At 52.0% G+C, this 144,179-nt stretch overlaps 4 protein-coding genes across 4 annotated transcripts in view; 1 reads left to right on the top strand and 3 right to left on the bottom strand.

Moving 5' to 3' along the window:
* Window positions 1-7,467: 7,467 nt before the first annotated feature.
* Window positions 7,468-38,494, top strand: LOC133358531 (hepatic and glial cell adhesion molecule-like). Its single transcript, XM_061576893.1, has 6 exons — window positions 7,468-9,026; window positions 15,506-15,678; window positions 25,245-25,398; window positions 33,343-33,515; window positions 33,853-34,006; window positions 37,916-38,494. Exons 1-6 carry the CDS (start codon window positions 8,978-8,980, stop codon window positions 37,999-38,001), a joined length of 789 nt encoding a protein of 262 aa, XP_061432877.1. The 5' UTR covers window positions 7,468-8,977; the 3' UTR covers window positions 38,002-38,494.
* A 9,608-nt stretch (window positions 38,495-48,102) lies between these two features.
* LOC133358500 (immunoglobulin superfamily member 10-like) lies at window positions 48,103-85,071 on the bottom strand. Its single transcript, XM_061576848.1, has 14 exons — window positions 84,942-85,071; window positions 81,611-81,680; window positions 70,305-70,477; window positions 69,298-69,451; window positions 58,903-59,193; window positions 57,678-58,016; window positions 56,283-56,441; window positions 56,110-56,131; window positions 55,615-55,727; window positions 55,065-55,130; window positions 54,498-54,548; window positions 53,437-53,514; window positions 52,259-52,299; window positions 48,103-51,495 (listed from the first exon to the last, which is right to left on the bottom strand). The coding sequence occupies exons 2-14, from the start codon at window positions 81,660-81,662 to the stop codon at window positions 51,445-51,447; spliced, it is 1,590 nt and encodes a 529-aa protein (XP_061432832.1). The 5' UTR covers window positions 81,663-81,680; window positions 84,942-85,071; the 3' UTR covers window positions 48,103-51,444.
* Window positions 85,072-100,464: 15,393 nt separating this feature from the next.
* Window positions 100,465-128,122, bottom strand: OAF (out at first homolog). Its single transcript, XM_061576870.1, has 5 exons — window positions 126,705-128,122; window positions 119,940-120,707; window positions 107,075-107,209; window positions 104,562-104,739; window positions 100,465-102,063 (listed from the first exon to the last, which is right to left on the bottom strand). The coding sequence occupies exons 2-5, from the start codon at window positions 120,513-120,515 to the stop codon at window positions 101,612-101,614; spliced, it is 1,341 nt and encodes a 446-aa protein (XP_061432854.1). The 5' UTR covers window positions 120,516-120,707; window positions 126,705-128,122; the 3' UTR covers window positions 100,465-101,611.
* Window positions 128,123-138,972: 10,850 nt separating this feature from the next.
* LOC133358529 (junctional adhesion molecule A-like) overlaps window positions 138,973-144,179 on the bottom strand; it is a 32,918-nt gene continuing 27,711 nt past the window's right edge. The window contains exons 8-10 of the mRNA XM_061576891.1: window positions 144,046-144,058; window positions 142,439-142,499; window positions 138,973-140,311 (exon numbers count right to left, since the gene is read on the bottom strand). Of these exons, the coding sequence (XP_061432875.1) occupies window positions 140,276-140,311; window positions 142,439-142,499; window positions 144,046-144,058 (110 nt within the window). The 3' untranslated portion in view covers window positions 138,973-140,275. The remainder of the gene's footprint in view (window positions 140,312-142,438; window positions 142,500-144,045; window positions 144,059-144,179) is intronic.

The following is a 144,179-nucleotide window of genomic DNA, read 5'->3' as shown; positions in this document are numbered from 1 at the left end:
TAGCGTGTGATGTTATAAAGGGGCTCTAAATGGAATAAAAAAAACACGTAAATATTAAAACACGTAAATGTTTAACTTGCACAGTAAAGTAATGGCATGTTTTTTTTACTCGCTATACGGCCAGTATCTCGGCCTCGCTGTGCGCTGCGTTGCAGAGCTAGCTGAGTAGATAACCTCGCGTCTCCAATAAACCCTCAGAGCCAGGGTGAACATCTGACTCCAAACGTCATTTATTGAAATTGAACGAGAGGTAAAACTGGTAAGAAAACTGCACAGATAGAGCATCTGTTAATACCCATAAACACCAAACGCAATGAATAAACACCTCAGCAACATTGTCTTATGAATGAGACATTTTGTTATTGCAAGTTTGAATCCACTTACTCGATTACGGGTAACAGTCACGACAAGGCAAGCTGCAGGCTTTATTGTCAACTAGGCCCCGCATTCATCGTAACAATTTAACAGCATTATAAAGGTCCTACCATTATAACAGCATTATAAAGGTCCTTCTAACATTATAGCAACATTGCCAATATTACAAGAACACAAACGAACTTACAGACAATGCTTCCCAAAGTCCCACAACGGACAACTGCAGCTGGCTTCACGGAGCCACGATGTGTGCCGCCATCTTGAATTAAGTCTATAATGGCCGACGCCCACGTGGTTTAGCAGAAATCTAAAATCGCAACTTCCTGGTCACGTGACCACCCCCAGCATCAAAAACAGGAAATTCCTGTGTACACACGACCCACATCTGTCCCATGCACCAGGAGACTGCTCAGAACAATGCTTGACTCAGGGCAGGAGGACGCCCCTGCCATGCATAGTCCCATGGGATGTTGGCTATCAACAACAAGGCAACTCCTATGACTAATCGGGAATGGGACGCAAGCGTAGGATTGATCACCCTGTCGCTGGCCGCCTTTCGGGAGGGTGTATAGTGTGAAAGGCCGAAACACCCTAGGAACCAAAGGTTCACTACTGATGATGCGCTCCCCAAATGTCACCAGGCTCACTGTTCATGAACTCTTGGAAGTGCTTGCACAAAGGATAGTAACATCTCATCCTGTGTTCTTGGAATGTGCCATGAGGCAAGACACTTGCCGTGAGGCAGAACAGCCAGATAATACTACAAATCGCTAACGTTAAACACCGCAGTCGTTCGTAAAAGTCAAAGGCGGTGTAATACTATAGTAATAGAGCAAGTGCAGAATCACTTTACCAGAATTGATAGCTTGAAAACGTTTAGCGCGGGGGCCTTGATAAGTGCGGGGCCTGTAGCCACTACACGTGTAGTAGTAGTAGCTACTACTACACCTGTAGTAGCTACTGCATGTGTAGTAGTAGTAGCTACTACATGTGTAGTAGTAGCTACTACTACTACATGTGTAGTAGCTACTACTACATGTGTAGTAGTAGTAGTAGCTACTACTACTACTACATGTGTAGTAGTAGCTACTACTACATGTGCAGTAGCTACTACAGCACATGTAGTAGCTACTGCATGTGTAGTAGTAGCTACTGCACGTGTAGTAGCTACTGCATGTGTAGTAGTAGCTACTACACATGCAGTAGCTACTACATGTGTAGTAGTAGCTACTGCACGTGTAGATACTACACGTGTAGTAGTAGCTACTACACGTGTAGCTACTAGTACACGTGTAGTACATGTGTACTACACGTGTACTACACGTGTGTAGTAGCTGCTTGTCCTACTCGGATAATCCACCACTGACCATGCCCAAAGAGCCACGCCGGGTGCCCCCCCGCCCCCCCGCCCCCCCCCCCCCGCCCCCCCGCCCCCCCCCCCCGCCTCCCCCCCCCCGCCCCCCCCCGCCTCCCCCGCCCCCCCCGCCCTGCCCCCCGCCCCCCCGCGTTGCGACATCGACCGACGCGCGTGACGCGTGCCGCCAGGGCCCCGCTCGTCACGTGCTCGTCACGCGCCTGCTGACGCGCGATTTTGCATCGCAGCTCCGGGTAGTCTCGTTCCGCGGGCTTGTTCATCTCTGACGTGGCTGGGAGGGGGAAGTGTGGAAACAGCGTGCGTGCTGTTTCTAGCCTGTCGAACAATGGGTGGGGTGGGGGCTGAGTGGGGGGGGGGCTGAGTGGGTGGCTGAGTGGGGGGGGGGCTGAGTGGGTGAGTAGGTGGCTGAGTAGGTGGCTGAGTGGGTGGGTGGATGGGTCAGTGTGTGGATGGGTGTGTGGTTAGGTGGGCGAGTGTGTGGATGGGTGTGTGGTTAGGTGGGCGAGTGTGTGGTTGAGTGTGTGGTTAGGTGGGTGAGTGTGTGGTTGTGTGTGTGGTTATGTGGACGAGCGAGTGAGTGAGTGGATGGTTGAGTGTGTGGTTAGGTGGGCGAGCGAGTGAGTGAGTGGGTGGTTGAGTGCGTGGTTAGGTGGGCGAGCGAGTGAGTGAGTGGGTGGTTGAGTGTGTGGTTAGGTGGGTGAGTGGGTGTTTGAGTATGTGGTTAGGTGGGTGAGTGGGTGGGTGGGTGTTTGAGTGTGTGGTTAGGTGGGTGAGTGGTGGGTGGGTGAGTGTGTGGTTAGGCGGGTGAGTGGGTGTTTGAGTGAGTGGTTAGGCGAGTGAGTGAGCGTGTGTTTGAGTGAGTGAGTGGTTAGGTAGGTGAGTGTGTGGTTAGGTGAGTGCGTGGTTAGGTGGGTGAGTGTGTGGTTGAGTGTGTGGTTAGGCGAGTGAGTGTGTGTTTGAGTGAGTGAGTGGTTAGGTGCGCGAGCGAGTGAGTGAACGACCGAGAAGCTGGTTCGTGCGTGTGCGACTTCTGCCCTCCACTATTTGCCATCTCCCCCCCCCGCTCCCTCCTTTCAACTATGAAGTCGCTCACCCACAACCGGCACCTACAACGCGGGCTGCCCAACATTCTGGCTGAACTTGTGACCCCGCGCGCTGGCACCTCTCCATTGGCTGCTCGCCGAGCCGTCCCGAATGGGGGTAACATCGGGGCGCGACCGCCCGGGGCCCCGCGCTTTGGGGGGCAGGATGGAGGGCCAGACTTCGACCTCCATCACGGTGTGAGATGTAATACTTCTGGTTTTGCCCCACCCCTCCCAACACAGCGTGGAGTTTGCCCCGGGCCCCGCAAGCCCACTATGGGGGGGGGGGCATGCCCTGTCTGGCAGTCTGGATTCGAGGAGAGTTCAAGATTCTCCTCCTCCTGCTCCACCTCCTCCTCACTGACACGAGCCTCTCCATGACGCTGCTCCCTCATCTCGCAGCCTGGGACGCCACGGTGGCTGGGAGATGTTAACTACCTCGCCTGGTCTACAGGAGGTCGTGGGTTCGATCCCGACCCTGACACCTGCTGTATATTTGGAGTTTGCGTGTCTCTCTCTCATCATCATCACGGTGGCTAGGAGATGTTAACTACCTCGCCTGGTCTACAGGAGGTCGTGGGTTCGATCCCGACCCTGACGCCTGCTGCTGTATATTTGGAGTTTGCGTGTCTCTCTCTCATCATCATCACGGTGGCTAGGAGATGTTAACTACCTCGCCTGGTCTACAGGAGGTCGTGGGTTCGATCCGGACCCTGACACCTGCTGTATATTTGGAGTTTGCGTGTCTCTCATCATCATCATCACGGTGGCTAGGAGATGTTAACTACCTCGCCTGGTATACAGGAGGTCGTGGGTTTGATCCCGACAGTGACACCTGCTGCTGTATATTTGGAGTTTTAGCGTCTCTCTTTCTCCCCGTGAATGCGTGGATTTTTCGCCGTTCATAGTAGCTCAGTGGGGGTCTTACTTATATATATTTTTAAATGTAGTTCACATCTACAGGAAGTTCTCCCTCCCTCCTCCCCCTCTTTCGCCCCCCCCCCCTCCGTGTGTCCCCCCACGAGAGGATTTCGGCCGTGCGAATCTGGCTCGCTGTGCGATCAAGACACAGCATGTCAACCCATAGCGTGTCAACCCATAGCGTGTCAACCCATAGCGTGTCAACCCATAGCTGTCAACCCGTACCGTGTCCACCCATTGCTGTGTCAACCCATTGCTGTGTCAACCCATACCGCGTCATCCCATATGGTTTATCCCATATTCTTGTACAGGTAAATTGAGTGTGTTCAGGTCCATACGGCAAAATAAGAATAAATTGTCTTAAATTTTGATTTAAAGCTTTCGTGACTGCAGGGATTCATATTCTTGATTGCTTGTGTTGCAGTCGAAACGTCGTGAGAATTTTTATTGTTTTTTTTTATTTCCCGTCTACGTGACTTTACCGAAAGAACCAAGAAAAAAAATGTTCTATTCGTTTGTGTTTCTCCCTTGCGATGAAACTTTCTAGGATGAACGTTGAGATTTATAAGGGACACACGGTGACCAACAAGGTGTGAATTGGTCTGCAATAAGGTAAGGCAACTAACAAGGGTCCATACTGTTAGTTTTTTCGGTAAAGTCACGTAGGTAAAAAATGAAATTTAAATTAATAAAAATAAAATCACAAAAAATCACGACGTTTCGGAGGCAACACAAGTCTCCGTCATCAGGTATCAATACAGCAAATCTGTGTAAAATTGCGTATCAATACAGCAAATCTGGCTGTGACGGTCCCACCTGATGCAGCAATTCTGGCTGTGACGGTCCCACCTGATGACGGAGACTTGTGTTGCCTCCGAAACGTCGTGATTTTTAATAATTTTATTTTTATTAATTTTAATTTCATTTTTTACCCACGTGACTTTGCCGAAAAAACTAACAGTATGGATCCTTGCAGTCACGAAAGCTTCAAATCTAGAATCACTGACAAGGGCTTGACAGGCGTGGGATTCGTCGCCGGCTTTTATGTAACGTCGCCCGATTTGCATATTGCACAGGGCGAGGTCATCCGGGGGTCACTCAGAATTCACGTGACCCCCGGCGTTTGGTGGGCGAACGTCACCGGCGCTGGACGTCGAACTGGCGTCGTCATCGTCGTCGACGGCTCGCGACTTTGCTCAACCACGTGGCGGTCGCCATTTTTTTGCGCCGCCATTGTTCGTTGAGCTCAAACAGGAGCTGAGAGGGGCTTGAGCGCCCTCTGCTGTCGGATTCTTCGGGACGTTTATTTATTCATTCTTGATTTGGAGCTTTCGTGACTGCAGGAATTACTCTTTGGTTCTTTCGGTAAAGTGACGTATAAAGATAAAATAATAAATTAAATAATAGCATACTACGACGTTTCGATTGCAACGCAAGCAATCATTATCAGGTATAAAAGAAATAGCAACAAAAATCTAACCAGAAAACTATAGACAGAATATAAGCAGGCAGATACCACAAAGACACACAGAGAGAGAACACACATCGGCACACAGAGGCCGATGTGTGACTTTACCGAAAGAACCAAATAGTTATTTATTTATTTCTTTTCACTCCGTTCGGCTTGAAAAGTCCAGTCGAGCCCCCCCCCCAAAACCCCCTGAGAGGCTCGGGATTTTAAGTGGCCCCCTCGGATGGTGGCCTCAGAGATGTTATCTCCCTCGCCTGGTCTGCAGGAGGTCGCCGTGGTGCGAGGTAGTTAACATCTCCTAGCCACCGTGATGATGATGACGATGACGAGAGAGACACGCAAACTCCAAATATACAGCAGCAGGCGTCAGGGTTGGGGATAGAACCCACGACCTCCTGTAGACCAGGCGAGGTAGTTAACATCTCCTAGCCACCGTGATGATGAGAGAGAGAGACACGCAAACTCCAAATATACAGCAGCAGGCGTCAGGGTCGGGATCAAGCTCACGACCTCCTGTGCACCAGGTGATGTAGTTAACATCTCCTAGCCACCGTGATGATGATGATGATGACGAGAGAGACACGCAAACTACAAATATACAGCAGCAGGTGTCAGGGTCGGGGTCGAACCCACGACCTACTGTACACCAGGCGAGGTAGTTAACACCTCCTAGCCACCGTGATGATGATGAGAGAGAGAGAGACACGCAAACTCCAAATATACAGCAGCAGGCGTCAAGGTCAGGGATAGAACCCACGACCTCCTGTGTACCAGGCGAGGTAGTTAACATCTCCTAGCCACCGTGATGATGATGACGATGACGAGAGAGACACGCAAACTCCAAATATACAGCAGCAGGCGTCAGGGTCGGGGTCGAACCCACGACCTCCTGTGTACCAGGCGAGGTAGTTAACATCTCCTAGCCACCGTGATAATGATGATGAGAGAGACACGCAAACTCCAAATATACAGCAGCAGGCGTCAGGGTTGGGGATAGAACCCACGACCTCCTGTAGACCAGGCGAGGTAGTTAACATCTCCTAGCCACCGTGATAATGATGAGAGAGAGACACGCAAACTCCAAATATACAGCAGCAGGCGTCAGGGTCGGGATCAAACCCACGACCTCCTGTGTACCAGGCGAGGTAGTTAACATCTCCTAGCCACCGTGATGATGATGAGAGACACGCAAACTCCAAATATACAGCAGCAGGCGTCAGGGTCGGGATCAAACCCACGACCTCCTGTGTACCAGGCGAGGTAGTTAACATCTCCTAGCCACCGTGATGATGATGATGACGAGAGAGACACGCAAACTCCAAATATACAGCAGCAGGCGTTAGGGTCAGGGATAGAACCCACGACCTCCTGTGTACCAGGCGAGGTAGTTAACATCTCCTAGCCACCGTGATGATGATGAGAGAGAGAGAGACACGCAAACTCCAAATATACAGCAGCAGGCGTTAGGGTCAGGGATAGAACCCACGACCTCCTGTGTACCAGGCGAGGTAGTTAACATCTCCTAGCCACCGTGATGATGATGAGAGAGAGTGACACGCAAACTCCAAATATACAGCAGCAGGCGTCAGGGTCGGGATCAAACCCACGACCTCCTGTGTACCAGGCGAGGTAGTTAACATCTCCTAGCCACCCTGATGATGATGAGAGAGAGAGAGAGAGACACGCAAACTCCAAATATACAGCAGCAGGCGTCAGGGTCAGGGATAGAACCCACGACCTCCTGTGTACCAGGCGAGGTAGTTAACATCTCCTAGCCACCCTGATGATGATGAGAGAGAGAGAGACACGCAAACTCCAAATATACAGCAGCAGGCGTTAGGGTCAGGGATAGAACCCACGACCTCCTGTGTACCAGGCGAGGTAGTTAACATCTCCTAGCCACCGTGATGATGATGAGAGAGAGTGACACGCAAACTCCAAATATACAGCAGCAGGCGTCAGGTTCGGGATCAAACCCACGACCTCCTGTGTACCAGGCGAGGTAGTTAACATCTCCTAGCCACCCTGATGATGATGAGAGAGAGAGAGACACGCAAACTCCAAATATACAGCAGCAGGCGTCAGGGTCAGGGATAGAACCCACGACCTCCTGTAGACCAGGCGAGGTAGTTAACATCTCCTGGCCAGCATAGCGCCCGGTAGTGAGATGGACCCCCACCAACGTCCCACCGCCAGTGAGGTCATCATGACGTCACGGTGCTAGGCTTCGCCCCGCCCCCCACGTCACCTGGTCCCTGCGATTGGACATTGAGCCCGGCGGACTTCGTGCCGAGTGGACGTAGGGGTTGGACACACTCTCGCGCGGCCGATTGCCGTGAGCGCCACTCACGCGACGAGATCTCACGCGGCACCGAAGTGGGAGCGCCACATTCTCCACAACTCGCCTTTAGACAAGGTCACAGGTGTACACACACACACATACACACGTGTACACATACACGTGTACACACACACAGGTGTACACACACATACACACATACACGTGTGTGCATACACACGTGTACATACACATATACACGTGTACATAGACACACATACACACGTGTACACACATACACACGTGTACATACACACGTGTACATACACACATACACGTGTACATACACACACACAGGTGTACACACAGGTGTGCATATACACACACATACACACGTGTACACACACACATATACACACGTGTACATACACACACACGCAGGTGTACACACACATACACACGTGTGCATACACACACATACACAGGTGTACATACACACAGGTGTGCATATACACACACATACACACGTGTACACACACAGGTGTACACACACACACACGTACATACACAGGTGTACACACACACACACAGGTGTGCATATATACACACATACACAGGTACATATACACATATACACACATACACAGGTACATATAGTACGTGCACTGCACGGAAACGATAGGGGAGCATACACACATTTACGCACAGGTGCATACGCAGGATTTTATGCGTACACAGGCCCTCCTTAACAATTCACACATACCGCATTACACACACACACATCTGTTCTATATTTAGACACAGACACACACACGCACACATCTGTTCACAGGGCAAATGCTTTTACCAAGAACCTAACACCTACACACACGCAACACCTGCACATATACACACACACACACGCACAGGTACACACACGCACAGGTACACACACACACACGCACAGGTACACACACGCACAGGCACACACACACAGGTACACACACACACAGGTACATACACACACGCACAGGTACACACACACACGCAGGTACATAGACACATACACACACACAGGTAGACACATACACACACACAGGTACACACACACACAGGTACATACACACATACACAGGTACATACACACGCACAGGTGCATACACACACAGGTACAAACACACAGGTACACACACACAGGTACACACACACGCACAGGTAGACACACACTCGAACAGGTACATACACACACGCACAGGTACACACACACGCACAGGTACACACACACACGCACAGGTACACACACACACAGGTGCACACACGCACAGGTACACACATACACGCACAGGTACACACACACACGCACAAGTACACACACACAGGTGCACACACGCACAGGTACACACACACACGCGCACGTACACAACCTGCACGCACAGGTACACACACACACGCGCACGTACACAACCTGCACGCACAGGTGAGCTCATCTTGGATCCATGGAGCACACCTGGTTCGTGATACCTTTGGTCTGGGCTACACTCGCAGGTGAGTGATAGAGGGGACAGGCGAGACGCGGTGAGACGCGGGTACAGGTGAGGCAGGCAGAGGGGAGGTCAAGGCTAGACAGGTGTGTGGCGAATTTAACTTATGGGAAATGTTTTATGCCGAACTACAGCACAGTTTCCCCGGATAAGGGAACGTCTGACCTAAGGTCAAGATCTCTCCAGTAGAGGCGACGAGTTTTACTCTGCTGGGTGGGGAGAGTGGGTGGATGGGAGTGTAGAGGCAGGAGAGTGCGTGGAGGGGAGTGGAGTGAGATGAGAGGGGAGAGGCAGGAGAGTGCGTGGAGGGGAGTGGAGTGAGATGAGAGGCAGGAGAGAGCGTGGAGGGGAGTGGAGTGAGATGAGAGGGGAAAGGTGGGAGAGTGCATGGAGGGGAGTGGAGTGAGATGAGAGGGGAGAGGCAGGAGAGTGCATGGAGGGGAGTGGAGTGAGGTGAGAGGGGAGAGGCAGGAGAGTGCGTGGAGGGGAGTGGAGTGAGATGAGAGGGGAGAGGTAGGAGAGTGTGTGGAGGGGAGTAGAGTGAGATGAGAGGGGAGAGGCAGGAGAGAGCGTGGAGGGGAGTGGAGTGAGATGAGAGGGGAGAGGCAGGAGAGTGCGTAGAGGGGAGTGGAGTGAGATGAGAGGGGAGAGGCAGGAGAGTGTGTGGAGGGGAGTAGAGTGAGATGAGAGGGGAGAGGCAGGAGAGAGCGTGGAGGGGAGTGGAGTGAGATGAGAGGGGAGAGGCAGGAGAGTGCGTAGAGGGGAGTGGAGTGAGATGAGAGGGGAGAGGTAGGAGAGTGGGTGGAGGGGAGTAGAGTGAGATGAGAGGGGAGAGGCAGGAGAGAGCGTGGAGGGGAGTGGAGTGAGATGAGAGGGGAGAGGCAGGAGAGTGCGTGCAGGACAGTGGAGTGAGATGAGAGGGGAGAGGCAGGAGAGTGCGTGGAGGGGAGTGGAGTGAGATGAGAGGGGAGAGGCAGGAGAGTGCGTGGAGTGGAGTGAGATGAGAGGGGAGAGGCAGGAGAGAGCGTGGAGGGGAGTGGAGTGAGATGAGAGGGGAGAGGCAGGAGAGTGCGTGGAGGGCAGTGGAGTGAGATGAGAGGGGAGAGGTAGGAGAGTGCGTGGAGTGGAGTGGAGTGAGATGAGAGGGGAGAGGCAGGAGAGAGCGTGGAGGGGAGTGGAGTGAGATGAGAGGGGAGAGGCAGGAGAGTGCGTGGAGTGGAGTGGAGTGAGATGAGAGGGGAGAGGCAGGAGAGAGCGTGGAGGGGAGTGGAGTTAGATGAGAGGGGAGAGGCAGGAGAGTGCGTGGAGGGGAGTGGAGTGAGATGAGAGGGGAGAGGCAGGAGAGAGCGTGGAGGGGAGTGGAGTGAGATGAGAGGGGAGAGGCAGGAGAGTGAGTGGAGTGAGTGAGTGGAGTGAGTGACTGAGTGGAGGGGAGTGGAGTGAGATGAGAGGGGAGAGGCAGGAGAGTGCGTGGAGGGGAGTGGAGTTAGATGAGAGGGGAGAGGCAGGAGAGAGCGTGGAGGGGAGTGGAGTGAGATGAGAGGGGAGAGGCAGGAGAGTGAGTGGAGTGAGTGAGTGGAGTGAGTGACTGAGTGGAGGGGAGTGGAGTGAGATGAGAGGGGAGAGGCAGGAGAGTGCATGGAGGGGAGTGGAGTTAGGTGAGAGGGGAGAGGCAGGAGAGTGCGTGGAGGGGAGTGGAGTGAGATGAGAGGGGAGAGGTAGGAGAGTGTGTGGAGGGGAGTAGAGTGAGATGAGAGGGGAGAGGTAGGAGAGTGCGTGGAGGGGAGTGGAGTGAGATGAGAGGGGAGAGGTAGGAGAGTGTGTGGAGGGGAGTAGAGTGAGATGAGAGGCAGGAAAGTGTGTGGTGGGGAGTAGAGTGAGATGAGAGGGGAGAGGTAGGAGAGTGCGTGGAGGAGAGTGGAGTGAGATTAGAGGGGAGAGGTAGGAGAGAGCGTGGAGGGGAGTGAGATGAGAGGGGAGAGGCAGGAGAGTGCGTAGAGGGGAGTGGAGTGAGATGAGAGATGAGAGGCAGGAGAGTGCGTAGAGGGGAGTGGAGTGAGATGAGAGGGGAGAGGCAGGAGAGTGCGTGCAGGACAGTGGAGTGAGATGAGAGGGGAGAGACAGGAGAGTGCGTGGAGGGGAGTGGAGTGAGATGAGAGGGGAGAGGCAGGAGAGAGCGTGGAGGGGAGTGGAGTGAGATGAGAGGGGAGAGGCAGGAGAGTGCGTAGAGGGGAGTGGAGTGAGATGAGAGGGGAGAGGTAGGAGAGTGCGTGGAGGGAGTGGAGTGAGATGAGAGGGAGAGGCAGGAGAGTGCGTGGAGGGGAGTGGAGTGAGATGAGGGGGAGAGAGGCAGGAGAGTGCGTGTAGGACAGTGGAGTGAGATGAGAGGGGAGAGGCAGGAGAGTGCGTGGAGGGGAGTGGAGTGAGATGAGAGGGGAGAGGCAGGAGAGTGCGTGGAGGGCAGTGGAGTGAGATGAGAGGGGAGAGGCAGGAGAGTGCGTGCAGGACAGTGGAGTGAGATGAGAGGGGAGAGGCAGGAGAGTGCGTGGAGGGGAGTGGAGTGAGATGAGAGGGGAGAGGCAGGAGAGTGCGTGCAGGACAGTGGAGTGAGATGAGAGGGGGAGAGGCAGGAGAGTGCGTGGAGGGGAGTGGAGTGAGATGAGAGGGGAGAGGCAGGAGAGTGCGTGGGGGAGTGGAGTAAGAGGAGAGGGGAGTAGGCCGGAGGAGAGCGTGGAGGGGAGTGGAGTGAGATGAGAGGGGAGAGGCGGAGAGTGCGTAGAGGGGAGTGAGATGAGAGGGGAGAGGCAGGAGAGTGCGTGCAGGGCAGTGGAGTGAGATGAGAGGGGAGAGGCAGGAGAGTGTGGAGGGGAGTGGAGTGAGATGAGAGGGGAGAGGCAGGAGAGTGTTGAGGGGAGTGGAGTGAGATGAGAGGGGAGAGGCAGGAGAGTGAGTGGAGTGAGTGAGTGGAGTGAGTGACTGAGTGGAGGAAAGTGGAGTGAGCGAGTAGAGTGGAGTGAGATGAGAGGGGAGAGGCAGGAGAGTGCATGGAGGGGAGTGGAGTTAGGTGAGAGGGGAGAGGCAGGAGAGTGCGTGGAGGGGAGTGGAGTGAGATGAGAGGGGAGAGGTAGGAGAGTGCGTGGAGGGGAGTGGAGTGAGATGAGAGGGGAGAGGTAGGAGAGTGCGTGGAGGAGAGTGGAGTGAGATTAGAGGGGAGAGGCAGGAGAGTGCGTGGAGGGGAGTAGAGTGAGATGAGAGGGGAGAGGTAGGAGAGAGCGTGGAGGGGAGTGGAGTGAGATGATAGGGGAGAGGCAGGAGAGTGCGTGGAGGGGAGTGGAGTGAGATGAGAGATAGGAGAGAGCGTGGAGGGGAGTGGAGTGAGATGAGAGGGGAGAGGTAGGAGAGTGCGTGGAGGGGAGTGGAGTGAGATGAGAGGGGAGAGGCAGGAGAGTGCGTGGAGGGGAGTGGAGTGAGATGAGAGGGGAGAGGCAGGAGAGTGCGTGCAGGGCAGTGGAGTGAGATGAGAGGGGAGAGGCAGGAGAGTGCGTGGAGTGGAGTGAGATGAGAGGGGAGAGGCAGGAGAGTGTGGAGGGGAGTGGAGTGAGATGAGAGGGGAGAGGCAGGAGAGTGCGTGGATGGGAGTGGACTGAGATGAGAGGGGAGAGGCAGGAGAGTGAGTGGAGTGAGTGAGTGGAGTGAGTGACTGAGTGGAGGGGAGTGGAGTGAGCGAGTAGAGTGAAGTGAGATGAGAGGGGAGAGGCAGGAGAGTGCATGGAGGGGAGTGGAGTTAGGTGAGAGGGGAGAGGCAGGAAAGTGCGTGGAGGGGAGTGGAGTGAGATGAGAGGGGAGAGGTAGGAGAGTGCGTGGAGGGGAGTGGAGTGAGATGAGAGGGGAGAGGTGGGAGAGTGCGTGGAGGAGAGTGGAGTGAGATTAGAGGGGAGAGGCAGGAGAGAGCGTGGAGGGGAGTGGAGTGAGATGAGAGGGGAGAGGTAGGAGAGAGCGTGGAGGGGAGTGGAGTGAGATGATAGGGGAGAGGCAGGAGAGTGCGTGGAGGGGAGTGGAGTGAGATGAGAGGGGAGTGGAGTGAGATGAGAGGGGAGAGGTAAGAGAGTGCGTGGAGGGGAGTGGAGTGAGATGAGAGGGGAGAGGCAGGAGAGTGCGTGGAGGGGAGTGGAGTGAGATGAGAGGGGAGAGGCAGGAGAGTGCGTGCAGGGCAGTGGAGTGAGATGAGAGGGGAGAGGCAGGAGAGTGCGTGGAGTGGAGTGAGATGAGAGGGGAGAGGCAGGAGAGTGCGTAGAGGGGAGTGGAGTGAGATGAGAGGGGAGAGGCAGGAGAGTGTTGAGGGGAGTGGAGTGAGATGAGAGGGGAGAGGCAGGAGAGTGCGTGGATGGGAGTGGACTGAGATGAGAGGGGAGAGGCAGGAGAGTGAGTGGAGTGAGTGAGTGGAGTGAGTGACTGAGTGGAGGGGAGTGGAGTGAGCGAGTAGAGTGGAGTGAGATGAGAGGGGAGAGGCAGGAGAGTGCATGGAGGGGAGTGGAGTTAGGTGAGAGGGGAGAGGCAGGAAAGTGCGTGGAGGGGAGTGGAGTGAGATGAGAGGGGAGAGGTAGGAGAGTGCGTGGAGGGGAGTGGAGTGAGATGAGAGGGGAGAGGTAGGAGAGTGCGTGGAGGGGAGTGGAGTGAGATGAGAGGGGAGAGGCAGGAGAGTGCGTGGAGGGGAGTGGAGTGAGATGAGAGGGGAGAGGCAGGAGAGTGCGTAGAGGGGAGTGGAGTGAGATGAGAGGGGAGAGGTAGGAGAGTGCGTAGAGGGCAGTGGAGTGAGATGAGAGGGGAGAGGCAGGAGAGTGTGGAAGGGAGTAGAGTGAGATGAGAGGCAGGAAAGTGTGTGGTGGGGAGTAGAGTGAGATGAGAGGGGAGAGGTAGGAGAGTGCGTGGAGGGGAGTGGAGTGAGATGAGAGGGTAGAGGTAGGAGAGTGCGTGGAGGAGAGTGGAGTGAGATGAGAGGGGAGAGGTAGGAGAGTGCGTGGAGGGGAGTAGAGTGAGATGAGAGGGGAGAGGTAGGAGAGAGCGTGGAGGGGAGTGGAGTGAGATGAGAGGGGAGAGGCAGGAGAGTGCGTGGAGGGGAGTGGAGTGAGATGAGAGGGGAGTGGAGTGAGATGAGAGATAGGAGAGAGCGTGGAGGGGAGTGGAGTGAGATGAGAGGGGAGAGGCAGGAGAGTGCGTGGAGGGGAGTGGAGTGAGATGAGAGGGGAGAGGCAGGAGAGAGCGTAGAGGGGAGTGGAGTGAGATGAGAGGGGAGAGGCAGGAGAGAGCGTAGAGGGGAGTGGAGTGAGATGAGAGGGGAGAGGCAGGAGAGAGCGTGGAGGGGAGTGGAGTTAGATGAGAGGGGAGAGGCAGGAGAGTGCGTGGAGGGGAGTGGAGTGAGATGAGAGGGGAGAGGCAGGAGAGTGCGTGGAGGGGAGTGGAGTGAGATGAGAGGGGAGAGGCAGGAGAGTGCGTGGAGGGGAGTGGAGTGAGATGAGAGGGGAGAGGCAGGAGAGAGCGTGGAGGGGAGTGGAGTGAGATGAGAGGGGAGAGGCAGGAGAGAGCGTGGAGGGGAGTGGAGTGAGATGAGAGGGGAGAGGTAGGAGAGTGCGTGGAGGGGAGTGGAGTGAGATGAGAGGGGAGAGGCAGGAGAGTGCGTGGAGGGGAGTGGAGTGAGATGAGAGGGGAGAGGCAGGAGAGTGCGTGGAGGGGAGTGGAGTGAGATGAGAGGGGAGAGGCAGGAGAGTGCGTGGAGGGGAGTGGAGTGAGATGAGAGGGGAGAGGCAGGAGAGTGCGTGGAGGGGAGTGGAGTGAGATGAGAGGGGAGAGGCAGGAGAGTGCGTGGAGGGGAGTGGAGTGAGATGAGAGGGGAGAGGCAGGAGAGTGCGTGGAGGGGAGTGGAGTGAGATGAGAGGGGAGAGGCAGGAGAGTGCGTGGAGGGGAGTGGAGTGAGATGAGAGGGGAGAGGCAGGAGAGTGAGTGGAGTGAGTGACTGAGTGGAGTGGAGTGAGCTGAGAGGCAGGATAGTCAGTGGAGTGAGTGAGTGAAGGGGAGTGGAGTGAGATGAGAGGCAGGAGAGCGATTACAGTGAGAGACTGAGGGGAGTGGAGTGAGCGAGTGGAGTGGAGTGAGATGAGAGGCAGGAGATCGAGTGGAATGAGTGAGTGGAGGGGAGAGTGGAGTGAGAGGAGAGGGGAGAGGTAGGAGAGTGAGTGGAGGGGAGTGGAGTGAGATGAGAGGGGAGTTGAGTGAGATGAGAGGTAGGAGAGTGCGTGGAGGGGAGTGGAGTGAGATGAGAGGGGAGTGGAGTGAGATGAGAGGCAGGAGAGCGAGTGAGTGAGTGGAGTGGAGTGAGCGGAGTGAGCGAGTGGAGTGAGTGGAGTGGAGTGAGTGGAGTGGAGTGAGCGAGTGGAATGGAGTGAGCGAGTGGAGTGGAGTGAGGGGTGCTTCTCTTGTGCCTTGCAGGACCCGTGGCAGGAGTCGTGGTCATTCAGCCGCCCTTCAATCCGATCCAGACCGTGAACAGGGACGTTCTCTTCAACGTCAGTTACTCCGGGAATGTGACCGACCCACAGATCACGTGGACGTTCAAAAACAACATCGCTCAATGGAAATCCGGCAACTTGAGCAATAACGTCGTGAGTTTACGAATCACACTCGTTGGTTGTTTATATAATTTTGGGGGTTTTTACCGACGTGGCGAGGACGCCTCGCAAAACGGTGCACGCGAAAGATGAAATCGGCAACCTCTCTGCGTGCAGTTCAGTGCCGGATGAAGCTAAGTCAGAGGTCGCAACCGGGTACCCGATACCCGGCTACCTGTACCCGGCCGGATACGGGTACCCGTTTGCGACCCTGGTGCGGCCGGGTACGGGTAGGCCGTGAGTCACTGGTGAGTCACCGTTTGTCACTCATTTCCCAACGTCTTGTCTCTTCTCACAATTCAAGTTCCTAGAATCAACCCACCCGCGCCTGCAACGTGGCTTCATCCCAGAGGTCGCAATCAGGTACCCGATACCCGTACCCTACCCGTACCCGGCCGGGTACGGGTAGGGTACGAGTACGGCCGGGTACGGGTACCCGTTTGTGACCCTGGTGCGGCCGGGTACGGGTAAGGAATCAAAACCCGTTTGCGACCTTTGAGCTAAGTGCGGGGTCTGTAGCGTTTGCTGTTTTAAATGGGCCCTAAAAATAAACTTAACTATTAAAACACATAAATGTTTAATTTGCACAGTAAAGTAATTGTTTAGTTTTGCTTTACGGCCAGATAATACAAATCGCGAACCTTAACACCCGGTCGTTCGTTAAAGTCGAAGGCGGTATAGTACTAAAGTAATAGAGCAAGTGCAGAATCACTGAATCGGAATTTATAGCTTGAAAGCATTTAGCGTGGGTTCCCTTGATAAGTGCGGGGCCCGTAGCTACTATTACATATGTAGTAGCTACTACATGTGTAGTAGTAGCTACTACTACATATGTAGTAGTAGCTACTACTACATATGTAGTAGTAGCTACTACTACATATGTAGTAGTAGCTACTACTACATATGTAGCTACTACTACATATGTAGCTACTACTACATGTGTAGCTACTACTACTACATATGTAGTAGCTACTACATGTGTAGCTACACAATATGTAGTAGCTACTACTACACGTGTAGTAGCTACTACACGTGTAGTAGTAGCTACTAGACATGTCGGGGGTTCGTTCCCCTCTCCCTCCGGTCCCACCGCTGGCTGGTCACGTGCCTGGACGAGAGGCGAGCTCCGCTGGGTTGATCCACCACGTGGTCAATGGCGACGAGAGACTGAGCAGCGACACGTTCCAGGCTCCCTCGTGGAACCTTCCAGATGGTTCCTGAACGCTCTCACTGACTCCACCCATTGCCTTTGGCCCAGATGCAGAGGTCGCAAACGGGTTTTGATTCCCTACCCGTACCCGGCCGCACCAGGGTCGCAAATGGGAACCCGTACCCAGCCGGGTACGGGTTCCCGTTCCCTACCCGTACCCTACCCTACCCGAAATGAGTGACAAACGGTGACTCACCAGTGACTCACGGTCTACCCGTACCCAGCCGCACCAGGGTCGCAAATGGGTACCCGATACCCGGCCGGGTACGGGTTCCCGTTCCCTACCCGTACCCTACCCTACCCGAAATGAGTGACAAACGGTGACTCACCAGTGACTCACGGTCTACCCGTACCCAGCCGCACCAGGGTCGCAAATGGGTACCCGATACCCGGCCGGGTACGGGTAGCCGGGTATCGGGTAGGGTACGGGTATCGGGGACCCGGTTGCGACCTCTGCCCAGATGTAATCCCCCGCTTAGGATTGGATACCGGTTACCCGATAGTGGCCATGCAGTTACCCCTTGTCGCCCACTAGATGGTGATCTCTCTCATTACATATGTAGGGTATAGGGTATTGCATATTATAGTGTTTAGGGTTGTGTATAGGGTAGTGTGTAGGGTAGTGTATAGGGTAGTGTATAGTGTAGTGTATAGGTAGTGTATAGTGTAGTGTATAGTGTAGTGTATAGGGTAGTGTATAGGATAGTGTATAGGGTAGTGTATAGATTAGTGTATAGGGCAGTGTATAGGATAGTGTATAGGGTAGTGTATAGTGTAGTGTATAGGGTAGTGTATAGTGTAGTGTATAGTGTAGTGTATAGTGAAGTGTATAGGGTAGTGTAGAGGGTAGTGTATAGGGTAGTGTATAGGGTAGTGTATAGGGTAGTGTATAGGGCAGTGTATAGGATAGTGTATAGGGTAGTGTATAGTGTAGTGAATAGGGTAGTGTATAGTGTAGTGTATTGGGTAGTGTATAGTGTAGTGTACAGTGTAGTGTGTAGTGTAGTGTATAGGGTAGTGTATAGTAGTGTATAGTGTAGTGCATAGTAGTGTAGTGTATAGGGTAGTGTACTGTGTAGTGTATAGGGTAGTGTATAGTGTAGTGTATAGAGTAGTGTATAGCGTAGTGTATAGTGTAGTGTATAGAGTAGTGTATAGTGTAGTGTATAGTGTAGTGTAGAGGGTAGTCTATAGTGTAGTCTATAGTGTAGTGTATAGGGTAGTGTATAGTGTAGTGTATAGGGTAGTGTACTGTGTAGTGTATAGTGTAGTGTATAGTGTAGTGTATAGTAGTGTAGTGTATAGGGTAGTGTATAGTAGTGTATACAGTGGCGGCTCGTCAATAGAGGGCGCAGGGGCGCCGCCCCCATCAATATTCCAGAAATATACATATACAAAATTTATATAAAAATACATAAATAAAATATTTTTTTCATACGATGTGCCGGCTGGTAGTAAGAAAAGCATCAGCATTTAATAAAAACTGGCTTTAATCGGTCAACTATTTTCTATGTTTTTCAATGTGTTTTATGCGGGGCGCCGGACAAATGGATGTCTATGTGAGACTTTACATTTTCGGACAGCATGTGACCTGAAGCTGGTCTCTAATTGGTTTCTTAAAGATTCTCCTCGGGGCGCAAGTCGTTGCGTCCCTGGCCAATCAGAATTGGATACATGTTATTTTATCCAATCTGATTGGTTCTCGTCACCTGTCATTCAAATTTACGCTGTAGGCCACTACTGCGAGTGCGAAGGCGACACCACTTTGACACTTGCTAGGCTGATCAAATTTTTTGTGTAAACAATGGCAGCAGTTCATCCAAATTCTGTAATTTATTTACAAAAAAACCCTTTCACAAGGCTTTCGCTGGAAGAAATAAAAAAGATAAAGGATCTCGGACCGGACCAACCCGATTTACAAATCCAGCAGCAGGCCAGTGACAGAGGACGAAGCTACACACGAAGCTTCACCCGCGCTTGTTATGAGAAACGGAGGTGGCTGGCTGGATGTGATGTTAGCAATTCTCTTTTTTGTTTTCCCTGTCTTTTATTTCAAAGTGTCGGCACTGAAGTTGTGTGGACAACGACGGGGGTAAGAGACCTCAAACATCTCTCTGACAAATGCAAACGTCATGAAAGTAGCCGCAGCCATATTGATAATAGCATGAAACTAACGTTTTTATGTTCAAGTAGGAAACATGCTTTTTGGTACTTTGGTCTGAAATGTATATAAAAGAGAAACATTTATGTTCAAGTAGGAAACATGCTTTTTGGTACTTTGGTCTGAAATGTATATAAAAGAGAAACATTTATGTTCAAGTAGGAAACATGCTTTTTGGTACTTCTTTTGGTCTGAAATGTAAATAAAGATCATCAAAATTTATATTCAAGTAGTCAAAATGGCTTTTGGTACTGCTTTATATTTATTTGCCCCCCTCAATAAAATTTAAAAAATGCGCCCCCCCAAAAATAAATATCACCAGCCGCCACTGAGTGTATAGTGTAGTATATAGTAGTGTATAGTGTAGTGTATAGTGTAGTGTATAGGATAGTGTATAGTGTAGTGTATAGTAGCTACTACTTATGTAGCTACTTGTGCTACGAGGATCATCCGGCACTGCCATCGTTGCCTCCGGCGGGAATGCGTCGCTTTGTTGATTCATTCCGCCGTAAAACTTCGCCAGCAGTAACCTTCATCTGTTAGCGTTGCGCAAACCAGGAAAGAAGAACAACACACAACCGGTTCCTCCTCAACTAAGTTACTCATTGGGTCCGCTCTGTTTACGTGACAACCTTTTACTAATTGGCTGTGTCGAGTGGTGGCAGGTTTTACAACGCGTAAAAATTTCGTGTGATCTAACCCCAACGAAATTTGTTTTATTGTCGATAAAAATTACTACCACTACTGCTACTACGTGGCGAAATGTTAACTACCTCGCCTGGTATGCAGGAGGTCATGGGTTCAATCCTGACCCTGACGCCTGCTCTATATGTGGAGTTGGCTTGTCTCTCTCATCATCATCATCACGGTGGCTAGGAGATGTTAACAACCTCGCCTGTTGTACAGGAGGTCGTGGGTTCGATCCTGACCCTGACGCCTGCTGCTGTATATTTGGAGTTCGCGTTTCTCTCTCTCATCATCATGACGGTGGCTAGGAGATGTTAACTACCTCGCCTGGTGTACAGGAGGTCGTGGGTTTGATCCTGACCCTGACGCCTGCTGCTGTATATTTGGAGTTCGCGCGTCTCTCTCTCTTCATAGTCGCGTCGATTTTTTTTCCTACGGACTCTCCGGATTTTCCCCTCCCACATTTTAAAATCAACGTCGCGCCTTGGAAATATGTGGCAGCTGCCATCAATGTCGACGCGACGTCGCTGCGTTGAGCTGCGTTGTCACTTGCGATCACCAGGTTCGCTTCTGAAAAAGAGCAGTCCAGTAGAACCCCTGCTAACGACTAATCGCTTAACACTATACACTACCCTACACACTGCCCTATACACTACCCTATACACTACCCTATACACTATACTATATATTACCCTATACAATACACTATGCACTACCTTATACACTAAACTATACACGACACTATACACTAACAAATACACTACACTATACACTACACTATACTACACACTACACTATACACTACACTATACACTACTATACACTACACTACTGTAGTGACAGAACGGTCACTACTGTGTTGGCCCGTACGAGGGCTGGGGGCCCCAAGGGGGTGCCTGGGGGGTCACGTGCTGGAGGGATCCGGACCTTCCCAGAGGTGGGGGAAGTGAGGCGTGGCCTGGGAAGTGAGGCGTGGCCTGGGAAGGGAGGCGTGGCCTGGGCTGAGCCGGCCACGCCAGAGAGACGAGATATAAGGGTGGTGTGAAGGCAGAGCAGGGCTGTTCCTGAGAAGAATGAAGACACCTCGTGAAGATGCCAGAAGAGAAGACCTACAGTGAGCGGACTGCCAGCAGCCACCTGGCTGGGTCACGCTGGAGAGACTAAAATACAATGGTGTGTTAGCTAGTGTAGGTCGGTGGTCACCATCCTATGTGTAGAGTAAGAGTAACTGTTGAGTAAACGTTGTGTTAATTAATAATGAGTGTTGCCTCCCAAGAAGTGTGTGCGCCTAAATTGAACCCATTACATTTGGTGTCAGAAGTTGTGGAAAAATAAATATTGCTAGGTGTTATCCTAGGGAAGTAAAATGGGCACACGAAAAACAAATATAAAACTCATCTGGACGTCTTCGTACGACGGGGATGGTGTGACGACCATCCTTCGGACAGCCCCGGGGATGGCAGCCCCGGTGACAGAGAGAGAGAGAGATGGCGCTGCACGCGGAGCGGCGGGACTTGCATCGCACTGCTGCTTCGCCGCCATCGGGAACGGAGCGACGGAGCCGCGGCGAGAGGACACCATCGTCGCTGCGGTGGCTGGCGGGGGAGGCCTGGGCATGCGGGCCACGCGGTGGGCCCGCCATTTCGGCGGCTGGTCGGGGCGCGGTTCCCGCCAAAACGCCGTTCCCGCCATTTCGGCGGCGGGTCGGGGCGCTGTTCCCGCCAAAACACCGCTCCTGCTGCCGAAATGCCGCTCCCGCCGACATCAACGCCTGCAGAGGGGGAGTTCCAGCCTTCTGCTCGAGCGTGAGAGGTGGATGGGTTCGCAAGAGCAGGCCGTGTTCACCATCAAAGATTCTTCAGGCCGTTCCAGTGCTCCACCTTGCCGCCCTCCGCTATTCACAGTTTGCCAGGCGAGTTGTGACTTGACAAGCACCCGGCCCCAATAAAAATAATAATAACTTCACCCATCTTGCGTGTGCCGGGTTGCGATCGCGGTTTTTTTTTTTACTCGCTGGGTTGCGGAACGTGTTCGTCCGGTTGTGTGCGTGAGAAATTGACGCGGCGACCAGTGTTTGTTGTTAATTACGGCGTCGAGATCGGTATCTTCTGGGGGTAGTTAATGATTAATTCGTTGTTGGTGTCCCGAGCTCCGTTGATATCCTGTATGTTGCCGTGTTAATGACTCGTGTTGTTACATCGTTGTGTTGCGAAATCGCCATTGTTATTGTGTATACTGTATGGAGTTTCGCTCGTGATTGTCACTTGCAACTGTCAGAAACTTTGATCGTCATTGTTAACAGTGTATGGAATGTTGGGTACTTGCTTGTGATTATTTACTATGTACGGATTGTCTGGAGTATTGATTGTGTGTGTTGCCATGTGGGGACTGGATGGTGCATTGTGCCAAATGATTGACTGTACGAACTTCGTATACTGCATATACTGTATTAATCAATTCGGCGATTCTTGGGGTTTGTGTACAGTTTTTTTCTCTCAAAATTCGAATGCCCTGAGTCCCATGGTTAATGTTGAAGGGGATTTTGAAGTGACAGGTTCGGTTTGTTTCAAACTCACTGGTTGGTTCCTGTCAGTTGTTGCACAGATGATGTCTTTTGTGCGGGAATGCTCCTTGTGTTCTACATGGATCGGGGGTGCGTTTCCGTTAATTGCCGTCAAATTGCATTGCTCTCTCCACTCGGTTGGTACAGCTGCATTGCTGCAATGCGAGTCTCGGAGATGATGTGTACGGATACGGGATGTGAGGTGTATTGTTGTGACCATTGAATATTCGGGATCGTCAAAAAAAAAAAATTGTGCGTACCTGTTCGGCATTGGATTAGTTCTGTGGGGGATCATAATTCAAATTGTATGTGTTGTGATGGTGTTAAATTGCGATGGTGACATGCTGCCAGGGATTTGGAATTGTGCTGCTGGCTGTCACTATCTTGGGGCGCAGGTCCTGACCAGGATGGCCCAGTGAGTGTTGCGTGTCTAACATGAACGTTGTGGTCCCGTCATGCTATGGCTGACGGCTTGACCTGACAGCCCGGAGATTGAAACACTCCGTGGTATGTCTAGCCTAGTGGGCTGTGCGCTCACATGGCTCGGAGAGTGTGGTCCCGTCATGCTATGGCTGACGGCTTGACCTGACAGCCCGGAGCTTGAAACACTCCGTGGTATGTCTAGCCTAGTGGGCTGTGCGCTCACATGGCTCGGAGAGTGTGGTCCCGTCATGCTATGGCTGACGGCTTGACCTGACAGCCCGGAGCTTGAAACACTCCGTGGTATGTCTAGCCTAGTGGGCTGTGTGCTCACATGGCTCGGAGTGTGTGGTCCCGTCATGCAATGGCTGACGGCTTGACCTGACAGCCCGGAGAGCGAGACACTCGGTGGCTTGTCTAGCCTTGTGGGCTGTGCGCTCACATGGCTCAGGGAGGGTGGTCCCGTCATGCTATGGCTGACAGCTTGACCTGACGGCTCGGAGGTTGAGACCCTCTGAGGCGCGTTGAAACAGTGGGCTGGAGATTCGTAAGGTTCGGGTGGAGTTGGCCTGTTACGTTGAGACTGTTTCCCTCAGTTGTTAGGGTGCATGTTGTGCAGTGAGTGAACGATGGGTCGTCTCAGCTCGGTCGGTACAGCTATATGCTGCGATGCGAGTCTGGGAGAGAGACTGGGTCATCTCAGCTCGGTCGGTACAGCTATATGCTGCGATGCGAGTCTTGGAGAGAGACTGGGTTAAAACCCCCCCGATATGGCCGACGCGTGCTACTGGTTGTGACGCCACGTCGGAAAGGCGGTGGGGTGGTAACATGGAAATTCCCCCCCCGATATGGCCGACGCGTGCTACTGGTTGTGACGCCACGTCGGAAAGGCGGGGGGGTGCTAACGGGTGACTGTCATTGCATGCGTGATTCTAACGGTGGGGGGGCTGTGCTGTAGCGTTAGTGGGTTAGCCAGTTTTCATGTATATTTGTTGTTAATTCCCCGTTTTCTATGCGGTTCCCTTTTACCCTCGTCGATTCTGTATATATTACGTGATTGTATTTCTTATCGGTCGCCGGTCATTTATTGATGTTGCTGGTTCGGAGGCACACCTTTTCGATGTTCACAGTTGTGTTACAGCCGGGGACGGCTGTGTGTTTATACAGGAGGGGGTGATGTAGTGACAGAACGGTCACTACTGTGTTGGCCCGTACGAGGGCTGGGGGCCCCAAGGGGGTGCCTGGGGGGTCACGTGCTGGAGGGATCCGGACCTTCCCAGAGGTGGGGGAAGTGAGGCGTGGCCTGGGAAGTGAGGCGTGGCCTGGGAAGGGAGGCGTGGCCTGGGCTGAGCCGGCCACGCCAGAGAGACGAGATATAAGGGTGGTGTGAAGGCAGAGCAGGGCTGTTCCTGAGAAGAATGAAGACACCTCGTGAAGATGCCAGAAGAGAAGACCTACAGTGAGCGGACTGCCAGCAGCCACCTGGCTGGGTCACGCTGGAGAGACTAAAATACAATGGTGTGTTAGCTAGTGTAGGTCGGTGGTCACCATCCTATGTGTAGAGTAAGAGTAACTGTTGAGTAAACGTTGTGTTAATTAATAATGAGTGTTGCCTCCCAAGAAGTGTGTGCGCCTAAATTGAACCCATTACACTACTATACACTACACTATACACTACTATACACTACACTATACACTACACTATACACTACACACTACACTACACTATACACTACACTATGCACTACTATACACTACACTATACACTACACTATACACTACACTATACACTACACTATACACTACCCTAGACAGTAGAACCCCTCTTAACGAGCACCCCTGCTAGCGACTAATCGCTTCAATCGATGACCACCACGAGATATTGAAAGTTGTTGTTGTTGTTGTTTGCCGCGTTCGGACACAAACAAATGCCTCCTGTGGTTATTTTCGTTGCTGGCGGCCCACCGCCTCATCCCGCTTGGGCTAGCTGAGCGGAGGCTCTGAGGTGTCCGTCCCTGGGGTCAGTGTGTCATCCCTGGGGTCAATGTGCCATCCCAGGGGTCAATGTGCCATCCCAGGGGTCAATGTGCCATCCCAGGGGTCAGTGTGTCATCCCTGGAGTCAATGTGTTATCCCTGGGGTCAATGGGTCAACCTTGGGGTCAGTGTGTCATCCTTGGGGTCAATGTGTCATCCCTGGGGTCAATGTGTCAACCCCGGGGTGTGTGTGTCATCCCTGGAGTCAGTGTGTCATCCCTGGGGTCAATGTGTCATTCTTGGGGTCAATGTGCTATCATTGGGGTCAGTGTGTCATCCCTGGGGTCAGTGTGCTATCACTGGGGTCAGTGTGTCATCCCTGGGGTCAATGTGTCAACCCTGGGGTCAATGTGCCATCCCTGGGGTCAGTGTGTCATCCCTGGGGTCAATGTGTCATCCCTGGGGTTAATGTGTCATCCCTGCGTGGTTGCCCCCCGTAAACCCCTCCCCGCCCCTCCGTTTGCGTTGTCCCGGCTGCCACAGATTCACAAAGCCTACAAAGGACGCGTTGAGCCGTACTCCAACGGCTCTCTGCTCCTCAGGAACGTGTTGCAGTCCGACACCGGCTCTTACACCGTCCGCATCTTGGACTTCGTCTCGACGGACGGAGTGGCGGCCGTCCGGCTCGACGTTTACGGTAAGCGACGGGGTCGTGCTGCGCGCACGACGTGGCTGGGAGGGCGGCGAGTTCTAGACAATTTAAGCGGCACAATACAATCCTTGCCCGCCCCCCCTTCCCTCCCGAAAACGTTTGCTTTTAACATCGCGGCCGACCGCGGAGGTGATCCGGTCCGCTGACGGCTGGCAGTTCCAAGTTGAAAGAGAGAATTTCCATCATTGCAGATCGTTGACATTGCGTGGAGGGGAGTGGAGTGAGATGAGAGGGGAGAGGTAGGAGAGTGCGTGGAGGGGAGTGGAGTGAGATTAGATGGGAGAGGTAGGAGAGAGCATGGAGGGGAGTAGAGTGAGATGAGAGGGGAGAGGTAGGAGAGAGCGTGGAGGGGAGTAGAGTGAGATGAGAGGGGAGAGGTAGGAGAGAGCGTGGAGGGTAGTAGAGTGAGATGAGAGGGGAGAGGTAGGAGAGTGCGTGGAGGGGAGTGGAGTGAGATGAGAGGGGAGAGGTAGGAGAGTTCGTGGAGGGGAGTGGAGTGAGATGAGAGGGGAGAGGTAGGAGAGTGCGTGGAGGGGAGTAGAGTGAGATTATAGGGAAGAGGTAGGAGAGCGTATGGAGGGGAGTAGAGTGAGATGAGAGGGGAGAGGCAGGAGAGTGCGTGGAGGGTAGTAGAGTGAGATGAGAGGGGAGAGAGAGGGAGGAGAGAGACGCGCTTCGTTTGAGCTCCTGATTTTCTTATCATATTTCTTAAAAACCCGCTTCTAACTGCTTTATTTCTTTACAGATTTTACTCAGTACGAGTAAGTATTCTGCCTCTTGCACACACATATTTGTGTGGTTTTCCATTTTTCTTTACTTTCTGAAGCTTAACAGCTCGGGGTGAGGCACAGCCTTCTGAAACACGCTGTTGTTTCTAAAGTGCGGTGGTCAAACCCATAGTTTATTCAAGCATCGTTTTCATACTTTAACAGGCTTTTTATACTTTGCTTATAGTTCCGGTATTCTTCTGCTTATGTTGTTAATCTCAGTTTGCGATTCTCAAACTATTTAAGATTTGTTATAACTTGTTTCTTGTGTGAGCATTTGCCGTTAAAGCACAGAGTTAAAGCCACACGATAATTTGAACGCTACTGTTGACTTTGCGGATTAGGAAGCCTAATGGTTAATGATTAACTATTGGGCTCCTTTCGCGCAGGTACAGATTATTTATTTATTTATGACGTAAATTTATAATTCGATCTCCATTTATTATTTATTTGTACATTCTATTTTTCTCAATAGGTTAATTTATTCAATAAATAATAAATACATCTAATTTATTCAATAAATTAATTTATTCCTTTTCCTAACTTTCTTTATTTTCTTCAACGAGGATTACTTCTTGATCCTCAGTTTACACTCTCGAAGGGAGCTCTATATAGAAGCGCTACACCACAGTCAGGCAGCGTTTGGGTAAGAGGAATTAAATGGCCACCTACGCACAGGCCGCAGCTGCCAATCTGCCCGGAGCCACGAGGCCCCCCACTCGGGCCTCTGCTCCAAGGCCAACCCCCCCAAGCGCGCAGCGAACATTTCCGCCGCGCGAGAATGGCATCCGCTGCTACGCCTCGAGCTCCGTCATGATCGAGGAGTACGTCGTGGCCCTGGCCGCCATCATCCCGCCAGACACCATCGCCCACGCCGCGAAGCTCAGCGGGAAAGCCGTCTTCTTCCTGACGACGAAGAAGGTGGCCGATGCGGCCGTCGAGAAGGGGATAACCGTGCGGGGAGTGTACGTCCAACTGGAACCCATCGTTTCGGTGGCGGCGCGAATCGTCGTTTCCAACGTGCCGCCCTACATCCCCGACAAGGACATGCTGGAGCACGTGTTCAAGCTGGGCACGGTCGTGTCGCCAGTACGTGGCCTGTCGCTGGGGTGCAGACACCCCACCCTGAAACACGTCTTTTCTTTCAGGAGGCAGGTGCAAGTCCTACTGACTCCCGGACAACACGGGGAGGGATCGTTTGTGATTGTCTATGCAGGCATTGCCCATAGACTGTTTTATGCCAAGGATTGCATCAAATGCAATCTTTGCAAAGAAGAGGGCCACTTCCGAAGGGATTGCCCTAAACCGACGACGCCAAGGGTCGGAGAAAAGAGTGGGGAGGAGGGAGGCACAGCAGAGGGGGGAAAGCAGCAAGAGCCCCCACTGCAACAAGGCCCCCAACAGCCCACACCGGACCCGCCAGCCACGCAGCCTCCTACACCTGAGGTAGTGGCCCCAACATCGCCACCTCAAGCGACTAATCGCAAGAGGAAAAATACTGAAGAAACCGGATCGCAAGGGTCTAATTCAGAGGAGGAACCCCTCCCAGACCTCGAACCGGAAGAAGCGGTGAAACCTCCCACACCGGGGGAGGAAGCAGAACAGCTGCCGGACGCCGACGACATGGTTTTCGCCATCCCGGACGCCACGCCGAGTGACGCGCGGGTGGCGAGGAAGAAACTCGTCAAGAGGAAGAAGCAGCGTGTGTCTGGGGACGGGTTTCCACAGCAGGAGAGCGCGGACGATGAAGGCGACATCGCCACGGAAATCGACCCGTCTACTGCGGTGATAGAGACTCACTCCCCACCAGCTATGCATGAAACGATGACAGATCCTATTGGCTCAGCCCTCGACCAAGAGGAGGAAGTCGGTGGAGAGTCATCAAGCACACTCGCCGAGGATGAAATGGATGGGAATGACGAGGAAGGTCCCCGTCCCACTGCTGACCCAAAACCAGTGGAAGAGACACCCCGGGGCCATCCACCCGAAGAGCCTGAGCAGGAGACATCCCAAATCGTCCACGACACTGGGGGAGAGGATGCCGCTGGGCCATGCGCCAGCCCAGCCGCTGCAGCTCTTCCAGCAGAGACGGATGCCGGGGTAATCGACTCTGATCGGGACGACTGCCTCAGTGTGGAGAGCGAGAGCAGCCAGGAGTCTACATTCCTTGACTCTCAGACTTGCTTGGTCTCCTCGGAAGATCTCTGGAAATTCCTTGACGATACCAACCTGAGGAAGGACAGAGCGGACATTGCCATGGTTCGATGGAAGGACAGCAAGGCAATAAAGGCCTCTGTGACTCAAGCCGACAGAGTCCTCGCCAATCAGGGACTCAAGTCCCGGGGCAAGGAGAGGGCAAAGCTGAGATATTTCCGCAGACAAATTAGGAAGTGGGAGGACATGGAGGCAAGTAAAAACCAATGCCTATGTACATCGCCTCCCTAAACGTGAACGGCTGCAGGGAGGCAGTGCGGAGGTTTTCCGCAATGTCTCTTGCGAGGAAACACGCTGCCTCTGTCTTCTTCATTCAGGAGACGCATCTCACGGTCGAGGACGAGGATGACTGGAGGAAGGAGTGGGGAGGGGACTCCTTCTACAGCCACCTTGACAACACCTCCTGTGGAGTCGCGACCCTGTTCGCTAAAGGGTTTCATCCCGAGCTCATCACCCAGACCGAAGTGGTGAAGGGAAGGCTGCTCGCGGTAACGGTCAGGGTGGGCGATGTCACCACCCACCTACTGAACGTGTACGCGCCGGTCAACAACAAGGAGAAGATCCCATTCCTGCACCTCCTGAGGAGGCACCTGGCTGGGATCCCGGACGACGAGTGCGTGATTGTGGGTGGCGACCACAACTGCACAATCGGCGCCCTGGATCGTTCGGGAAGGCAGCAGGGGGGAGTTGGGCCGAAGAGGGAGATGCAGGGACTACTGGAGGACGCCGCCTTGGTGGACGTGTGGCGCATACATCACCCGGGCCAACGCCAGTTCACGTACACAAGGACGAGGCGCGATGGCTCGGTGACACAGTCCAGGCTCGACAGATTTTACATCTCTAAGAACTTTGTGACGTGCGCCATAACGTCTGGCATCAGGGCGGCACCATTCACGGACCACAACCTCATCGTGCTCCGTGTCAGGCTGGAGAGAGCCCGCGAGGGCGCGTCCCACTGGCATTTTAACAACTCGCTGCTGGGGGATGGCACCTTCATAGAGATGTTCGAGGACTTCTGGGAAGAGTGGAGAAAAACCAAAACGCAGTTCGACTCTCTGGCCCAATGGTGGGACATGGGCAAAGTGCACACCAGGCTGTTGTGCCAACAATACACCTGGGGGAGCACCAGACTGAAGAACGCGGACATCACCGACATGGAAGCCCGGGTCCTCGATTTGGAGAGTCGCCTCGCCGAGGACAATGACCCTGCTCTTCTCCGAGAATACGAGGAGATTAGGGAGCGTCTCAAAGGCCTACAGGAGGAGCAGACGAGGGGAGCGTTTGTGCGATCCCGGGTGAAGCTCATCACAGACCTCGACATGGGATCCCCGTTTTTCTACTCCCTCGGGAAACAGAACGGGAGACGCAAATCCATGGAGTGCCTCTTTGATGGTGACGGTGTCCTGGCGCACGAACTCCAGCAGAAGTCGACCATCATCAGAAACTTCTACGGCAGCCTGTTCTCCCCTGAAGAAACATCGGGAGCGGCCCAGGCGGAGGCATGGAGCGGTCTACCCACCCTGGAGGAAGACGGGAAAGAGCTGCTGGAGCAAAAGCTCACCAGGAATGACCTTGACGCAGCTGTAGGAGGACTGGCCCCAAATAAATCCCCAGGGTTAGACGGGCTAACAGGGGAGTTTTACGCCGCTTTTTGGCCATCCCTACAGGAGGACTACAGAGAGGTGCTGGAGGAAGCCTCTGTCACCGGGGTGATGCCTCAGTCTTGGAGGAGGGCGGTGCTCACTCTGCTTCCCAAGAACGGAGACCTGAGGCACCTACAAAACTGGCGTCCGGTGTCCCTCCTGAACACCGACTACAAAATATTGACAAAGGCTCTCTCCCTGCGACTGAAAGGGGTGATTGCACAAGTCGTAAACAGGGACCAGTCCTACACCATCCCCGGGCGATCCATCCACGACGGCATCTTCCTGGTCAGAGACCTCATCGTGATGTCCCAGAGGTTGGGCATCCCAATCGCGTTTCTGGCCCTTGACCAGGAAAAGGCTTTTGACAGAGTGGACCACAAATACCTGCTGGGAACCCTCAAGACCTTTGGTTTTGGAGATGGTTTTGTCCGAACGATCCGCCTACTCTACACCAAGGCGGAGTGCATGATCAAGATCAACGGCGCCCTCACTGCCCCCGTTAAATTCGAGCGAGGAGTGAGACAGGGATGCCCATTGTCGGGCCAACTTTATGCACTGGCATTAGAGCCTTTCCTGAGTCTCATAAGGCAGAGACTCAGCGGCCTGGTGCTCAGGGAACCAAGCATCAGTTTGGTCCTGACGGCATACGCCGATGACATCCTCCTCATCTTTCGTTCACTGGATGATGTCGCCCTGCTGCACGAGTGCCAGGAGGTCTTTTCGAAGGCCTCCTCATCCAAAATGAACTGGCAAAAGTGCAGCGGCCTGCTGGTTGGAGCGTGGGACATGACCGAGTGTCCGGAGAAGGCAAAAACCATCAATTGGAGCACAACATCGCTGCACCACTTGGGGGTGTTCCTGGGACCAGAGGAGGAACCACCGCAAAGGAACTGGGTCGAGCTGGAGGAGGAGGTGAAGGAGCGGCTGGGCACCTGGAGTCGCCTGTGCAAGTTCCTCACCTTCAGGACAAAGACGTTGGTGGTGAACCAGCTGGTGACGTCCATGCTGTGGCACCGACTCTTCTCCCTGCACCCCCCCATGAGCCTCGTCAACGCGCTTCAAAAGCGAGTCCTCGACTTCTTCTGGTCGGGCAGAGGACACCGGGTCGCGGCTGGGGTCCTGGCCCTGCCACTGGACGAGGGCGGTCACGGGCTGGTGTGCGTGCGGAGTCAGCTGGCCACCTTCCGACTGCAGGCCGCACAAAAGTTCCTGCACGCCACCCCTGCACCAGCCTGGAGCGTCACGGCCTCCTTCCTACTCAAACAGCTGGGGGGTCTGCAGTGCTCCAAACAACTATTCTATATGGACCTGCAGGGCCTCCCACTGGGACAGCTGCCACCTTTCTACAGGAGCGTCCTGCAGACGTGGAGCTCCCTCGCCGTCAGGAGGCTGAACCAGCCGCAATCGGCCGAGGATCTGGTCTTCGAACCGATCCTCAGGAACCCGCAGACAAAGCTGCCGTCCACCACCGCCACCCCCGGCATGGAGAGGCGCCTCACCAACGCGCGGCTCACCAGGATGGGAGATCTGGTGGAGCCTGGAACACGGGGCCGGTGGCTCGGACCAGCAGACATGGCCGTAAAGACAGGGCTGCAATCGCTCCGGGTGGCTGCCCGGATCCTGGCCGAAGCCAAGGGGGCCTTCTCAACCTGTGCCGGCTGGAAGACCTACCAGAGGTGGCCTTTGCAAATGTCAAGAGGAAGGTGCTCTACTCCTACATGGTCCGGTTTCACCAACAGGACACGCTGAGGAGCCACAAGGACCATGCCTGGAGGAAAGCCCTGCCCTGCGTCTCTCCGGAGAGGCCTCGCTGGAGGCATCTCTACTCCAGCCCGACGTACAACCGCATCGGCGACCTCAGCTGGAGCATCGCCCACGGCACCATCACCACCAACGCCTCCCTGGCGCGCTTCACCGACACGCCCCCGGAGTGCCGGTTCTGCGGTAAAGTGGAGACGGTGGCGCACCAATACGTGGAGTGCAAGAGCCTGGACTCGCTGTTCAAGGTCCTGAGAAACATCCTCCTAAAGTTCAGCCTCCACTTCTCCCCGACGGTCCTCATTTTTGGATACCGAAAGGGCGACGGATCCCAACATCTTCAGGGGCTGGTCAACGTGCTTGTCGGCTACGCCAAGCTCGCCATTTACAGGGCGAGGAAGGTGGCCCTGGAGGGGAAACGTCCGGCCAGCAGCCTGGGCATCTTCCGCGCTCTGGTCGGAGCCAGGGTGTGGCTGGAGTTCCGCCATGCGCGGCTGACCCACGCCGTGCCGGCCTTCATGGAGCAGTGGGCGATGGAGGAGGCCGTGTGCTCCGTGGCAGATGACGGGGAGCTCTGCATGCTGATATGAGCTACCCGTCGGAGGCCGTCGGACTGCGAGGGGGGCGGCGTACATAACGAGAGAGTGAGCGAGAGAAGGAGCGAGAGAATGAGCGAGAGAGAGAGCGAGAGAGAGAGCGAGAGAGCGAGCGAGCGAGAGAGTGAGCGAGAGAGCGAGCGAGCGAGCGAGGGCAACATAAAGCCCCGTTTAAAAAAAAAATTACGAAATGATGAACGAAACAAAGTGCCGAATACACCGAACATCTTCTTGTTTCCACTGATCGTAAAAAAAAAAAGAGATGAGAGGGGAGAGGTAGGAGCGTGTGTGGTGGGGAGTAGAGTGAGATGAGAGGGGAGAGGAAGGAGAGTGCGTGGATGGGAGTAGAGTGAGATGAGAGGGGAGAGGTAGGAGAGTGCGTTGCGTGGAGGGGAGTATAGTGAGATGAGAGGGGAGAGGTAGGAGAGTGCGTGAATGGGAGTGGAGTGAGATGAGAGGGGAGAGGTAGGAGAGTGCGTGGATGGGAGTAGAGTGAGATGAGAGGAAAGAGGTAGGAGAGTGCGTTGCGTGGAGGGGAGTATAGTGAGATGAGAGGGGAGAGGTAGGAGAGTGCGTGAATGGGAGTGGAGTGAGATGAGAGGGGAGAGGTAGGAGAGTGCGTGGATGGGAGTAGAGTGAGATGAGAGGGGAGAGGTAGGAGAGTGCGTTGCGTGGAGGGGAGTAGAGTGAGATGAGAGGGGAGAGGTAGGAGAGTGCGTTGCGTGGAGGGGAGTGGAGTGAGATTAGATGGGAGAGGTAGGAGAGTGCGTGGAGGGGAGTGGAGTGAGATGAGAGGGGAGAGGTAGGAGCGTGTGTGGTGGGGAGTAGAGTGAGATGAGAGGGAGAGGCAGGAGAGTTCGTGGAGAGGAGTGGAGTGAGATGATAGGGAAGAGGTAGGAGAGTGCATATCTCGCGTGCTTTTTCTTTCTTCGTCGCTTCCTCCCCCAGGTATTAAGGAAGCGATCAACGTCATTCCGGCGACCTCGAACGTGACCGGCGTGGTTGGCAGTGACGTCCTCTTCAGCATCAACTACGTGGAGAACGATGACGACCCGCAAATCACGTGGACATTCACGTCTCGCATCGCGCAATGGAAATCGAGCAACACGAGCGCTGGCACGGTGAGTCTTCGATTTTTTGTTTTAACTTTTGATTGTATTTTTTATTTTACTTCCACCGCGCTTCAGAACGTGTGATCGTCACCGCCACGTACCGTAGACCCGCCACTATTCTTGGAAATGTGCGTGACAAGTCACGTGCTGATTCTTAATTTTGCTGAAACCGAAAAAACATTTTGCTCCCGTTTATCCCCAATCCACGTGATCGCTCTACAGTATAGTAGTTTCCATATCTTCACAACAGTGGTTTTGAGGCTTTCCTGCGGAAACAAATCGCAAAATGAAATTCCAGCAGCTGCTCATGGGCTCTCCCAAATTGCTTGCGCGTTCTGTGCTGCAGATTCACAATTCATACCATAACCGTGTCGCGCTGCACTCCAACGGCTCCCTGCTCCTCAAGAACATCGCCTTGAGTGACAGCGGCTCTTATGGGGTCGTCTTGGTGGACAACAAACAGCCGGATGGCAGAGCCAGCGTCAAGCTGGACGTATACGGTAAGCAACGTTTTTCCTTACATCTGTAATAAAGCTCGTTGAGACGACTTCTGGAATCCGTCTTTTATTCAACTTGTATACAGCTTTTCCTTCACGCTGCTGACAGGCAGCATGAGAGGGACAGACAGAGAGAGACGCACTGCCACGTGGCAACCCGGAGCCCCGCTCCCGCGTGGCCCCCTTCCTCCGTTCGTTCCCGTTCTGACCACGTGTCGTTCGTCTCCACCCCTATTTAATACCCGGGTCACGTGGTACGTTTCCCCCAATCCTGGTTAGCCTCCATGGAATATTCTAGGCCCCCTCATATGCTGTCGGGACCACGCCCCTGACTCCTCTCCCCATTGGCTGTGGCCAAAGCCAGCAGAACCAATCCCCTACTTCCAGCTGTCACCTTTCCATTACGTCAGGGCCACGCCCCTAGGCTTCTCCCCATTGGCTGTAAACCAGGACCGGCAGAGCCAATCATCATGACGAGTTGTGATACGTCATTGAGCCTGATATATCCTCACATTACACACCGACGGGAAAGTTCACGGTTGAAACACTCCTCTTCTAGGTCCGAATGGTTTTTTTCTTTCATCGCCGTGATCTTTTGAGGTTCCGGGGGTTTCCATTTGGAGGTTGCTTTTTTGATTTCCCTCTTCCGGCCCCACCTTAATATTCAAGCCCCGCCCTCTCCCTCGTCAAGCCCCGCCCTTTTCTGTTGAAGCCCCACCCGTTTCTGTTGAAGCCCCACCCCTTTCTGTTGAAGCCCCACCCCTTTCCTCTTCAAGCCTCCGCCCCTTCCCATTCAAACCCCTGCCCTCTTCAGGACCCGCACTCTTCCTGTTTTTCATACCATGATGTCTAAGAATATTCATATGGGGCGGTTGTCATTCTGAACATTTTGACCCTCCAAATGCCAATTAAAACCGCTTAGATTGTGAGTGTGGATTTCCTGCGTTGGCCACAGTTGTCGTGGGTATTGTCCACGTAATACGCCATCACCACTACTGACCTGGTGTAGCTCCAGCCATGGGTCAACAGGGGCCAACAGCGAGTGCGGCCTGTACTAAGCAACCCCGTTAGGCCAGGGAACCCAGAGGGTGGTTGGTAACCGGAGGTACACACCAGAGGTCGCAAACGGGTTTTGATTCCTTACCCGTACCCGTACCCGGCTGGGTACGGGTACCCGTTCCCTACCCGTACCCTACCCGAAATGAGTGACAAACGGTTACTCACCAGTGACTCACGGCCTACCCGTACCAAACCCGGCCGCACCAGGGTCGCAAACGGCTACCCGTACCCGTACCCAGCCGGGTACGGGTAGCCGGGTATCGGGTAGGGTACGGGTATCGGGTACCCGGTTGCGACCTCTGGTACACACCCCAGGCCCCGAGTGGGAACTAGGGGATTACGCAATATTCCAGGTCCCTCCAGAAGTTTCTAGAGAGTAGGCGTGGCCAGGGCACCCTGAGCGTCCCCGCCGTAAACACCTATACTTTCGCGCAAGGCGCCGACCTGCTGCTCTCCGTGGACTACGCATTCCTCGGCAAGGCCTCAGTCCAGTGGACGTTCGGCGGGAAGGCCGTGGCCGGGTGGATCCTGCCGGGCGGTGCAGAGGAGCCGCAGGAGCTCCTTCAAGGGTCCGGCTACGCGGGACGGACGACAGCCTATGCCAACGGGTCGCTGAAAATCAAGTCGATGCAACTCTGGGACCTGGGGAGCTACAATTTCACGGCAGTGCCGTGCCGTGGAGACGCGTCGATTGCAGTTTTCACTCTGGCCAGTAAGGGCACTGCAGGTCGCCATTTTTTTTGAATGGCTGCCATTTTTTTTTAATGGCCGCCATTTTTTTTATGCAAGTTTTATAATTATCTTCCGGATGAGGGTTTTTGGCAGTTCTGTTTGCTTTTGTATATTTCTTTATCACGTGTCTAGACACTAGGAGTTTGAAGATAAGCTTCTCTCAGACAAAGTTGATGAAGGTAGCTTAGAAACGGGGGACTCCTATAGTTCGGATCACAGGTTCCAGTTGGGGAAGCGAAGTTTGATGTGGTAGAGGACTACATGAAAAAATATCACATTCCAAGATCAACAATCCACTCTCTTTGTCTACATTTGACTTCCCTACCCTGTCATGTTGCTGCTAAACCAGACTCAAATCCGAAGCCACTCGCGTTATTTGCGTGCATTTTATGAGCACAACTGTGTGTGCACGTGTGTGTATGAATGTTTCGTGAGCTTTGAAACCTGTTTTTTTTTGGAGCAAAGTCCCCATGGACGGTCTCCCAGACTCTCAAAGAAGACTCTCATCCTGAAATTGTACTTCTCAAACTAAATACAAATTTTGACACCCCAGTTTCCCGGAGCCAGGTTTTTACCATTTAATGATTTGGATCTAAATTAATGGTTGCCAACTGGCATCTGATCCTGAACGCCGATCTTCCTCTAAGTCAACGTCACTCAAGATTCTGTCGTGTTGACCCAACCATCTGTCAGAACTGAATTTGAGGTAAAGGGGGACTATCTTTGTGTGCACGTGCATATGTCCGGTCCAACACACAACCGGTGTTGCTGTACTAGTGTAGTGGCATAGCGCTGCCTGCTGGCAGAAAAGGGGATCTGCGGCGTACGGCAGTCCTGACGTCAGCAGGCCACGTGATATACACGAGAGGGGGATCTCGGGGAAAGGTTACAGAAGGGGCACTCCAGGAACCAGAGGTCGCAAACGGGTTTTGATTCCTTACCCGTACCCGTACCCAGCCGCACCAGGGTCGCAAACGGGTACCCGTACCCGTACCCTACCCAATACCCGGCTACCCATACCCGGCCGGGTACGGGTATCGGGTACCCGATTGCGACCTCTGGGATGAAGCCATGTTGCAGGCGCAGGTGGGTTGATTCTAGGAACTTGAATTGTGAGAAGAGACAAGACGTTGGGAAATGAGTGACAAACGGTGACTCGCCAGTGACTCACGGCCTTCTCACTCATTGGTTGAGGTGAGTCACGTGCGGCTACCCATACCCGGCTGCACCAGGGTCGCAAACAGCTACCCGTACCCGGCCGGGTACGGGTAGCCAGGTATCGGGTAGGGTACAGGTATCGGGCACCCGATTGTGACCTCTGCCAGGAACCGCTAGTAGGTTCCGGAAAGGGGGCGTGGCCGGGGGCGGAGCCAGGCCACGCTGACGGTATAAGAGGGGCCCCTGTGGGGGACCTCGGGGCTGTTGTTGGAGTGGGATTCCCGTCGTGCTGCTGAAGTCCATTGTCGCCATTCTTCTCGTCGTCTTCACCATTCTTCTCGTCGTCGTCTCCGTCTCTACCATCTCAGGGCGCCGCTGGTCAGACAGCCGACCAACTGTCCTGGCTGAGTAGCGTCGCCAATAACAGACGGACTAAACATTAAGTGCGTTGATCCCGATGGTGCTCGTTGATAAAAAAAGTGCCTCCAAGTCTTATCGTCTCCGAGTTAGTCGCTACACTAGTAACGATTATGCATGTTCTGTTTACGTGACAAACCTTACGAACTGGCTGTGTCGGGTGGTGGCGGGTTTAATGACGCATTTATATATTTACGCGATCTAACCCAAACCAAACTGTGCTATGTATTATGAAGGACCTTCATGTTGGCGGGCAGACCCAATTAAATCTGCATGGCCAGGTATCAGTGATCCCTTGTTCACCTTCGGGTGCGACAGGGAGTCCTCTGGCTCTTACCACTGACACATTTTCTCGACCACGCAGTCTTAAAGTTCCTTCTGTGGCTGCACCAGCGCAGAGATTTTTTTCCCTCCTTCCAAGAAAGAGCTGGAGACTCCGCTGGCTGCTGCTCAACCTGGAGCCCGCCCCAGAGTGGTGGCGCCTAATAATATTTGTCCGTGTGTGTGTGCGTGCGCGCGTATGTGCCTATCTTTCCCACACCACAGAGGCGAATTCGCTGGCATCCCACTGCTTGGTCAGCAAAAGTGAAGCAGTGATTGTGGCTGTGGGGCTGCTGCTGCTGCTCTCCTAGCCACCCTGAGGTCCAAGAGGCAGGAGGAAGTCATCGTCCAAAGCTCCACCACACCATGTATTACCGCACACCGCAATATATACCCACACATGCCCAAGAGCATTGCCATGCACCACAAGAGTGTACCACCGCATACCACGATTTACTACAATAAATTGCAGAGTGCCACTATGTAACCACCCACCCAGAACCGGCCCTAGACCTTTGGGGGCCCTAAGCAAAATTTGGTTGGAGGCTCCTTTGATGTATGATTGTTTTCACCCACTAGCTCGCAGTGACTCTAGGGGGCCCTCTGCTGGCCACGGGGCCCTTTGCAATTGCAAGGGTCGCTTAGTGGCTGGGCCAGCTCTGCACCCACCCCACCACCACCACCTCACTGCCCATGGATTCCCTTTACCACCGAGAATGTGTACGTTTGTATGTTGAACTTTCTTCCGTCAAGTTTGAAGGAGGCTTTCCGAGCCATTCTCGAAAACAAGGTCTCCCGACTCGATTGAGAGGTACCGTCTTGATAATTGTTTTATTTACCCTTCTATCTGGCAACAAAACTGACACCTTTTTACAAGGAGTCATGTTTTGCATAGACCACAATACCTGCAGTCATAATACAAACAAAAAACATAACTCTGATAATGTGCACTGTCCTTGAAGTTGATTGGTCCACACCCGAGACAGCTTTCCTTAGAGCCTAGTCTCACATGGTGTTGGACCAGATGACGCCAAAAGGCGCACAATCAACTTCAAGGACAGTGCATACATTATCAGAGTTATGTCTTTTGTTTGTATTTATGACTGCAGGTATTGCGGTCTATGCAAACATGACTCCTTGTAAAAAGGTGTCAGTTTTGTTGCCAGATAGAAGGGTTAAAAAACCAATTATCATATTTTTACTGGCAAATGAGGTTCCGAATAAGGTACCGGCTTGCCAAGAGGGTGGCAGCAGCCACTGAAGCGAGAGCCCTTGGGCGTGTGAGGAGTTTGTAGAGGCCATGGAGAGGGACTATCGGGCAGCCTCAAAGACGATTTGGCAAACCATCCGACGCTCTCGACAACTGATGCCCCGGCCTTACCTGGAGCGTCCGTTACGTCCCCCAACCATTGTCCCTTGCTCAGGGTGACTTGCTCAGGGTGACTTGCTCAGGGTGACTTGCTCAGGGTGACTTGCTCAGGGTGACTTGCTCAGGGTGACTTGATCAGGGTGCCTTGATCAGGGTGACTTGCTCAGGGTGACTTGCTCAGGGTGACTTGCTCAGGGTGCCTTGATCAGGGTGACTTGCTCAGGGTGACTTGCTCAGGGTGACTTGCTCAGGGTGACTTGATCAGGGTGCCTTGATCAGGGTGACTTGCTCAGGGTGACTTGCTCAGGGTGCCTTGCTCAGGGTGACTTGCTCAGGGTGACTTGCTCAGGGTGACTTGCTCAGGGTGACTTGCTCAGGGTGCCTTGATCAGGGTGACTTGATCAGGGTGACTTGCTCAGGGTGCCTTGCTCAGGGTGACTTGCTCAGGGTGACTTGCTCAGGGTGACTTGCTCAGGGTGACTTGCTCAGGGTGCCTTGCTCAGGGTGCCTTGATCAGGGTGACTTGCTCAGGGTGACTTGCTCAGGGTGACTTGCTCAGGGTGCCTTGATCAGGGTGACTTGCTCAGGGTGCCTTGCTCAGGGTGCCTTGCTCAGGGTGCCTTGATCAGGGTGACTTGCTCAGGGTGACTTGCTCAGGGTGACTTGCTCCCCTCATCCTTCTTCCCGTGCCCAGTAGTTCGCGTCTTAGGGTCGGCTCTTCATGCCTAATATTCCACCCTCCGTCCTCCCCCCAGTGGTGTGTGTAACTCATTGCGGTTGCCCCAGGGAACATTTTCTAAAATGAGTACCTGGTGCGGTGTGTAGTAAACATCGCCACTGGGGAGACAAAGGCGGTCGGGCGTGGTGCTGGCCACCCACCCCCTCGTGCGCCGTTCCGACCTTCATAGGTGCTGCTGCTACTCGCTAACAGCACTTGCCCCGACAGTCTGTTGCAGGCTATACGGGGGATCTTTGTCTTTGGCTGTTCGTTCCGGCTTTCATAGGTGTTGCTACTCGCTAACAGCACTTGCCCCGGCAGTCTGTTGCAGGTTATACGGGGTGGGTCTTTGTCTTTTTATTATCCGTTGAGACTAATTCTGATTTTGCAATCGATTTGTTTAAAAACTCTTATAACAGTTTCATTTCATTTGCCAGTGGTTCACTTTAAATTTTGTTTTAATACACTTCACCTATCTCCGTGGAGGGGTGATAGGGCCCAGCTAATGTTGGTATTTACGTTTTGCTTCATAATCATCTTTGGACTTTGGGATGTCTCTCTCTCCCCCCGTGGTCGCGTGGATTGTTTTCACATCCACATTTTTAAACATGCGTTAAAATTAATTGGGATTTATTTTGGCTGGTGATATGAATGCCCAAATTATAAGGCCACTTTGTTGAGATGTTATGATTTCGATTTGAAGCTTTCGTGACTGCAGGGATTCGTATTCTTGGTTCTTTCGGTAATGTCACGTAGAAGGGAAATAATAAAATAATAAACCAATAAAATTCACCATTCTGGCGAATTGCCCGATGATGCTGGATGCAATTACCAGCGAAACGTCGTACTACTCAAAATTGTAAATGTTGTGGTTTCACGTTTCAACACATCAGTGGGCTAAAGCAGTGAACTATTTGTCTTTTGTCAACGTAACACTTTTACTGATTGGCCGTGTCGGGTGGTGGAGGGTTACGACACATTTATAAATAACGCGATCTAACCCAAAAATCGTTGATTGTGAATAATATTGGTCGCGAAAGCCTGCTACGTGTTAAACTAATAAAATTCTCACGACGTTTCGATTGCAACACAAGCAATCGTCATCAGGTGTGAAAACCACAGCAAGAAATGTTTTAAAAAGTGGCATTTTTAAATCCTTTATATTAAGTTCGCTTGCTTGCTTAGGACTGTGCAAATCTTTCGGTCGTTTTTTAACCCACTTCCCGTGATCCAATCGAGCTGACATTTTGCACACAGACTCGTTGTGCGTGACAATGCATTTTCCAAAATTTTACACTGTTTAGGGAAAAATAACTAAATATTTAATTACCAATTGTTCAATGCTGCCAGACAATCATCTGACCCATAGGTGGCAGCCATCTCAAGCCAGAGGACGAGAGGACTCTAGCCGCCCCGATGCCACGCATATAAAGGATTTATAGTGAAAAACTTTGTTTTTACGGGTTATACTTATTCTTAACGTCAGCACCACGGACAGCAACTGGCGGTTGTTCAGACGGACGAGTCCATCTATGATCGGAACGGAAGAGGGGGGAGAGAAAGAGAATGGCCAGCTCTCTTCTGAATAGCTCAGTGGGGGCTTATTCCTGGTATGATGGGGATGGTGTAGTGTTGCATTTGTATGTGTGTTGGGTGACTTGTTTACCGTTCTTTTACCTTACACTCCTAGCGTGTTTTTGTAACTGTGTGTTGTTGTAACGTTCGGACCTCATGTGCCCCTACTGGACAATCTGTGAAAAAAAGAGCTTTATAGATTATCGGATTCCTCCTGCAGTATAAATAAAATATTCTCATTCTGATGTAGCGATGTTCTTCTAGTCATTGTTCTTAACTCGAGGCTTCCACGTTTCTTACCCCTTACGCTTCACACACACAATGGTGAAGCGATGTCTGTATAGTTGTTCTTAACTCGAGGCTTCCACGCCTCTTACCCCTACGCCCCACACACAATGGTGAAGCGATGTCTGTATAGTTGTTCTTAACTCGAGACTCACCATGCCTCTTACCCCTACGCCCCGCACACACAATGGCGAAGCGATGTCTGTATAGTTGTTCTTAACTCGAGACTCACCATGCCTCTTACTCCTACGCCCACACACACAATGGCGAAGCGATGTCTGTATAGTTGTTCTTAACTCGAGGTTCACCACGTTTCTTACCCCTACGCCCCCCACACACAATGGCGAAGCGATGTCTGTATAGTTGTTCTTAACACGAGACTCACCACGTCTCTTACCCCTACGCCCACACACACAATGGTGAAGCGATGTCTGTATAGTTGTTCTTAACTCGAGACTCACCACGGCTCTTACCCCTACGCCCCCCACACACATTGGTGAAGAGATGTCTGTATAGTTGTTCTTAACTCGAGACTCACCACGTTTCTTACCCCCTACGTCCCACACACACAATGGTGAAGAGATGTCTGTATAGTTGTTCTTAACTCGAGACTCACCACGTTTCTTACCCCCTACGTCCCACACACACAATGGTGAAGAGATGTCTGTATAGTTGTTCTTAACTCGAGACTCACCACGTTTCTTACCCCCTACGCCCCACACACAATGGTGAAGAGATGTCTGTATAGTTGTTCTTAACTCGAGACTCACCACGCCTCTTACCTCTACGCCCCACACACACAATGGTGAGCGATGTATTTGATGAGTGGGAAGGGTGGGTGGTCGAGTGGGTGGGTGAGCGAGTGGATGAGTGAGTGGGCGGGTGGGTGGGTGAGTGGGTAAGTGGGTGAGCGAGTAGGTGAGTGGGCGGGTGGGTGGGTGAGTGGGTGAGTGTGTGGGTGAGTGGATGAGCGAGTCGGTGAGTGGGCGGGTGGGTGAGTAGGTGAGGGAGTGGATGAGTGGGCGGGTGGGTGGGTGGGTGTGTGGGTGAATGGATGAGTGAGTAGGTGGGCAGGTGGGTGAGCGAGTAGATAGGTGGGCGGGTGGGTGGGTGGCTGGGTGTGTGGGTGAATGGGTGAGTGAGTAGGTGGGCAGGTGGGTGAGTGGGTGGGCGAGTAGATAGGTGGGCGGGTGGGTGGGTGTGTTGGTGAATGGGTGAGTGAGTAGGTGGGCAGGTGAGTGAGTGGGTGAGCGAGGAGATGGGTGAGCGGTTGCATGCGTGTGCGAGTTAAGTGAATGAATGAGTGGGTGGCTCTGTGGGCAGAGTGATGGTGTGGTGAGGGAGTGGTTGAGTGATTGATTAAGGGAATTAATACACAAGCGAGGTGTTGACTAAGGGTGAATGTGCGTGCTTGTGTGTACACGTGTCTGTGTGTGTATGTGTGTGTGTGTACGTGTGTGTGTTTGATTATGGGGAGCGGTGGTGCAGCGGTTAGCGCGCTGCACTGCGAACCTGGCGACCCGGGTTCGATTCCCGCTCACGGCAAACACCAGTGACGATCATCTGAACCGGTCCTGGGCCTCCCTCAAGGTCGACTCAGCCTCAAATGAGTACCTGGTGCGGTGTGTAAACATCGCCGCTAGGGAGACAAAGGCGGTCGTGTACCGTTCCGGCCTTCATAGGTGCTCGCTAACAGCACTTGCCCCTACAGTCTGTTAAGGCTATATGGGGGATCTTTGTTTGTCTTTGTGTACGTGTGTAGCGGATGAGCGCTACGCACCCGGCGACCCGAGTTCGATTCCCGCTCACGGCCACCGCCGGTGACGATTATTTGAACCGGTCCTGGGCCTCCCCTAGGTCGACTCGGCCTCAAACGAGATTAACTGGTCTGGTGTGAACAAAGGCGGCCACAGCAATCCCCTGTAGGTTGGTGTAACTGGTTTCTACCAGTATAAAATAAAACTCTTGCGAACAGCCAAAGGACAAGGATCCCCCGTGTAGCCTGTAACAGACTGTAGGGGCAAGTGCTGTTAGCGAGCACCTATGAAGGCCGGCACGGCACACGAGGGGGTGGGTGGCCAGCACCACGCCCGGCCGCCTTTGTCTCCCCTTAAAAAAAACTCCCAGGACCGGTTCAGATAATCGTCACTGGTGGTGTTGGCTGTGAGCGGGAATCGAACACGGGTCGCCGGGTTTGTAGCGTAGCGCTAACCGCTACACCTACACACACCGATACACACACCCACCCGCTAACACACTCTCCCCCACACCCACACACTCACTCACACACTCACTCACTCCCCCCCACACCTACACACTAATCCCCACTCACACACCCCCACACTCACCGACCCACACACTCACCCACCCACTCACCCGCACACTCATCCACCCACACACACACTCACCCACCCGCTCACACACTCACCCAGCCGCTCACACACTCACCCACCCGCTCACACACTCACCCACCCGCTCACACACTCACCCACCCGCTCACACACTCACCCACCCGCTCACACCCCCACACACGCACACACACTCACACAACACCGCGGCACCCGTGTATTTAATCTCCAAGATTTTAATAAGACTTGCAAACAATTTACACGCGAACTTCGCTCGATCACTCGCCCACCCGCTCGGTCAACTTTGGCTGCCGAAGACAAATGGAAGCGTCCCAAAGTTCACATTTGGTTTTTACACCAACGTGAAACTAAATACCTCGTTAGGCAGCGCTTATAAAATTACACATTATATAGAGAAAATAAAACAGCCTGCATACTGTGTTTAACCCGTGTGTGTGTGTGTGTGTATCTCGAACATACGACAATTTGGCCGAGTTTTGTTTTCGTTTGACTCCAACTTACACACAGCCGTCCCGTCGAAAAACATATTTTTTTTTCATTTTCATTTTCCCGACGTCCCGGGAGAGAGGGGGGGGGGTGATGACGGAAAATTTTGTTCGATCAGGGTCGGGATCGAACCCACGACCTCCTGCAGACCAGGCGAGGTAGATAACATCCCTTAGCCACCGTGATGATGATGAGAGAGAGAGACGCAAACTCCAAATATACAGCAGCAGGCGTCAGGGTCGGGATCTGAACCCACTGCCTCCTGTAGACCAGGCGAGGTAGTTAACATCTCCTAGCCACCGTGATGATGATGAGAGAGAGAGAGACGCAAACTCCAAATATACAGCAGCAGGCGTCAGGGTCGGGATCGAACCCACGACCTCCTGTAGACCAGGCGAGGTAGTTAACATCTCATCACTGTGGCACCCTATCCCCAGCAGTGGCAAATGGAACGGCTCCACATCATCAGCATCGCCGCCTTGCCAGCCATTCAGGGCACCGCGGTGGCTAGGAGATGTTAACTACCTCGCCTGGGATACAGGAGGTCGTGGGTTCAATCCAGACCCTGACGCCTGCTGCTGTATATTTGGAATGTGCGTGTCTCTCTTCCTCTCTCTTCCCGTGGTCGCGTGGATTTTTCTCCACGTCCTACGGTTTCCCCCCCTCCACATTTAGAATCAACATCACCACGCGTTTAGAGTTATTTGGCTGCTATAAATGTCCACGTGATGATGATGACGATAAGCCCACTTCGTTGAGCTATCATCTGTGATCGCCAGGTAGCTTCTAAAATAAAAAAAAATCGTTTATAGATTATCATTCCAACATGCAGCAAATTATTTCCGGTGAGTTGCCCTGAAATGGTTAATTCTAATTGGTTTTAAAGTTAATTATGATTCAATCGATTTAATATTCTTGATCATTATTATTGTTGTATTGTGAAAAGTGACATGAGGTGGTGGCATTTGTTGTAGGTTAGCAGCTCTCCCTCTATATATTTTCACCTGATGACGATTGCTTGTGTTGCGATCGAAACGTCGTGATATTGTTATTTTTTTTAAATCCTTTATATTAAGTTCGCTTGCTTGCGTGCTTGCTTGCTTGCTTACGACCGTGCAAACCTTTCGGTCGTTTTTTAACCCACTTCCCGTGATCCAATCGAGCTGACATTTTGCACACAGACTCGTTGTGCGAGACAATTAATGTTCGTGAAAAATGTTTTCCTAAATTTTACACTGTTTAGGGAAAACAAATTAAATATTGAATTACCAATTGCTTAATACTGGCAGACAATCATCTGACCCATAGGTGGCAGCCATCTCAAGCCAGAGGACGAGAGGACTCTAGCCGCCACGCATATAAAGGATTTATAGTGAAAAACGGGTTATACTTATTTCTATCTACGTGGCTTTACCGAAAGACCCATGGAATAGGAGCAGGAGGTGGAACGACTGTCCGGTACGCGTCCACTCGCTTTCAAAAAAACATCTACGCATTAAACCGACGGGAAAACCCGTTCCCCCCGACTGACGCCATTTCGTTTCGCACGCCGCCTGTGGTTTATTATCCCAACCCCCTCCCCGCCCCCCTTTAAACAGAACGCATTCCCCTTTCGTAAACAAAAACAAGAACATCGATGGATTCCTGCACCAGGTAGGGAGTACACCAGAGCACCCGGAAAACAAACAAAAAACCCCAAAGCTTTGCACAAGGGGGCAACGCTCAATCCCCCCCCCTCCTCCGCTGCCGTACAGATGGAAACAGATGGCGTGATTAGTCCACTCCGCACGGCTCTACCTCGACGACCCACGGCACGGGAGTTTCACCGCACCCGTACGCGCGATCCAACCCTCGCCGCTGCTGCCGCTGAGTTACGGATCACACGTGTAGCAGCGTAGCAGCCGCCGCCATCACCACCGCCATCACCACCGCAGCCGCCATCACCACCGCAGCCACCGCCGCCGCCATCAACCGCCACCATCACCACCGCAGCCACCGCCGCTGCCATCACCGCCACCATCACCACCGCAGCCACCGCCGCCGCCATCACGACCGCCATCATCGCCACCATCACCACCGCCATCACCACCGCCATCACCACCACCATCACCACCACCACCGCCATCACCACCACCATCACCACCGCCGCCCCAATCGGACAACGGAGCGCTCTCGCTGTACAATCCGACGCGGCGAAAACGAACGGCAGCGATGAATTTTTGGACTGAACAATTTGACATTGTCCACGACCGGGGGGATAAAGGAGCAATACTCTTAGTTCTTTCGGTAAAGTCACGTAGGTAAAAAATGAAATTAAAATTAATAAAAATATAAAATAATGAAATCACGACGTTTTAGATTTTATTATTTTATTTTTTTATTAATTTTAATTTCATTTTTTACCTACGTGACTTTACCGAAAGAACTAAGAGTATGAATCCTTGCAGTCACGAAAGCTTCAAATCTAGAATAAAGGAGCAAGTCGAGGGCATCTTTCGAATTCGTCACTTCCTGTGACGTCACTTTCGCAGCAAACCCAAAACGATGGAATGCCTTGCGCACCGCAGGAAGTGACGTCACAAGAGGTGATGTCACAGAAAGTGACGCTCCTTCCTGTGAGGTCACTTCCTGCGATGGCAGTACTTCTTCCCCGTCTAAAGTGTGACGTCACGTTGGCACTCTTCTGTTGCCGAGATCATTTACGAAAAAGGTTTCCTTAAATAAAAGATTTACACCGTGGCCGATGGAACACTTTGTGTCAACGTTCTCTTTCTTTACTTTGGGCGATCAAAGTGTTGTTTTTAAAACCCATCGCTTTAAAGTCGCCTCCCCTCTTGAGCTCGGTAGGCTGCCCCTGGGTTCTGTTTTAGTTCCCTGCGGAGAATCCTAGGATGGAATAAGCATTATACAATTTAAATTATTTCTACATTTTTCTTCCTTCATTTCGGTTCCGTCCCAAATTCCGTCCTCGCATCGTCGCTGATTTCGTCAAGGAGCATAAGCCACCGTCGTCGTCGTGCAAACTCCGCTAATCCCCGCAGCAACAGCGGCAGCTTTCAGCTCGGCCGTCGAAAAAAAGAGGTTCACCGCATCGCGTGCGCATTCGGATGTGCTCCCTGCGGCCGTCTGGAACGCTCTTGCAATCCGATATTAGGCAGCCACTGGGAGCTGTGCACTTTTTAAACAGTCGTCTCGATTGACAAACTCATTTCTTTACAACCGTTTGTTGTTGTGTTCGGCCGGCTGCCCCTTCCCTCAGCAGCTCCGGTTGGCACGGTTGGCTACGTCCGGTGGTGCGAATAAAGTTGAACACGCACACACAGGACAGAGACGCTGAATGCCGTTAAGAGGGGCGAACAATCACACGCTCACAAAACTGGAGACGCAGTGTTGCACATCGCCGTCAACGCGAAGTAGGCACCGGCCACCTAGACAAAATTAAAGTTTACTCAGTCGGGGACGACACGGCAGCAGTAGCAGCGACGGCAACCACCACCACAACCGCAACACCATGCCCCTGCCTTCCACTGCGAATAAACTTGGCAAGGCCCTGCTGGAACATAAGTCCTAAGACTCACGATTCGAAAGCCGGACGTACGTTGCCGAGCCGTGAATATTCATAGGCGTTTATTCCTTGCGCGAATATTATTGACAAACGATAAAGGTTTAAGAAATATGTATATACGTTCTGATTGACGCTCGCGGTAAAGGATAACTATCTATAAACTATAAACTCTTTTGATTTTCGATTTAAAGCTTTCGTGACGGCAGGGATTCATCTTCTTGGTTCTTTCGGTAAAGTCACGTAGAAGGGAAATAATAAAATAATTCAGGCGCTGTCTCCCCGACAGACCTGTTCTTCACCTGAGGACGGCTGCTTGCGTGGTGGCCGAAACGTCGTGAGAATTATTTTATTATGTTTTATTTTTATTATTTTATTATTTCCCTTCTACGTGACTGTACCGAAAGAACCAAGAAGATATTTTGATTTTACCAGGTAATGGCCACCGAACTAGGAAAGCTCTTCTTTTCAGAAGCGACCTGGCCAACGCAAATGATAGCGCAACAATAGTGGCTTACCATCATCACGTGCAAATTTATAAAATCTCTAAAACGCATGACTGTGATACTAAATGTGGAGGGGAAAAACCCAGAGGACCCAGAGAAAATCCACGCGACCACAGAGAGAGAGAGACACGAAAACTACAAATATACAACAGCAGGCGTCAGGGTTGTTATCGAACTCACGCCCTCCTGTATACCAGGCTTGGTAGTTAACATCTCCTAGCCACCGTGATGATGATAGAGATGCAAACTCCAAATCAACAGCAGGTATCCTCAGGGTCAGGGATCGAACCCACGACCTCCTGTATGCCCGGTGAGGTAGTTAACATCTCCTAGCCACCGTGATGATGAGAGAGATGCAAACTCCAAATCAACAGTAGGCATCATCAGGGTCAGGAATCGAATCCACGACCTCCTGTATACCAGGCTTGGTAGTTAACATCTCCTAGCCACCGTGATGATGATGATGAGAGAGAGATGCAAACTCAAAATCAACAGCAGGCATCATCAGGGTCGGGATCGAACCAACGCCCTCCTGTATGCCCGGTGAGGTAGTTAACATCTCCTAGCCACCGTGATGATGAGAGAGAGATGCAAACTCCAAATCAACAGCAGGCATCATCAGGGTCGGGATCGAACCCACGCCCTCCTGTATGCCCGGCGAGGTAGTTAACATCTCCTAGCCACCGTGATGATGAGAGAGATGCAAACTCCAAATCAACAGTAGGCATCATCAGGGTCAGGAATCGAACCCACGACCTCCTGTATACCAGGCTTGGTAGTTAACATCTCCTAGCCACCGTGATGATGATGAGAGAGATGCAAACTCCAAATATACAGCAGCAGGCGTCATCAGGGTCGGGATCGAACCCACACCCTCCTGTATACCCGGCGAGGTAGTTAACATCTCCTAGCCACCGTGATGATGATGATAGAGATGCAAACTCCAAATCAACAGCAGGTATCCTCAGGGTCAGGGATCGAATCCACGACCTCCTGTATGCCCGGTGAGGTAGTTAACATCTCCTAGCCACCGTGATGATGAGAGAGATGCAAACTCCAAATCAACAGCAGGCGTCATCAGGGTCGGGATCAAACCCACACCCTCCTGTATACCCGACGAGGTAGTTAACATCTCCTAGCCACCGTGTCCGCCCCCAAATATCGTTTGCGAACTCCAGTTTCAAATTGCGGTTTGCTTCAGGGTGTGTGGCTGCCCATGGGCCAGGCAGAATGCAGTTTGGGTCACGTCTTTCCCCGGAGACCACCAGCGCTGCTCCACCCGATTGGCACGTGTTTACAGGGACCCCCGATCATCACGGAAATGACCAGAAAGTCCGGCTCTACAGAAGCGTTGTGTACATTTGTATGCGCACTTGTTTGCATAAATGTCCCAGTCTTGCGCTATAAGGAACGCCCGAATACCAAAGGCACCAATTTATTATAAATATATCGGTATACAAGTGATTGCACATCTATAGGTGAATGTGCGAACATATATACCCTGTATATGTTTGGGTGTGTGTATGCGCGCAAGTAAGATCTTGCATGCGTGAGTGCGTGTTTATGCGTGCGTACACGTGTGCGCACATACAATGTGAATCGGACATGCATGTTTGTTCGTGTGTGCGTGGGATGTTTTTCCTGATTTTCCATTTGATATATAAACGCCAAAAAAACTCGGGGACCTCGATGTTTAAAAATTCACATGATCCGGAATAGTTCTTGTTGTTGTTTGGGGTTGATGTAAATGTGGCATCGTGTTTCCTGTCGTGTTTTGTTTGTATTCTTTGTTGTTGCAAGGTTCTGACATCTGTGAAAAAGATCTTTACAGCTCATCGGATTCCTCCTCCAGTATAAATACACTATTTCCTATTTTGTCGTCGCTGGAAGCGATGTTACAGGAAGTGACGTCACAAGAGGTGATGTCACAGGAAGTGATGTCACAGGAAGTGACGATCCTTCCTGTGAGGTCACTTCCTGCGACGCCGGTACTTCTTCCCGAAGCGCGCCGTCACTTCTGTTGCCGAGATCGTTGGCGAAAAAAGTTCTCGTTAAAAAAAAGATTTACTTTGGGCGATCAACATACAAACCGATTATAGAGGTTACACCGAGTACTTGAACGACAAGATTTTTTTTGTACAAAGTCTAATTTGAAGTGAATAAAAATAAAATACCAAATATAAAACGCTCCACCCCCCCCCCCCTCCCCCCCTTATGCGTACGCTCGGGCACCACTCAATGTGCTTATGAGAAAGTGAAGCGTCACTTAACCTGGAATTCGTCCACAGCTGAGAAAGCCGTTGTTGTTCCGTAATGCGCCGCGGTATTCACACTACACCGCAACATTTACAATCGTGGAGACTTTTTCAGGCTATTAACATACAATTGTTATCAAATGACAGCGTATTATCCATTCTTTTTACACTAAAAACGAGGCTCCCACAATACGTTTAACATTTAACATGTAGGCTTTCGCGACCAATATTACACGTAATAAAGGTTTTTTGGGTTAGATCCCGTAAGTATAAATGTGTCGTAACCCTCCACCACCCGACACAGCCAGTAAGGTTTGTGAAGTAAACAACGCGCCAATTAGTTACTACTACAGCAATCGTTCAATTTGTAACATTTTGTTCTGTTTACGAGACAAACCTTACTAATTTGGCTGTGTCGGGGGGGTTGGTGGGTTTAACGACACATTTATATATTTACGTGATCTAACCAAAAGAAACCTGTACTATTGATGATATTGGTCGTGAAAGCCTACTGCGTGTTAAACTGACTTAGTGGCTGAATGGCGGGTTTTGGTGTTGGTGGGTACGCGCACGCACACGCACGCACGTACAATGCGATTTGTGTGCCGTGAGACCAGCGCACTCTGCATTCACACGGCAGTCATGGCTCGGAACTTGGGGTTCGATGGCACGTTCGTCAGCTGTAAGAGGGAGAGAGCGGGGTAGAGAGAGAGAGACAGAAAGAGACAAAGAGAGACATACACATATATAGAGAGGGGGGGGGGGGTAGAGAGAAATATAGACAAAGAGAATGACACACAGAGAGAGACACAGTGAGAGACACAGTGAGAGAGACACACACAGAGACACACCGAGAGAGACACAGTGAGAGACACAGTGAGAGAGACACATACAGAGAGAGACACAGTGAGAGAGACACACACAGAGACACACACAGAGAGAGACACAGTGAGAGAGACACACACAGAGACACAGAGAGAGAGATAGTGAGAGAGACACACACAGAGAGAGAGACACAGTGAGAGAGACACACACAGAGACACACAGAGAGAGATACAGTGAGAGAGACACACACAGAGAGAGATACACAGAAAGAGAGAGGGTGAAGATGGGAGAGACATGCAGGGAAGAGAGAGAGAGAGAGAGACACGCGGGGAGAGATGAGAGAGACACAGGGGGGAACACAGGGAGAGAGATGGGGTAAGAGGGGAGAGGTACAGAGAGATAGTTTAATGTTGTCATTTACAGTTTAAGAATTACATTTTCCAAGCTTCACCTCCGATGACTACGGTGGCTATGTGCAGTGCGAAAGAACTTCAACTTACTTACATACTTACATGTAATAATGTACCGTACTTATGAATGGTCTGTACGACTGATTTATATTGAAAGACACTTAGAACATGTGGTTTTGTATATTGGTCATTCTGTCGGGTATCTTACCTCTGACAGGGAGTCCGGGAACCCGACATTGTCTAAAGGATCTGTGGAAGAAAATAAAATACCCCGGTTAGATGCATGCCCTGGTCCCCCTCAGTGGGTAGGTGGTGGGTGGGTGGTGGGTAGGTGGTGGGTGGTGGGTGGGTGGGTGGTGGTGGGTGGGTGGGTTGGTGGTGGGTGGGTGGTGTTGGTGGTGGTGGGTGGGTGGTGGTGGGAAGTTTAGTGGTTGGGCGGTGAGTGGTGGTGGGTAGTGGTATTGTTAGTGGGTGGGTGGTGTTGGTGGTGGGTGGGTGGTGTTGGTGGGTGGGTGGTGTTAGTGGGTGGGTGGTGTTGGTGGTGGGTGGGTGGGTGGTGTTGGTGGTGGGTGGGTGGTGTTGGTGGTGGGTGGGTGGTGTTGGTGGTGTTGGTGGGTGGGTGGTATTGGTGGTGTTGGTGGGTGGGTTGGTGGGTGGTGTTGGTGGGTGGTGTTGGTGGTGGGTGAGTGGTGTTGGTGGTGTTGGTGGTGGGTGGTGTTAGTGGTGGGTAGGTGGTGTTGGTGGTGTTGGTTTTAGTGGGTGGTGGTGGTGGGTGGGTGGTGGTGGTGGGTGGTGTTGGTGGGTGGTGATGTTGGTGGTGTGGGTGGCTGGTGGTGGTGGTGCTGGTGGGTCGGTGGGTGGTGGTGTTGGTGGGTGGGTGGGTGGCGGGTGGGTGGTGGCATTAGTGGGTGGGTGGTGTTGGTGATGTTGGTGGTGGTGGTGGTGTCAGTGGGTGGGTGGGTGGTGGTGTTGGTGGGTGGTGGTGGTGTTAGTGGGTGGTGGTGGTAGTGGTGGTGGTGTTAGTGGGTGGGTGGTGTGGTGGTGTTGGTGGTGTTGGTGGTGTTGGTGGGTAGTGTTGGTGGTGGTGTTGGTTGGTGGGTGGTGTTGGTGGTGTTGGTGGGTGGGTGGTGTTGGTGGGTGGTGTTGGTGGTGTTGGTGGGTGGGTGGTGTTGGTGGTGTTGGTTGTGGGTGGTGTTGGTGGGTGGTGTTGGTGGTGTTGGTTGGTGGGTGGTGTTGGTGGTGTTGGTGGGTGGGTGGTGTTGGTGGGTGGGTGGTGTTGGTGGGTGGTGATGGTGTTAGTGGGTGGGTGGGTGATGGTGGTGTCAGTGGGTGTTGGTGTTGGTGTCAGTGGGTGGTTGGTGGCAGTGTTGGTGTTGCGACGCTCACCTTGTGATTTTGTGGAGTTAGAGTATCTGTTGGCGTAGGAGAAATCGGCGCCGGCCGGCAGGGACATCTCGTCCACGCCTGCGGGGAGCGGACGGTCAGCACAAGCAGTCGCCACGGTAACAGCACCGGCCAGCCAATGGGCACTCAGGAACGCGCACGAACGACGTCATCGTCATCGCCGCCACGTCGTCATCGTTGCCGCGTCATCGTCGTCATCGCCATCGCCATGTCGTCATCAAAGGCGCGGTCCCCCCCACCTATCTCCCCCCATCCCCCTGTAGCTATGGTCGAGGCTACACAGGGAACCTTTGTCTCTTGTATGGGTGTGTGTGTACGTGTGTGTACATGTGTGTGTGTGCGTGCACGTGTGTGTGTGTATGTGTACGTGTGTACCTGTGTGTGTGTACGTGTGTGTGCGTGCGTGTGCGTGCACGTGTGTGTGTGCACATGTGTGCGTGTACGTGTGTGTGTGTATGTGTGTACCTGTGTGTGTGTGTATGTGTGTGTGCGTGCGTGTGTGCGTGTACGTGCACGTGTGTGTGTGCACATGTGTGTGTACGTGTGTACATGTGTGCGTGTACGTGTGTGTGTACGTGTGTGTGTGCGTGTGTGTGTACGTGTATGCGTGTGTGCGTGTACGTGTGTGTGTGTGTACATGCGTGTGTACGTGTGTGTGCGTGTGTGTGTACGTGTATGCGTGTGTGCGTGTACGTGTGTGTGTACGTGTGTGTGTAGCAGTTAGCGCTACGCTGCGCTATGAACCCGGCGACCCGAGTTCGATTCCCGCTCAAGTCCCAACACCAGTGACGATTATCTGAACCGGTCCTGGGCCTCCCCGAGGTCGACTCGGCCTCAATTGAGCACCTGGTGCGATGTGCTGTGTAAACATCGCCGCTGGGGGAGACAAAGGCGGCCGGGCGTGGTGCTGGCCACCCACCCGCTCGTGTGGGTGGGTGGCCAGCTACTCGCTAACAGCACTTGCCCCAACAGTCTGTGAGAGGCTACACGTGGGATCTTTGTCTTTGTGCGCAGGAGGAGGAGCGGTAAACATTGACACTCACTTGGGGGTCTCACTGAGCTGCGATCCATTCTCCAGTCGTCGTCGTCGCCGCCTACACGCCACGCAAACACACTACTGTCACGGGGCGAACACACTAACGTCACGTGGCGAACACGCTAACATCACGGGGTGATTATGCTACTGTCACGTGCCGAACATGCTAACATCACACGGCGAACATGCGACCGTCACGGACCGATCACACTACTGTCACGTGCCGAACACACTAACGTCACGCAGCGAACACGCTAACGTCACGAGGCAATCACGCTAATGTCACGACGCAATCACGCTACTGTCACGTGCCGAACACGCTAACATCACGTGCCAAATACGCGACGCAACATCGGGCAACTTTCCCGTGACGTCACCATGGCGACGTCACCGCGACAACGTGCCGCCATTTTTTCCCTGGTGAAGTAATTTCGCGAGAAATTTCGCGCGAAAACGCCGGTCGGCTTCTCGTTGGCCGTCCCAAGCTTTGACTGGGCCCACCTCCTGGTCCCCCCCCCCTCCTCCCGGGTACGCTCGGACACGAGTGGCCGTCGCGCTGCGACCGTTGCCTCACCGCGTGCTCCTCTGGAGAGGTCGGGCCTGTAGGAGTTGTAGGCCGGGTTCGATCGCCCCATCGTGTCTGGGACGGGAAGACACACGCGGGGACGTCGAGACACGGAGCAGCACAGACGGCAAACGCAGAAGCCGGTCCCACCACCTTCCCTGCGTCTCGCTCGAAACTCCGACCCAGAGACCTGGAGACCCGGTCTCCCCGAGGCTCGGCATGGCCCTGGTACGGCTCGGTTTGTGCCAGTGGAAAAGCATCCCGGGCCATGCCAGGCTGGCTCAGATGGCTCAGTTTGTGCCAGTGGAAAAGCAACCCGTACCGCACCAGGCTGGCTCAGATGGCTCGGTTTGTCCCAGTGGAAAAGCAAACTGTACCGCGCCAGGCTGGCTCAACACGGCTCGGTTTGTGCCAGTGGAAAAGCAACCTGGACCATGCCAGGCTGACTCAGCATGGCTCAGTTTGTGCCAGTGGAAAAGCAACCCGACCCGAGCCAGGCTGGCCCGGCACGGCCTTGGCATGGCTCGGTTTGGTGTCAGTGGAAAAGGCGTCGTCCCACCGGTGTGTGCGTTCCCGTTGGGGTGGAACGACGTGTTGAGCGTGCCGTTCCGTCCGCCCATGGCGTCGCCCGTCGTCCACGGCCTCTGGTGCTCCGGCGGTGGCTCCATGCGTCTGCGTCAACAAGGCCGTCAACAACGCCGTCAACAACGCCGTCAACATCGCCGTCAACAAGGCCGTCAACAAGGCCGTCAACAAGGGTCGGCATCTGAACCCACGACCTCCTGTACACCAGGCAAGATAGTTAACATCTCCTAGCCACCGTGATGATGATGAGAGAGAGAGAGAGACGCAGACTCCAAATATACAGCAGCAGGCGTCAGGGGTCAGGATCTAACCTACGACCTGCTGTAGACTAGGCGAGGTAGTTAACATCTCGCCATGCTGAGGTCAAGCGGCGTGCGACCTCGTTGGTTGCAACGGAGAAAAGGGGGGGTGAGGGGGGGTGGGGGGGTGGGGGGAGTGGGGGGGGTGGTGGCCACCACCACCAACTCACCTCACGGTCTCCACTTGAGTCTCTGTGGGGAATGGAGAGGGAGGGAGAGGATAAAAAGAGAGCACAGATTGATTTTGTTGCACAATTGTAAAACACGTAAAATCTTTAATTTTAAAAGGAAGGGAGTGGAGGGGGCAGTGCGGGGGGGGGGGGGGGGGGTAGGGGCCCCTCACTCGTGTTCTTGTTGGATTTGGGCGGCGGGCTCTTTTTCTGCTTGCGCTTGCGTCGGCACATGAGGATGAGCAGCAGCAGCAGCAGGAGCAGCAGCAGGCCGCCCACTCCGCCCACCACGCCGCCGATGATGGCCGAGCGAGTCGCAGGCCACGGATCCTCTGTGATGTGGGGGGGGGGGGGGTGGAGGGGGAACGTGAGTTAGTAAGGAAGTCTTACTTGTGCGTGTGGAGAAACACAAGGTAGTAAGTCGTACGTGCGTGGGGAAATACAAGATAGCGAGTCTTACGTGTGTGTGTGTGGAGAAACAAATTAGTAAGTCGTATGTCTGTTAGGAAACAAAAGTCTTACATGTGTAGGGAAATACAAGTTAGTGAGGAAGTATTACGTGTATGTGGGGAAACACAGGTTAGTAAGTCTTACGTGTGTGTGTGTGAAGAAACACAGGTTAGTAAGTCTTGCAGGTGTGGGGAGAAACACAAGTTAGTCCGTCTCACAGGTGTGTGAAGAAACACAAGTTAGTAAAATATAGTAAGTTAGTAAGTCAAGTGCATTTCTTATCTTGCACTCTCACGAGTCCAGTCTATCACGAATGCGCACCGATCACATGTACGTAGTGAGCTCTTTGGAACGACACCTCAGGCTCAGGCTCAGGCACGGATTCCCCATGACGTGAGCCCTGTTACTGCTTCCAGGTCTTACAGGGACTGCGCTGGTGGCATCGCCCCAACTGGGCTTCTGTGAATAAAAGCCTCATAGCTCTGATTCTGGTACAAAGTTCGCACGTGGCGGGCAATGGCAGATCGCCATGGGCTGAGGATTGACGTGGGTCTGCTGAGGCCCGGTGCGCGTTGATCAGCAAGATAATACGGAGTGGACAAATGCATACTCTTGGAGACGAGTTGCCATGGTTTAACAGAAAGCTGGTTTAGCTAGTCTCATGTTGAGATGAGATCATACATCCAGAAGTTTCACATGAGCTGTGGCGTTTAGCAACGCGTCGCCTGCGACAGGGCAGTTAGGGCACGTGCCGTTGGCGAGGAGTGGTAGCGCCTATGTACATAAACACCACACCCAGACAAAGGTCCCCCAGTGTAACCTTTAACAGTGCAGTTGGTGTGGCAAGTTCTGAAAGTTTGAAGTGTATTTAAAAGTTTTAAAAAATGTGCAACAAAAGGGCATTCAATAAAAAAATGTGTCAAAAAATAGTTTAAAGCCCACAAAGTAACTTCGGAGCCAAATTCCACAGGCCAAACACAGAAAATCTCGAGAAAACGCTTTCCATCTCTTCCACCAGACCGCAGATTAGAAAAATAGCTACCTAACAAAAACACACACTGGCGTAACAGCAAGTCAACGACGGCAACCGTCTAACCAAAATAAACCATGCTGCAGACCTATCAGAGCGACAGCCGCGCTAGACTGCTGTCCCGTGCACGGCACCGCAGTGAACTTGTAGCTCCCCCTGTCCTTCACTTGCGCCAGCTTGACGCGCAAGGACCCATTGGCGTAGGCTGCAGTCCGTCCGACGTAGCCGTTTCCTTCAGAAAACTCCTGCGGCTCCGCTCCGTTCCCCGGCAGGATCCAGCTCGCCACCGTCTGCTCGCCGAACGTCCAGATGACGTTCGCCTTGCCGAAGAAGGCATAGCTCAAGGACAACGTGGAGTCGAGGCCAGGCGTCGAGATAATAGAGGTGCTGGGCACGGTCAGGTTCGCCGCGCCGCTGGTCGTCGCGCCTGCGGAGCAGTCGGGAGAGCGGTGGTGACGATGCGGTTCTTTATTTTCACATCAACGGCGCCATTTTGTTTTCAGGGTCGCCATTTTGTTATTTCTGCAGTGATGCCATTTTGTGGTTTTCATGACGCCATTTTTTTAATTTTATGCGCGGGTTTTGGCTCATTGTGAAGTTCCCCCCAGTGCTGCGATGATGTGAATCTGAGTTGTGGAGGGAATTATAGATCTGGAGGGAAGTCTGGATGTGGATGCGGGGCTACCAGAGCAGAAGGGTGGGGGGCTACCCAATTGGTGGGTGGGGTTGTGACGTCGCTCATGCTCAGCACATGGAGGTCCGCTCGTTTCTTCCTTGGGGGCTGGTGGGTTGAGTCGGCATGGCTACATAGGCGTCAGTGAGGCTGACAGAGGGAGGGAGCAGCTCCCAGCCCACCACGAGTCTCAGCCGAGCCTCGCAAGACATTGGCAGGTCTCAATAAATTTCGCGCTAGACTCTATTGGCAAGAGACAGTTGAGTTCCCACAAAATTGCCCCCCTGTTGCGATTCACTTGTACGAAGAGGTGCTAGGTGGATTGACACATTGAGGGATTGTGAGAAACAGCGATGGCTTGGGAGGATAGGCCATCATCCAGCAGTGGATTGTGCGGCTGACGGCGACTGGACGATGCCGTCGCCGCTGCTGCTGCCGCCCCCGAGTACAATGGCTTTCCGCGTTTATCCGGGATCTGAATACGCCGAGATACTTTTCATCATCACGAATCAGGGGCGAGGGGACCGCTCAATAAAATTTGGTGGAGGGGGTGGTGGTGGTGGTGGTGGGGGGGAAGGGGAGAGGTGGTGGTGGAGCGTAGTGGGACCTCTTCTCTATCTCTCTCCATCCCTTTACTCACATTCGAGCTCCAGCAGCACGGGCGCGCTCGTCCCATTGCTCACTGGGTTCTCCGCGCGGCACGAGTAGCTGCCGCGGTGGCTGAATGCCAAGTTGCTGATGGTGTAGTTAGCGGAGCCGAGGTTCGCGGCAGCGGGCTTGAGCGTGGCGATGAGGTCGCCATACTTATAGAAGGAGAACACGAGGCCGGCGCCGCTGGTGACGCTTGCTGCAGAGCACTGCAGGGTCGCGCTGCCGCCAAATTTGGGCGGCGAGGGCGGAAGCAGTTGCAGCATCGCGTTGGTGATGACCTCTACGTGGAGTCGTATGGTGGTGGTGGTGGGTTGGAGGGGGCAGAGAGGGTGAGGGGGGAGGAGATTGATGGATAAGTTCAAGCGGTGAGGTGGCGAGGCACGAAGGGGAGGGGGGGTTCACAATGGCTGTGTCGGAAGCACTGAGCAGACACGATTGGAGGCCATGGGTTCGAGACTTGGGTCTGGCTGTGTGTGTGTCTGTCTCTTCACAACCGGGCTGCTAAGATGCGGCAAGTTGGCACGGTAGGGGGTAGAGCTTGGTGCATCTGCCGGTTATCTCAGTCAGCCCACCCATGGCACCTGCTGGGTCTGTCCCGAGATCTCCTGTGTTTGAGGTGTCTTAACTCAACGTGTTTCTTTATTTCTTAGTTGCACAAAACGAGCGTTTTCTAAAGTTATATCTTCGCCTGTTCACGTAGTGCATCACCCTGTCGCACGGTAAAAGACTGTATCCATTCGCTCCCCACCCGGCTCTTCTCATAGCCCCACGTTTATACTGCAAAAACCGGAAGTGACGTCATGGGTTCAACCAACGGAGCATCTAACCACAGGGGGGGTTTCTAAACAGTTGGAATATTCAAAATCAAATATAACCAGTCCGTCAACAAATGTATGACAGATGTACATCAAATGTATATACAGAAATAATACACTCACTTTCTGTCTTATGGCTCTTACATTACCAGCCCCTAATTGGCTAGGCAGGGAGCATACCAGTTACTCTTAACTTTAACCTTAAGAGCCACAAACTCTAAATAATAATCGTCACTTATAACAATAATAACTTCTTGTATTTCTGCCACTTATTGGTTGTCTTGAGCCTTCTCTTTATCTTATCCGTATACTTTAATGCTGGTTCTTGTAACAGACAGAGCTTTTTAATAGGTCGTTCTAGTGTGCTGAACTTCGTTTTAACACACACACACACACACGACAGACAGAACTGTTGGAGACTGGAATGGTCTTGATAATTCTTCTGGCTGAAGCGGATTAAGTCGATCTCAGCCTGGGTTAAATTTTATACTGTAAGAAGTTCCTTTTCCAGTGTAGCTTTAAGTTTCTGTATTCTTAGGTTTTTTCGGTAAAGTCACGTAGGTAAAAAATTAAAATTAATAAAAGTAAAATAAAATAAAAATAATAATATTTTACTTTTATTAATTTTATTTTTTTACCTACGTGACTTTACCGAAAAAACCTAAGAATATGAATCCTTGCAGTCACGAAAGATTCAAATATAGAATTTAAGTTTCTGCATGCACTGCTTGAGAAGTATATTCTGCCTCTCTGGGTTACTTTCAGCCTGACTGATTGTAGCTCAAACTATTTTATTTTATTCCTCAAATGCAGCAGAATCGCTTTCATTCGGAAAAACCATGCAACTGCATTCTTCAGATGATACCAACTTGAGTAGTGATTGACAAGTCTGTTCACTGTATTAGAGTTCTCTTTGATACCGAGAAGATTGACTGTTACCGACTTCTTGATCTCATCGTCATCTGAGTTTTGACTCATTTGAATTGGTCGTTCGTGCCATTCACTTGGAGCCATCCGCAGGAATTTGGGTCCCCGAATCCATTTTTCACTTTTGATGAAGTTTTCAGCTTTCAAACCTCTTGAAGCATGATTTGCTGGGTTCACTAAGGTATTGAAATACTTCTAATGGGTCGGTTCTGTGGCCTCACGGATTGTAGCGATCATGTTTGCCACAATGGTCTTGAAACGAGTGGTTTCATTCTCTATGTACTTCAGCGCTGTAGTGCTATCCGTCCAAAAGGTAGACTCTTTGAGCAGCACTTGATGTCCTTGTCCGAGCATCTTATCCACCTTTATGGCTCTTTCTTTTTCTGTGATAAACGATATGACATCTCTGCTGTTGCTTACCCACTTTGTCAAGTAGATTCCCTCACTAAAACACAAAGTTCGGAGATCTCTCGACAGAGTGACAGCACGGTCTTCAGATGACACAGGCTTCAAGCAGTCGTCGATTTAGAAGTTCATGCGTACTGTGTCAACCGCCTCTGGTGTTGACTCGGTTCTTCCATCTCCGGCTGTTCTTCTTAGTGCATAGGATGCACAGCTGGGTGATGAAGTGACTCCAAACAGGTACGCAGTCATTCTGTACTCCTCTGTGGCTTGACTCAGGTCACCATCAGGCCACCACTCGATGTCCGCCATCGTACCCCAAAGTTCTTTTCCAAATCTGGTCAACACACCATTGAGAGTGTTGGCGAGATTGGGTCTTTGGAGTAACTGTTCATTCAATGAGGTTCCTTGGTATGTTGCAATGCAGACGAAGACTACACTCATCTTCTTTTTCTTCGGGTGGTACACCCCATGGTGAGGAATACACCACACTCTTCTGCCTTCTTGTTCCAGCTGCTTTTTAAGCATTTTAACAGCAAAGCCCTTTGCAATGTCTCTCATGCAGATTTTGTAGTCCTCGTGGAAATCTGGGCTCTTGCCCAGCCTTCTATTGAGACTGCTGATGTGCTGCCTTGCAATGCAGCAGTTGTTCAGCATTTTCATATTCTCACTTCTCAATGGCAAACCAGTGGTATAGTGTCCATCAGCCAGTTTTGGCGAATTGCCCGATGATGCTGGATGCAATTGCCAGCCAAACGTCGTACTCAAAAATTGCAAATGTTGTGGTTTCACTCTTCAACACACCGGTGGGCGAAAGCAGTGAACTATTTGTCTTTTGTCAACGTGACACTTTTTTGCTGATTGGCCGTGTCGGGTGGTGGAGGGTTACACAACATTTATAAATAACGCGATCTAACACAAAAACGTTTATTATGAATAATATTGGTCGCGAAAGCCTACGTGTTAAATCTGCTGACCTTGTCACAGATTGCATGAACTGATGGTCGTCTTGTGACATCTCTGGTTTGTCCTTACAACTGCATTCTGAGAAGTCTGTGTTGTATTGTTGGACTAACAGTTCTTCAATGTTTGAGATGGAGATACAGTTTGTTGTGAAACTTTGCCATGTTCCATTGGCATCTCCTGTTCTCATAGGTTCGTTCACTACCCAGCCAAAAGTGGTCTTGATTGCGTAGGGTCCATCACCTTCACTATTTATCACCTTCCATGGTTCCATTGCTCTGTGTGCATTAGTTCCTATCAGCAGGCCTATCTCTGCCTCAATGCATGGGAGGTGCACTTCTCTCAGATAGGGCCATCTCTCAACATCATGCTGTAATGGTATGTTTCATTTCTTCACTGGAATGTCACTGTGGGTGAAGACCATTGGCAGGTCAATATAATCTCCCTCTTCAAGTCCACTCACTTCCAGGTCTGACAGGATATTACTGTGTACCAACTTCTCCTGACCCATGGTTCGCAGAAGGATTTCAGTTCTACTGCCTCTGACGTTGAGTTGTTTCCTCAGGATTTCAGTACAAAATGTCGCTGAACTCCCTGGATCCATGATACACTCGCCGCTTCGTTTGGATTTGATTTTCACTGGAACAATGGCGAGAATACAATGTTCGTCTCCAGCCCCGGTGTAGCCACAGGTTTCATGCTTAAGGGACGCAAGTAGCACTTGAGGCTATCTTTCTCTTCAGTCGTGCCATCTTCATTCCTTTTAGAGGTGACACAGTTTTCTTTAATGGACGTGCAGCACGCTTGGATGCTTCAAGTTACACTCTTGACATGTAATTCTTTTCTTACACTCCTTGCTAAGGTGCCCTTGTATAAGACATCCAAAGCAAAGTCCTCTTTTCTTCAGAAACTCAATTCTGTATTTCTGTGGCTGTTCCCTGATCACAGAACAAGCACGGTTTCTGGAAGCCATTAGCAGGCTTGCCTCGACTATTTTTCCCGAGGTGAGTATTGTGCTTCCCCTTCTTCAGAAGGCATGACGCTTATTGCAAAACTGCTTCCTTTAAGGCCACTCATCTGATGGGTCTTTATCTCTGCAGTCTTGTCTTTTACCTTTCCCGCAATGCCTCTGTTGGTGTCCTGCATGTCTCCAAACAGCGGATCCATTGCAACTTTTGCTTGCTTGTCGACGAAGTCCACCAAGTCTGTAAACCTGCCTCTTCTTCCTTGTCTTTCTTGAACATTGAAGGCCTTCCCTCTTCACTTCTCTCTCATCGTGTATGGAAGCTTTGAGATGATCACTCGCATGTTCGTGAGATTATCCATTTCATCCATGTACTCAATATCTTCCATGGCGTTCCGACATCCTATCAAGAACAATGCATATGTGTGCAATGCTTTTCCATCTTCATTTTTGATCTGAGGCCAATGCCAAGCTTTCGCCATATAGGCACTGGCTATCTTCAGCTCATCACAATAGTGCTTCTGAAGTAGCTGCCTGGCTTCCTGGTAGCCTCTGGTTGGACTCAAATTCTTAGGTTTTTTTCGGTAAAGTCACATAGGTAAAACATCAGAATTAATAAAAAATAAAATAAAATAAAGATCACGACGTTTCGGAGGCAACACAAGTCTCCGTCATCAGGTGGGACCGTCACAGCCAGATTAGCTGCATCAAGTGAGGCAATGATTCAAGATGTAATCCCTTAAAAGCGAGTTGAGGGGGGAGGAGAGGGGGGGGGGAGCTCATCAGAATGTGGTAGCCAATGAATGGAACGTATCGGGAGGGAGGGGGGCGGGGCCAAAAGGGTGGGCGACGGCGTGGAAGCGATTGTGCGCAGGCGACAAACTGCTGCACACGCCAACGCATTGGACAGAGAGGGGGGAGGGGGAGGCCTGATACACATCATATGTTCACAACTGCACACGAGATTTTGTGATTCTCCACTGGTGAATTGTTCCAGGTAATAAAACTTGTCTTGGCTACTCTCTGTCTTACTGTCAATGGTGTGCTAGAAAGCTCTGATGAAGGACTTGTAGACAAGTGGATCATCTTAGAACACAGGAATGTCTCTGAGGAAAATGAGACAAATTTTGCTGTTTTACAAGCATCTCTGTAATCTCGTTCTGATGCTGCATCACTTGATAAAGATCTATTTCATTCCTTTCAGGCATCTGGTGGTGTTGACTTGGGTCTGGTCTGTAATATGATGTACTTGTACCAGCCTCTCTACCTCTTGAAATAGTTGATTCAGGGTCCTCGTATGCTCCTATAACATGGGCCGGCTGGGTTTTCTCCAATGCTCTGTCTCTATACTCTTTGTCCAGTCCTGAGATGTTGCTGGATCTTGTCTTGGTCTTGAAGTACTCATGCTTGCCATCCAGAGTGTCCACATTCTCCAAACACCTTTAGCTTAGCACTGGATGCTGCAATAGCAGTCTCCGATTCCAACTGCTCCTTTTGAACTTTCAGCTGTACTTCTTCAAGCTCGATTTCTTGTTTCTTCTTTAAAGATACTGCCTTGGCTAACAGAGCTGCATGTTCTGCTTCTTCTAGTACACGTGCCGACATTGCGGAGCTTTTAGAGGAAACTATCGAGTCATTTCCAGTTACGGAGCGATGCTCACTTGTGTTTTTGCTCCGTGGAACTGATAGTAATGATATGCTGTCTCCTGGATCAACATCATCTTCATCTTTCTTCTCTTCAGATACTTCTGTGATCCACTTTTCCATGGGCTTTTCTGACCCTTGTGCTGCCTTGTATTGTAGATGACTTTGCCATGTCGTCCGCCATCTTGTTTCCTCAGTGTACAACGTGTTGCAAAATGTTTCAAAACTCTATTAAGAGTTATTCAAGGAAAATAACCTTTGCAGATCCGTTCCTAAAAAATATGCACAGTCTTGGCTTGGCAAAGCGAATACAGCTCACAGTTCTGTTTATGTAACTAGCAGGCTTCCGTAACTCAGTAACGTTTGCTTGTCTTTCACTCTTGGTAACAATCTTCTGTCGTACAAACTTGATGGTAGAATAATACATAGTGTTATATTAAAATGGATAAGGCAGCAACTGCAGCAGCAGCAGCAACTGCAGCAGCAGCAGCAACTGCAGCAGCATCAACTGCAGCTCCCTTTGATGCTGTTAATCCTACATAATGCACATGCATATGCAGTACTAATCACATTCCTGCATTTCCTATAAATATGCTAAATTCTTCTTGATATGCAAATTCTTTTGTCTAGGCGCCCAGCTTATATATATGCTCCAAGCTCGTGTGCCGTTTCATTCAGACTCTGTCGCCTCGACGGACCTGGTTTTCACCTGAGGACGGCTGCTTGCGTTGTGGCCGAAACGTCGTGAGAATTATTTTATTATGTTTTATTTTTATTATTTTATTACTTCCCTTCTACGTGGTGACTTTACCGAAAGAACCAAGAAGTTGATGGTACCTTCTTGTTAGACACGAACTTGTTGCCTCCTGCGTGGTGAGACGTGAAGAGCGTTAACTCTCTTCTCTCTTGCACGGCTTTCTTCCACGTGAGTAGTAGTCTTTTACTTGTGTAGGCGCAGCTTTCTTGTACCAGAAAATAAGCTACGCCTGAACTTGCGGGAGCAACACGTCTGACGCGTGTTTGAGGTGTCTTAACTCAAAGTGTTTCTTTATTTCTTAGTTGCACAAAAAAAGTGTTTTCTAAATTTATATCTTCGCCTGTTCACGTACTGCATCACCCTGTCTCATGGTAAAAGACCATCCACTCGCTCCCCACCCGGCTCTTCTCATAGCCCCACGTTTATACTGCAAAAACCGTAAGTGACGTCATGGGTTCAACCAACGGAACATCTAACCACAGGGGGGGGTTTCTAAACAGTTGGAATATTCAAAATCAAATATAACCAGTCCGTCAACAAATGTATGGCAGATGTACATCAAATGTATATACAGACATAATATACTCACTTTCTGTCTTATGGCTCTTACACACCCGACACAGCCAACTAGTAAGGGTTGTCACGTAAACAGAACATGCCAATTCGTCACTAGTACGGCACTAGTGTGTAGTGTATAGTGTAGTGTATGGTAGTGTAGTGTATACGAGTACAGCACACCGGTTGTGTGTTGGAGAGCCAAGCTGCAACATTTACAATCTGAGTACGACGTTTCACCAATAATAACAACTAGCTTCATCTCTATAAGGAACTAAACACGAGGACTTCTCCACAAACCTGTCTGTCGCCTGATGAAGCTGGTTGTAATTACTGGCGAAACGTCGTACTGAGATTGTAAATGTTATGGCTTGGCTCTCCAACACACCGGTGCTGCTGTACTAGTGACGAATTGCCACCTTTTGTTTACGTAACAACCCTTACTAGTTGACTGTGTCAGGTGAAATTTACGTGGCAATTGAATCCAACAAAAATTAACCCGTAAAAACAAAGTTTTTCACTATAAATCCTTTATATGCGTGTTCAATGGGCCACAACCCAGCCCACATTGGTCTTTGAAACGGGCGGCGAGAGTCCTCTCATCCTCTGGCTTGAGATGGCTGCCACCTATGGGTCAGATGATTGCCTGCCACCATTAAGCAATTGGTAATTAAATCTAATTTTTTTTTCCTAAAAAGTGTAAAATTTTGGAAAAAAATTTCACCAAAATAAATTGTCACGCACAACGAGTCTGTGTGCAAAATGTCAGCTCAATTGTATCACGGGAAGTGGGTTAAAAAACGACCGAAAGATTTGCACGGTCGTAAGCAAGCAAGCAAGCAAGTGAACTTAATATAAAGGATTTAAAAAGACTGTTGGGGCTGCCACCGAGAAGCGGCGCATAGACATGACCATCCTGGATCTTGGTATCAAGAGGAGGGCATGAGTCGCGCTCCGCATAGGCTTGTTGTTGTTGGCTGTTGTTGGTTGTTGTTCCATGGCCGTGCCGAACTTTATTTCTGTTGTGTCCAGTTCCTGAAAAGGCGCCACGGTTTTCCAAGAGATGTCAGCTCCCTCGCTTTGTAGACAGGAGGTCGTGGCTTCGATCCCCCGACCCTGACGCCGCCCGTATATTTGCACACTTTAGAATCGACATCGCCACCGCTTCAGGGTATCGAGCTGCTGCTAGAAACTTCCACCTGTTGATGTTGATGACGATGATAAGCCGCCCACTTCGTCGACCTATCGTTTCTGATGGCCATGCCCCTTCTGGACAAAGGGCTACAAAGCAGCTCAGTGGGGGCGGCCTTACCTGGCAAAATAAAACATTGTTATAGCGGCGGCGGCGGTGGCAGCAGTAAGCTTCGAGAGCAGCGCGCGGCGAAACTTCGAACGTCAACGATCAAAACCGCACGCCGGAAGCCTCAACGTAGGGCATCAACGACCCGCGAGGACCGGCGGCGCGGCACAGGGCGGCGAGGAATTACGATCCGTCGATTCGGGTGTAGCGGTGGCAAGGAGAGTTGGGGGGGGGGGTGATATTTAGAGCGCAGCTGCGCATTTTGGAAGACCGAAGACTTCGGGACGGGAGGAAACTTGAGTTTAGTCTGTGGGTTCTTGGGAAGCACGTATGTGAGCATGGGCACACGCGCACACGCGCACACAACGACGAAGATTTCCTCGATAATTGTTTTTTTACCCTTCTATCTGGCAACAAAACTGACACCTTTTTTACAAGGAGTCCTGTTTGCATAGACCACAATACCTGCAGCCATAATGCAAAATAAAACATAACTCTGATGATATATGCACTGTCCTTGAAGTTGATTGGTCCACACCAATCAACTTCAAGGACAGTGCATATATCATCAGAGTTATGTTTTTTGTTTGCATGACGACTGCAGGTATTGTGGTCTATGCAAACATGACTCCTTGTAAAAAAAGGTGTCAGTTTTGTTGCCAAATAGAAGGGTAAAAAAACAATTATCATATTTTTTACTAGAAAATGAGGTTCCAATGGTGAAAATTCCCTCGTGTAGCCTTAACAGACTGTTTGGAGGCTAGCGCTGTTAGTGAGTAGTAGCGCCTGTAAAGGCTGGCACGGCACACGAGGGGGGGGGGGTGGGTGGCCAGCACCACGCCCGGCAACCTTTGTTTCCCCCAGTAACGATGTTTAAACGCCGCACCGGGTACTCGTTTGAGGCTGAGTCGACCTATGGGAGGCACAGGACCGGTTCAGATAATCGCCACCGGTGTTGGTGGCCGTGAGCGGGAATCGAACTCGGGTCGCCGGGTTCGTAGCGCAACGGCGAGCTAACCGCTGCGCCACCGCTCCCCAGACGTGCTCACACAACAACAACAACATTCACCACTAAAGGGGCAGTGACGTCACCACAGCGCCTGTGCCAGGCCAGTTGTACTTTGAGGCCACGTGAAGTGTCGAAGGCTCGCTGACAGGAGGTCACGGGGACGGGCACATACACAGACACACACATGCACACGTAACAATCGGTGTTGGCCCATCTTTCGCAAGCCCAGCAGCCGTGCCAGGTTCCGTGGAGCGAGAGGCAGCCGGCAGCGGTAGCAGCAGCTGAGTGTGGTGGGGGTGTTCAAAGGCCTACCCAGACCCACAGTGGCTAGAAGATGTTAACAACCTCGCCTGGTGTGCAGGAGGTCGTGGGTTCGATCCCGATCCTGACGCCTGCTGCTGTATATTTGTAGGTTGCGTGTCTCTCTCTCATCACCACCACGATGGCTAGGAGATGTTAACTACCTCGCCTGGTGTGCAGGAGGTCGTGGGTTCGATCCCGATCCTGACAATGCCTGCTGTCTATGTGAAGTCTGCATGTCTCTCTCTCTCTCCGTGGTGGTAGCGTGGATCTTTCTCCGGGTCCTCTGTTGTCTTCCCTCCCACATTTAGAATCAACTTCACCATGCGTTCAGAGCGATTTGGCTGCCGGTATAACTTTTCACGCGACGACGACGATGATGATGATCATGAGCCAACTCCATCGGGCCACCATTTGTGATGGCCAACGTCACTTCTGAAAAAAGAGTCACGCAGCTCAGTGGGGGTCCCTGACACCTGCCTAAATGAAAAATGGTTTCGTTTTCAACAGACCAAGGTGCTATCGGTTAACCGAGTGGCGTGCGACGACTGGCAGATGCACCACCTGCGCCCCCGACACGGTGCCACCTTGCTGTGTGCCAGAAGGACGCTGTCACGAGTTCCTCCGCACCTCGCCCCCGACCCCCCGTACAGCTACCCGCTACCGGCTTACCGTACACGTCCAGCGTGACTCTGGGGGGCTCTTCACGCCTGGCCACTGACGACAGTCGGCCGCCACTGCCACGTACCGTAGACGCCCAGCGTGATGTTGCCTTTTCCGTCATCCGTGAAGAAGTCCCCCATGACCACAGAGTACATTCCGATGTCCGACAGGGTGACCCGCTGGAGGAGCAGCGAGCCGTTGTTGTAGATCGCGATACGCCCCTTGTACTCCTCCCGAGTCTGCGGGCCGACAACCCGGCAAGCAACGGACAACGAGGAGGAGAAGCGTGAAGGGTGGAGGTGGGGTGGAGTCGGTGACGGAGGCTCAAAAAAAAAATCGTCCAAGGCATTTCCCCCCCCTGAATGAAAAAATAATCTAGGTCGAGTTAGCAGGGCCTAGGCCGCAGCCTGCGGAGTGCAAGATGTGTCGTGTCGGTGGCTGTGGTGGTGGTAGTGGTGGTAGTGGCGGCAGTGGTGGTACTGGTGGTACTGGCGGTGGTGACGGCGGTGGCTATCGTGGTGATCGTGATGGCGACGACGGTGGCGGCGGTGGTGGTGGCAGTAGCGGCGGCGGTGGCGGTGGCGGCGGCGGCAGCGGTGGTGGCGACGGTGGTGGTAGTGGCAGTGGTGGTGGCGGCGGAGTTGTGGTGACAGTTAGGACAGCAGAGCAGGCGGGAATGGGTAAGGAGTGGATGGGGTAGTGGTAGTGGTGGTGATACGGTGAGGGTAGTGGTACGGGTCGTAGCTAGGGATCAGGTGCTAGGGTGCAGCAGTAGTGGTCGGGGTAATGGTAGTGATAGGGTTTAGGGTAGTGATAGGGGTAGTAATGGGGGTAGGTAATGGTAGTGATAGGGGTAGGGGTAGTGATAGGGATTATGGTAGGGGTAGTGATTGGGGTTATGGTAGTGTTAGGGGGGTAGTGGTAGGGGTAGTGGTAGGGGTAGAGATAGGGGTAGTGATAGGAGTTAAGGTAGTGATAGGGATTATGGTAGGGTTAGTGAGTGGGGTTATGGTAGTGTTAGGGCGGTAATGTTAGGGTAGGCCTGGTCCTAGCTGGTAACACAACCGAAGGTGATAAGGAAGCAGAACTTACAGAGTTACCGCCTGTGTTGCTGGCTGGCCATTCGACGATTTTGTTGTTAAACGTCCACGTTACTGTTGGGTCGACCAAGTTGCCGCTAAAACTGACGCTGAAAAAGGCGTCTCTCCCAACCATCTGAGACACGCTCGAGAACGCTGTAGTCACAATGACGCCCGCCACGGGCCCTGCGAAGCACACAAGAAGCACAGAAGCACATAAGTACGCGAGAAGCACGCGAGAGGCACGCGAGAAGCACAAAAAATGTGATTTGAATTGTTTGTGTAGTGCTGAACTTCACGCGGACAACTTCTTCCCTTTCTGTCGTCACTTTATTTTGTCCAACACAGCACATTTCGCCACCATTCTCCAGCGCGTTCTCCGCTCGCTCCGTTCCTCCCTCTCTCTCTCCGTCTCACCCCCGACTCCCCTCTCGGCTTCTCCGTCTCACTCTATCTCTCTCGTTCAGCTTTCTCTGTCTCTACTGCTACCCTATACTTCTTTTTCCAACTCCACTGCTACTCTACACTTCTTCTTCTTCTGCTCTGACCGACTCCGTCCAGCTCCCAGCACAACTCCCCGTCTCACTCTGACGCTCCCCTATTTATCCCCCTCCTCATTAATTTCTAATTAATTAACCAGCGCCCCCCCCCACGACCCGCGCCCGTCGCCCCCGCCGCCATCTACTCCGAACCCAGACTTACTGGCGCCAACTTGGCCTTGACAACAACAATCGGCCAATCACTGCCCTGCATTCCATAATTCCATAATTGCCTAACGGCCGTCTCCGTCTCCTCCGTTGTCCCCCAGCAACACCAGCCTGTCCCGGTACGACCCCACTGTTCTCAGCCCACACGTGTTTACAATTACCCCCCTTAGCGCGCGTTAAACCACTACATTTGGATCAAGTTTAAACCACCTCTACAGGGAGGATTTGAGTTCGTTTTCTCTCTGTGTGTCTCTGTGTTGTCTCTCTTTGCTTGTGTGTCTGTCTTCGTGTCTCCGTGTCTGTGTCTCTCTCTCAAATGTCACACTTAACTTCTAGTTGAGCAATCATTGGAAGAACGTAATCAACCAGGCTATGCGCTACAAACACAACAACAAATGAATGACCGCTTCCGGCAATGATGATAATGATAATAATACGGGAGGAGTTGGTGGTGCGGGAGCTGTTCAGACACCGAATAGGGGGACCGATCGACACTGATCACTGCAAGGCACCACCAGAGTCGGCACGAACAACCACACAGCTTGGTTTACATCACAGACAAAACAAGGACAAAACAAAGACAAAACAAAGACAAAGATCCACCCCACCCGTGTAGCCTCAACAGACATGTAGGGGCAAGTGCTGTTAGCAAGTAGCACCACCTATGAAGGCCGGAATGGCACACGAGGGGGTGATGTGGTCAGCTTCCACGCCCGGCCGCCTTTGTCTCCCCCAGTGGCGATGTTTTTTTTTTTTACACCACACAAAATACTAATTTGAGGCCGAGTCGACCTAGGGGAGGCCCAGGGACCGGTTCAGAGAATCGTCACCGGTGTTGGTGGCCGTGAATCGAGAATCGAACTCAGGGCGCCGGGTTCGTAGCGGGTTCGTAGCGCGAACCACTACTACAACAACAGCAACCGCCATTCGCCACTAAGTGGCGGTGACGTCACCACGACGCTTGTGCCAGGCCATGTGCACCTTGAGGCCACGTGAAGTGTCGAACGCCCGCTGGCAGGAGGTCACGGGGCAGACCCAGGTGCCACGGGTCGAGTGACCGAGATGACCGAGATGACTGGCTGATGCACCACCTGTGCCCACTACTGTGCCAACTTGCTGTGCTTTAGCCACCCGGCGCTCAGCTCGTTGTTGTAAGCGTCGCTCCTCCGCCCTCCGTTGTTGCTGGAGGGCGACTGCCTCCAACTGCCCAGTAGCGTCCTTCACGAGCCTACTCCACAGAGGCCAATCTTGACACCGCTGGTACCAGTCATCGGCAAGTCCACTCAGCTCCACATCCTCCTGTACCACATCACTCCATCTCTTCTCTAGCCCGTGCCGCGCCCGTTTAGCCCCCTCAATCCGGCCGAACAAAAGCTGTTTAGGCATGCGGTGACCCAGCCAATGCAGCCTTGCCTGCCGGAGGAGCTCACTGATGGGACTTTGTCCAGATCTTTCAAGGATTTGTGAGCTCCTCACGCAATCCAACCTGGTTAAACCCAGGATGGATCAGTCGTGGTTTAGTTGTAATTTATCGAAGGTGGAGGCGTTACCAGCCCCTCGCACCTGTCCAGAGCCCCCATTTAGCCACTGTGGTGGTCACAGACGCCATGAGGGGGAGAAGCCAATCGGAATTGGCCCTCCCCCCCACAGCACTGCCCACGACAGCGTTGCCCGTCAGGCACCGCGAGGAGGTAGGGGGTTGTTTTGCCACACACACACACAGTGACACACACGCAATGTGATGCACAAAGACAAAGACACACACAGTGACGGACACACACACAGTGACACACAATGACACACACACAAAGACACACACTGTGACGGACACACACACAGTGACACACACAATGACACACACTGTGACGGACACACACACATTGACACACACGCAATGTAATGCACAAAGACACACACTGTGACGGACACACACATTGACACACACGCAATGTAATGCACAAAGACACACACTGTGACTGACACACACACAGTGATACACACTGTGACACACACACAGTGACACACACAATGACACACACACAGTGACACACACTGTGACGCACACACACACAGTGACAAAGATAAAAGATCCCCCGTATAGCCTGAACAGACTGTAGGGGCAAGTGCTGTTAGCGAGCACCTATGAAGGCCGGAACGGTACACGAGGGGGTGGGTGGCCAGCACCACGCCCGACCGCCTTTGTCTCCCTAGTGGCGATGTTTACACACCGCACCAGGTACTCATTTAAGGCTGAGTCGACCTAGGGGAGGCCCAGGACCGGTTCAGATAATCGTCACCGGTGTTGGCCGTGAGCGGGAATCGAACCCGGGTCGCCAGGTTCATAGCGCAGCGCGCTAACCGCTGCACTACCGCTCCCCACACACACAATGACACACACTGTGACGCACACACACACTGTGATGGACACACACACAGTGACACACACAATGACACACACAATGACACACACATACACAAACACAGTGACACACACGCAATGTGACTCACAAATCTCAATGTTGAATATTTAAGGAAGGGGACGTGCAGCAAATCAACAACAACATTCCGCGCATTCTCGAGACCGGCGAAGTCGACTTCGCCTCCACGCGGGCGGATTGCGTAGCGACCCCTCCCCCTGCGCCCCCCCCCCTGACCCCCCACCACATCCCTAGTGACGGGTCCACGCTGGTACCCCCCCTGCCCCCCCACCCTGCCCCCCCAACCTCCACCCAATCCTCTCCCCCACCCCCCTTCCTCCCCCCCGCCCTCCTCAGCCACCCACACAGCCACCCACACACACCCACCCACTCACACTTACTCAGCTACTCACACACACACACCCACTCACACTTACTCAGCTACTCACTCACCCACTCAGCCACCCACACAGCCACCCACACACACACACCCACTCACACACACCCACACTCATCCACTCAACCACTCACTCAGCCACTCAGCCACCCACTCAGCCTCCCACTCACACACTCATCCACTCAACCACTCACTCAGCCACTCAGCCACCCACTCAGCCTCCCACTCACACACACTCATCCACTCAGCTACCCCACTCAGCCACCCACTCACACACTCATCCACTCAACCACTCACTCAGCCACTCAGCCACCCACTCAGCCTCCCACTCACACACTCATCCACTCAACCAGTCACACACTCAGCTTCCCACTCACCCACTCAGCCTCCCACTCACCCACTCAGCCTCCCACTCACACACACTCATCCACTCAACCACTCACACTCACACACTCAGCTTCCCACACACCCACTCAGCCACTCCACTCACCCACTCAGCCTCCCACCCACTGTCTTATTAGCAAGGCTACAAAGCGTTGTTCCATAGACTGGCAGCTGCGGTGGACAAGAGCCCCAACACAGACCAGCACGAGAGCCTTGAACCTCTCCGATGACTCTACCCGGCCCGAGCCGGGTGGACTGCTGGGATCTTGTTCATGTTGGTGGCGACCTGGTCGCAGGGCTTGCAAACGAGACTATCCTGGTCCCACGAGTATTTCCTGCTATGGTCACACAAACTCACTCACTCACTCACACACCCAACTGACTCACTGTATCACCCAACTAAGCTACTCACTCAACCACTCACTCACCCAACTAACCCACCCCCACTCACTAAACCACTCAATCAACCACTCACTAAACCAGTCACTCAACCACTCACTCATCCAACTAACCCACCCAACTAACCCACCCCCACTCACTCAACCACTCACTCAACCACTCACTCAACCACTCACTCAACCACTCACTCAACCACTCACTCAACCACTCACTCAACCACTCACTCAACCACCCCCACTCACTCAACCACTCACTCAACCACTCACTCAACCACTCACTCACTCAACTAACCCACCCAACTAACCCACCCCCACTCACTCAACCACTCACTCAACCGCTCACTCAACCACTTACTCATCCAACTAACCCACCCAACTAACCCACCCCCACTCACTCAACCACTCACTCAACCACTCACTCAACCACTCACTCAACCACTCACTCAACCACTCACCCACCCAACTAACCCACCCACTCACTCAACCACTCACTCAACCACTGACTCAACCACTCACCCACCCAACTAACCCACCCGCTCACTCAACCACTCACTCAATCACTCACTCAACCACTCACTCACCCAACTAACCCACCCGCTCACTCAACCACTCACTCAACCACTCACTCAACCCCTCACTTCACCACGACATCAACCACTCACCCACCCAACTAACCCACCCGCTCACTCAACCACTCACTCAATCACTCACTCAACCACTCACTCACCCAACTAACCCACCCGCTCACTCAACCACTCACTCAACCGCTCACTCAACCCCTCACTTCACCACGACATCAACCACTCTCTATTCAACAATGAACCCCTAAGAATCCTAAATGTCCCTTAGTCTGGCTCTACGAACCTCAGGTATTCGTAAAAAAAACCGCCCTCAGAATAAAGAATAATATAAACGGAGCCAGGATGGCTTTTTGTTACTGCGCCCTTCAAAAACAGCACTGACATCACGCGGCTGAAAATAGCCCGACGTGTCCTGGGCACACACACCTGGGCTTTTAGTACACCTAGATTACCCACAATGCACCAGCAGCAGCAGCAACGCGTAGGTCTGCTCGGCCGAAACGTTGAACGAATCGCCGGGGTTATGACACGTGGGTCTTTGTTGTTGTTGTTGATCAAGCAGGGAAATTCTACGCTGTGTGTACGTACGTTGAACGTTTTGTATGTCGTTCTAGATTTGAAGCTTTCGTGACTGCAAGGATTCATATTGTTAGGTTTTTTCGGTAAAGTCACGTAGGTCAATTTTTTTAATTAAAATTAATGAAAGTAAAATTTTAAAAAAATAAAAACATTTCACGACGTTTCGGAGGCAACACAAGCTTTGTATGTACACGGGCACAAAGGCAAAGATCCCCCGTATAGCCTCAACAGACTGTAGGGGCAAGTGCTGTTAGCCAGTAGCAGCACCTATTAAGGCCGGCACGGCACACGAGGTGGTGGGTGGCCAGCACCACGCCCGGCCGCCTTTGTCTCCCCGCAGTGGCAATGTTTACCTAACCAGGTACTCATTTAAGTCGACCTAGGGGAGGCCCAGAACCGGTTCAGAAAATCGCCACTGATGTTGGCCGTGAACTGGAGTCGAACTCGGGCCGCCGAGTTCGTAGCGCAGCGTAGCGCTAACCGCTACACCACTGCTCCCCACACATTCATATATACACACATACAGGTACGCATACAGATACATATACACACATAAAGATACATATACACACATACAGATACATATACACACATACAGGTACATATACACACACCAGTGGCATCTACATCTGCAGAACGTGAGGAACCAGTGGCATCTAAATCTGCATAACGTGAAGAACCAGTGTCATCTACATCTGCAGAACATGAAGAGCCAGTGGCATCTACATCTGCAAAACGTGAAGAACCAGTGGCATCTACATCTGCAAAACGTGAAGAACCAGTGGCATCTACATCTGCAGAACATGAAGAACCAGTGGCATCTACATCTGCAGAACATGAAGAACCAGTGGCATCTACATCTGCATAACGTGAAGAACCAGTGACATCTACATCTGCAGAACGTGAAGAACCAGTGGCATCTACATCTGCATAACGTGAGGAACCAGTGGCATCTAAATCTGCAGAACGTGAAGAACCAGTGTCATCTACATCTGCAGAACGTGAAGAACCAGTGGCATCTACATCTGCAGAACGTGAAGAACCAGTGGCATCTACATCTACAGAACGTGAAGAACCAGGGGCATCTACATCTACAGAACGTGAAGAACCAGCGGCATCTACATCTGCAGAACATGAAGAACCAGTGGCATCTACATCTGCATAACGTGAAGAACCAGTGACATCTACATCTGCAGAACGTGAAGAACCAGTGGCATCTACATCTGCAGAACGTGAAGAACCAGTGGCATCTACATCTGCATAACGTGAAGAACCAGTGGCATCTACATCTGCAGAACGTGAAGAACCAGTGTCATCTACATCTGCAGAACGTGAAGAACCAGTGGCATCTACATCTGCAGAACGTGAAGAACCAGTGGCATCTACATCTGCAGAACATGAAGAATCAGTGGCATCTACATCTGCATAACGTGAAGAACCAGTGACATCTACATCTGCAGAACGTGAAGAACCAGTGGCATCTACATCTGTAGAACATGAAGAATCAGTGGTATCTACATCTGCAGAACGTGAAGAACCAGTGGCATCTACATCTGCAGAACGTGAAGAACCAGTGGCATCTACATCTGCAGAACATGAAGAACCAGTGGCATCTACATCTGCATAACGTGAAGAACCAGTGACATCTACATCTGCAGAACGTGAAGAACCAGTGGCATCTGCATAACGTGAAGAACCAGTGGCATCTGCATAACGTGAAGAACCAGTGGCATCTGCATAACGTGAAGAATCAGTGGCATCTACATCTGCAGAACGTGAAGAACCAGTGGCATCTACATCTGCATAATGTGAAGAACCAGTGGCATCTGCATAACGTGAAGAACCAGTGGCGTTACATCTGCAAAACATGAAGAATCAGTGGTATCTACATCTGTAGAACGTGAAGAACCAGTGGCATCTACATCTGCAGAACGTGAAGAACCAGTGGCATCTACATCTGCAGAACATGAAGAACCAGTGGCATCTACATCTGCATAACGTGAAGAACCAGTGACATCTACATCTGCAGAACGTGAAGAACCAGTGGCATCTGCATAACGTGAAGAACCAGTGGCATCTGCATAACGTGAAGAACCAGTGGCATCTACATCTGCATAACGTGAAGAATCAGTGGCATCTACATCTGCAGAACGTGAAGAACCAGTGGCATCTACATCTGCATAATGTGAAGAACCAGTGGCATCTGCATAACGTGAAGAACCAGTGGCGTTACATCTGCAAAACATGAAGAATCAGTGGTATCTACATCTGTAGAACGTGAAGAACCAGTGGCATCTACATCTATAGGAGATTATACAACTTTTAAAGCCATTCCTCTGTGTTAGTGTGCATGCCGTGCAACGCGTTTGGAATCGATAGGAGTAAAGATGGACTTGCGAACAAATCGACTTACAAACAGAAATCTCTGGAACCCTAAGAACATTGCAAAGGCATGGTGGTTGTGTAAATATATCCAGCACTCGTGATTATTATTGAAGCTAGTTGTAATTACTGGCGAAATGTCGTGCTCAGATTGTAAATGTTGTGGGTTTGCTCTCCAACACACAACTGGTGTGCTTTACTAGTATACTACAATATACACTACACTATACAATGTACTATACACTACACTATATACTGGTGCTGTACTAGTATACTACACTATACACTACACTACTATACACAATACACTACACTACACACGAGTGCTGTCCTAGTATACTACACTATACTATACAATATACTGCTAAAAACTACACTATACACTACACTGCTATACACAATACACTACACTATACAATATACGACTATACACTACACTATACAATATACGACTATACACTACACTATACAATATACGACTATACACTACACTATACAATATACGACTATACACTACACTATACACTACACACTACTCTACACACTACACTATACACTACACTATACACTACACTACTAGTGCTGTACTAGTAACGAATTTACCACGTTCCATTTACGTGACACAAGTTTACTAATTGGCTGTGTCGGGTGGTGGCGGGTTTAACGACACATTAATATTTACGTGATCCAACCCAAAACAACGATAGTATGGATGATATTTGTCGCAAAACGGACTTGATTATCTGCGTGCGGTTTATCCGATTTGCGGATTAGAATCAGAAAAAAAGATTTGACTGCAGGAGGAATCTGATGAGCTATGAAGCTCTTTCCTAACAGATGTCTAGAGTCGGGGTCAAAACGTTCCAGCAACAAACAATAAAACAAACGAAATAAGAGTGCAAAGTACAAGGAAGGTACAGAAGTCACCAAACACACCTACAAGTACAACACAAAACCATCCCCATTCGTTCTAGATTTGAAGCTTTCGTGACTGCAAGGATTCATACTCTTAGTTCTTTCGGTAAAGTCACGTAGGTAAAAAATGAAATCAAAATTAATAAAAAAACAAAAACAATAAAATCACGACGTTTCGGAGGCAACACAAGCTTCCGTCTTCAGGTGAAACTGTCACAGATATTTTGCTGTGACAGTTTCACCTGAAGACGGAAGCTTGTGTTGCCTCCGAAACGTCGTGATTTTATTGTTTTTGTTTTATATTTTTATTAATTTTGATTTCATTTTTTACCTACGTGACTTTACCGAAAGAACTAAGAGTATACATCCCCATTCTCCCAGTCACAGCCCCTACCGAGCTATTAACTTCTTTTGCAAAAGCGACCTGGCCAACAAATGGTATCAGCTCAATAAAGTGGCCTTATCAGTTGGAAATTTATCGCAGCAAACTTATCTCAATAGGATAAACGCGTGTTCTTCTAAATGTGGAAGGAAAAGGCGGAGGACCCGGAAAAAAAATCCACGCGATTATGGAGAGAGAGACACGCAAACTCCAAATATACAGCAGCAGGCGTCAGGGTTGGGATCGAACCCACGACCTCCTGTAGACCAGGCGAGGTAGTTAACATCTCCTAGCCACCGTGATGATGATGATGAGAGAGACGCAAACTCCAAATGTACAACAGGTATTTGTCAGGGTTGGGATCGAACCCACGACCTCCTGTACACCAGGCGAGGTAGTTAACATCTCCTAGTCACCGTGATGATGATGAGAGACACGCAAACTCCAAATGTACAACAGGCATTTGTCAGGGTTGGGATCGAACCCACGACCTCCTGTAGACCAGGCGAGGTAGTTAACATCTCCTAGCCACCGTAATGATGATGAGAGAGAGATGCAAACTCCAAATGTACAACAGGCATTTGTCAGGGTTGGGATCGAACCCACGACCTCCTGCATACCAGGCGAGGTAGTTAACATCTCGTAGCCAACGTGATGATGATGAGAGACGAAAACTACAAATATACAGCAGGCATCAGTGTCGGGATCGAACCCACGATCTCCTGTATACCAGGCGAGGTAGTTAACGTTTCCTCATGGGGAGAGGTACATGCAAACTCCAGATATAGAACAGGCATTATCGGGGTCGGGATCGAACCCCTGAACTCTCCGCATACCAGGCAAGGAAGATAAGCACCCTAGCGTGCCCCTAAAATAAATAAAGTATACAAGTTCAGATTGCATCATCATCACCATCAATTCTCAAGCTTGGGAAAGGGTAAAAACCCCACGGCAAAAAAAGAGTCACAGACCACACCGAGATACCACGTGTTCCCTTCATAATAAGTGATATTTAAAATAAAAAAAAATTAAAACACGCTTTTATGTACCCTACTAGTAATGGAAGAACTCCACGACTCCAGGAAGTGGCCCCGAAGCTTGCCAGTACGTAAAGGACCGTGGCCAATTACAGCCAACGTCAGTTTACCGTGGACAATTAGACCCAAGCCGAAACATAACATATAAAAATTATTGTTTAAAAATACATTTTTTATGATAGAATATAGTAATGTCATCAGTATGACATAAGTATACCAAGTTTGCAGTCGATACCACATTGGGAAGTGGGTTTAAATTGAGTTACAAAATTCGAGCAAGCAACAACAACGACAACAACAGACAGAGCGAGTTAAATAAGAGCGTGTAGTAAAAAGACGTACACACCTAACGTAAATTAATAACGCACGGATTTCTCCCCCCCCCCCTCTTTTAAGCCTAAGTTAATGATCTAAAAACAGTTACACACGCATTGTTATTCGTGCAAATGTTTATTTACAAGTCACCGGCGCTTAAAAACCCGAACAAATACGTTGCTCCCGGTTTAATCCGAACTCCACGCGGTCGCCTCCACAGTACAGTAGTTGCAATATCTTTGCTACGACGACGGTGGGGGGCGGAGTTTGCAGTCATAATGCAAACAAAAAATACAACTCTGTATGCACTGTCCTTGAAGTTGATTGTTCCACACCCGAGACAGCTTTCCTTAGAGCCTAGTCTCACATGGTGTTGGACCAGATGACGCCAAAAGGCGCACAACTCAAAGGCAATGCACCATCAGAGTATGAGAGCTCGGGGTTTAGCATTGACACCATTGGAACCCCATTTGCCAGTAGAAAAATATGATAATCGGTGTTTTACCCTTTTATCTGGCAACAAAACTGACACCTTTTTTACAAGGAGTCATGTTTGCATTGACCACAATACCTGCGGTCGTAATGCAAACAAAACACACAACTCTGATAATGTATGCACTGTCCTTGAAGTTGATTGGTCCACACCCGAGACAGCTTTCCTTAGAGCCTAGTCTCACATGGTGTTGGATCAGATGACGCCAAAAGGCGCACAACTCAAAGACAATGCACCATCAGAGTATGAGAGCTCGGGGTGAAGCATTAACACCATTGGAACCTCACGTATATTTGTATCTCACCTGTGCCACGCCTGTCACTCTCACTCACCTGCAATTGCAGCCCAGACCAAAGGTATCACGAACCAGGTGTAGCAGCCCATGGCTCCAGCTGACTCCACCTGTGTGCGTAGGTTGCGTACGTGAATGTACAGCACAGGTAGTCCCCGAGTTACGATGGGGTCCGACTTGCGATATTTCGATGTTACGATGGCGACACGACAAAATTGCCATCGACAACCTAACATCGTTCAAGTGTGCAGACGACGGGCAGAATCTTGGTGAGTACGGTACAATGTGATACGTTACGATACGTTCAATGCATGTATACACTACACTATTACACTACACTACTATACACTACACTACTATACACTACACTATACAATACATTATTACACTACACTATACACTACACTATATACTACACTATACGCTTCACTATGACACGACACTATACACTACACTATACACTACACTATACACTACTATACACTACATTGTACACTATACATTACAATATACACTATGCTATGGTACGTAGCTTTAGTGACTGTGTGCGTGGGTGGGTGAGTGACTGTGCGTGGGTGAGTGGGTGAGTGACTGTGTGACTGTGTGAGTGGGTGAGTGACTGTGTGAGTGGGTGAGTGAGTGAGTGACTGTGTGAGTGGGTGGGTGAGTGTGTGGGTGGGTGAGCGAGTGTGTGGGTGGGTGAGTGTAAGAATGAGTTGGTGAGTGAGTGTGTGTTTGGGTGTAAGAATAAGTGTGTGGGTGGGCGAGTGAGTGCAAGAGTGAGTGGGTAGTTGAGTGTAAGAGTGAGTGGGTAAATTTTGATTTAAAGCTTTCGTGACAGCAGGGATTCATATTCTTGGTTCTTTCGGTAAAGTCACGTGGAAGGGAAATAATAAAATAATAAAAATATAAACAAATATTTATTATTCTTTTATTATTTCCCTTCTACGTGACTTTACTGAAAGAACCAAGAATATAAGTGAGTGTAGTTGAGTGTAAGAGCGCGTGGGTGAGTGAGTCAAAGAGTGACAGAGTGAGTCTAAGAGTGAGTGGGTGAGTGTAAGAGTCAGTGGGTGGGTGTGTGGGGGGGGGGCGAGTGAGTGGGTGAGTGAGTGAAATAATGAGTGGGTGGGTGAGTGAGTGGGTGAGTGAGTGTAAGAATGAGTGGGTGGGCGAGTGAGTGTGTGTTTGGGTGTAAGAATAAGTGTGTGGGTGGGCGAGTGAGTGTAAGAGCGCGTGGGTGAGTTAGTGTGTGTGTGTGGGGTGGGTGAGTGAGAGGGTGAGTAAGTGTGTGGGGTGAGTGAGTGGGTGGGTGAGTGAGTCTGGCTCGTCTTTAAACGAGGTGTGATTGATCTCTGAGTGAGTCATCGGTGAGTGACTACATCCTAACAATGCCACTGTGATTGTTGTGACAGCGACGCTGCTTCTCTGTGTACCCCCCCCCCCCCGTGTACACACCTGTGTACCCCCCCGTGTACACACCTGTGAGTCTGTCTATATATAGAAAGTGTATACTGTACGCATGCGTGTGTGGGTGGGTGTGATGTTACCTACTCTACAGTCGTGTATGTAGATGTAGGTATGTGTGTACATGTGTTTGTGTGCGCATTATGCACCTATGTAGCTATGTGTGTGTGTGTCACCTTTTGTATACTTGTGTGTGCATCTGTGTGTATGTATGTGTATATACATGAATGTGTGTACACATGAATGTATATATGGGAACCTGTACGTGTGTATTTGTCCTTGCCCCATACCTCCGATGAACAAGGTTGGCTACGTACCTGTACACACGTGTACCTGTGTGTATGTGTGGATATGAATGTGTACCTGTGTGTATGTGTGGATATGAATGTGTACCTGTGTGTATGTGTGTATCTGTGTATATGTACCTGTGTGTGTATCTGTGTACATGTACCTGTGTGTGTACAGTACATGTACCTGTGTGTATAGAGTACATGCACCTGTGTGTATCTGTGCATATGTACCTGTGTGTGTAGAGTACATGTACCTGTGTGTGTAGAGTACATGTACCTGTGTGTATGTACCTGTGTGTGTAGTGTACATGTACCTGTGTGTGTACATGTACCTGTGTGTACATGTACCTGTGTGTGTACAGTACATGTACCGGTGTGTCTACATGTACCTGTTTGTGTAGTGTATGTACCTGTTTGTGTAGTGTATGTACCTGTTTGTGTAGTGTATGTACCTGTGTGTGTATATGTACCTGTGTGTCTACATATACCTGTGTGTGTACACGTACCTGTGTGTGTACAGTACATGTACCTGTGTGTGTAGTGTATATGTACCTGTGTGTGTACAGTACATGTACCTGTGTGTGTGTACTAGTACCTGTGTGTGTACGTGTACCTGTGGACGTGTACATGTGTGTATGTATGTGCCTGTGTGAGTATATGTACCTGTGTGTACACGTACCTGTGTGTGTACAGTACATGTATCTGTGTGTGTACAGTATATGTACCTGTGTGTGTACAGTACATGTACCTGTGTATGTACTAGTACCTGTGTGTGTATGTGTATATGTGTGTACATGTACCTGTGTATGTGCACCTGTGTGTGTGTACCTGTGTGAGTATATGTACCGGTGTGAGTATATGTACCTGTGTGTGTACCTGTGTGTATGTACGTGTGTGTATGTGTATGTGTGTACGTGTACCTGTGCGTACGTGTACCTGTGTGTATGTACGTGTACCTGTGTGTGTACGTGTACTAATACCTGTGTGAGTATATGTACCTGTGTGTGTACGTGTACCTGTGTGTATATGTGTGTACGTGTACCTGTGTGTACGTGTACCTATATGTATGTACCTGTGAGTGTATACTAGTACCTGTGTGTATGTGTATATGTGTGTACTAGTACCTGTGAGTGTGTACTAGTACCTGTGTGTATGTGTACCTGTGTGTACGTGTACATATGTACCTGTGAGTGTGTACTAGTACCTGTGTGTGTATGTGTATATGTGTGTACCTGTGTGTGTGTGTGTGCCTGTGTGTGTGTGTGTGTACCTGTGTGTGTGTACCTGTGCGTGTGTGTACCTGTGTGTGTGTACCTGTGTGTGTGTACGTGTACCTGTGTGTGTGTGTACGTGTACCTGTGTGTGTACCTGTGTGTGTACGTGTGTGTACGTGTACCTGTGTGTGTGTAAGTGTACCTGTGTGTGTGTACGTGTACCTGTGTGTGTACCTGTACGTGTGTGTACCTGTACCTGTGTGTGTGTACCTGTGTGTGTGTACGTGTACCTGTGTGTACGTGTACCTGTGTGTACGTGTACTAGTACCTGTGTGTGTGTACGTATACCTGTGCGTGTGTACCTGTGCGTGTGTGTACCTGTGCGTGTGTGTACTAGTACCTGTGGACGTGTAAACCCTCTCCACACGTTAACGAAGTCTCACCGCGTCCCCAACGAAGTCGCGGCGTCCCACCGCGAAGTCCACTCGGACACAGCAAAAAGGAAACTTCACTTCCGGGGACAGGGGAAGTGGGGGGGGGGGTGAAGTGGCTCGCGCCGCATACGTCATCAAGGTGGGGTCCGAGGGCGTGGCCTAATTGCGTGACGTCACCAGGGGGGCGAGCATGCTTCTAAAGGAATGTGGTCACGATTGGAATATTTATTTAAGTGAAAAAAATGTCAACAAATCACCCAAGAAACGAACACAAACAAATTTCGATTTGAAGCTTTTGTGACTGCAGGCATTCATCTTCTTGGTTCTTTCAGTAAAGTCACGTAGAATGTTAATAAAATAATAGAATACGACGTTTCGATTGCAACACAAGCAACCGTCATCAGGTAGAACTAAATTTGAGAGAGAGACAAAACACAGACATGGAGACACACAGACATACACACAAGCAGAGAGACACACATACAGAGACACACAGAGACACACAGTGAGAGACACACACAGAGACACACAGATACACACAGAGAGAGACAACACAGAGACACCGAGAGAGAGACACACACAACATAGACACAGACAGACACACAAGCAGAGAGAGACACACAGAGACACAGAGAGAGAGACACACACAGAGACACACAGTGAGAGACACACAGAGAGAGACAACACGGAGACACACAACATAGACACACAGAGACAACACAGAGACACACAGACACACAGAGAGAGACACACACAGAGACACACAACATAGACACACAGAGACAACACGGAGACACACAGAGAGAGACACACAGAGAGAGACACACAACATAGACACACAGAGAGACACACAGAGACACACAGAGACACACAACATAGACACACAGAGACAACACAGAGACACACAGACAGACACACAAGCAGAGAGAGAGAGACACAGAGAGACAACACAGAGACACGCAGAGAGAGACACACAACATCGACACACAGAGACCCAATGCCTCTATGTCGGGGCCTTAAACAATACCAAATGGATTACTTTTTGCAAAGAATCTAATTACTGAATTAACCACAAGCGGTGCTCGTGATGCAAACAAAGTTAAACTTTCTGTCATCGTCTATTGTAGATTTGAAGCTTTCGTGACCGCAGGAATCCACACTCTTTGGTTCTTTCGGTAAAGTCACGTAGACAAAAAAAATACAAAAAAAATTTCAGATTTCGATTTAAAGTTTTCGTGACGGCTGGGATTCATCTTCTTGGTTCTTTCGGTAAATAGTCTTAGGTTTTTTCGGTAAAGTCACGTAGGTAAAACATTAAAATTAATAAAAGTAAAATAAAATAAACATTTTACTTTTACTTGAAATTAATAAAAGTAAAATAAAATAAACATTTTACTTTAATAAATTTTAATGTTTTACCTACGTGACTTTACCGAAAACCCTAAGAATATGAATCCTTGCAGTCACGAAAGCTTCAAATCTAGAATCTTTCGGTAAAGTCACCACGTAGAATGGAAATAATAAAATAATAAAAATAAAACATTTTAAAATAATTCTCACGACGTTTCGGCCACAACGCAAGCAGCCGTCCTCAGGTGGAGAACAGGTCTGTCGAGTAGACAGAGTCTGTCTGTTGTGGCCGAAACGTCGTGAGAATTATTAAATGTTTTATTTTTATTATTTTATTATTTCCATTCTACGTGACTTTACCGAAAGAACCAAGAAGAAAAATTAAGATTTTTAGAAAAATTAAATTTGATTCAATTTTTAATTTTTTTTATTTTACTTTTTCTACGTGACTTTACCGAAAGAGTATAGTGCAAAAACACACGAATCACGCGATTTTTGTTCACAAAGAGCTTTACAGCTCTTCGGATTACCTCCTGCTGCAGTCTAAATACTGATTCTGATTCAGAACGGGGGGTAGGGCATCAGGGGCGATGACGTCATCCGCGGCGGTCGCATCATCGCGGTGACGTCATGTTACGCGGGCCGGGGAGGGACAAAAATGCGGTGGTGACGTCACAAAGTCAATGTCACCGTTGCCCACGAGCGGCTTGGAGACTCGTGACGTCATCGAGCGGGAGGTTTGCGAGTTGCTGCTGGTGACGTGACGTCATAACTGCCGAGGCGGCGTGGCTGCTTGTGACGTCACCGCTGTGACGCCGTCTTCGTTGCGGAAATGACGTCGCCGGAAGTGAAACGTTTTTGTTTAATTAAACAATAATTTTTTTTTATTTTACAAAAAAATGTTATTGTTTAATTTTACAATAAAATGTTATTGTTTAATTTTACAATAAAATGTTATTATTTAATTTAACAATTTTTTTTACATTTTTTTATTCTTTTATTATTTCCCTTCTACGTGACTTTACCGAAAGAACCAAGAATATGAATCCCTGCAGTCACGAAAGCTTTAAATCGAAACTTAATTGTATTTTAACGATCAAACGAGTCATTTTATTTCCATGATGAAATGTAAATTAAACGTCTCAGTGAATAGCACATTCCTGCGGAGGGAGCTGGTAGGAACGTCGGGTTGCTCGGTCAATGGCCTGCAGGGTCAACGGCGGCGTGGTGTATTCCGCAAATATGGCCGACTGTGAGGGCGGGCACAAGCCGGCGTGAGTAGGTTACACGTTGAGTTTTATAAGGGCACCACGGGGTGACCAGCCCCTCCCCACCCAGCCCACCCCTCCCACCCCTCACCCAGCCCCTCCCAGCCCCTCCCCACCCTCCCCTCTCCACCCAGCCCCACCCCTCCCATTTTTGGATGCACGACGGACGGACGGACACAATAATCCCCTGTGGGCTGGTGTAACCAGGAGGTTCCTAAGTAATAAACTGCGTTATCGGTGGTGATAGCTATCTTAGCGACCCGCGTTCCATCCGTGTGCTGCTATAAAAGTCCAAAGGGCCGTCCATAAATGACGTCACGCGATTTTGGACGATGTTTTACCCCCCCCCCCCTTCGTCACACGGCGTCACAAAAAGTCAGACCCCCCCCCTCAAATATGACGTCACAAAGCTCTGCCCCCCCCCAAATAAAACATGCTTCAAATCGCTTTAAACTATTGTCATTGTAGTGCGAATTTAATGTGGCACTGCACTATGATGTTGTAGGAGAAAACATTTATTACAAAGTCTATTTAATTAAGTAGAACGTGTTGTCGATATTAATTTAAAGTTGAGCATTTTGACATGACGTCACATTTCCCAAACCCCCCCGCCCCCCTCGTCACACATCGTCACAAATGTCTGACCCCCACCCCCCCCCCACAGGTGCGTGACGTCATTTATGGACGGCCCCTGTCTGTCTGTCGCTGTAACGTTCTTACACCGCGACCCCTCCGTGAAGTCTGTGACCAAAGCGCTTTACAGCGCATCGGATTTCTCCCGCGTTATGAACATATTCTGATTTGCGATTCAATCGCTATTTTATATATTTTTTAAATCCTTTATATTAAGTTCGCGTGCTTGCTTACGACCGATCTTTCGGTCGTTTTTTAACCCACTTCCCGTGATCCAATCGAGCTGACATTTTGCACACAGACTCGTTGTGCGAGACAATTAATGTTCGTGAAAAAAAAATTCCAAAATGTTACACTGTTTAGGGAAAACAAATTAAATATTTAATTACCAATTGCTTAATGCTGGCAGACAATCATCTGACCCATAGGTGGCAGCCATCTCAAACCAGAGGACGAGAGGACTCTAGCCGCCACGCATATAAAGGATTTATAGTGAAAAACTTTGTTTTTACGGGTTATACTTATTTTAATTCCAGAGCACACATTTTAGTGTTATTGACCAACGTGTCAAGTGAAATGTATTCAGTCTCTAAACCTAGCACGGTCGATCCTAATCAGTGCCATGGTGAACATGCAAACAGACGCGGCTCTGATCGTACACGGTGGCATTGCCCTTGCTCTGTTACACTCACCCACCCACTCACTCACCCTTACACTCACCCACACATTCACCCTTACACTCACCCACCCACACATTCACCCTTGCACTCACCCACCCACTCACTCACCCTTATACTCACCCACCCACTCACTCACCCTTACACTCACCCACACATTCACCCTTACAATCACCCACCCACACATTCACCCTTGCACTCACCCACCCACTCACTCACCCTTATACTCACCCACCCACTCACTCACCCTTACACTCACCCACGCATTCACCCTTACACTCACCCACCCACCCACTCACTCTTACACTCACCCACCCACTCATTCACCCTTACACTTGTAGGGGTGTCAGTGGGCGGGGCTACGTGAGTGCACGGGGGGGTGCTCTCAACGACGTCCGCACCGGGCAGCCCGGGCCCCACCCCTCAGCGGGGGTTGAGTATAAAAGGGGATGTGTCAGAGGGCTCGGGGGGAAATGTTAAGCTAACGAGAAGACTGAAGACATCTTAGCTAGAGCCCTGGACTCCCCTAGTTCGACGTCCTTATCAGGGCCGAACAGGATCGAGCCAGCGGCGTGGTTCCGAGAGCCAGAGCCGGTGCTCTTGTCAGAGCAGGTCTGGGACTCCGGGTACCGGGCCCGACTTACCAGTGTCGGGCCAGATAGCCTCCCCTAGCCCGTTAGTGGAGGACTAAGAGGCAGGCTAGGGTAGCTAGCGTGTGTATTCCCAGCTAGCCGGGTGTGGGGGCGATACCCCCTCGAGTGTTATATGGCCACTGTTGTGCTGTGAAATAAACCCGTGTGCCTCCAACTCCGGCGTCAAGAGTCGTCAACGTTATTACACACTCACCCACCCACACACTCATTCTTACACTCACCCACCCACTCACTCATTCTTACACTCACCCACACATTCACCCTTACACTCACCCACCCACTCACTCATTCTTACACTCACCCACCCACTCACTCATTCTTACACTCACCCACCCACACATTCATTCTTACACTCACCCACCCACTCACTTATTCTTACACTCACCTACCCACTCATTCTTACACTCACCCACTCACTCATTCTCACTTACCCACTCACTCATTCTTACACTCACCCACTCACTCATTCTTACAATCACCCACTCACTCATTCTTAATCTCACCCACCCACTCACCCTTACACTCACCCACCCACACACTCATTCTTACACTCACCCACCCACTCACTCATTCTTACACTCACCCACCCACTCACCCTTACACACACCCACACACTCATTCTTACTCACCCACCCACACACTCATTCTTACACTCACTCACTTACCCACTCATTCTTACACCCACCCACCTACACACTCATTCTTACACTCACTCACCCACTCACTCTTACACTCACCTACCCACACACTCATTCTTACACCCACCCACTCACTCACTCTTACACTCACCCACTCACTCATTCTTAATCTCACCAACCCACTCACCCTTACACTCATCCACCCACATACTTACTCTTACACTCACCCACCCACTCACTCAGTCTTACACTCACCCACCCACACATTCACCCTTACACTCACCCACCCACACATTCACCCTTATACTCACCCACCCACTCACTCACTCTTACACTCACCCACTTACCCACTCATCCTTACACTCACCCACCCACACATTCACCCTTATACTCACCCACCCACTCACTCACTCTTACACTCACCCACTCACTCACTCTTACACTCACCCACCCACACACTCATTGTTACATTCAACCACCCACACACTCATTCTTACACTCACCCACCCACTCACTCATTCTTACACTCACCCACCCACTCACTCACTCTTACACTCACCCACCCACACACTCATTCTTACACTCACCCACCCACACACTCATTCTTACACTCACCCACCCACACATTCACTCTTACACTCACCCACCCACTCACTCACTCTTACACTCACCCACCCACTCACTCTTACACTCAGCCATGATGGCATTGCCCTTGCTCTGTCCGCCTTGTGGCGGTCTCTGGTCTAACACCTGGCGCAAGGCCATGAAGAAGGCCAATCAGTTTCACACAATCGACCTTACACGTATTGTTACACTCACTCACCTGCCCACTCATTGTTACACCCACTCACTCACTCTTACACTCACCCACCAACTCTTTCTTACACTCACCCACCCACACACTCATTCTTACACTCACCCACTCACTCATTCTTACACTCACCCACACACTCATTCTTACACTCACCCACTCACTCATTTTAATCTCACCGACCCACTCATTCTTACACTCACCCACACACTCATTCTTACACTCATCCACTCACTCACACACTCACCCACCCACACACTCATTATTACACTCACACACCCTGACACTCACCCACCCACCCACTCACTCTTACACTCACCCACCCACCCACTCTTACACTCACCCACCCACACACTCACCCTTACACTCACCCACCCACACATTCACCCTTACACTCACCCACACACTCATTCTTACACTCACCCACCCACTCACTCATTCTTACACTCACCCACACACACACTCATTCTTACACTCACCCACCCACTCATTCTTACACTCACCCACCCACACATTCACCCTTACACTCACCCACACACTCATTCTTACACTCACCCACCCACTCACTCTTTCTTACACGCACCCACCCACACACTCATTCTTACACTCACCCACTCACTCATTCTTACACTCACCCACCCACTCACTCATTCATACACTCACCCACCCACTCACTCTTACACTCACCCACCCACTCACTCTTACACTCACCCACCCGCACATTGACCACGAGGCATGGACACAGATCCGGTATCAATGTTCGTGATTCCTTCACCACTCGCTCTTAAAACGCGCAACGGGACACTTGAGATGCACAGACCGTCCGCTACCGAATGTACACTTATAAATTACACGGCAGTTGATATGAAATAAGGCACTTTTTTATATATATCTAAGTCATTAACCATTACTATAGTTCGACATTATCAGTATTGTCATCGTCACATCGTCACGGAAGAGACGTCGCGACCTCACCTGGTCTTGCGTTCACGTCCGCCACTTTAAACTCCTTTATTCAAACACGTGTGAGTTCCCCGTAGAGATTCAAGGTCTCCGATTGGTTGAACTCCTTTATTTAACCACGTGTGAGTTCCCCGTAGAGATTCAAGGTCTCCGATTGGTTGAACTCCTTTATTTAACCACGTGTGAATTCCCCGTTGAGATTCAAGGTCTCCGATTGGTTGAACTCCTTTATTTAACCACGTGTGAGTTCCCCGTTGAGATTCGAGGTCTCCGATTGGTTGAACTACTTTATTTAACCACGTGTGAGTTCCCCGTTGAGATTCAACGTCTCCGATTGGTTGAACTACTATATTTAACCACGTGTGAGTTCCCCGTTGAGATTCAAGGTCTCTGATTGGTTGAACTACTTTATTTAACCACGTGTGAGTTCCCCGCTGAGATTCAAGGTCTCCGATTGGTTGAACTACTTTATTTAACCACGTGTGAGTTCCCCGTTGAGATTCGAGGTCTCCGATTGGTTGAACTACTTTATTTAACCACGTGTGAGTTCCCCGCTGAGATTCAACGTCTCCGATTGGTTGAACTGCTTTATTTAACCACGTGTGAGTTCCCCGTTGAGATTCGGGGTCACCGATTGGTTGAACTCCTTTATTTAACCACGTGTGAGTTCCCCGTTGAGATTCAACATCTCCGATTGGTTGAACTACTTTATTTAACCGCGTGTGAGTTCCCCGCTGAGATTCAAGGTCTCCGATTGGTTGAACTACTTTATTTAACCACGTGTGAGTTCCCCGTTGAGATTCAATGTCTCCGATTGGTTTAACTGCTTTATTTAACCACGTGTGAGTTCCCCGTTGAGATTCAAGGTCACCGATTGGTTGAACTGCTTTATTTAACCACGTGTGAGTTCCCCGTTGAGATTCAAGGTCACCGATTGGTTGAACTGCTTTATTTAACCACGTGTGAGTTCCCCGTTGAGATTCAACGTCTCCGATTGGTTGAACTGCTTTATTTAACCGCGTGTGAGTTCCCCGTTGAGATTCAAGGTCACCGATTGGTTGAACTGCTTTATTTAACCACGTGTGAGTTCCCCGTTGAGATTCAAGGACTCCGATTGGTTGAACTACTTTATTTAACCACGTGTGAGTTCCCCGATGAGATTCAAGGTCACCGATTGGTTGAACTGCTTTATTTAACCACGTGTGAGTTCCCCGTTGAGATTCAACGTCTCCGATTGGTTGAACTGCTTTATTTAACCACGTGTGAGTTCCCCGTTGAGATTCAAGGTCACCGATTGGTTGAACTGCTTTATTTAACCACGTGTGAGTTCCCCGTTGAGATTCAACGTCTCCGATTGGTTGAACTGCTTTATTTAACCACGTGTGAGTTCCCCGTTGAGATTCAAGGACTCCGATTGGTTGAACTGCTTTATTTAACCACGTGTGAGTTCCCCGTTGAGATTCAAGGTCACCGATTGGTTGAACTGCTATATTTAACCACGTGTGAGTTCCCCGTTGAGATTCAAGGTCACCGATTGGTTGAACTGCTTTATTTAACCACGTGTGAGTTCCCCGTTGAGATTCAAGGTCTCCGATTGGTTGAACTGCTTTATTTAACCACGTGTGAGTTCCCCGCTGAGATTCAACGTCTCCGATTGGTTGAACTGCTTTATTTAACCACGTGTGAGTTCCCCGTTGAGATTCAAGGTCTCCGATTGGTTGAACTGCTTTATTTAACCACGTGTGAGTTCCCCGTTGAGATTCAAGGTCTCTGATTGGTTGAACTGCTTTATTTAACCGCGTGTGAGTTCCCCGCTGAGATTCAAGGTCTCTGATTGGTTGAACTACTTTATTTAACCGCGTGTGAGTTCCCCGTTGAGATTCAAGGTCTCCGATTGGTTGAACTGCTTTATTTAACCGCGTGTGAGTTCCCCGTTGAGATTCAAGGTCTCTGATTGGTTGAACTGCTTTATTTAACCGCGTGTGAGTTCCCCGCTGAGATTCAAGGTCTCTGATTGGTTGAACTACTTTATTTAACCGCGTGTGAGTTCCCCGTTGAGATTCGAGGTCTCCGATTGGTTGAACTGCTTTATTTAACCACGTGTGAGTTCCCCGTTGAGATTCAACGTCTCCGATTGGTCGAACTACTTTATTTAACCACGTGTGAGTTCCCCGTTGAGATTCAAGGTCACCGATTGGTTGAACTCCTTTATTTAACCACGTGTGAGTTCCCCGTTGAGATTCGAGGTCTCCGATTGGTTGAACTGCTTTATTTAACCACGCGTGAGTTCCCCGTTGAGATTCAACGTCTCCGATTGGTTGAACTCCTTTATTTAACCGCATGTGAGTTCCCCGATGAGATTCAAGGTCACCGATTGGTTGAACTGCTTTATTTAACCACGTGTGAGTTCCCCGTTGAGATTCAAGGACTCCTATTGGTTTAACTGCTTTATTTAATCGCGCGTGAGTTCCCCGTTGAGATTCAAGGTCTCTGATTGGTTGAACTGCTTTATTTAACCACGTGTGAGTTCCCCGTTGAAATTCAAGGACTCCTATTGGTTTAACTGCTTTATTTAACCGCGTGTGAGTTCCCCGTTGAGATTCAAGGTCTCTGATTGGTTGAACTGCTTTATTTAACCACGTGTGAGTTCCCCGTTGAGATTCAAGGACTCCTATTGGTTTAACTGCTTTATTTAATCGCGCGTGAGTTCCCCGTTGAGATTCAAGGTCTCTGATTGGTCGAACTGCTTTATTTAACCACGTGTGAGTTCCCCGTTGAGATTCAAGGTCTCTGATTGGTCGAACTGCTTTATTTAACCACGTGTGAGTTCCCCGTTGAGATTCAAGGTCTCTGATTGGTCGAACTGCTTTATTTAACCGCGTGTGAGTTCCCCGTTGAGATTCAAGGTCTCTGATTGGTCGAACTGCTTTATTTAACCACGTGTGAGTTCCCCGTTGAGATTCAAGGTCTCTGATTGGTCGAACTGCTTTATTTAACCACGTGTGAGTTCCCCGTTGAGATTCAAGGTCTCTGATTGGTCGAACTGCTTTATTTAACCACGTGTGAGTTCCCCGTTGAGATTCAAGGTCACCGATTGGTCGAACTGCTTTATTTAACCACGTGTGAGTTCCCCGTTGAGATTCAAGGTCTCTGATTGGTCGAACTGCTTTATTTAACCACGTGTGAGTTCCTCGTTGAGATTCGAGGTCTCTGAGCGAATGACGGCGCACGGTCACTCTCACAACCCCCTTCCCGCCTCGCGTCGCGTCCTACTTATAGGTAGCCTCAGCCCAAAAAAACAAACACACACACAAACCTATCATCATTGACGTCAATGATTTAAAATAACTTCGCTTGCCGAGTTGTATAAAGTGTCTATGTACACACGCGCGCGCGCACGTTTCATCGTTTGGCACATTAATCAAGGGACGATTTAGAACGAAAACACACACGGGAGGAAATATAAAAAAATTAAAACTTGAACTGGGAAAAATAAAAGAAGCCAAAGGCGCAGCTTCTGAAACTTCCCGACTCGTGCCACTGCTAATGGAAGGAGACTCCAACTCATATAGAGGAAGCTACAGGCAGGGGGAGGGAGGGAGGGGGGGGGAGCTTTAGACGGGGGGGGGGGGGCCCCCCTTTCTAGAAAGGGGGGGGGGGAAGGGGGAGAGGGGGGCTCGAGATCGTAAAAAGAAAAAAAGGGGAAAAATAAAAAAAAGAGAGCGAGAGAGCGAGCGAGCAAGTGAGCGAGAGAGTGAGCGAGTGAGCGAGAGAGTGACCGAGAGAGTGAGCGAGTGAGCGAGCGAGCGAGAGAGTGACCGAGAGAGTGAGCGAGAGAGTGACCGAGAGAGTGAGCGAGTGAGCGAGAGATTGAGCGAGTGAGCGAGTGAGCGAGTGAGCGAGAGAGTGAGCGAGTGAGCGAGAGAGTTAGCGAGAGAGTGAGTGAGAGAGTGAGCGAGAGAGTGAGTGAGCGAGTGAGCGAGAGAGTGACCGAGAGAGTGAGCGAGAGATTGAGCGAGAGATTGAGCGAGAGAGTGAGCGAGTGAGCGAGAGAGTGACCGAGAGAGTGAGCGAGTGAGCGAGCGAGCGAGAGAGTGACCGAGAGAGTGAGCGAGAGAGTGACCGAGAGAGTGAGCGAGTGAGCGAGAGATTGAGCGAGTGAGCGAGTGAGCGAGAGAGTGAGCGAGTGAGCGAGAGAGTTAGCGAGAGAGTGAGTGAGAGAGTGAGCGAGAGAGTGAGTGAGCGAGTGAGCGAGAGAGTGACCGAGAGAGTGAGCGAGAGATTGAGCGAGAGATTGAGCGAGAGAGTGAGCGAGTGAGCGAGAGAGTGAGCGAGAGAGTTAGCGAGAGAGTGAGCTAGAGGGTTTACATAAAGCCAAGTTAAAAAAAAAAATTACGAAATGATGAACGAAGCAAAGTGCCGAATACAGCGAGCATCTTCTTGTTTCCACTGATCGAAAAAAATAAAATAAAAATGAGAGGGGGGGCGGGGCTTGAGAGGGGGGGCGGGGCTTGAGAGGGGGGGCGGGGCTTGAGAGGGGAGGCGGGGCTTGAGGGGGGGGGGGGCTCCAGAGAGAGGGGGGAGCAACTGGCCCCCCTCTTCCGCACTGGCAAGCGGTTAATTACAAGCCCGGCCGAGAGCCGCCACTCCAAACCAGTCCATCGAGTGAGCCTCCCGCAAAAATAATTAAGGCGCGCGAGTTTTGAGTCGAAGCGAAAACGAGCGGCGATTGCAACGTCTTTGCAACTACAAAATAATGATGATGATAAAATACAAATTGCAAAATAATGATGAAATAAAAATTACAAAATATTTATGAAATCAATTTTTTCAAAATATTGATGAACTAAAGTTATTTGTTTTAGATTGAAGGCTGCAGACGGAGAGAGACGTTTTGACCACCGCGCCAAAGTAAGCGGTTAATTACAAGCCCGGCACAGCCACTCCAAAACAGGTCCATCAAGTGAGCCTCCCGCAATAATTAAGGCGCGCGATTTTGAGTCGGGGCGACGAAAACGAGCGATAATTTTGTTTACAATTACAAAATAACGATGATACTGACAAACATTTTTTTTACGCAATTCTTTCAACAATATAAATTTTGACTCATTTGTTGAAATGAAGAACTTGGAAATCTGCGGATTCTTGTTTAAAACGACGAGGAAATTCCGCACGGAAATCTCGCGGAACGACTCCGCGGAAGAGGATATGACAGATCTACGTCTGACATCCCCAAGTGACGCTCCGGTCCATCCTCACCCACTAGAGGGCAGCCTTTCACCCCTCAACTGTGCCACTCGCCCCAGCCGTGTTGATCGCTTGCCACTGAAACCTCTGATGCCGCGATTATTCCATCGGTCAACACACTTTTTTAAATCCTTTATATTAAGTTCGCTTGCTTGCTTGATTAGGACCGTGCAAATCTTTCGGTCGTTTTTTAACCCACTTCCCGTGATCCAATCGAGCTGACATTTTCCGCACAGACTCGTTGTGCGTGACAATTAATGTTCGTGAAAAAATGTTTCCAAAATTTTACACTTTTTAGGACAAAAATATGATATTTAATTACCAATTGCTTAATGGTGCAATGCAATCATCTGACCCATAGGTGGCAGCCATCTCAAGCCAGAGGACGAGAGGACTCTAGCCGCCACGCATATAAAGGATTTATAGTGAAAAACTTTGTTTTTACGGGTTATACTTATTCTGGAATAAGGTATTCCAACGGTTTTAATGTAATTTTGGGGTGCTGATTCCAAATTTGGCATCATTTTTTGTCTATCACATCAGGTTTTTGAGATATCAAATATTGGATTTTCAAAAAAAACTGCGGAAGAAAAATATTAAATAAATGTGGATATCTACATAAAATTATATTATAAACACACTATCCTAAAAATACAGCACCATATTTTAACACTGAAGCAGTCACTGACTCGCAACAACTTGCAATCATAAGTGACGGAGTTAATTTCGGGTAAAATCAATGAAAATGGGGTATGCCGATAGCATAAAAATGAGATGTGATAGAGCAAATCTGAGATCAGATTTGGAATCGGCACCCTGAAATTAGTCTAGAACAGCTGCAAAAGTCCAGGCCAGAAAAACATGTTTTTTTTTTGACCAGTAATTATTGTTACGGTGATGATAACACTGGTCAACAAAAAAAAATTCTGGCCTGGACTTTTGCAGCTGTTCTAGACTAATTTCAGGGTGCCGATTCCAAATCTGATCTCAGATTTGCTCTATCACATCTCATTTTTATGCTATCGGCATACCCCGTTTTCATTGATTTTACCCGAAATTAACTCTGTCACTTATGATTGCAAGTTGTTGCGAGTCAGTGACTGCTTCAGTGTTAAAATATGGTGCTGTATTTTTAGGATAGTGTGTTTATAATATCATTTTATGTAGATATCCACATTTATTTAATATTTTTCTTCTGCAGTTTTTATTGAAAATTCAATATTTGATATCTCAAAAATGTGATAGGCAATAAGCTGATGCCAGATTTGGAAACAGCACCCCAAAATTACCTTAAACCCGTCTACGGGTCTCTGTGCAAGTCTACGGGTCTATGTGTGAGTCTACGGGTCTCTGCGTGAGTCTACGGGTCTATGTGTGAGTCTACGGGTCTCTGCGCGTGTCTGCGGGTCTCTGTGTGAGTCTATGGGTCTCTGTGTGAGTCTATGGGTCTCTACGCGTGTCCACGGGTCTCTACGCGAGTCTACGGGTCTCTGTGTGAGTCAATGGGTCTCTGTGTGAGGCTGTGGGTCTCTGTGCGAGTCTACGGGTCTATGTGTGAGTCTACGGGTCTCTGTGCGAGTCTACGGGTCTCTGTGTGACTCTATGTGTCTCTGTGTGAGTCTACGGGTCTATGTGTGACTCTATGGGTCTCTGTGTGAGTCTATGGGTCTCTGTGTGAGTCTATGGGTCTCTGTGTGAGTCTATGGGTCTCTGTGTGAGTCTATGAGTCTCTGCGTGAGTCTGTGGGTCTCTGTGTGAGACTACGGGTCTCTGTGCGAGTCTACGGGTCTATGTGTGAGTCTACGGGTCTCTGTGTGAGTCTATGGGTCTCTGTGTGAGTCTATGGCTCTCTGTGTGACTCTATGGGTCTCTGTGTGAGTCTATGGGTCTATGTGTGAGTCTACGGGTCTCTGTGCGTGTCCACGGTGACCAGGCTGAGGCCATCAACTCACGGCGCTAGAGATACCCGGGGTTCGATCGTCAAAATGAATCCTGACGTGCGGGGAACGTGGAATCTGCCCGCACCACGACTCTTCCCTGGCACGGCTGATTATCCCAGAGGCGTGCAAACGAGATGACGCCAAACAGGATGACGCCAAACGAGATGACGCCAAACGAGATCACGCTAAATGGGATGACGCCAAATGAGATGACGCTAAACGGGATGACGCTAAACGAGATGACGCCAAATTAGATGACGCTAAACGGGATGACGCTAAACGAGATGACGCCAAATGAGATGACGCCAAACGGGATGACGCTAAACGGGATGACGCTAAACGGGATGACGCTAAACGGGATAATGCTAAACGGGATGACGCTAAACGGGATGATGCTAAACGAGATGACGCTAAACGGGATGACGCTAAACGAGATGACGCTAAACGAGATGACGCTAAATGAGATGACGCCAAATGAGATGACGCTAAACGGGATGACGCTAAACGAGATGACGCTGAACGAGATGACGCTAAACGAGATGACGCCAAATGAGATGACGCTAAACGGGATGACGCTAAACGGGATGACGCTAAACGGGATGACGCTAAACGAGATGACGCTAAACGAGATAACGCTAAACGAGATGACGCCAAATGAGATGACGCTAAACGGGATGACGCTAAACGGGATGACGCTAAACGGGATGACGCTAAACGAGATGACGCTAAACGAGATGACGCTAAACGAGATAACGCTAAACGAGATGACGCCAAATGAGATGACGCTAAACGGGATGACGCTAAACGAGATGACGCCAAACGAGATGACGCTAAGGCTACACGGGGAACAACGCGGACGAGGCGTAACGCGTAACACACGGAGGTAATCACGACATCGCCACGTGATTAACCCTGCGGCAACGTCCCCAGTGGGTGGACGAGCCGACGTCGAGCTGACGTCGTGGCGACGTTGAGGCTACAACGATGCAACATTGAGGCAACGTTGAGCCAAACGTTCCATGTGCCGTATTCCGGGCACCCGGTTCACCTCCAACGTTGACCCAACGTTGACCCAACGTTGACCCAACGTTGACCCAACGTTGATCTAACGTTGAGCCCAACGTTCCATGTGCCGTGTTCAGGGCACCCGATTCACTTCCAACGTTGATCCAACGTTGACCCAACGTTGGGCCAACATTCCACGTTTACCCCGGGGCAAGGAGTGAAGCCATACGAGCAACCGCCGGAGTCGTTTGAGGCTGCTCGTTGAGGGGAGGGGTTGGGGGGGGTTGGGGGGGGGTTGGGGGGGGGTTGGGGGGGGCTCTGTCAATGAGTGAACGACTTTCAATCCACCTCCTGGCTCGCTGTATAAACAGAACGTCGGACGAACGTCGGTCGGACGTTTAACGCGAAAAAACAGCGGCGGACTTCCCTCGCGGACGATCACATGTTTACTGGGCACCCCGGAATACCCGGAGCGTCAGGCTCAACGTCAGCCCAACGTCAGGCCAACGTCAGGCCAACGGGTCTAACCGCGTGCGGCAGAGGTCACAAACGGGTTTTAATTCCTTACCCGTACCCGTACCCGGCCGCACCAGGGTCGCAAACGGGTACCCGTACCCGGTTGTACCCGTACCCCACCCGTACCCGGCCGGGTACGGGTGGGGTACGGGTATCGGGTACCCGATTGCGACCTCTGGGATGAAGCCATGTTGCAGGCGCGGGTGGGTTGATTCTAGGAACTTGAATTGTGAGAAGAGACAAGACGTCGGGAAATGAGTGACAAACGGTGACTCACCGGTGACTCACGGCCTACCCGTACCCGGCCGCACCAGGGTCGCAAACGGGTACCCGTACCCGTACCCGGCCGGAGGGGAAGTATGGACGGATGACAGCTCCTGGTCAAAGACTAAATCGGCCGTGCGGTTCCTTAAACGTTAACATTGACGATTTTACTGCAAGCAATGATAATAATAGAGACCTTGGGTTCAGTTTTCCGAGTGAATTGTAAGTGTCAGTGTTTAAAGAACGGCACGCGAATTCTAACTTGGGTGATTTTATCTCCACGTTTAAAACAGCTGTTAATTGTGGGAAATGTAAAACCACGCAGCGCGTCAGCAAATCATCTGTCAGCTAACCGGCATACCTCATCAGCTAATCAGCGTCAGCTAACCAGGCGCCACCACGAGCCAATCACACGCCACACCCCAACAGCCCGACCCCTCAAGCGTCCCAGCAACCAATCACACGTCAGCTAACCGGGCGCCACCACGAGCCAATCCCACGCTAACCCAGAACGACGTGAGCCAATCGCACGCCACACCCCAACAAACCCGACCTCTCGAACGTCCCGGCAGCCCAATGGCGCGTCACCTTACCGGCCAACACCGCATCAGCCAATCACATGCCAGTACCCCGCCCCCCCTCCGCCCCCCCGCCCCACACCCTCCAACCAATCAGGCGCCATCGTCTCCCCACAGGCAGAGGTTACGGGAGGGGACGATGAACTCAAAGGTCCAGCACTTGCTGCAGGCCCGCACCCCGCACGTCCGTACGTCCGACCCTCCGGGGCTTCCGTCCTCGCGATCTCCTCCCACGCCCTGCTGCTGCTGCTGCAGGCGCTGTTGCTGCTGCTGCTGCAGCTGAGCCACCTTGCACTTGCGCAGTCCGCACGGAAGCCACTCCACGCAGACGGCGCAGCGGCAGACGCAGGGCGCGGAGGGCGAGCGAGACTCGCGGCACCGCGGCGAGGCCGGCGAGGGAGGCGGCGACGGTGACGGCGGCGGCGGCGGCGGTGAAGATGGTGACGGCGGTGAGAAGGAAGGCGGCGAGCCCGGTGGTGGCGAGGGGGCGGGCGAGACGGGGAGGTTGAGCTGAGCGAGGATGGTCATCACCGGAGGCCCGCCGCCTGTGCCAAGGGAGAAGGGGGGGGGAGGACAGAGAAAAAGATTAAGGTCCCCCGTGTAGCTGGTAACCCCTTGGCACAGGTAACCCCTCCACCTTCAATTAATTACCACAAAAGCGTGAGAAAAATATCAGCTAAGCTTGTGCCAGAGGCCCCGGGGGGACAGGCGTCTATGACGTCTCCTGGCCAAACCCCATTTTGCAGAGCCAGGAGACTTAATCTTCACCCTCGGGGTTCCTCCAGAAACAGCAAAAAGCCACTGTGGGTGGCCACGTGGAATGTTCGAATGCTCACTGCGGAGGAGAGGCTGCCACTCCTTTGTCAGGGGCTGGACCGGTACCGCCTGGATCTCTGCAGTATTCAGGAGGTCCGGTGGACCAGTTCTGCCTCCTGCCACCATGAAAGGTGGACAGTCCTCCACTCGGGGCAGGAGACTGCCAAACAACAGGGAGTGGCTTTTCTTCTGAACAAACGAATGAAGGGGGCGTGGGAGCGTGGCGGTAAGGTGTGGGAAGCTGTAAGCCCCAGGCTACTTTGGTCTCGCCTTCCCATCAACCGGAGGCGAGGAGTGGTGGTCATAGTTAGTTATGCCCCCACCGAAGATGAACATCAGTGGAGAGATGCAGGCAAGGCCGATGAGTAAGATGCCTTTGATAACCTCCTGTCACAGGTGCTAGCTAAAGTGGCCCCTCGAGATAGAGTCATCTTGTTGGGTGACTTTAATTCCTGAGTTGGTCATGATGCTGGTCTGGAGTGATTGGAAGGCATGGGCCAGATCACTCAATAACAACGCTGGGAGGCTGCAAGATTTTTGTACAGCCCATGGGCTTGTAATTACCAACACGCTGTTCCGGTATCGACGCATCTGCACAATATATAGCGACGAAACAGCAGATGCGAGCCCATGTCCTTGACACCAGGACCTAACGTGGAGCTGATCTGCCCACTGACCATCGATTTTTCATCTTTAATATGCGCCTGCCATACTTCCACTCCGGTGGTGGATGTCCACCCAGGACCCCATTCAAACCCACAGTGGGATGGTCTCAGCTAGCTGATGAAAGTTGCAAGTGAGAATTTCATGATGGCTTGCAGATGGGGTTGGCATCGTCTCCCACTTCTGATGCCGAGGGAAATGAGTGAGATTTAGGACTGTGGCTCATGCAGCTGCAATGGCTGCTTTGGGTACACGGTCCAAACCTCCCCAGAGACCCTGGCTGACAGAGGAGGCGTTCAGGCTGGCGGAGAAAACCCGACAGGCCCACTCTCATCGGCTACAGCATCCCACGTCAGAGATTGAGGAGGCTTACCGCAGCCTTCGCTCGGAGGTTCGGAGCGCCATGAGACGCTGTAAAGATGGGTGCTGAGGAGATGGAGTCTGCCTCAGTGGCCCGTGATCACAAATCACTCAAACTCCATCAAAAAAGTAACTTGCAGCACCACACCTATCACTATCATTAGGGGAAAGAACAGGGATCCAATCTCTGACCCCCAGGAACAGGTTTGCAGATTTGCTGAGCATTTCTGTGAGGTATTGAGAGACGGGAAAATCCCTCAGACTGGAAAAGATCATGGGGCAAAGTGGGGATGACCCTGCTGAGGCTGCGGTGCCTCAAATATTGGAAGTATTAGTCACCCCCTGTGAGTGGCTGGCTGAGATGCCATCTGTTGAGGAAAAGCGCCAGGTAGAGATGATCTCCCAAGCAAAATGTTGAGGGAGGGTGGCATTTGTGCACAGACTGCCCTACATGACATAACAACAGTCTGGACCACTGGACGGGTTCCGCAGGACTGGAAGGATGCCCAGGTGGTCCCCCTCTTTAAGAAGGGGGACCGCACAGACTGTAACAATTACAGGGGCATCTCACTCCTCAGTGTGCCGGGAAAGGTCCTGGCAAGGATTATTCAACATCGCCTTGCCAGGCACGCTGAGGAGAGGCTTGCGGAGCCCCAATGCGGTTTCAGGAAAGGGCGGTCCTGCACATATGCCATATTTTCTTCTCTGTCTGCTACAGCAGAGGTGTAGGGAATTCCAACAAGACCTACATCTCTGCTTTATTGACTTGGTCAAGGCCTATGATACCATCAGTAGGCCTGGGCTCTGGGTTGTTCTTCGTGCTTTTGGAGTCCCTGACCCTCTGCTCACGATCATTAAGGACTTTCATGATGGTGAGCGGGCCCGGGTAAAACTACGTGGCCTGGAGTCGGAGCCATTCCCTGTACACCTTGGGGTGCGACAGGGATGTCCTCTGGCTCCCACATTATTTAACATCTATTTTGACCACGTAGTTCGTGAAGCCTTCAATAGCTGTACCGGGGGAATTTCCATTTTCGGAGTCCCTGACTCTCCGCGTGTCTCTGCGTGCGTGTCTCTGCGCGCGTGTCTCTGCGTGCGTGTCTCTGCGCGCGTGTCTCTGCGCGCGTGTCTCTGGCGGCGTGTCTCTGTGCGCGTGTCTCTGCGTGCGTGTCTCTCCACGCGTGTCTCTGCGTGTGCGTCTCACCGCGGTTGAGGGCCCGCACGGTGTCGGCGTTGCTGTACGCCGCGTCCCAGGCGTCGGTGCAGGCGCTGTAGAGGCGGGCCGCACGCTCCGTCGCGTTGCTCAGCGCCACCAGCAGCTCCATGCGCAGCGTCTCAGCGGGGCGGCTCTCCCCCGCACCGCGCACCACCGCCGAGTTCCGCTGCACCGACACCGACACACACCGCAACGCTCACCGCAACGCTCACCGCACCGCTCACCGCACAGCTCACCACCACACAGCGGGGTTCCCTCTGTGCCGCCACCACCGCCGCCGCCACAACACCGCTCACCACCGCACCGCTCGCTCACCACCACACTGCCCACCACCACCACCACCACCGTTCACCACCGCACCGCTCACCACCACCACCGCTCACCACAACACTGCTCACCACCACCATCGCCACCACCACACTACACACCACCACACACACCACACATGGCCATCGTGAACCCAAGCTGGTGAGTGGGCTGGTGAGCGTGGTGGTGAGCGTGGTGGTGAGCATGGTGGTGAGTGGACTGGTGAGCGTGGTGGTGAGCGTGGTGGTGAGCGTTGTGGTGAGTGAGCTGGTGAGCGTGGTGGTGAGCGAGCTGGTGAGCGGGCTGGTGAGCGTGGTGGTGAGTGGGTTGGTGAGCGTGGTGGTGAGTGTGGTGGTGAGTGGACTGGTGAGTGAGCTGGTGAGTGAGCTGGTGAGCGTGGTGGTGAGCGTTGGTGATGAGCGTGGTGGTGAGCGTGGTGGTGAGTGTGGTGGTGAGTGGGCTGGTGAGCGTGGTGGTGAGCGTGGTGGTGGGCGTGGTGGTGACTGTGGTGGTGAGCGTAGTGGTGAGCGTGGTGAGCGTGGTGGTGAGCGTGGTGGTGAGCGTGGTGGTGAGTGTGGTGGTGAGCGTGGTGGTGAGTGTGGTGGTGAGTGTGGTGGTGAGCGTGGTGGTGAGCGTGGTGGTGAGTGTGGTGGTGAGCGTGGTGGTGAGTGTGGTGGTGAGCGTGGTGGTGAGTGTGGTGGTGAGTATGGTGAGCGTGGTGGTGAGCGTGGTGGTGAGCGTGGTGGTGAGTGTGGTGGTGAGCGTGGTGGTGAGTGTGGTGGTGAGTGGGCTGATGAGCGTGGTGGTGAGCGTGGTGGTGAGTGTGGTGGTGAGTGTGGTGGTGAGCGAGCTGGCGAGCTGGTGAGCGTGGTGGTGAGCGTGGTGGTGAGCGTGGTGGTGAGCGAGCTGGTGAGCGTGGTGGTGAGCGTGGTGGTGAGTGTGGTGGTGAGCGAGCTGGTGAGCGTGGTGGTGAGCGTGGTGGTGAGCGTGGTGGTGAGTGTGGTGGTGAGTGGGCTGGTGAGTGTGGTGGTGAGCGTGGTGGTGGGCGTGGTGGTGAGCGTGGTGGTGAGTGTGGTGGTGAGCGTGGTGGTGAGTGTGGTGGTGAGCGGGGTGGTGAGCGTGGTGGTGAGCGAGCTGGCGAGCGTGGTGGTGAGTGTGGTGGTGAGTGGGCTGGTGAGCGTGGTGGTGAGTGTGGTGGTGAGCGTGGTGGTGAGTGTGGTGGTGAGCGTGGTGGTGAGTGAGCTGGTGAGCGTGGTGGTGAGCGAGCTGGTGAGCGTGCTGGTGAGCGTGCTGGTGAGCATGGTGGTGAGTGAGCTGGTGAGCGTGGTGGTGAGTGGGTTGGTGAGTGGGCTGGTGAGTGGGCTGGTGAGTGAGCTTGTGAGTAGGCTGGTGAGCGTGGTGGTGAGTGAGCTGGTGAGCGTGGTGGTGAGTGGGCTGGTGAGTGAGCTGGTGAGTGGACTGGTGAGCGTGGTGGTGAGCGTGGTGGTGAGTGGGCTGGTGAGTGTGGTGGTGAGCGTGGTGGTGGGCGTGGTGGTGAGCGTGGTGGTGAGTGTGGTGGTGAGCGTGGTGGTGAGTGTGGTGGTGAGCGGGGTGGTGAGCGTGGTGGTGAGCGAGCTGGCGAGCGTGGTGGTGAGTGTGGTGGTGAGTGGGTTGGTGAGCGTGGTGGTGAGTGTGGTGGTGAGCGGGGTGGTGAGCGTGGTGGTGAGCGAGCTGGCGAGCGTGGTGGTGAGTGTGGTGGTGAGCGTGGTGGTGAGTGAGCTGGTGAGCGTGGTGGTGAGCGAGCTGGTGAGCGTGCTGGTGAGCGTGGTGGTGAGTGAGCTGGTGAGCGTGGTGGTGAGTGGGTTGGTGAGTGGGCTGGTGAGTGGGCTGGTGAGTGAGCTTGTGAGTAGGCTGGTGAGCGTGGTGGTGAGTGAGCTGGTGAGCGTGGTGGTGAGTGGGCTGGTGAGTGAGCTGGTGAGTGGACTGGTGAGCGTGGTGGTGAGCGTGGTGGTGAGTGGGTTGGTGAGCGTGGTGGTGAATGTGGTGGTGAGCGAGCTGGTGAGTTGGCTGGTGAGTGAGCTGGTGAGTGAGCTGGTGAGTGTGCTGGTGAGTGAGCTGGTGAGTGTGCTGGTGAGTGTGCTGGTGAGTGGACTAGTGAGTGGGTTGGTGAGCGTGGTGGTGAGTGGACTGGTGAGCGTGGTGGTGAGGGGCGCCACCTGGCGGAGTTTGCTGACGGACTCTGGCGAGAGGACTTCGCGTGCGTGGAGTCGCGCGATGAAGCAGCTCGTGCGGTACTCATCCTGACCCCGCTCCATCTCCCCCAGCACCAGCACCTTGAAGACCTTCACTCCCTGTGTGACACACAGTGACACACACAGTGACACACACAGTGTGACACACACACACAGACAGTGTGACACACACACACAGTGTGACACTCATCCTGACCCCGCTCCATCTCCCCCAGCACCAGCACCTTGAAGACCTTCACTCCCTGTGTGACACACACAGTGACACACACAGTGACACACACAGTGACACACACAGTGTGACACACACACACAGTGTGACACACACACACACAATGCGGTACTCATCCTGACCCCGCTCCATCTCCCCCAGCACCAGCACCTTGAAGACCTTCACTCCCTGTGTGACACATACAGTGTGACACACACAGTGACACACACAGTGTGACACACACACACAGTGTGACACACACACACAGTGTGACACACACACACACAGTGTGACACACACACACACAGTGTGACACACACACACACAGTGTGACACACACACACACAGTGACACACACACACACAGTGACACACACACACAGTGTAACACACACAGTGTGACACACACACACAGTGTGACACTCATCCTGACCCCGCTCCATCTCCCCCAACACCAGCACCTTGAAGACCTTCACTCCCTGTGTGACACACACAGTGACACACAGTGACACAGTGACACACATAGTGACACACACAGTGTGACACACACACACACACAGTGTGACACACACACACAGTGTGACACTCATCCTGACCCCGCTCCATCTCCCCCAGCACCAGCACCTTGAAGACCTTCACTCCCTGTGTGACACACACAGTGACACACACAGTGACACACACAGTGACACACACAGTGTGACACACACACACAGTGTGACACACACACACACAGTGCGGTACTCATCCTGACCCCGCTCCATCTCCCCCAGCACCAGCACCTTGAAGACCTTCACTCCCTGTGTGACACATACAGTGTGACACACACAGTGACACACACAGTGTGACACACACACACAGTGTGACACACACACACAGTGTGACACACACACACAGTGACACACACAGTGTGACACACACACACACAGTGTGACACACACACACAGTGTGACACACACACACACAGTGACACACACACACACAGTGACACACACACACAGTGTAACACACACACAGTGTGACACACACACACAGTGTGACACTCATCCTGACCCCGCTCCATCTCCCCCAACACCAGCACCTTGAAGACCTTCACTCCCTGTGTGACACACACAGTGACACACAGTGACACAGTGTGACACACACAGTGACACACACAGTGTGACACACACACACAGTGTGACACACACACACAGTGTGACACACACACACACAGTGCGGTACTCATCCTGACCCCGCTCCATCTCCCCCAGCACCAGCACCTTGAAGACCTTCACTCCCTGTGTGACACGCAACTCCACGTTAGCAGGGCAGGAGCGAGTCCATCCAAGTGATAGCTGGGATCAATGCGGGGGTGTGATGTTGAACCTAAAGTCGTCGAGCCAGGGACGGGCATTCCACATTCCTATGGCCAGGTCATCGGTGTATCTGTCTGTGTCAGTGTGTCATGTCAGTGCGTGTGTGTCAGTGTGTGTGTGTGTCAGTGTGTGTGTGTCAGTGTGTGTGTCAGTGTGTCAGTGTGTGTGTCAGTGTGTGTGTCAGTGTGTGTCAGTGTGTGTGTGTCAGTGTGTGTGTGTCAGTGTGTGTGTGTGTCAGTGTGTGTGTGTCAGTGTGTGTGTCAGTGTGTGTCAGTGTGTGTGTGTCAGTGTGTGTGTGTGTGTCAGTGTGTGTGTGTCAGTGTGTGTGCCAAGTGTGTGTGTGTCAGTGTCAGTGTGTGTGCCAAGTGTGTGTGTGTCAGTGTCAGTGTGTGTCAGTGTGTGTGTGTCAGTGTGTGTGTGTCAGTGTGTGTGTGTCAGTGTGTGTGTCAGTGTGTCAGTGTGTGTGTGTCAGTGTGTGTGTCAGTGTGTCAGTGTGTGTGTGTCAGTGTGTGTGTGTCAGTGTGTGTGTCAGTGTGTGTGTGTGTGTCAGTGTGTGTGTGTCAGTGTGTGTGTGTGTGTCAGTGTGTGTGTGTCAGTGTGTGTGTGTGGGTCTGCCCCGTGACCTCCTGCCAGCGGGCTTTCGACACTTCACGTGGCCTCAAGGTGCACTTGGCCTGGCACAAGCATCGTGGTGACGTCACCGCCACTTAGTGGCGAATGGCGGTTGTTGTTGTGTGTGTGTCAGTGGGGAGCGGTAGTGTAGCGGTTAGCGCGCTGCGCTATGAACCCGGCGACCCGGGTTCGATTCCCGCTCACGGCCAACACCAGTGACGATTATCTGAACCGGTCCCGGGCCTCCCCTAGGTCGACTCAGCCTCAAATGAGTACCTGGTGCGGTGTGTATACATCGCCGCTGGGGAGACAAAGGCGGTCGGGCGTGGTGCTGGCCACCCACCCCCTCGTGTACCGTTCCGGCCTTCATAGGTGCTCGCTAACAGCACTTGCCCCTACAGTCTGTTCAGGCTATACGGGGGATCTTTATCTTTGTCAGTGTGTGTGTGTGTCAGTGTGTGTGTCAGTGTGTGTCACAGTGTGTGTGTGTCAGTGTGTGTATGTGTCAGTGTGTGTGTGTCAGTGTGTGTGTGTGTGTCAGTGTGTGTGTGTGTGTCAGTGTGTGTGTGTGTGTCAGTGTGTGTGTGTGTGTCAGTGTGTGTGTTAGTGTGTCAGTGTGTGTGTGTGTCAGTGTGTGTGTCAGTGTCTGTCACAGTGTGTGTGTGTCAGTGTGTGTGTGTGTCAGTGTATGTGTCAGTGTGTGTGTGTCAGTGTGTGTCACAGTGTGTGTGTGTCAGTGTGTGTGTGTCAGTGTGTCAGTGTGTGTGTCAGTGTGTCAGTGTGTGTGTCAGTGTGTGTGTCAGTGTGTGTGTGTGTCAGTGTGTGTGTCAGTGTGTGTGTGTCAGTGTGTGTGTCAGTGTGTGTGTGTCAGTGTGTCAGTGCGGGGTGAGAAAAATGAGTCCCACGGGGGAGAGGGAAGGATTTGGGGGAAGATCTCCGGTCTGTAACGACTTACAGATGTGCCGTGTGTGTGTGCACTCACACACACACACAATACACACAGACAAAGAACCCCGTGTAGCCTGCACAGACTGCTGGGGCAAGTGCTGTTAGCGAGCAGCACCTATGAAGGCCGGCACTGTGGCACACGAGGGGGTGGGTGGCCAGCACCACGCCCGGCCGCCTTTGTCTCCCCAATGGCGATGTCTACTACACACCGCTACACCAGGCTTACTAATTTGAGGCCGAGTCGACCTAGGGGAGGCCCAGGGACCGGTTCAGAGAATCGTCGCTCATGTTGGTGACCGTGAGCGGGAATCGAACTCGGGTCGCCGGGTTCGTAGCGCAGCGTAGCGCTAACCGCTGCACCACCGCTCCCTACACACACACTCACACTGAATTGTCCACCCACCCAGTCACTCCACGGCGAACTCACCCACCCACTCACCCACCCACCCACTCACCCACCCACCCACCCACTCACCCACTCACCTACTCACCCGGCTCACCCACTCACCCACCCACTCACCCACTCACCCACCCACTCACCCACCCACCCACCCACTCACCCACCTACCCACCCACTCACCCACCCACCCACTCACCCACTCACCCACCCACTCACCTACTCACCCGGCTCACCAACTCACCCACCCACTCACTCACCCACTCACCCGCTCACCCACCCGCTCACTCACCCACTCACCCTCTCGCCCACCCACCCGCTCACCCACCCACTCACCCACCCACTCACTCACCCACCCACTCACCCTCTCACCCACCCACCAACCCGCTCACCAGTGCGTGTGTGATTGTTTGCGTGCGTGCATGTGTGAGATCGTGAGCGTGTGTGAGATCGTGAGCGTGTGTGAGATAGTTAGTGTGTGATTGTGAGTGTGTGAGTGTGTTGCAAGTATGTGTGAGTGTGCGAATGTGTTATTTTATGGGTGTGAGTGTGCGTGCGTTTGTTATTGTGCGAGTTTGTGCGTGTGTGTGAGTTTGTGTGCATGCGTGTGGGTGTGTGTGCGTGCGTGCGAGTGTGCGTGTTTGAGGTTGTGTGCGAGGTTGTGTGTGTGTGCGAGTGTGTGAGGATGTGCGCGAGTGTGCGTGCTTGAGTGAGCGAGCGTGTGAGTGTTGTGAGTGTGTGTGTATGTGCGTGTTTGTGTGTGTGATTATGTGTGCGTGTTTGTGTGTGTTTGTGCGTGAGTGTGTGTGTGAGTGTGTGAGGTTGTGTGTGAGGTTGTGTGTGAGTGAGTGTGTGAGGTTGTGTGAGTGTGTGAGTGTGTGTGTGAGTGTGTGTGTGAGTGTGTGTGAGGTTGTGTGAGTGTGTGAGTGAGTGTGTGTGTATGTATGTGTGTGTGAGTGCGTGTATGTGTGTGTATGTGTGTGTGCGTGAGTGTGTGATGTTGTGTATGTGTGAGTGTGTGAGTGAGTGTATGTGAGTGTGTGTGAGTGTGCGTGAGTGTATGTGTGAGTGTGTATGTGCATGTATGTGCGTGAGTGTGCGTGAGTGTGTGTGAATGTGTGAGGTTGTGTATGTGTAAGTGTGTGTATGTGTGTGTGAGCGTATGTGTGAATGCGTGAGTGTGTGTATGTGCATGTATGTGCGTGAGTGTGTGTGTGTAAGTGCGTGAGTGTGTGTGTATGTGAGTGTGTGTGTGTAAGTGTGTGTGTGTATGTGAGTGTATGTGCGTGAGTGTGTGTAAGTGTGTGTGTATGTCAGTGTATGTGCGTGAGTGTGTGTGTGTAAGTGTGTGTATGTATGTGTGTGTGTGTCTGTGTGTGTGTGTCTGTGTGTGTGTGTTTGTGTGTGTGTGTCTGTGTGTGTGTGTTTGTGTGTGTGTGTCTGTGTGTGTGTCTGTGTGTGTGTGTGTCTGTGTGTGTGTCTGTGTGTGTGTGTCTGTGTGTGTGTGTATGTGAGTGTATGTGCGTGAGTGTGAGTGTGTAAGTGTGTGTGTATGTGCATGTATGTGCGTGAGTGTGTGTGTGTGAGTGTGTGTGTATGTGCACGTTTGCGCGTGCGTGCGTGTGTGTGTATGTGAGTGTGTGAGTGTGTGTAAGTGTGTGTGTAAGTGTGTGTGTATGTGCATGTATGTGCGTGAGTGTGTGTGTGTAAGTAAGTGTATGAGTGTGTGTGAGTGTGTGTGAGTGTGTGTGTGAGTGTGTGTGAGTGTATGTGTGTGAGTGTGTAAGTGTATGTATGTGTGTATGTGTATGTGCGTGGGTGTGCGTGGGCGGTGTGTAAGTGTGTGAGTGTGTAAGTGTGTGTATGTGTGTGTGTAAGTGTATGTGTGTGTAAGTGTAAGTGTGTAAGTGCATGTGTGTGTGTAAGTGTATGTTTAAGTGTGTGAGTGTGTCTGTGTGTGTATGTGTGTGTGCGTGGGCGGTGTGTAAGTGAGTGTGTGTGTGAGTGTGCGTGGGTGTGCGTGTATGTGTGTATGTGCGTGTGCGGTGTGTAAGTGAAGGCGTCACATGTCTCCATTGTACTTTAGGATTCCCCAGCCCAACCCAACCCCCGCGTACAGTGTGTGTGTGTCTGTGTGTGTGTGTCTGTGTGTGTGTCTGTGTGTGTGTCTGTGTGTGTCTGTGTGTGTGTGTGTGTGTGTCTGTGTGTGTGTGTCTGTGTGTGTGTGTCTGTGTGTGTGTGTCTGTGTGTGTGTGTCTGTGTGTTTGTGTGTGTGTGTCTGTGTGTGTGTCTGTGTGTGTGTGTCTGTGTGTGTGTCTGTGTGTGTGTCTGTGTGTGTGTGTCTGTGTGTGTTCTGTGTGTGTTGTGTGTGTCTGTGTGTGTGTGTCTATGTGTGTGTGTCTGTGTGTGTGTCTGTGTGTGTGTGTGTGTCTGTGTGTGTGTGTCTGTGTGTGTGTCTGTGTGTGTGTGTGTGTCTGTGTGTGTGTGTGTGTCTGTGTGTGTGTCTGTGTGTGTGTCTGTGTGTGTGTGTCTGTGTGTGTGTCTGTGTGTGTCTGTGTGTGTCTGTGTCTGTGTGTGTGTGTCTGTGTGTTTGTGTGTGTGTCTGTGTGTGTGTATCTGTGTGTGTGTATCTGTGTGTGTATGTGTGTGTGCATCTGTGTGTGTGTCTGTGTGTGTCTGTGTGTGTGTCTGTGTGTGTGTATCTGTGTGTGTCTGTGTGTGTGTCTGTGTGTGTGTATCTGTGTGTGTTTGTGTGTGTGTCTGTGTGTGTGTATCTGTGTGTGTATGTGTGTCTGTGTGTGTCTGTGTGTGTATGTATGTGTGTGTGTCTGTGTGTGTCTATGTGTGTGTTTGTGTGTGTGTATCTGTGTGTGTGTCTGTGTGTCTGTATGTGTGTGTGTCTGTGTGTGTGTCTATGTGTGTGTGTCTATGTGTGTATGTATGTGTGTGTGTCTGTGTGTGTGTCTATGTGTATGTCTGTGTATGTCTATGTGTGCGTCTGTGTGTGTGTCTGGGTGTGTGTCTGGGTGTGTCTGTGTGTGTATGTCTGTGTGTAGTGGGGAGCGGTGGTGCAATGGTTAGCGCTACGCTGCGCTATAAACCCGGCGACCCGAGTTCGATTCCCGCTCACGGCCAACACCACCAGTGACGATTATCTGAACCGGTCCTGGTCCTCCCCTAGGTCGACTCAGCCTCAAAATGAGTACCTAGTGCGGTGTGTAGTAAACATCGCCACTGGGTGGAGACAAAGGCGGCCGGGGGCGTGGTGCTGGCCGCCCCATCGACAGCACTTGCGCCCCAACAGCGTGTCGAGGCTACACGGGGGGCTTTTACCTTTGTCCGCGAGGAGTGGGAACTTCAACAGGGGTCTGTGGGATGCGCGCGACACCACGGAGTTGGTTGGGGACCGGCGGACACCCATCAGCTGTTTACCCTCTTGACACGCTCACAGACACCGCTGGTGCTCAGGGTGGGTGAGTGGGTGGGTGGGGGGTGAGTGAGTGGGTGGGGTGAGTGGGTAGGTGATTGGGTGGGTGGGTGAGTGGGTAGGTGATTGGGTGGGTGGGTGAGTGGGTGGGGTGAGTGGGTGGGGTGAGTGGGTGGGTGAGTGGGTAGGTGATTGGGTGGGTGAGTGGGTGAGTGGGTGAGTGGGTGGGTGAGTGGGTGAGTGGGTGGGTGGGTGGGTGAGTGAGTGAGTGGGTGGGTGAGTGGGTGGGGTGGGTGAGTGGGTGGGGTGAATGGGTGGGGTGAGTGGGTGGGTGGGTGAGTGGGTGGGGGGGTGAGTGGGTGGGGTGGGTGAGTGGGTGGGTGGGTGAGTGGGTAGGTGATTGGGTGGGTGGGTGAGTGGGTAGGTGATTGGGTGGGTGGGTGAGTGGGTAGGTGATTGGGTGGGTGGGTGAGTGGGTAGGTGACTGGGTGGGTGAGTGGGTGGGTGGGGTGAGTGGGTGGGGTGAGTGGGTGGGTGAGTGGGTGGGTGGGTGAGTGGGTGGGTGGGTGGGTGAGTGGGTGGGTGGGTGAGTGGGTGAGTGGGTAGGTGATTGGGTGGGTGGGTGAGTGGGTAGGTGATTGGGTGGGTGGGTGAGTGGGTGGGTGGGTGGGTGAGTGGGTGAGTGGGTGGGGTGAGTGGGTGTGATTGGGTGGGTGGGTGAGTGGGTAGGTGATTGGGTGGGTGGGTGAGTGGGTAGGTGATTGGGTGGGTGGGTGAGTGGGTGGGGTGAGTGGGTGGGTGAGTGGGTGGGTTGGTGGGTGAGTGGGTAGGTGATTGGGTGGGTGAGTGGGTGAGTGGGTGGGTGAGTGGGTGAGTGGGTGAGTGGGGTGGGTGGGTGAGTGGGTGGGGTGAATGAGTGGGGTGAGTGGGTGGGTAGGTGATTGGGTGGGTGGGTGGGTGGGTGAGTGGGTGGGTGGGTGAGTGGGTGGGTGAGTGGGTGGGTGGGTGAGTGGGTGGGTGGGTGGGTGAGTGGGTGGGTGGGTGGGTGATTGAGTGGGTGGGTGGATGGGTGGGTGGGTGGATGGGTGGGTGGGTGAGTGGATGGGAGGGTGGGTGAGTGGATGGGAGGGTGGGTGAGTGGATGGGAGGGTGGGTGAGTGGGTGGGGGGGATGAGTGGGTGGTTAAGTGGGTAGGTGTTTGGGTGGGTGGGTGAGTGGGTAGGTGGTTGAGTGGGTGGGTGGGTGAGTGGGGGGTGGGTGAGTGGGGAGGTGGGTGAGTGGGTGGGGTGAGTGGGTGGGGTGGGGTGAGTAAGTGAGTGAGTGGGTGAGTGGGGTGGGTGAGTGGGGTGGGTGGGTGGGTGGGTGAGTGGGGTGGGTGGGTGGGTGAGTGGGGTGGGTGGGTGGGTGGGTGGGTGAGTGGGGTGGGGTGAGTGGGTGAGTGGATGAGTGAGTGGATGAGTGGGTGGGTGAGTGGGGGGGTGAGTGGGTGGATGGGTGAGTGAGTGGGTGAGTGGGTGGGTGAGTGGGTAGGTGAATGGGTGGGTGAGTGGGTAGGTGAATGGGTGGGTGAGTGGGTGAATGGATGAGTGAGTGAGTGACTGGGTGGGTGGGTGAGTGGGTGGGGGGGGGTGGGTGAGTGCGTGGGTGGGTGAGTGGGGGGGGTGAGTGGGGGGATGGGTGGGTGGGTGAGTGAGTGAGTGAGTGGGTGGGGTGGGTGGGTGAGTGGGTGGGTGAGTGGGTGGTTGAGTGAGTGAGTGGGTGGTTGAGTGAATGGGTGGTTTAGTGAGTGGGTGGGTGAGTGAGTGGATGGGTGAGTGAGTGGATGGGTGAGTGAGTGGATGGTGAGTAGATGGGTGAGTGAGTGGATGGCTGAGTGGGTGGGTGCTTTGGACGAGTGTTGGGGGTGGGCGGGTGCTGGTGACCTCCCCCTTCACCTTCAATTAAATCACAAAGGGACCCACAGAGAAAAGATCAAAGTTAACTCTGCGCCCAGAGATCCCGCCCCAGTGGGACAGGCGTCTATGACGTCACCTACCCCCTCCCTCCACCCCGCACAGCCCCCACCCCTCCCCAACTCCCTCGAAAAGCACCACGAGTGGCCACGTGGGATTGCCCGAACGCTCAACTGCGTAGGAGAGGCTGCCGTTTGCCCGTCGGGAGCTGGACCGGTAAACCGCCTTTGACCGTCTGTGCGACACCGCAGGTTCCGGTGGTCCTGGTTCTGGCTCCATTCGTTACGAGGGGTGGGGCAGTCCTCCACTCGGGTGGTGGGGTGGTGCAGGACATTGCCAAACAACAGGGAGTGGCTCTGCTACTGAACAAAAGAATGAAGGGGGCGCGTGGGAGCGTGGCGGTGAGGTGCGGGAAACTGCGAGTGGGCTTCGCCTCCCCATAAACAAGAGGCGAGGAATGCTGGGGGTGTGTTGCGGTCCCCCACCTGAAGATGAAAATCAGTGGCGAGTCAGACGCCTTTTATGACCTCCCTGTCACAGGTGCGAGCTAAAGTGGCACCCTGGGGGACAGAGTCATCCTCAGAGGTCGCAAACGGGTTTTGATTCCTTACCCGTACCCGTACCCGGCCGCACCAGGGTCGCAAATGGATACCCGTACCCGTACCCGGCCGGGTACGGGTAGCCGTTCCCTACCCGTACCCGTACCCTACCCGAAATGAGTGACAAACGGTGACTCACCAGTGACTCACGGCCTACCCGTACCCGTACCCGGCTGCACCAGGGTCGCAAACGGGTACCCGTACCCAGCCGGGTACGGATAGCCGGGTATCGGGTAGGGTACGGGTATCGGGTACCCGGTTGCGACCTCTGGGTCCAAGAAAAAACATCGTCCGGACTGCGTAGTGATGGAACAGCAGACGACGCGGACCACATGCTCTTGACACGAGTCACCTGAGCGCGCAGCAAGCTCTTAAGATTTGTCTTAAGTCTGGCAGACTGCAATAGCCGTGGTAACGAATGTCTAGGAACGACACAACCGTACAGGTGGCTGGTTAGATATGTACGCGTTCTAACCCAGAAACCGCTGTTGTGTGCAATGGTCGTACGATTCATAACGTCAAAGGAGAAAAGAACAAAGAGAAAGCCACTTCGAATCGTAAGTCAAAGTGCGTCTGGGTGTCACTCTCGTGAGAGCGGTTCCTTCAGGATGACATCGTCACGACCGCTGCACCAGCAGCCAATCAGCTGCCAGGAAGACGACCCCCTGGCTACATGGCCACCGTGACGACCCCCAGGCAACATGGCCGCCGTGACAACCCCCATGCAACATGGCTGCCGTGACGAACTCAAAGCAACATGGCCGCCGTGACGGCCCCAGGCAACATGGCCGCCTTGACGACCCCCAGGCAACATGGCCGCCTTGACGACCCCCAGGCAACAAGGGCTCAATTATGACCCCTAGGCAAAATGGCCGCCGTGACGACCCCCAGGCAACATGGCAACCGCGACGACCGCAATGCAACATGGCCACCGTGACAACCCTCTTTGCAACCCATTAATGTTATTAATTGATGTCATTAATTACGTTATTAATTATTCTCAATGATAATTGACTTCACGACGCCACGACATGTCTACGACCTCGTAAGTCATTCCACCACCCCCCCCCCCCCCAGGACTCCCATTAACCTCGGTCTCCGTGAAAATGAAACCACCGCACAAACCTCCCCCAACCCCCCACCCCACACCAACCAACCCGGCGGAGATTTCCATCGGCGCCGCAAGTCACCGGCCGAGACGAACGGCCGTGAAGCGTTCAGCCGGAAAATCTGCAGCGCGACGCAGGCAGCGGGAAGTGTTCAGCAGGAAGCGTTCAGCGCGACGCGTTCAGCGAGAAGCGTTCAGCGTTCAGCGCGACGCGTTCAGCGGGATTTGGGCAGTGCAAGGCGGGCAACCACCCAAGGGCATTCGCGAGGAATCCTCAGAGCCCCCCACCGCTCAACCCCTCCCCGCCCCCCTCAGGCCCGCGTGAGAAAGTTGACCGTGTGAGGAGTTGACCGGGTCAGAAGTTGACCCTGGTGAGAAGTTGACCGGGTGCGGAGTTGACCGGGTGAGAAGTTGACCCTGGTGAGAAGTTGACTACACAAGAAGTTAACCGGATGAGGTGTTGACTACGTGAGAAGTTGACCGGGTCAGAAGTTGACTACGCGAGAAGTTGACCTTGCGAGAAGTTGACCGGGTAAGGAGTTGACCGCAACGTGAAGATGACCATGGCAAAAAAAGTAAACTAGGCGAGAAGCTGACCAGGCAAAAAGTTGACCGGGCACGAAGGTGCTCGCAAGAGAAGTTGCCTGAGCGACAAGTTGCCCGAGCGACAAGTTGACCGGGCGACAAGTTTACGGCCGCTCCGCCAGCGGTTTTGTGGACCGGCCGAGAGCTGTTCAAACATTGACGGAGTCCGAACCTCGCCCCCCCCCCCCCCCCCACGTGACAAAGGTCACTTTGGCAATAGAAAGTGGGGGGGGGGGAATGGGCGGGGGTGGAGCGGGGGGAGGGGGGTCTAGGGGGGAGAGGGGCAAGGGGGGAGGGGGGCGAGGGGGGCAAGGGGCGAGGGGGGCAAGGGGGAGGGGGGGCGAGGGGGGAGGGGGGCAAGGGGGGGAGGGGGGGCAAGGGGGAGGGGGGGCTAGGGGGGAGAGGGGCAAGGGGCGAGGGGGGCAAGGGGGGAGGGGGGGCGAGGGGGGAGGGGGAGCGAGGGGGGGAGGGGGGGTGACCTTCAGCAGAGGGGTTCAAGTCCCGGTCCGTTGGCTCGATGGAAGGCGGCAGCGGTGGTGATGGTGGTGGTGGTGATGGTGGTGGTGATGGTGGTGGTGGTGATGGTGGTGGTGTCGATATTGGTGATGTTGGTGGCAGTAGTGCTGGTGGTCATGATGGTGGTGATGGTGGTGATGGCGGCAGTGGTGGTGATGGTAATGATGGTGATGATCACAATTTGTGTGATAACCAATCTGAAACAATATGGAACCATGAGAGAGCCATACTCTGGCTCTGTGAGCCCAAGCTAATCAATATTGAAACCCTAGAAATCCTGATTCTGATAGAAAGACAAAGATCCCCCATATAGCCTTAACAGACTATTGGGGCAAGTGCTGTTAGCGAGCACCTATTAAGGCCGGAATGGCACACGAGGGGGTGGGTGGCCAGCACCACGCCCGACCGCCTTTGTCTCTCCAGTGGCGATGTTTACACACCGCACCAGGTACTTATTTGAGGCCGAGTCGACCTAGGGGAAACCCAGGATTGGTTCGGATAATTGTCGCTGGTGTTGGCCGTGAGCGGGAATCGAACCCGGGTTCGCAGCGCAGTGCGCTAACCGCTACACCACCGCTCACCACGACGACCATCATCGCCTTTCATCTACCATCACATGCACCACAACCTCCTTCCAACATCGCCTCCACCATCACTCCCCCCAACCCTCCACCCATCACCTCCAACCACCCTTCACCATCACCTCCACCACCACCTCCCTCCACCACCACCTCCCTCCACAATCACCTCCCTCCACAATCACCTCCACCACCACCACCGCCACCGCCACCGCCACCACCTCCACCACCACCACCACCACCACCGCCACCACCTCCCTCCACCACCACCTCCCTCCACCACCACCTCCACCACCACCACCTCCACCACCACCTCCACCACCACCACCTCCACCACCACCGCCACCACCGCCACCACCACTACCTCCCTCCACCACCACCGCCACCACCACCACCACCACCTCCCTCCACCACCACCTCCCTCCACCACCACCACCACCACCGCCACCACCGCCACCACCACTACCTCCCTCCACCACCACCACCACCACCACCTCCCTCCACCACCACCACTTCCACCGCCGCCGCCGCCGCCGCCTACTCACCAGAGTGAAGTCGGCCCTCATGGACACGTGGGTCCCGTCGGCCTTGCGGAACTCGAGCCACACGGCCCCGGCGTCCCTCCCAGCGTCCCTGCCGCCGCCGCCGCCACGAGCCGCAGCGGCGGCCTCGTCTCCCCCGCCGGGGCCTCCCCCGGGAGGAGCCCGCCGGGGCCTGTCGGCGCCGACCGCTTGGGCGATCACCTCGCCGCCCACGCTCCTCACCCGCACCACCAATGGAGGCCCTCCAGCTCCAACGTTGCCGCCAATGCCAACGCCACCAACGCCGCCAACGCCACCAACGCCAACGTTGCCACCAACGCCAACGCCGCCGCCAACGCCACCACCACCAACGTTGCCACCAACGCCACCACCACCACCACCAACGTTGCCACCAACGCCGCCACCACCACCACCAACGTTGCCACCAACGCCGCCACCACCAACACCGCCGCCGCCAACGGCACCACCGCCACCACCGCCAACTCCACCTCCGTCACCTCCTCCTTCTCCGGCCATCACAGCGGCCACCATCCAGCAGCAGCTGCAGCACCACCACCACGACCACCACGCGCTGGCCATGATGGACCAGGCCGAGGGTGTGGCCGTAGGTGGAGGCGGTGGAGGTGGAGGTAGAGGTGGAGGTTGAGGTTGAGGTGGAGGTAGAGGTGGAGGCGGGTGAGCGGCGGGTGAGCGGCAGGAGATCGCTCCCCCTCGCCCGATGTCCTGGTGTGTCCCCTCAAAGGTGTTGATGAGGCAGGGGACCTCCTCCTCCTGTTGATGATGATGTTGATGATGTTGATGATGATGATGTTGGTGATGATGATGTTGATGATGATGATGTTGGTGATGATGATGTTGATGTTGATGATGTTGATGATGATGATGTTGGTGATGATGATGTTAATGATGATGATGTTGATGATGATGTTGATGATGTTCATGTTGTTGATGATGTTGATGATGATGTTGATGATGATGTTGATGATGATGATGTTGATGATGATGTTGATGATGATGATGTTGATGTTGTTGATGATGTTGATGTTGATGATGATGATGATGTTGATGATGTTGATGATGATGTTGATGATGTTGATGATGTTGATGATGTTGATGATGAGGGGAAGACATCGACAAGACACGGGGACGGGGTGAGGGCAGCGTGAGATCCAGGGAAGAGTTCAGCTCTCTCCTCCAGTCGCTCAACCAATCACGGTCACCATCACCTCCCTACATCACCAACAACATCACCATCACCACCACCATCACCTCCACCATCACCTCCTTCCATCACCAACAACATCACCATCACCACCACCATCACCTCCTTCCACCATCACCTCCTTCCACCATTACCTCCACCATCACCTCCCTCCATCACCATCACCTCCCTCCATCACCAACACCATCACCAACACCATCACCTCCCTCCACCATCACCTCCCTCCATCACCAACAACATCACCATCACCTCCCTCCATCACCAACAACATCACCATCACCATTCACCTCCACCATTCACCTCCACCATCACCTCCACCATCACCTCCACCATCACCTCCACCATCACCTCTACCATCACCTCCTTCCACCATCACCTCCACCATCACCTCCACCATCACCTCCCTCCACCATCACCTCCCTCCATCACCAACATCACCATCACCTCCACCATCACCTCCCTCCACCATCAGCTCCACCATCACCTCACTCCACCATCACCTCTACCATCACCTCTTGCCATCATCATCTCCTTCTACCATCACCTCCACCATCACCTCCCTCCACCTCCACCACCACTTTCCTCCACCATCAACTCCACCATCACCTCCCTCCACCTCCACCATCACCTCACTCCAGTCAGATTCACTCCTCAACCCTCGTTTGTTGTTGGAGGGCGACTGCCTCAAACTGCCCAGTAGCAGCGTCCTTCACAAGCCTCCTCCAACATGACCCAGCCAACGCAGCCTTGCCTGTCGGAGGAGCTCACCGATGGGATCTTTCAAGGATTTGTGAGCTCCTCACACAATCCAGCCTGGTTAAACCCAGGATGGATCGTAGGCAGGTCAGCCTAAATGTTTCTAACCGGCGAAGATGCTCCATTAGGGGGGTCCATGTTTTGCAAGCGTAGAGAAGGGAGGGAATGACCGTGGCCGAGAAGACCTGAAGCTTCGTGCGGAGCGACAGACCAGGTAGCTTCCACACAGCGTTACGCAACCGATGAAAATATGCCACTCGACTGATTTGGAGTGAGACCTCTGCTGTCAAACCGGAGCCGGTCATGAGCACACTGCCCAGGTATGGGAACTCTCCACTACTGCCCCATCACCAATTGGGAGTTGTGGGGGTGGAGTGTCTGATGGTCCAAAATACCCAGGCAAGTGCTTAGTTTTGGTGGGGCTGATGGTAAGGCCCCACCTCTTAGCAGCAGTGCCTCCAACTCCACCTCTGAGTGAGCAGCCATTACCAGATCATCGGCAGACATAACATGGTTGAGCAATAGGGAGCCATCCCTTAACTGCACCCGGGCATCGATCAGCCTCCCATTGTATCCGTACCAGATGGAAATTCCTCCAGTACAGCCATCGAAGGCTTCACGAACTACGTGGTAGAAATAGATGTTAAATAATGTGGGAGCCAGAGGACATCCCTGTCAACCCCAAGGTGAACAGGGAATGGCTCTGACTCCCGGCCACGTAGTTTTACCCGGGCCCGCTCACCATTATGAAAGTCCTTAATGATCGTGAGCAGAGGGTCAGGGACTCCAAAAACACGAAGAACAACCCAGAGCCCAAGCCTACTGATGGTATCATAGGCCTTGACCAGGCAGAGATGTAGGTCTTGTTGGAATTCCCTACACCTCTGCTGTAGCAGACGGACAGAAAATATGGCATCTGTGCAGGACCGCCCTTACCTGAAACTGCATTGGGGCTCCGCAATCCTCTCCTCAGCGTGTCTGGCAAGGCGATATTGAATAATCCTTGCCAGGACCTTTCCCGGCACACTGAGGAGTGAGATGCCCCTGTAGTTGTTACAGTCTGTGCAGTCCCCCATCTTAAAGAGGGGGACCACAAGGGCATCCTTCCAATCCTGCGGAACCCGTCCAGTGTTCCAGACTGTTGTTATGATATCATGTAGGGCAGTCTGTGCACAAACGCCACCCTCCCTCAGCATTTCGCTTGGAGATCATCTCTGCCCGGTGCCTTTCCTGGTCTCAGACTCTGGATCGCCTTCAGTATTTCCTCAACAGATGGCACCTCAGCCAGCCACTCACACACGCACACACACGGTGACACACACACGGTGACACACACACACAACAAAGACAAAGATCCCCTGTATAGCCTTAACAGACTGTAGGGGCAAGTGCTGTTAGCGAGCACCTATGAAGGCCGGCACGGCACACGAGGGGGTGGATGGCCAACACCACGCCCGGCCGCCTTTGTCTCCCCAGTGGCGATGTTTACACACCGCACCAGGTAACTCATTTGAGGCTGAGTCGACCTAGGGGAGGCCCAGGACCGGTTCAGATAATCGTCATTGGTGTTGGCCGTGAGCGGGAATTGATCCCGGGTCGCCAGGTTCATAGCGCAGCGCACTAACCGCTACACCACCGCTCCCCACACACACACACACAGTGACACACACGCACACGGTGACACACACACGGTGATACACACACGGTGACACACATGGTGACACACACACGCACACACGCACACACGGTGACACACACAACGCTGATACCCGCACATTCACAACAGCTGAGACTACGATGGTGCCGTGGTTTTTGTATCAATCGGCGGAATGCCAATTAGGTTTAATTGCCGAGAAATTCCAATTAAAACGCGATTCCAGGCGTACGAAGACCAATACACAAAGACACCCCGACAGAGTGTCGGGGCAAGTGCTGTTAGCGAGCACCTATGAAGGCCGGCACGGCACACGAGGGGGTGGGTGGGTGGGTGGGTGGCCAGCACCACCACGCCCGGCCGCCTTTGTCTCCCCAGTGGCGATGTTGACACAAACACACTTCATTTACCCACGCTCACTCGCAGATGGACACGTGTACACACAAACAGATAGACACACACACACAGATAGATAGACACAGATAGATACACATACAGAGAGACACACACAGATAGACACACACAGATAGACACACACACAGATACACACACACAGATACACACACAGATAGACACACACACAGACACACACACAGATAGACACACACACACAGATAGACACACACACACAGATAGACACACACACAGATAGATACACATACAGAGAGACACTCACAGATAGACACACAGACAGATAGACACACTCACAGATAGACACACACAGATAGACACACACACAGAGAGACACACACACACAGATAGATACACATACAGAGAGACACACTCACAGATAGACACACAGACAGATAGACACACTCACAGATAGACACACCGCACAGATAGACACACACACAGATACACGCACAAAGAGACACACAGATAGACACACACAGATAGACACACACACACTGATAGACACAAACAGAGAGACACTCACACAGATAGACACATACACAGATAGACACACACAGATAGCCACACACACACAGATAGACACACACAGATAGACACACACACAGATAGACACACATACAGATAGACATACCGATAGACAAACACAGATAGATAGACACACACACAGATAGATAGACACACACAGATAGACACACACACAGATAGACACACACACATAGACACACAGAGATAGACACACAGATAAACACACACAGATAGACACACACACAGATAGACACACACATAGACACACAGAGATAGACACACAGATAGACACACAGATAGACACACACAGATAGACACACACACAGATAGACACACACACAGATACACACAGATAGACACACACACAGTAGACACACACACACAGATAGACACACAGGTAGACACACACATATAGACACACAGACAGATAGACACACAGGTAGACACACACATATAGACACACACACAGATAGACACACACAGAGACAGAACCACAGATAGACACACAGAGAGACACACACAGACAGACACACACAGATAGACACACACACACAGATAGACACACAGAGAGACACACACAGAGACACGCACACAGATAGACACAAACACAGATATACAGACACACACAGATAGACAGACACACACAGATAGACACACACAGAGATAGATACACACATATAGAAACACACACAGATAGACACATACACAGATAGACACACAAATAGAGAGACACACACAGATAGACACACACGCATATAGACACACATACAAATACACATACGCACAGATAGACACACACACAGATAGATACACAGACATACACACAGATAGACACACACAGAGATACACACACAGAGAGATACACACACAGATACTCACAGAGAGATACACACACAGAGATACACAGATAGATACACAGATAGACACACACACAGAGATACACACATATAGAAACACACACAGATAGACACACAAATAGAGAGACACACACAGACACACACAGATAGATACACAGACACACACACAGATAGACACACACAGAGATACACACACACACAGATACACACACAGATACTCACAGAGAGATACACACAAACAGAGATACACACACAGATACTCAGAGAGATACACACACACAGAGATACACAGATAGACACACAGATAGACACACACACAGAGATACACACACAGATAGACACACACACAGAGATACACACACAGATAGACACACACACAGATAGACACACACACAGAGATACACACACAGATACTCAGAGAAATACACACACACATAGATACACAGATAGATACACAGATACACACACACAGACACACACACAGATACTCACAGAGAGATATACGCACGTGTAGATACAGCGAGATACACACAGATGCAAAGACAAAGATCCCCCCTACAGCCTCAACAGACTGTAGGGGCAAGTGCTGTTAGCGAGTAGCACCACCTATGAAGGCCGGCACGGCACACGAGGGGGTGGGTGGCCAGCACCACGCCCGGCCGCCTTTGTCTCCCCAGTGGCGATGTTTACTACACACCGCTACACCAGGTACTAATTTGAGGCTGAGTCGGCCTAGGGGAGACCCAGGACCCGGTTCAGATAATCGTCACTGGTCACACACGTGTACATACACACACACGTGTACATACACACACACGTGTACCACACGTGTACCACACACATACACACGTGTACCACACACACACACGTGTACCACACACACACACGTGTACCACACACACACACATACACGTGTACCACACACACACACACACGTGTACCACACACACACGTGTACCACACACACACACACGTGTACCACACACACACGTGTACCACACACACGCACACACACGTGTACCACACACACACGTGTACCACACACACACACACGTGTACCATACACACACACACACACGTGTACCACACACACGCACACACACGTGTACCACACACACACACGTGTACCACGCACACACACGTGTACCACACACACACACGTGTACCATACACACACACACACGTGTACCACACACACGCACACACACGTGTACCACACACACACACACGTGTACCACACACACACACACAACGTACACACACACAGCGTACACATACACGTGTACACATACACGTGTACACATACACGTGTACACAGACACGTGTACACAGACACTGACCTTAGCTAGGAATCCAACCCCGTCAAATCCTTGGTATTCTTCGTATCTTCTGTAGGTGTCTCTATGCGCGCGCGTGTCTCTGTGTGTGTGTCTCTGTGTGTGTGTGATTGTGTGTGTATCTCTGTGATTGTGCGTGTGTGTGTGTGTCTCTGTGTGTGTGTGTCTCTGTGATTGTGCGTGTGTGTGTGAGTTGTCCTCAATTGCTACGCAAGGCTACACGCTGGATCTTTGCATCTCCGTACGCTGTAGCTACACGTGTGTGTGTGCGTCTCATTACGCGTGTGCATACACGTGTGTCTGTGTGTGTGTCTCTGTGTGTGTGTCTCTGTGTGTGTGTGTCTCTGTGTGTGTGTGTCTCTGTGTGTGTGTGTCTCTGTGTGTGTGTCTCTGTGTGTGTGTCTCTGTGTGTGTGTGTCTCTCTGTGTCTCTGTGTGTGTGTGTGTGTCTCTGTGTGTGCTATCTATTTGTACGTGGTGAACAATCAATTCACTGCTGGCTGACACCCCCTATGCGTCTTCTGCACACACGCACACAGCCGCTGTGTCTGCGTGCTCATTGTCTCTGCGGCGTGTGTACGCGTGTCTCTGTGTACGCGTGTCTCTGTGTGTACGCGTGTCTGTGTGTACACGTCTCTGTGTGTACGCGTCTCTGTGTGTACGCGTCTCTGTGTGTGTGTGCGCGTGTCTCTGTGTGTACATGTGTCTGTGTGTGTAAACGCGTGTCTCTGTGTGTACGCGTGTCTGCGTGTGTACGCGTGTCTGCGTGTGTACGCGTGTCTGCGTGTGTACGCGTGTCTGCGTGTGTACGCGTGTCTGCGTGTGTACGCGTGTCTGCGTGTGTACGCGTGTCTGCGTGTGTACGCGTGTCTGCGTGTGTACGCGTGTCTGCGTGTGTACGCGTGTCTGGTCTAAATCCTTCAGCCTTTGCCCCCTTGCATCTCCCCTGCCGCTCTCTCTCCCTCCCCCCACTCTCACCACGCACACAGCTCTCTCCTCCTCTCTCCCTGTCTCTCTCTCCACACACACACACACACAGCCCTCTGTCTCTCTGTCTCTCTGGCTCTACACACACACACAGCCCTCACTCTCCCTGTCTCTCTCTCCACACACACACACACACAGCCCTCTGTCTCTCTGTCTCTACACACACACACAGCCCTCACTCTCCCTGTCTCTCTCCCCACACAGCTCTCTCCTCCTCTCTCCCTGTCTCTCTCCCTGTCTCTCTCCACACACACACAGCCCTCACTCTGTCTCTCTCTCTGCACACACACACACAGCCCTCACTCTCCCTGTCTCTCTCTCTCTGTCTCTCTGCACACACACAGCCCTCACTCTCCCTGTCTCTCTCTCTGTCTCTCTGCACACACACAGCCCTCACTCTCCCTGTCTCTGTCTCTCTGTCTCTCCGCACACACACAGCCCTCACTCTCCCTGTCTCTCTGCACACACACACAGCCCTCACTCTCCCTGTCTCTCTCCCTGTCCTCTCCACACACACACAGCCCTCACTCTCCTGTCTCTCTCTGTCTCTCCACACACACACAGCCCTCACTCTCCCTGTCTCTCTCTCTGTCTCTCCACACACACACAGCCCTCACTCTCCTGTCTCTCTCCCTGTCTCTCTCCACACACACACAGCCCTCACTCTCCCTGTCTCTCTCCCTGTCTCTCCACACACACACAGCCCTCACTCTCCCTGTCTCTCTCCCTGTCTCTCCACACACACACAGCCCTCACTCTCCCTGTCTCTCTCCCTGTCTCTCTCCACACACACACAGCCCTCACTCTCCCTGTCTCTCTCCCTGTCTCTCCACACACACACAGCCCTCACTCTCCCTGTCTCTCTCCCTGTCTCTCTCACACACACACAGCCCTCACTCTCCCTGTCTCTCTCTCTGTCTCTCCACACACACACAGCCCTCACTCTCCTGTCTCTCTCCTGTCTCTCTCCACACACACACAGCCCTCACTCTCCCTGTCTCTCTCCCTGTCTCTCCACACACACACAGCCCTCACTCTCCCTGTCTCTCTCTCTGTCCCTCTCCACACACACACACCCCTCACTCTCTCTGTCTCTCTGTCTCTCCACACACACACACACACAGCCCTCACTCTATCTGTCTCTCTGTCTCTCCACACACACACACACACAGCCCTCACTCTCCCTGTCTCTGTCTCTCTGTCTCTCCGCACACACACAGCTCTCACTCTCTCTGTCTCTCTGTCTCCACACACACACAGCCCTCACTCTCCCTGTCTCTCTCTCTGTCTCTCTGCACACACACACAGCCCTCACTCTCCCTGTCTCTGTCTCTCTGTCTCTCTGCACACACACACAGCCCTCACTCTCCCTGTCTCTGTCTCTCTGTCTCTCTGCACACACACACAGCCCTCACTCTGTCTGTCTCTCTCTCGCCTCTCTCTCTCCTACGCTGCCTCTCCCCCGTGTCTCTCTCGGCCTCTCACATTCATCGCTCGCTCGCTCCCTCCCTGTGTCTCTTCTCCCTGGGCACACAGCAGGGAGACCACTCATCCGGTCCTCTCCCTCCCTCCCTCCCTCCCGCCCTCACCACCCCCTCGCTCTCTGCATTCCCCTCCTCCTCCTAACCTCTCTCTCGCTGCGTCTCCCTCTGATCATCTCTCTCTCTCTCGATGTCCCTGGAACTCGCTCTCCATTCCTCCCTGCATTTCTCCGGATGTCCACCCCCCCTCTCCCACCCCCCTTTTCACCCCCCTCTTCACACCCCCCCCCCTCTCCCATTCTCTCATCTCCCATTCTTTTCCCTCCCCTCTCACTCTCTGCATTTCTCCCTCCCTCCCTCCCAGCTCTCATTTCAGATCTCCCCCAACACCCACCCCCCGTCACTCCTCTTCCCCTCCCTCTCCCCACTTCTCCTCCATTCTTCTCTTTCTCTGTTCCGCCCCCAACCTCTCTCTCAAAACACACGCACACACAGAGACACACACATAGACACACACACACAGACACACACACACAGAGACACACACATAGACACACACAGAGACACAGAGACACACACACATTGACACACACAGAGACACACACATAGACACACATAGACACACACAGAGACGCACACAGAGACACACACAGAGACACACACACACACGTAGACATACACAGAGACACACACACACAGAGACACACACAGAGACACACAGACACACACACACACATAGACATACATAGAGACACACACACACATAGACACACACAGAGACACACACACACAGAGACACACAGAGACACACACACACATAGACACACACAGAGACAGACGCACATAGACACACACAGAGACACCCACACACACACAGAGACACACACACACATAGACACACACATAGACACACACACATAGACACACACAGAGACACACACAAACAGAGACACAAACACACAGACACACGCAAACATATAGACACAACAGCCGCCATTCGCCACTAAGTGGCGGTGACGTCAGCACGACGCTTGTGCCAGGCCATGTGCACCTTGAGGCCACGTGAAGTGTCGAACGCCCGCTGGCAGGAGGTCACGGGACAGATCCAGGTGCCACGGGTCGACTGACTGAGATGACTGGCTGATGCACCACCTGTGCCCCCTACTGTGCCAACTTGCTGTGCTTTATCCACCCGGCGCTCCGCTCGTTGTTGTGAGCGTCGCTCCTCCGCCCTCCGTTGTTGTTGGTGGGCGACTGCCTCCAACTGCCCAGTAGCAGCGTCCTTCACGAGCCTCCTCCACAGAGGCCGATCTTGACACCGCTGGTACCAGTCATCGGCAAGTCCACTCAGCTCCACGTCCTCCTGTACCACATCACTCCATCTCTTCTCTAGCCCGTGCCGCGCCCGTTTAGCCCCCTCGATCCGGCCGAACAAAAGCTGCTCAGGCATGCGGTGGCTGGACATGCGGGCTACATGACCCAGCCAACGCAGCCTTGCCTGCCGGAGGAGCTCACTGATGGGACTTTGCCCAGATCTTTCAAGGATTTGTGAGCTCCTCACACAATCCAGCCTGGTTAAACCCAGGATGGATCGTAGGCAGGCCAGCCTAAATGTTTCCAACACGTACACACATACACATACAGACACTAAAACGCACACACACATACAACAACAACAACCGCCATTCGCCACTAAGTGGCGGTGACGTCACCACGATGCTTGTGCCAGGCCAAGTGCACCTTGAGGCCACGTGAAGTGTCGAACATACACTAACACGTACACACACACATACACACATACACTAACACGTACACACACAGACACTAACACGTACACACATACACACACACACGTACACACCCACATACACATACATACACACATTCCCCGCTTCCACCTGCTGCCCGAGCCCCGCCCCTCCGCCCACTGGGACTATCGACCTCAAGGACCCTGAACTCTTGGCTCGAGTAAGTAGTAGCTACTAAGATCCGTAGACCCCCCCAGTCTACTACCACTAGGCTCGAGTAAGTAGTAGCTACTAAGAGCCGTAGACCCCCCCCCCCCAGTCTACTACCACTAGGCTCGAGTAAGTAGTAGCTACTAAGAGCCGTAGACCCCCCCAGTCTACTACCACTAGGCTCGAGTAAGTAGTAGCTACTAAGAGCCGTAGACCCCCCCCCCCCCCCAGTCTACTACCGCTAGGCTCGAGTAAGTAGTAGCTACTAAGAGCCGTAGACCCCCCCCCCCCCAGTCTACTACCGCTAGGCTCGAGTAAGTAGTAGCTACTAAGAGACGTAGACCCCCCCAGTCTACTACCACTAGGCTCGAGTAAGTAGTAGCTACTAAGAGCCGTAGACCCCCCCAGTCTACTACCACTAGGCTCGAGTAAGTAGTAGCTACTAAGAGCCGTAGACCCCCCCCCCCAGTCTACTACCACTAGACTCGAGTAAGTAGTAGCTACTAAGAGCCGTAGACCCCCCTCCCCCCCCAGTCTACTACCACTAGGCTCGAGTAAGTAGTAGCTACTAAGAGCCGTAGACCCCCCCCCCAGTCTACTACAACTAGGCTCGAGTAAGTAGTAGCGACTAAGAGCCGTAGACCCCCCCCAGTCTACTACCACTAGGCTCGAGTAAGTAGTAGCTACTAAGAGACGTAGACCCCCCCCCCCAGTCTACTACTCACTGAGTGTGTGTCTACTACCACTAGACTCGAGTAAGTAGTAGCTACTAAGAGACGTAGACCCCCCCCAGTCTACTACCACTAGGCTCGAGTAAGTAGTAGCTACTAAGAGCCGTAGACCCCCCCCCCCCCCCCCCCAGTCTACTACCACTAGGCTCGAGTAAGTAGTAGCTACTAAGAGACGTAGACCCCCCCCCCCCCCCAGTCTACTACCACTAGGCTCGAGTAAGTAGTAGCTACTAAGAGCCGTAGACCCCCCCCCCCCCCAGTCTACTACCACTAGGCTCGAGTAAGTAGTAGCGACTAAGAGCCGTAGACCCCCCCCAGTCTACTACCACTAGGCTCGAGTAAGTAGTAGCTACTAAGAGACGTAGACCCCCCCCCCCCCAGTCTACTACCACTAGGCTCGAGTAAGTAGTAGCGACTAAGAGCCGTAGACCCCCCCCAGTCTACTACCACTAGGCTCGAGTAAGTAGTAGCTACTAAGAGACGTAGACCCCCCCCAGTCTACTACCACTAGACTCGAGTAAGTAGTAGCTACTAAGAGCCGTAGACCCCCCCCCCCAGTCTACTACCACTAGACTCGAGTAAGTAGTAGCTACTAAGAGCCGTAGCCCCCCCCCCCCCAGTCTACTACCACTAGACTCGAGTAAGTAGTAGCTACTAAGATCCGTAGACCCCCCCCCCCAGTCTACTACCACTAGGCTCGAGTAAGTAGTAGCTACTAAGAGCCGTAGACCCCCCCCCCCCAGTCTACTACCACTAGACTCGAGTAAGTAGTAGCTACTAAGATCCGTAGACCCCCCCCCCAGTCTACTACCACTAGACTCGAGTAAGTAGTAGCTACTAAGATCCGTAGACCCCCCCCCCCCAGTCTACTACCGCTAGGCTCGAGTAAGTAGTAGCTACTAAGAGCCGTAGACCCCCCCCCCAGTCTACTACCACTAGGCTCGAGTAAGTAGTAGCTACTAAGAGACGTAGACCCCCCCCCCCCAGTCTACTACCACTAGGCTCGAGTAAGTAGTAGCTACTAAGATCCGTAGACCCCCCCCCCAGTCTACTACCGCTAGGCTCGAGTAAGTAGTAGCTACTAAGAGACGTAGACCCCCCCCCACAGTCTACTACCACTAGGCTCGAGTAAGTAGTAGCTACTAAGAGCCGTAGACCCCCCCCCCCAGTCTACTACCACTAGGCTCGAGTAAGTAGTAGCTACTAAGAGCCGTAGACCCCCCCAGTCTACTACCACTAGGCTCGAGTAAGTAGTAGCTACTAAGAGCCGTAGACCCCCCCCCCAGTCTACTACCACTAGGCTCGAGTAAGTAGTAGCTACTAAGAGCCGTAGACCCCCCCCCCCCAGTCTACTACCACTAGGCTCGAGTAAGTAGTAGCTACTAAGAGACGTAGACCCCCCCCCCAGTCTACTACCACTAGGCTCGAGTAAGTAGTAGCTACTAAGAGACGTAGACCCCCCCCCCAGTCTACTACCACTAGGCTCGAGTAAGTAGTAGCTACTAAGAGACGTAGACCCCTCCCCAGTCTACTACCACTAGGCTCGAGTAAGTAGTAGCTACTAAGAGCCGAAGACCCCCCCCCCAGTCTACTACCACTAGGCTCGAGTAAGTAGTAGCTACTAAGAGACGTAGACCCCCCCCCCCCAGTCTACTACCACTAGGCTCGAGTAAGTAGTAGCTACTAAGAGCCGTAGACCCCCCCCCAGTCTACTACCACTAGGCTCGAGTAAGTAGTAGCTACTAAGAGCCGTAGACCCCCCCCCCAGTCTACTACCACTAGGCTCGAGTAAGTAGTAGCTACTAAGAGACGTAGACCCCCCCCCCCCCCCCCCAGTCTACTACCACTAGGCTCGAGTAAGTAGTAGCTACTAAGAGACGTAGACCCCCCCCCCCAGTCTACTACCACTAGGCTCGAGTAAGTAGTAGCTACTAAGAGACGTAGAACCCCCCCCCCCCCCCAGTCTATACAATTGTTGCATTGTGTTACTTTTTTTAGATTTGAAGCTTTCGTGACTGCAAGCATTCATATTCTTAGGTTTTTTCGGTAAAGTCTCGGAGGTAAAAAAAAAAAATTATTTTTACTTTTATTAATTTTAAATGTTTTACCTACGTGACTTTACCGAAAAAACCTAAGAATATTACTTATTTTTGTTTGTGTATTTAGATTTTTGGGCCACCACGGCTCATCAGCGCCCTCTGCTGGCCACGCGTGGTGGTGTTCGTGGAGCGGTGGCGCAACGGTTAGCGCGCCGTACAGCGCCGCGAACCCGGCAGACCCCAGTTCGATTCCCACTCACGACTCGTTGTTGGAGCAGCAGCAGCAGCTACGAAGGCCGGCACGGCACACGAGGGGGTGGGTGGCCAGCACCACGCCCGGCCGCCTTTGTCTCCCCAGTGCAGATGTTTACACACCGCTACACCAGGTATTTATTTGAGGCCGAGTCGACCTAGGGGAGGCCCAGAAGCCGTTGAGATAATCGTCACCGGTGTTGGCCGTGAGCGGGAATCGAACTCCGGTGTGGACCCGATTCGTAGCGCTGCGCGCGAACCGCTGCACCACCACTCCCACCAAAAGACCAGACAAAGATCCCCCGTGTAGCCTTCACAGGCCGTTGGGGCAAGTGCTGTTAGCGAGTAGCAGCACCTATGAAGGCCGGCACGGACACACGAGGGGGTGGGTGGCCACCACCACCCACGGTGGTTGTTGTTGACACGAACGAGTAGAATTGGTGGTTGTGCTTGGTTGGGTCGCCACGGTGGCTAGATGATGTTAACTACCTCGCCTGGTCTACAGGAGGTCGTAGATTTGATCCCGACCCTAACGCCTGCTGCTGTATATTTGGAGTTTGCGTGTCTCTCTCATCATCATCACGGTGGCTTGGAGATATTAACTACCTCGTCTGGTGTACAGGAGGTCGTGGTTCGATCAGACGCCTGCTGTGTATTTGGAGTTTGCGTCTCTCTCTCATCATCACGGTGGAGAGATGTTAACTACCTCGCCTGGCATACAGGTCATAAATTTGATCCCGACCCGAACGCCTGCTGTATATTTGGAGTTTGCGTCTCATCATCATCACGGTGGCTAGATGTTAACTACCTCGCCTGGTCTATAGGTCGTAGATTTGATCCCAACCCTGACGCCTGCTGTGTATATTTGGAGTTCGCGTCTCTCTCTCATCATCATGGTGGCTAGGAGATGTTAACTACCTCGCCTGGCGTACAGGTGGTCGTAGATTTGATCCCGACCCGAACGCCTGCTGTATATTGAGTTTGCGTCTCTCTCATCATCACGGTGGCTCGGAGATGTTAACTACCTCGCCTGGTATGCGGTAGGCCGTGGGTTCGATCACAACCCTGATGCCTGCTGCTGCTGTATATTTGGAGTTTGAGTGTCTCTCTCTCCGTGGTCGCGTGGATTTTTCTCCGGGTCCTCCGGTTTTCCCACCTCCACATTTAGAATCAACGCCACGCGTTTAAAGAGTTAATGAGCTGCGAGAAATGTCCACACGACGACGCGAAGCGCTACTTGGTTGAGCTCATCATTTGTGATCGCCAGATCGCGTCTGAAAAATATCCACATAGCTCAGTGGGACTTTTACCTGGTAAAAAATAGAGAGATTTTATCTCATATTCTTTGGGTCCTTTCGGTAAAGTCACGTAGATAGGTTCAAAATTAATTTTAAAAAAATAAACAAAACCACGACTCATCTTCTTGGTTCTTTCGGTAAAGTCACGTACAAGTGAAATAATAAAATAATAAAAATAAAACATAAAAAAATAATTCTCACGACGTTTCGGCCAAAACGCAAGCAGCCGTCCTCAGGTGAAGAACAGGTGTCGGGAAGACAGCGTCTGAATGAAACACCCCAGGGCTTGGAGCGTATATTCATTCAGACGCTGTCTTCCCGACAGACCTGGTCTTCACCTGAGGACGGCTGCTTGCGTTGTGGCCGAAACGTCGTGAGAATTGTATTTTATTATGTTTATTATTATTTTATTACTTCCCTTCTACGTGACTTTACCGAAAGAACCAAGAAGATGAATCCCTGCAGTCACGAAAGCTTTAAATCGAAAGGTTCAAAATTAATTTTAAAAATAAACCAAAACCACGACGTTTCGATCACAACACAAGCGATCGTCTTCGGGTGGAAAAAGAGGGGGGGGGCGTGTTTTTGTTTATTTTATTAATTTTCAACCATCTACGTGACTTTACCGAAAGACCCAAAGACTATGAATTCCTGCAGTCACGAAAGCTTCAAGTCAACATTGTATCTTGTTTGTGTAACACCGTCACCCGCGGAGAAGCAGCAGCAGCATCATCATCATCATACCGAGATTTGAATTCACGATCTCGCCCAGAAATTTCTCGCTCCGCTCTCCCCGAGTCAACAAGCAAGGCGCGATCACAACAGCGTCGTCGTCGTCACCCATGAGAGTTTATTACAGTTTTAAATATTTAAAAAAAATCAAACACAAAGATTTCCCCACCCCCCCCCACCACCACCGACGCGTTTCGCCTGCCCACACAGTTGTGGCAAGCGCTGTTAGCGAGCACCCTATGAAGGTCGGTACGGCACACGAACAGGTGGGGGGGGGGGAGCAGCACCACGCCCGGCCGCCTTTGTCTCCCCCCACATTTTGAGGCAGAGCCGACCTCAGAGAGAAGGGACCAGGAACCGGTTCGGAAAATCGTCACCGGTGATGGTGGCCGAAAGAACGGGAATCGAACTCGGGCACGCCGGCTTTCGTGGCACAGCGCAGCGCTAACCGCTCCCCCACCGCTCCCCACAAACACAATACACACATCTTCTTGGTTCTTTCGGTAAAGTCACGTAGAAGGAAAATAATTAAATAATAAAAATAAAACATAATAAAATACGATTCTCACGACGTTTCGGCCACAACGCAAGCAGCCGTCTTATTTTATTATGTTTTATTTTTATTATTTTCCTTCTACGTGACTTTACCGAAAGAACCAAGAAGATGAATCCCTGCAGTCACGAAAGCTTTAAATCGAAAAACACAACACACACACACAGTGAGAGCCACAATTTGCACCGGCTAGTACGTCGATTTAAAACTTGAGGTCAAACCCTCCCCCCCCCCTCCTGCAACCCGTTAGGAACGGGTACGCGTGCAGTTGTGGCTGTTACAGCTGTGGTGGTGGTGGTGGGCTGGGTGGGCGAGTGCAGGAGGAAGTTGTGCACACTCGGGGAGCGGTGGCGCAGTGGTTAGCGCGCTCGCTCGCTCTGACCACTGGATCCAAACGGGCCAAATCCCGCTCACGGCCAAACACCGGTGACGATTATCTGAACCGGGTCCTCGGCCTCCCCCTAGGTCGACTCAGCCTCAAGCGAGTAGATGGGTCGATGCGTAAGCCCAGCCACTGGGGAGACAAAGGCGGCCGGGCGTGGTGCTGGCCACCCCTCGCGTAGTGCCGTGCCGGCCTGAATTGGTGGGAGTTGCTAACAGCACTTGCCCCAACAGTACGCTGAAGGCTATCCGGAGTACTTTTGTCTGTGTGTTGTGTGTGTGTTACCGATGATTGTGTATGCAGCAGTTATAATCGTTGTATGTTACTACGCAGCTGTGGTTGTGTTGCACGATTGCGTTGCATGCAACCGATCAGGAAAGATTGCCGAAACTTGCACACGTGTCAGTGGCAAGCAACTGCGTGGCACGACCGGCTGCAGACCTCTACACGCAAGCCACTCAGTTGCGCGCAAGCCTCGAGTTGATCGCAAACGAGTTGCGTGCAACTGGGGTTGCGTGCACATTGATTACCTGCAACTCGAGTTGCGCGTATATCAATTACGCTACTCGAGTTGCGGGCAATCAATGTGCACGCAACCCAAGTTGCACGCACATCGGAGTTGCACGCAACCCGAGTTGCACGCAACCCGGAGTTGCACGCAAGCCAAGTTGCACGCAACCCGGAGTTGCACGCAACCCGAGTTGCACGCAAATCCGAGTTGCAGAAGCGTCCGCACACATCTGTTGCACGCAACCGATGGGGCAAAACCACCACGCCCCCCCCCCCCCCCATGTTGACTGAAATTCAAATTCTCAGCACAATCGTACACACCACGCGGCCGCTAAGCGTTCACCCGGCCAAGAGAGATGATTAGAATCGCACCGGAAGATTGACACCCAAAATACGTACACACGTCACACATATTACTGGTAGGAAACCTCCTGGTTACACCAGCCCACAGGGGATTATTGTGTCCGTCCGTCCTGCATCCAAAAATGGGAGGGGTGGGGCTGGGTGGAGAGGGGAGGGTGGAGAGGGGCTGGGTGGGGCTGGGTGGGGCTGGGTGGGGAGGGTGTGGAGGGGCTGGGTTGGGAGGGGCTGGTCACCCCGTGGTGCCCTTATCAAACTCAACGTTTCACCTACTCACGCCGGCTTGTGCCCGCCCTCAGTCGGGCATATTTGCAGAATACACCACGCCGCCGTTGACCCTGCAGGCCATTGACCGAGCAACCCAACGTTCCTACCAGCTCCCTCCGCAGGAATGTGTATGTCCGTGTGTGTGTGTATACACATATATAGACAAAGATCCCCCGTGTAGCCTCAACAGACTGTTGGGGCAAGTGCTGTTAGCGAGCACCTATGAAGGCCGGCACGGTACACGAGGGGTGGGTGGCCAGCACCACGCCCGGCCGCCTTTGTCTCCCCAGTGGCGATGTTTACACACCGCACCGGGTACTCATTGGAGGCTGAGTCGACCTAGGGGAAGGCTCAGGACCGGTTCGGATAATCGTCACCGGTGTTGGCCGTGGGCGGGAATCGAACTCGGGTGTGTCTGGGTCCGTAGCGTGGCGCGCTAAAAACCGCTCTCCACGTAAATCTGCGTATAAAAAATAACGAATCCATTTGTCAAAATAAATGTGAAGCGGAAAATGTGCAGCAAAAGTTTACGTTTTAGCAAAGACAAAAATTAGCGTGTTGTGTAACCGTAAAATACGTAGCGAAGCGATTGAGCACGTTTAAAAAATATATATAAAATCATCGGTTTAACCGCCACCCCCCCCCACCCCCCCAATATTTAATCGTTCCATGAGAGCTTGGACTGAGACCCCCCTCACCACCACCTCACCCCTCCCACCCCCCTCACCAAAACAATAAACTCTCCAGTCTCAAAAAAAAAAAAGACGGGAAGAGAGAGAAAGATGAATCCGTCGCCAGAGAACGCAGACATCGTCGTCATGAACGCAATCATCGTCGTCATCAACAGCGGCGACTTTCTATCGACTCCTGCAGGCGGGCGGGGGGGGGGGGGCCCTACACAGTCGGAAGGGGGGGGGGCCCAGGGCAAAGCCCACCCCGCCACCCCCCCCGTGGATAGACAACTTTACACAATTAAGAGAGCGGCTGGTGACGTTTCGTGAGTAACGACGATGACGACGACATCCAGCATCGTCACGCGATTCGGCCAGAATTGTGGGGAATCTCTCCTCCTGCTGCGGCCTTAGAAGACGGCTGAAGGTGATGCCACCGCTGTGGGCTTATCGACATCGACAACAACAACCACCACCACCACCACGCTTTGGCCACGTACACAGGGTTGCTTGCCGGTCCAGACGTCGTGACCTCCCCCGATGAAACCGACTGCCGAGATTCGCTTTTCCTCGAGGCAATAAAAAAAAAACCACATCTCCTTCGCGGTCAATCTCCGTCGCGATCCTGAACTGCCTCAACGGCCACAAAACTCGGAGCCTGCCGGAGAGGTCGCGCGAACAAGAGATGGGCTTCGTGCGCACGGCGGCAAGACGGCAGGGCCCTCCCTCCCTCCTCTCTCTCTCTCTCTCCCTTCCTCCCTCAGGGACGAGGTGAGGGGATGAGGCGGCTATCAGCCAGAAACTCAACTCGGCGTGGAAGCACAAGCCAGCCCCCCCTCAGCTACGGTGAATGAGGTTCATCTGCTAAGGGCGCCGGAAAGGAAGACGCTCACACCCCCCACGCGCTCACCCCCCCCCCCCCTCCGTTATGGATGATATCGGTCGCGCAAGCCAGCTACTTACTACGTGTTCAAATGGTACAAGGGGAAATGCAAGCGGGCAACGCATCTCAATATAGCTCGGCGGCGGGGCGGGGGAGGGGGGGAGGTGAAGCGGTTAAATAATAAACTTATCATCATCGTCAAGTCCTAAAAATGAAACATGCCGGGCGATAAAAATACAAAAAAGGAGAAAGAAAACAATCAAGGAGGCTCACGTACGCGCTTACAAAACGGATTCCATGCCCTTTTCGGCCCCAGCGTGATATAGAGTTACTTTACGTTACGTATTTTTGTTTGGCTTTACGGTAGCGAGGAGTTTGGGGCATTAGCGGATTGTAGACGGATTTCCCTCGCTGGCCGTGGAGTGAGAGGTGAGGGGGCGTTCGGGAGGTCGGGAGGTCGGGTGGTGGAAGTTAAAGGTCGAACGATGGCTTGTGTCGGAAGTCGCCCTGCGGGGAGAAAATGATAAACGTCGTTATCGTCATGAACGATATCGTGCCCATCATCATCATCGTTATTGTCACCGTTGTTGCCAATATTATCGTTAAGAACATGACCATTATCGTCATCATCATCATCATCGTTATTGTCACCGTTGTTGCCAATATTATCGTTAAGAACATGACCATTATCGTCATCATCATCATCATCATCATTATTGTCATCATTGTTGCCAATATTATCGTTAAGAACATGACCATTATTGTCGTCATCATCGTTATTGTCATCGTTGTTGCCATTATTATCGTTAAGAACATGACCATTATCATCATAATCATTATCGTTATATTGTCAATCTTGATTTGAAGCTTTCGTGACTGCACGAATCCACACTCTCCTGGTTCTTTCGGTAAAGTCACGTAGGAAGAAAAAAAACGCGACGTTTCGGTCGCAAAACAAGCGTCCAAACGTCGTGTTTTCTTTCATTATTTTTTTCTATCTACGTGACTTTACCGAAAGAACCAGAGAATATTATTGTCATCATCATCGTTCTACTCATCAGTATCGTCATGAATGTTATCATCGCCGTTACTATCCTTATCATAATCGTTATCACCGTCATCACAATACTTGTTACAAACGGTATAAACATTTATCATCAATGTCATTCGCATCTTCATCAGCTTCATCATGATCACGATCATCACAAACAAAACAGGCACAGCAAAAGCCGCCAATCGCCACTAATTCACGGTGACATCTCCACGGCGCTTGTGCCAGGCTGTGTGCACTTTAAAGTTACGTTAAGTGTCGAACGTCGCCTGCTGGCAAGAGGTCACGGGACAGACCCGGGTGGTGCCATGGGTTGACCGACTGAGATGACTGGCAGATGCACCACCTGTGCCCCCCCCCCCCCGACTGCGCCAACCTGCTGCGTTTTAGCCGCGTACGATTTCGCGACCAACATTCAAATTGTAAATGCTGTGGGTTTACACCAGAGGTCGCAACCGGGTACCTGATACCCATACCCTACCCGATACCCGGCTACCCGTACCCGGCCGGGTACGGGTACGGGTACGGGTACCCGTTTGCGACCCTGGTGCGGCCGGGTACGGGTACGCGTAGGCCGCACCAGTGAGTAACCGTTTGTCACTCATCTCCCAACGTCTTGTCTCTTCTCACAATTCAAGTTCCTAGAATCAACCCACCCGCGCCTGCAACATGGCTTCATCCCAGAGGTCGCAATCAGGTACCCGATACCCGTACCCTACCCGGTACCTGGCCGGGTACGGGTAGGGTACGGGTACGGCCGGGTACGGGTACCCTGGTGCGGCCGGGTACGGGTACGGGTAAGGAATCAAAACCCGTTTGCGACCTCTGGTTTACACTCTCCAACACACGGGTGTGCGCTGAAGTCGTCATTAACTGGCACGTTTTTGTTTAAGTGACAAACCTGACTAATTGGCTGTGTCGGTGGGTTAACGACAAGTATTTATTTACGCGCTCCAACCCAAATAAAACCTTTGTTATTATGGACACAGACACACAGACGCAGACACACAGCCACACAGACACAACAACAACAACCGCCATTCGCCACAAAGCGGGGGTGACGTCACCACGGCGCTTGTGCCAGGCTATGTACAAGTTAAGGCCACGTGAAGTGTCGAACGCCAGCTGGCAGGAGGTCACGGGGCAGACCCAGCAGGCGCCACGGGTCGGTTGACTGAGACGAATGGCCGATGCCACACTGACACGCGTAGACACAGACACAAAGATCCCCCGTATAGCCTTAACAGACTGTAGGGGCAAGTGCTGTTAGCGAGCACCTGTCAAGGCCGGAACGGTACACGAGGGGGTGGGTGGCCAGCACCACGCCCGACCGCCTTTGTCTCCCCAGTGGCGATGTTTACACACCGCACCAGGTACTCATTTGAGGGCGAGTCGACCCTAGGGGAGGCCCAGGACCGGTTCAGATAATCGTCACTGGGTGTTGGCCGTGAGCGGGATTCGAACCTGGGTCGCCAGGTTCATAGCGCAGCGTAGCGCTAACCGCTACACATACACACGCAGAAACACACACACACAGTCGCCCACAGACACACGTCCACAGACACAGCCACGCAATCTCTCACCTCGTCCGCCACAGACAGGTACTCCATGGCCGCTGGCGGTTTCTGCACGGTCGTCTGCTTCCTGCAGCGTCGCAGACAGAGGGAGAGACGCGTCGTCAGCACACGATCCCGGGCCGTGCCACTCATCCGCGGCAGCCGGGTTGGCGGTGCTCTGGCAGTGCCCCCCCCCCCCCCCCCCCCCCGGGGTCTCAAACTACGAAGCCACAATGGAGGCTGCAGCTCTGGTGTAGGGCCAATCAAACTAAAGTATTAAACCATTGGAACTTAATTTGCCAGTAAAAAAATATAATTGGTTTTTTACCCTTCTATCTGTAAAAAAGGTGTCCGTTTTGTTGCCAGATAGAAGGGTAAAAAATTAATTATCAGATTTTTTACTGGCAAATGAGGTTCCAATGGTGTAAATGCTTACCCCGAGCTCTCATACTCTGATGGTGCATTGTCTTTGAGTTGTGCGCCTTTTGGCGTCATCTGGTCCAACCCATGTGAGACTAGGCTCTAAGGAAAGCTGTCTTGGGTGTGGACCAATCAACTTCAAGGACAGTGCATACAGAGTTATGTTTTTTTCTTTGCATTATGACTGCAGGTATTGTGGTCTATGCAAACATGACTCCTTGTAAATAAGGTGTCAGTTTCATTGCCAGATAGAAGGCTAAAAAAACAATTAAAGTATTAAACTATTTTTTATTTTACCAAGTAAGGCGACCTGGGGCCAAATGATAGCCCAACAAAGTGGGCTTATCATCATCATCATCACGTGGACATTTAAAGCAGCAGCAGCCATATACTCCAAACGTGTGACGTTGATTCTAAATGGGGAGGGAAAAACTGGAGGGCCCCGGACAAAAATCCACGCGACCACGGAGAGAGAGAGACACACACCGCAAACTCCCAATACAAAGCAGGCGTCAGGGTCGGGATTGAACCCACGACCTCCTGTAGACCAGGCGAGGTAGTTAACATCTCCTAGCCACCGTGATGATGATGAGACACTGCAGACTCCAAATATACAGCAGCAGGCGTCAGGATCGGGATCGAACCCACGACCTCTTATATACCAGGCGAGGTAGTGAACATCTCCTAGCCACCGTGTTGATGATGAGAGAGAGAGACACGCAAACTCCAAATATACAGCAGGTGTCATGGTCTGGATTGAATCCACGACCTTCTGTATACCAGGCGAGGTAGTGAACATCTCCTAGCCACCGTGTTGATGAATGGGGAAGGACTAAAAGCTTGTTCAGGTTCGATTAACGGTTGCGGAGACCGATTGCATGTCCAGAGTTGCACGCAACCGAGTCGCCCGACCGATTGCTCCGCCGTGGACCCGGTTTTATCAAGGCCCAGTCTGCGGGGAGGTGGGTGGGGGGGTTGGGGGGGTGGGGGGGTTGGGGGGTGGGGGGGTGGGGGGGGTGGGGGGGGGGTGGGGGGGTTGGGGGGGTGGCAGGGTTAGCGTCTTAATAATAACGGGTGAGTCGTTCACATGCTCTTGTATGCGGCCACGTTTTGGTCGGGTGGTGGAGGGCTCTCCGTTCTTGACGACACACATTCTGTCAGATCGTTACACGTGGAAAAATGAGCGCGGGAGAAAACGAGCGCGCAGTACGTACCTGTTCTTGCCGACTGTACCATTGTGAAGCAGGGGGGTAGGGGGGGAGAGACGGGACAAAACCAACGGTTTAGCATCGAGCCCACAAAGACACAGATCCCCCGTGTAGCGTTAACAGACTGTAGGGGAAAGTGC

The sequence above is a fragment of the Lethenteron reissneri genome, chromosome 62, assembly GCF_015708825.2.
Source record: "Lethenteron reissneri isolate LAM-NWPU_2019-01 chromosome 62, ASM1570882v1, whole genome shotgun sequence".
Lineage (NCBI taxonomy): Eukaryota > Metazoa > Chordata > Hyperoartia > Petromyzontiformes > Petromyzontidae > Lethenteron > Lethenteron reissneri.
Note: the sequence above shows the minus strand (reverse complement) of the source record. Positions and strands in the feature narration are given on the sequence as shown.

What these genes read in the sequence shown, in the direction of transcription:
- LOC133358500 (XM_061576848.1), bottom strand. Translation starts at nt 81,662, where the DNA reads ATGGGCTGCTACACCTGGTTCGTGATACCTTTGGTCTGGGCTGCAATT. An exon ending in GCAACACAGGCGGTAACTCT is followed by an intron (nt 69,452 to 70,304) that starts GTAAGTTCTGCT and finishes GTCGGCCCGCAG; the next exon opens with ACTCGGGAGGAGTACAAGGG. An exon ending in CATCACGCTGGGCGTCTACG is followed by an intron (nt 59,194 to 69,297) that starts GTACGTGGCAGT and finishes GACTCCACGTAG; the next exon opens with AGGTCATCACCAACGCGATG.
- LOC133358531 (XM_061576893.1), top strand. Translation starts at nt 8,978, where the DNA reads ATGGAGCACACCTGGTTCGTGATACCTTTGGTCTGGGCTACACTCGCA. An exon ending in CGTCCGGCTCGACGTTTACG is followed by an intron (nt 25,399 to 33,342) that starts GTAAGCGACGGG and finishes TTCCTCCCCCAG; the next exon opens with GTATTAAGGAAGCGATCAAC. An exon ending in CGTCAAGCTGGACGTATACG is followed by an intron (nt 34,007 to 37,915) that starts GTAAGCAACGTT and finishes CCCACACCACAG; the next exon opens with AGGCGAATTCGCTGGCATCC.
- OAF (XM_061576870.1), bottom strand. Translation starts at nt 120,515, where the DNA reads ATGGCCAGCGCGTGGTGGTCGTGGTGGTGGTGCTGCAGCTGCTGCTGG. An exon ending in TGAGGGCCGACTTCACTCTG is followed by an intron (nt 107,210 to 119,939) that starts GTGAGTAGGCGG and finishes TGTGTCACACAG; the next exon opens with GGAGTGAAGGTCTTCAAGGT. An exon ending in CCGTCAGCAAACTCCGCCAG is followed by an intron (nt 104,740 to 107,074) that starts GTGGCGCCCCTC and finishes GTGTCGGTGCAG; the next exon opens with CGGAACTCGGCGGTGGTGCG.